Source organism: Oryctolagus cuniculus, chromosome 16 (genome assembly GCF_051225735.1).
Source record: "Oryctolagus cuniculus isolate XC-2025 breed Fujian yellow rabbit chromosome 16, ASM5122573v1, whole genome shotgun sequence".
Lineage (NCBI taxonomy): Eukaryota > Metazoa > Chordata > Mammalia > Lagomorpha > Leporidae > Oryctolagus > Oryctolagus cuniculus.
This window is the reverse complement of record NC_142882.1, coordinates 48,572,562-48,716,740: the sequence shown is the minus strand read 5'-3', so window position 1 is coordinate 48,716,740 and position 144,179 is coordinate 48,572,562. Positions and strand designations below refer to the sequence as shown.

General features: G+C 41.3%; 1 protein-coding gene and 1 long non-coding RNA gene across 11 annotated transcripts; one reads left to right on the top strand and one right to left on the bottom strand.

The window, feature by feature from the left end:
- Positions 1-25,995: 25,995 nt before the first annotated feature.
- On the top strand, positions 25,996-107,587 carry MACC1 (MET transcriptional regulator MACC1). 10 transcript variants are annotated; one of them, XM_089315348.1, is made up of 7 exons: positions 26,003-26,160; positions 72,533-72,717; positions 73,936-73,973; positions 84,102-84,224; positions 86,039-88,080; positions 90,710-90,898; positions 106,657-107,587. In XM_089315348.1, the coding sequence occupies exons 4-7, from the start codon at positions 84,110-84,112 to the stop codon at positions 106,867-106,869; spliced, it is 2,559 nt and encodes an 852-aa protein (XP_089171474.1). In that variant the 5' UTR covers positions 26,003-26,160; positions 72,533-72,717; positions 73,936-73,973; positions 84,102-84,109; the 3' UTR covers positions 106,870-107,587. The 10 variants fall into 10 exon arrangements, with proteins under 10 accessions (XP_051708756.3, XP_008259725.3, XP_089171475.1 ...); XM_089315346.1 differs by lacking the exon at positions 72,533-72,717 and adding an exon at positions 45,979-46,092; XM_051852796.3 differs by lacking the exons at positions 72,533-72,717; positions 73,936-73,973; positions 106,657-107,587 and adding exons at positions 32,040-32,124; positions 95,110-95,184 and having other exon boundaries at positions 25,996-26,160.
- A 13,627-nt stretch (positions 107,588-121,214) lies between these two features.
- Positions 121,215-129,383, bottom strand: LOC103349416 (uncharacterized). Its single transcript, XR_517584.5, has 4 exons — positions 129,181-129,383; positions 127,671-127,878; positions 127,025-127,170; positions 121,215-122,039 (listed from the first exon to the last, which is right to left on the bottom strand). It is a non-coding gene; the product is annotated as an uncharacterized LOC103349416 (long non-coding RNA).
- Between the last annotated feature and the right edge of the window lie 14,796 nt (positions 129,384-144,179).

The following is a 144,179-nucleotide window of genomic DNA, read 5'->3' as shown; positions in this document are numbered from 1 at the left end:
GTGTTTTATCACACTGTGTTCCCCTGTGTTCCCATAGCTTTGCATACATCACACACTCAGTAAACACTGATGTCAACCAACTGAGGACACCCTTCCAAACACCTCCCATCTTCATACCTCTCTGCTCCCATGATTTCTGAAACTCTGAAATTCCTTTTCTCTTCTTCTCTACACGTTCTCCTTTCTCTTTCTTCTTCCTGTTCAGTCTTTTTTTTTTAAAAGACTTCACAAGGTCTGCAACTTACACCTTTCAGTAGCAAGGATCTCTTGAATTTTTAAAACTTCAGCATGCATGCTTGTGTTAATGAATTTAAAAATTATTTTTAGTAGAAGCTAGTATTTTTCTTTACTGTCTTTATTTTTCTTCAGTTGACTTTCAGTTCCTTGTTTTTATTCCCTGTCTGAAGATCCTAAACATTAATGAAACAGGGAAGACAGACATGCAACAATCAAGGTCAGTGTGGATTTTCAAGGAATCCCTGTTGTCTGTATGATAATTTTCTTTTTTTATTTATATAAAGGGGACAAATTTTGTGTAGTTCATGTATACAGATTTAAGAACATAATGACACTTCAGACCCTGCTTTTTTCCCTCCCTTGCTCCCACCCTCTCTCCTCCTTTCTTATTTTCCTTTAAATTTTACAACACCACACATTCAACTCACTTTATAATCATAAGCTTAATCCTCCACTAAATAAATAATTCAACAAGTAGAAAGTTAAAAGACCAGAGCTCCTCAGCAGTTTAGACAAGGGCTGCAAACAGTAATCAAATCTCAAGATGTCAATTTAAATTCTATACATCACATTTTTTTTTGCACTCTACATAGTAGTTACCACAAACCAGAGAAAATATATATGTATCTTTTGGGGACTGGCTTATTTCACTAAGCATAATAGCCTCCAATTGCATCCATTTGGCTGTGAAAGATGGAATTCATTCTTTTTTATGTGTGTATTCACACATATGTATATCACATTTTCTTTATCCAGTCATCAGTTGGTGGACATCTGGGTGATTCCGTATCTTAGCCATTATGAGTTGAGCTGCTATAAACATTGGAGTACAAACAACCATTTCATATGCTGGTTTCATTTCCTTTGGGTAAATTCCAGGGGTGGAATGGCTGTGTCATATGATAGATCTAGTTTCAGATTTCTGAGGAATCTCTGTGCTGTCTTCCATAGTGGTTGTACTAGTTCACATTCCTACTAACAGTATTTTAGGGTACCTGTTTCTCCACATCCTCTCCAGCACTTGTGGTTTTTTTTTTTTTTTTTAATTTTGGATGATAGCCAAGTGAGACACACTGAGAGTTTTATAAGGATTAGTCATTTAACCTTTATGAGACTCCCATAAAGTTGATTTCTCTATTATTTCTACTTCATAATGCATTGAATGAGGCTTAGAGAGATTGGGAATTTGCTCTTAGGTACCATTGGTGCGACAACCTGGATTCTAACTCAGATCCATTTGATTCAAAATTCAACCAATAGTACAACAGGGCCCTAGGATGTGTCTTAAACCTGAAGCATTTTATGAGAACTTTGTGCCTTCTCAAAATATCATTCCATAGCTATCCTTCAAATTAAGCAAGGAATGAAATAGATCTTAAATTCTCACAGCCATTCAAACACTGAAGCTCATATTCCACTTTTTTAAAAAAAAGACTTATTTATTTATTTGAAAGTCAGACTTACAGAGAGAGGGAAAGACAGAAAGAGGGAAAGAGAGATCTTCCATCTACTGGGTCATTCTCCAAATGGCCATGATGGCCAGGAGCCTGGAGTTCCATGCAGGTCTCCCGCATGGGTGGCAGGGACCCAAATGATGCCATAATGCCAACACTTATATCCCACATTTTATTAATTTTGCTTTGTCTTATGTATGAGCAGCTATTAATAAAAAACAAAACCATTTTCGGAATCTAGCCACAACACTTCTGTGTTTTCTTGTGCATGTCAGAGCATTTCACAACTTCACAGGGCAAGAATTAGACCCAGTGTGTTGGCGAAATTTGGAATTCACTAAGACCACCGAGAGAGATTTCTATTCGACATCAAGCAAACAAGGCTATAATTAGGTTTCAAGTGCATCACATGGCTTCTCCCAGACGGTGTTTTTGAGATTAAGAATGATTCCCCTGGAGACAGTGATTCAATCCCTCTGTTGATTAAATACTTACCACTGACACGAATCTCACACTTCCTTCCCCGCAGGCAGCATACGCGTCTACTTGGGGGCCCCCACCACAGCCTTCCTTTGAGGAGTAAAGGAGGTAGGAAATCCCTGATGGCTGTGGCAACTCAGCCACAGAAGAGGAACCCAGGAGCCGCAGCCCACACCCCTCAAGAAGACTAAGCAGCAATTTGTGACTTCAGTAGTGAGGCTCTCCATAGACACCCCCAAACCTGATTTTCTAAAACTACAGTAGTGGGGTCCATTGTTTTCTTTTAATCTGTGTATGCAAGTGCAGTTGTACTCTCAAGTGGTCAATTCTGAAGGCTGCAAGTACCTGGGTTCATTTGCAGGCAATGGGTTTGAAGGTGGTTGTGCGATTCTATCATATGACACAGGTATATCCCAGTCACCGTAGAGGGAATGAGAAAGGGATTCTGTATTTGCCAAATAAAGAATGATGTAAGCTATCCAACTAGATATGAAGTTTTCTTCATAATACAGTTACACATGACTATTAGGGGATATTTGGGGAGGCTTTGGAATTAGGCTATTTGGGGTACACTCTTGACTCTGCAAGTTACCAGATGCACAACCTTGGAGAAGCAACTTACTGACTTTTTTCATAGATCAAATAAAGGTATCAGAAGTATCTGTTTAATAAGATATTGGGAGAATGATACCAAAGGATCTGTTTGAAGAAAAGGAAATGTTTTTCTTTTAAGATTTAATTATTTATTTGGGAGACAGAGTTACAGAAAGAGAGAAGGAGAGATAGAGAGAGGTCTTCCATCCACTGGTTCACTCTCCAGATGGGTGTAACAACTAGAGCTGGGCTGATCTGAAGCCAGGAGCCAGGAGCTTCTTTCAGGTCTCCCATGTGGTGCAGAGGCCCAAGCACCTGAGCCATTTTCCACTGTATTCCCAGGCCATTAGCAGGGACCTGGATCAGAAGAGGAGCAGCTAGGACACAAACGGGCACCCATATGGGATGCTGGCACCATAGGCAGAATCTTTTATTTTTATTTTTTTTAATTTTTTGACAGGCAGAGTGGACAGTGAGAGAGAGAGACAGAGAGAAAGGTCTTCCTTTGCCATTGGTTCACCCTCCAATGGCAGCCATGGCCGGTGCGCTGCGGCCGGCGCACTATGCTGATCCGATGGCAGGAGCCAGGTGCTTCTCCTGGTCTCCCATGGGGTGCAGGGCCCAAGCACCTGGGCCATCCTCCACTGCACTCCCTGGCCACAGCAGAGAGCTGACCTGGAAGAAGGGCAACCGGAACAGAATCCTGCGCCCTGACCGGGACTGGAACCCGGTGTGCCGGCACCGCTAGGCAGAATCTTAGTCTACTATGCCACAGTGCTGGCTCTGAAAAGGAAATGTTTTATACAGTAGTAGTATCCAGGTTATATTACATCCTTGTGACTATACTATCTGATAAAATGTCAGTGGTTTGGATTTGCCTCAAGTCAAATTCAGTAATGGTGAATTTGAAAACTACCCCATTCAATATGCAGTAAACAGTAGTCACACATTAACTTTGCTATAGTTTTAGACACAAAAAGGAAGTATAATTGACCCAGGTCATGTGTCTCTGACACCCAGATTACAGTGGAGTTCACTGATCTTTAAAAACTTAATGGAAAATGGGCCGAAATGTTTATTTTGGTGCAAAAAAACTTTGAAACACCCATATAGTTTTCATAATATATCTTTTCCACAAACTTTTTTAGAGATTCCTTGTGTGCATTGATTTCAAAATGTGCTTTGTACTGAAATAAGCATCTTTTCATTACATTTTCTATGAACACTTGGATTTTTCCCTTAATCACAAAAGTCATCGCAGTTATCAATTCACTTCTCAACAACACCAATTGTCTCTGCCTCTCCTGAGCTGAGGTGGGTGCTGGCACTGGCATGGCTCATTGCCAGCATCTGGTTTCAATCTTACTGGAGCCATGGAGTTGCAGGTTTGTCCCATGGCTGCCTAAAGAGGCTGGACAACATGAGCTGGAGGTATATGAATTAATGCTCTTTGGAGAGAACCTTCGGTAGAGAGAGAAGAAGGGGAGAATAAATAGGTAAAGTTCTCAATATTCTTTTCCAGATGGTCCATCTGAGACACATGGCTCCACGTGGCCGGTTCAAAAACAAATCCCCTGGAGTTGGCTTCACTTTCTCCTCCCCTTCTTCTTTCAGATTGCACTTCTCAAACAAACAAAAAAATGTGCCTGGTTTAGGACATTGATTTCTGGGGAATTCAGGCGCAAGAGGGAAGAAATACCACTTTCCATAATATGCCAATACTTTAACTTCAGAAACATAAATGTTTGAATAGCAACTTTAAAATAATGTGATGTTGACTATCCTGTTGCCATGGTACCACAGAAAACAGAGAGACGTGCTCCTCAAAATGAAAGAAGGAAATGTCAGGCAGGCTTTCTCGAGGGGAGACTCTTTGAAGGACTGAGTAGGATCTGTGAAGGTTGAATTGAGATGGACAGAAAAGACAGAAAAATCTGAATGAAGGCAAAGGTGTGTACGTGAATGAATGAATTGAGGCAGACTTCATGCAGAGAATAAGGGTCCTGTGTGAATGGAAGTTGTGTGGGAGCAATGATGTAGATGAACTGAAAAGAATCCTGGATTTAGGTTCTGAAGGGCTCTAGATTTTGTGCTAGGAAGAAATTTGGTGTTGTATTCTTAAATCCTAGGAAACCTTTCATGGATTCTGAGTAAGGAGACCATATGGATGAGAAGTATACGGAAACTTCAAAAATGTGAGGGAAATGGAATTAAAAAATAAGTTCACTTCGTGAGCAAATGTTTGAAATCTATGCATCATTTTCCCCAGCACACATTTTTTGCAAACTTTTCAATGACCCTTCACATGTGTGGGTTTCAAAATTTATTTTGTACCAAAATAAACTCATCTTTTAATGTCACTTTCCATGAACTTTTAAAGAGCCTACCCAGGTGGGCACTTGCAACAATCCACATGCTATATATATATATATATATATATACACATACATAAGAGGCTAATCTAAGAGAGAGGTAGGATTGGAAAGTGAAGGATAAATGCTAGAGATGGCTTCATGATAGATTCAAGAGGACATGGAAAAGTTTGGATGTGGAGAGACAGGAATCAATGATGGTGTTTGGTTAGCTACACAGCAAAGCAAATGTTGAGATCCTTTGTCATGATACAAGGCAGGGAAAAAGATGCAATTTTGAGGAAGAAGCTAATTTTATAATAATGTAAATTTTCCCAATGAATATCTAGGTAAAATGCCTAGAAATAGTTGGAAATACAAATCTAGAGCTAAATAATTCTGTTAATTTATAAACTTAATGCCAACATTCACTAGTAATAGAATAAGGATTTTGTTTAGAATAACTCAATTTGTAAATACCAGTTCATCATGTAATTCACCCCTCTCCCCAGCAAAACACAAAGGGAAGCTCTAGAAAACTTGAACAGGGAGAGCAGTAGAGAACACCCGTGTGAACTGAAAGGAAAACTACTTAATTCTAATCTGAACATCCGTGTAATTTTAAGAATACTGGAGCCAGATATGGGCATCAGAAAAATGGCAAATTATTATGTGTCTGAGACCTTCAGGATTCTTCCTGAAGATGCAAAATGGCAGTTGTTAAAATCATTTAAAAATGTAAAAATCTTCATACTCAGGGATGACTGAGGAAGTCAAATCCGTGGAGAAATAGACCAGGAAGAATTTACAGAATATGAAGTTTATAAGGAAGAGAAGAAAAACTCAACATATTCATTCATATTCTAGAATGCGACCCAATTTTTGTAAGTAAATATGAACCACTACATGCAGGAGGCATTGACTTGACACGCAAGACATGTTGTGGACACTATGGATGTGTGTCCACTGCCCTAATCCATGCAAAAACCTCCTGAAGTGGGTATTTCCGTTACCAGCTCTTCTGAGATGAGGGGACCGAGGCCCAGGAGCGTCAAAGATCACGGCAGCGAGGAGCCAGGGTTTGAACCAGGCAGAGCCATGTAATTGCCCTGCCAGTAACAGTGCGCCATCCTGCCTCCCTCACTCCACCAAAGGAGCTCCAAATTACCAGGCAAAGGTGCAGGGCAGCATGTGGGCAAATGGACAAGCATTAGTTAGGAAATTGGGGCTTAGGAGGTCTGTGTTCTGCAGATAGTTCCGTTACAGAACTGCTTTATGCCTGGTCTGCAACCTGAGCCGACTCGGAGAGCAAATAACCTCAGGGCTAGAATGTGAGTAGAGAGAATGAAAAGTCCAAAGGTCAACAAGCCCAGAGCAGAATCCAGGAAGTGTGATATTTTACTTTGTAGAGGAGGCATTAGCCCCAGTGACTTCCCAAAGGTCTGCTCCTGTGGAAAGAGAGCCCCATGACAGACTTCTCCCTCCTTGTACCCTGGGGGAAAGTAGTGGGACAGGGCTGTGGGAGGGAAAGTCTGCCAATCATTTGGCTCAAGCCCACTAAGATTTAACAGGCAGCCAGCTCTTTGCCTCTTGTTGCTGTGTGTGATCTGCTCTCTGGCATGCTCTGAACATAGGCCTGTTTTCCCTTCGTTGTACCAAGGAGATCTTGTTGATCAGTTTGTATGAACGTTAAAGGAAATGATCACCCCTTTAAAAGATATTTATTTATTTATTTAAAAGAGTAGAAGGAGAGGAAGAGCGAGAACCTCCAACCACTGGTTCACTCCCCAGATGGCCGCAACGGCCAGAGCTGTGCCGATCTGAAGCCAGGAGCCAAGAGACAGGAGCTTCTTCCGGGTCTCCCACATGGGGCAGGGGCCCAAGGACTTGGGCCATCTTCCACTGCTTTCCCAGGCCATAGCAGAGAGCTGGATCGGAAGTGGAGCAGCCGAAACTAGAACTGGCTCCCATATGGGATGCCGGCACTGCAGGTCGTGGCTTTACCCACTAAGCCGCAGCGCCGGCCACTCACCCTTTTTCATAAATGGGTTTAACTGACTTTGTGACTTAGTTATTGCCAAATCATTGCAGAAGAAGATGGAGGAGCATCCATTTTTGTAACAAACATTCACTTCCAATAAAGGGCGGCATGTGGGAGAATGGACTCTGGAGCCAGACAGGGTTCCAATCTAGTCCCTGCCCTTGCTAGTGAGATGGACCTGTGCCACAGTTTCCTTATCTTCAAATTGTGGCTAATAATACACAATGCCTGGATCATAGGGATGCTACGGAGATGAAGGTGAGACAACAGGCACATAGGTGCGTTGTTAGTGTTAGTGTGTTATTGAGTACCTGGTATATGCCAGGCATTGATTCAGGGGGTGGACACAACCATTGAGGAATCATCCTGGTCTCATATGACTGCAGTCATTGTATCCAGGAAGCCAGATGAGAAACCAACACCAAGCTCCGTATAAGCTATGGATTCAGGTTGTGACTTGAATGACACAATGCCTATGCATATTATTGTTTGTTTATTTTATTAATTTATTTGTTTTCACTGTGAAATAATTATTTAACCAAAGAACCAAAAAGTTTTGACAAATACAGAAAGTTACATAGTTAGGGCAAAAAATCCTAAGATCTAATAAACAGATGAATCAGTTTTTTCTAAACAAAATAATTTTTTTTTTATTTATTTGAAGGGAAGACTTACAGAAAAGGAGAAAAAGAGAAAGAAGTCTTCTATCTGTTGGTTCAGTCCCCAGATGGACACAACAGCCAGCGCTGGGTCATGCTGAAGCCAGGAGCCAGGAAATCCATCTGGATCTTCTACATGGGTGGCAGGGACCCAAGTACTTGAGCCATTGATTGCTGCTTTCCCAGGCACATTAGCAGGGAGCTGCATTGGAGGTGGAATATCCAGGACTTGAATTGGTGCTCTGATACGGGATGCCAGCATTGCAAGAGGTGGCTAACATGCTACATCACAACACTATCCCTACCGAACATATTCTAACATTCAACAAGATGATACTTTGCTATGAACTCAACAGCTCTCAACTATCTTCTGCATCTCTTATCATCATTACAAGTATTTATTAGACACCTATCTTTTTTAATCTTTCTTTAAAACCTGAAATGTAACAAACAGACTGAGGGAAATGCAGTAACTTGGTAAGGGATGGAGGTAAAATTGAAAACAAACTGTTGTCTCATGCCAAGTTTTGTGCCATTTAACTGTTCTTCAAGCCTTCCAACTGTGAGATGTAGTGGGACAGAAATTATACCCATTTCCAGATGTGCCAGGTCACATACGCTGGATCAAGAACATGTAGCTTAGTAAGTGGAAGAGCTGAAGTAGGAATCTAGGTTTTTGGATTCCTATCTTTTTTTTTTCTTGTGTAATTTTTAAAACAGAATCATAGCAAAATTCCCCAGACATTTGAAGAATAGATGAAAATGCTGTCTAGATTCTGAAACCATTCAAATTTTACCACTTGTATCCGTGTGATTCTATGTCTTAAATCACAAATGCTTTTGAAAATTCATATAACTCTGTGTGGGAGTCAATTTTTGGGAAGAAACAATGTTGGAAATCGTGGTTGGGTTTCTAGAACAGCCCAGAAAAATCTCCTTAACATTTACAGGATGGGACTAAGATGCTCATGGAAGTCACTAGATTATGATTGGTTAGTTCTTTGGATTTCCCTAGGGGAGTTTCTTTTCTAAGGCAATGTGAATCAAACCACTGGGCATGGTGCTCCACTAGGAGATGTGGGATGGAGGTCAACCCACGGAGGAAAGACCTGTTACTCAATGGGTTATTCATTAGTCAAGGAAGCCTTTCTATTCTGCTGCAGCAATCTCAGGACCATATTATCAAAGGTGTTTCCAACTTTTGGGTGAAGCAACAGTCATATAGATTGAAGTTGTTATTTACTGAAAGATGAGATAACAGAATGTATTCCAGCATTCACCTGTCAACTTCCCAACTCCAGGCCCACACAGAAAAGATCATGTGTGGTGTGTGGAAAGTTTCCTCTACAATCACATTTTTTTTAAGATTTATTTTATTTTATTTTTTATTTTATTTGAAAGGCAAAGCTACAGAGAGGCAGAAGCAGAGAGAGAAATAGAGAGAGAGAGAGAGAGAGAGAGAGAGAGAGAGATATTTCATCCACTGGTTCACTCCCCAAATTGCTACCATGACCAGAGCTGGGCTAATTTGAAGCCAGGAACCAGGAGCTTCTTCTGGGTCTCCCATGCAGGTGCAGAGGACCAAGAACTTGGGCCATCTTTCTACTGCTTTCCTAGGCCACAGCAGAGAGCTGGATCAGAAGTGGAGGAGCCGGGTCTAGAACCGGCACCCAAATGGGATGCCAGCACTGCAGGCAGCGACTTTACCCACTCCGCCACAGTGCTAGCCGCTGCATTCACTTTCAAATCTAGCATTTCTCTTAAATCCCTGCAGTTTCAGTGATGTTGGACAATTCTACGAGAATAGAGATCAATAAATAAATCCATATCGGAAGCTATACTATGAAAGGAGATTGGATGATAGTACCACAATACTTTGGTGAGAAATCTTCCTTTATAATATGTGGGTTACCTTTCAGCAATGCACACAAATACATCCCAATGAGCCCCACAGCTCTTTCACATTTCAGAATTGTTACTTTCATCCACTTACCAGTGGAAATGAAAGGGACTTTTCTCAGTTTAATTTCTTATTTGGAATCCTAAAGCATTTCCCTAAAATGAGTTTTGACCCTTTGAATACTTCTTAAAATCACTTTCCCCGCCTTATACTAAGTGATTCCACTTATACAAAACACTTACTTAAAAATTTGCAGAAACACTGTTTCCAGAAGAGTGAAACATGGATGATTCCAGAATGAAGATTAATTTAACCATCACTATGTGAAAACAATTTGGATAAAGAGTCCAGGGATCCAGGGTCTGGCTTAATGTTTTCCCCTAGAAATATTCACGTAAGTCCTTTGGGTATCAATTTGTTTCAGTGACTGCCACATTAATCTCATTGCTGGGGCTCAGAACAGCATACCTTACAGTGGGATGCCTTGACCTGCTGAGTACTCTGTGTTCAAGGACATCGGGAGGTTGCCAAAAGCAAAATTTGTGTGGCATTCTCCATCCTCCTTTTTTTCTCTCCCCAGCAAGTCACAGAAACTAGTCTCTCACTCCCCCATGACTGGATCATAGAAACTAGAATTCCTCTTCCCACAGTAAGCCATGACAACCTCCAAAGGTCACTTTCTGACTTCCCCGTGCACTGATGTGAGCAGCATGACCACACGGGAGTTCTCCAAATGGCTTTGCCTGAAACTGGGTCATAAGGCTTTCACTGGAGGGGAGACCTACCCATACCTGCTGGGGGAGGGATGTTGCACCTCAAATCTAAAAGTATCTGGATACACAAGGCTCTCTGTGCTCTCCAGGGGCAAGACTCCATTTTTTTTGTGCAAATCATGTTCTATTAGACTTCATGTTTTTCACTAAAGTGAACATAAAAAGACAATTCCCTAGGTCTTGGATTTTCATTTCTGAAGGCTCTCAGTCATGTAAAACTTCCAGATTGTCTCTTGTTAATCTGTCTTATTTTTTTTTAAAGGTGTATCTATTTATTTGAAAGGCAGAATTACAGAGAGGTAGAGAGAGGTCTTCAACTGCTGGTTCACTCCCCAAATGGCTGCAATGGCTGGAGCGGCACTGATCTGAAGCCAGGAGCCAGGAGCTTCTTCTGGGTCTCCCACGTGGATGCAGGGGCCCAAGGCCTTGGGCCATCTTCTACTATTTTCCCAGGCTGCCAAAAGCAAAATTTGTCTGGCATTCTCTATCCTCCTTTTTTTTTTTTTTTTTTTTCTCTCCCCAGCAAGTCACAGAAACTAGACTCTCACTCCCCAAAGGTTGGATCATAGAAACTGGAATTCCAATCCAGAGAGCTGGATTGGAATTACAGCAGCCGGGACTTGAACCGGCGCCCAAATGGGATGCCAGCACTGCAGGCAACAGCTTCAACCACTATGCCACAGCACCAGCTCCTGTCTTGTGATAGGTGAGGGAAAGGCATTTCTCTTCCCCCTAAATTATGAAGACATATGAATAATTATATGTTGGGTGGATTTGCAAAATAAAAAGAACACTTAAACATGAATAATTTTAAGAACTTTTCAGTGACAAGAATCTTTTCCTCAGATGCTATTCCATTGACTTTCAAATCACTTTTAGTGAAAGTATATGAGTGGCTCTGGCATAAAAGTTGACCAACAGGTCAATTTTCAGATGATCAATATATTATTAATCTCTAAAAAGATAGTGGCATTGGAGAAAATCTAATTTACACAGTAAGATAATATTTATTTTATAAATATAGGAAATGAGAGTAAATAATTCCTGGCTGCTGGCTTCAGCCTGGCCCAGCCTTAGCCATTGTGGCCATCTGGGGAGAGAACCAATGGATGTAAGAACTCTCTGTCCTTCCCCCTCTCTCTGTAACACTGCCTTTGAAATAAATACAGTAGATTTTTATTTAAAGCCTGAGGGATCACGCATGGGCTTTCAACATAGATTTTGATTTTAAAAACATAAACTTGCCAATGCTCAGTCCATAATTGGGTAATTGATGACTTAATTCCAGGATGCAAATTATGCCTTTTGATAAGAAGCAGCACATTTACTGAACATTTGAAACTCCACCAGAGAAACCTTAGTAACCTAAAAGAGTTAATACCTTGACTTAGCTGAGAGAAATGTTTTCCTTCTACTGATCCTTAGGATGACTCCCTAAAATAGTTTTGGAATTTAGGATCATGCTTTATTTACCTCACTCTCTCGTGTGTGAGGCTAGTCCATTTAATTTCCGGTGAACTCAGTGAATCTTCAGGCTTGTATTTATTTAATATGGCTCCATGCCTTTCTACTCTGACCCTCGTAATTCATAAATTTCTCCTAAAATGGAAAGGGAAGTCACTATAACAATTTTCAGTTAACCGCTCATTTTCAGCAACCGCCACACACAATTGCATGAATGTCTAGTTACTGCCTTTCAAGTGTCATGTAAGAATGGCTATGGAAATACAAGTTGGAAAAGATAAACCGCTTGTTTTATTAGTGAGGTTATTACTAGCAATCTCATTAACAAGTAAGTACTTAACAGTTTAGCAAAAGTCTCATCTATTTCTTAAAAATGTTCTTTAAGGGGTGCAGAGGGTTAAGCAATTGCCTGTGATGCTGGCATCTCATATGGGCGCCAATTTGTGTTCCAGCTGCTCCTCTTCCAATCCAGCTCCCTGCCAATGTGTCTGGGAAAGCAGAAGATGGCCCAAATATGTGGGCCACTGCACCTATGAGGGAGATCTGTATGCATCTGGTTTTTGATTTCAGCCTGGTCCAGCCCTGACTATAGCAGCCATGTGGGGAGTGCATCTGTGATGGGGAAGATTCTCTCTCTCTCCCTCTCCCTCTCTCTCTCCCTCTCCCTCTCCCTCTCCTTCTCCTTCTCTTTCTACAATTCTGCCTTTCAAATAAATATATAAAACTTTGAAAAACTCTTTAGAAATTTCTCCAGTGACAAGGACTTCTCTCTCAGATCATTTTTAAACAAATATATACATGTTGTTCAAACTAAAATCTAATATGCAAAAGGAATATAAAACTTACCATATAATATTTGTCACACAGTCCATTTAGCAAACATATACTCTATCCAGGACACCACACTAGCAGCTTGGAAAATAACAGTAAAGAAACTTAAACCCAGGTCCTGGCCTACTAAAGCTTACCTGAAGTGCAAGCATGAATTATTCACAAAAGTAATCCTGGAGTTAGAATCTTCATGTAGATACTTGGAAGAAGTCTTTCTCTTTCTCTTGTGGAAGAACTAACTCCAAAGGGAAGAAAGGAGGAGAGCTTTCATTCAGAGAGGATATGCTAGAAGAACTTGGAAACGTCCAAGAACTAACAGGTCTCCTTGGAAGCCAAGTTAATCCTTTAGTGATAGACTCTGAGAGCAGAGAGACAAGAATGGACTCATGAGACCATGAAGGACCTCACTGACCAAATAGCGACTTCGCTTTACCCTGTTGGCAAAGCGAAGCTATTCAAGAATTTTAAAGCAGACAAAGAAAATTTGCATTTTGGGAGACCCATTCTGTTTTCAATGTGAAGAATGGGTTGACTGAGCATCAGGAATGGAGTTGAGAGGCAGCATAGGCGGTTTTGTTCTTCTTTTTGTCAATGGATATGGGTAGATTGGGGTCAGTGATGGCAATGCATGGGGAGAGAGGAATCTAGGATGGACTTTATTCAGGAGCTCAGTCTGACAGGAGTTGGTGAGTAGAGAAACAGGTACAAGAATATGTGCCAGCATTTGGGTTTTTAAAATCCAAGCACTCACAGTACCACTTCCTAAGGTTGGAAATAGGCCAAGACACCATCTGGAGGCAAATTTGTGAGGCGGGTTTAGGATTGAGATGTAAAGGTGGAAATGAAGAGGACTGGGGGTCTCTGATACGAATTCAAAGTCATTAGTATATGGAGGGAAGTAGAGACGATGGCAAAGCTGAGATTGCACAAAGGAAGAGATGCGGTGCCAGGACACGCTGAGCGCAGGGAGGAGGGTGAGTCTGCAGAGACAGAAAAAGCAGCAGCGGAAGTGTCCAGAGAGTGTGGTCACTCAGACACTGGAGGAGAGTGAGTTCCAGGAGGGCTCAGTGGCTTTCACTGTTGGAACTGCAGCCAGCCAGCTCCTCCCTTGTTTCCAGCTCTCTGCCTACAGGCACGTGGGGCCATCTACTGCCTGGCCCACTGTGGGTGGGGCTGACCATGAATGTCATTTTGGTGGAAGAGTTGTGAGCCAGCAGGATGTGTGTTGACTCTGGGCAGAGTTTATTATTGCCTGTATGATGTTCAGTAGAACTCTCTGTATGGGATGACAATGTTCAAAATGAACGCTGTTCCACTCATCCAAATCCCTGAGTAGGGGCTGGTGCTGTGGTGCAGCAGGTTAAGCCACTGCTTGCAATGGAGGTGTTATGGGGAAACGGTGGTGAAGAGATGGCCTCCATTCTTTATCTCACGCAAAAGAAGAATTATCACCCAGACACAGCGGTGAAAGTAAGGTAGGATTTATTTAGGTTGGAAACCTGCTAGAGTGGCAAAGAGGGGTGTTCCAAGAGAGGAAGACCCAAAGGGCTGGTGAGAATGAGGTGTTTAAGTACAATCTTGGAGACCAAACTATCAATCAAGGAGGTGGGAACAAACTCAACAAAAGACCTGATTTACAATTCTCCATTCTGTCCAGGTTTGTTTATGATTAAAAAAATAAAAAAATCTGGAAGGGCAGAGGAGAAATCACCACTTCCTTGCTATTTTCATGGTAAATTTGTAAATTTGGAGATTCCAAAGGAAGCAGGATACTTTGATATGCTAAAGATAAACTTTTTTGGGGGGAGCAGGCACCTTGCAATTCCAAATTTCTACCAGGGGACAACCCTGACTTCCTATTACCCATTTAACTCCTTACAGAGGCATCCCACATCTGAATGCTGATTGGAATCCTGGCTGCTCCACTTCCAATCCAGCTCCCCGCTAATGTACCTGAGAAGGCATTGGAAGATGAGCAAAATACTTGGGTCCCTGCCACCCATGAGAGAGATACTCATGGAGTTCCTGGATCCTGACTTGGCCTGCCCCAGCCCCAGCTGTTCATTTGGAGAGTGAACCAGGTGATGGAAGATTTCTTTCTCTCTCTATCTTTAAATTAAAACAAACAGACAAAAAAATCTCTGAGTGAGATGAATGGAGGCCTTTTGCTCACCTCAGTGGACAAACAGAATGACTGAGAAAGAGATCTATACTGCTATGAGTCTGAGGTTATGGGACATTATTATTTTTTTTTTCTTTCCTGTAGCACAATTTAGATCATTCCAACTGACAACAAGATTAAACTCTGCTAAGAGACTAAGAAAGTTAAAGATTTAAAGAAATAACAGCAAGAGAAAAATTCACTGAATTTAGAAAAATGGCTGTAAGGAGAGCTTGATGGAGGGAGAAGTGCGATTAGAAAGGTCGGGGGGACTGAGATGAAGATAAGGCAGGGGTGGCAAGAATCTAGAGAGATTCTGTCAAGAAGATAATCAGTGATCAGGAGCAAAGACACAGTGGCCATTGCAGAAAATCTGTTGCTCTTATTCAGCAAGGGAAACTTGAGAGCTCTGTTGACAGGAAGGATTCTGATCAGAGGAGAGACAGAATATACAAAAGAAAATGAGAGATAATTGATGTTGAATGTTTCTTTAAAATGTAGGTGCAATATACCTTGAGAAATGCAAACAGAGCTAGGCAAATTGTGACTAGCAAGTCATTCTGGGATCCTTAAAAAGAAAACCACTTACTGGAATAATAATAAATATAAAATGAATTAATTCTGTAATGAGTACAAGAGCCACAATGATGAAATCTTTATTCCACTTAACTTCTGTCCTGACCCCAGTGCCATCTGCAAGAGGAAACAAACTCTTGCTTCAATCCTGCCAGAATGAAACTTCTGGACACTTAAAAAGCAGTCTCACACACACAACTTACTGTGCCCCCGCATTAACTAGGCCCTTTATGTTTCAAAAAATAAAATGATCAGGTGTGCTTAACAAAACAATAGAGAACAAATTGAGGGAGCACAGAAAGTCATTGTTCCACTCCTATAATTAGGAAGACCTTCGATTTTGTTTAGGATAAAATTCTTACCATATCCTTGGACACTCTAGAATATAGGCGCTGTGAAGACAGGGATTTGTGTTTCTTTTCTTCACTGCAGCATACCCTACTCTTAGAACAGTCCTTGGCACACAACAGGCAGGCACTCATTAAGTGTTTATTGAAAGTGTGGCCCTGGGACTGGCCCTGTGGCTCAGTGGGTTAAAGCCCCGGCCTGAAGCGCCAGCATCCCATATGGGCCCCGGTTCTAGTCCTGGCTGCTTCTCTTCTGATCCAGCTCTCTGCTATAGCCTGGGAAAACAGTAGAAGATGGCCTAAGTCCTTGGGCCCCTGCATCTGCATGGGAGACCCAGAAGAAGCTCCTGGCTCCTGGCTTCAGATCAGTGCAGCTTTGGCCATTGCGGCCATCTGGGGAGTGAACCAGTGAATGGAAGACCTCTCTCTCTGTCTCTACCTCTCTCTGTAACTCTGTATTTCAAATAAATAAAATAAATCTTTTTTTTTTTTTAAAAGAAAGTGTAGCCCTAATACCTCCTGACACTGTGATTCTGCTGCTGCTGGGACTATCCTGTCCTTCATTCCACTTCATCCGACGTCTTCTTCTATGGCTTCCACCAACCACCGGCCTCCACCTTAGGTTTTGGCTGCCTTGTGGTTTCTGCTCTCAGTATTGTCAAGGTGTTTAGGGTGCTGTCATAGAGTTCCAGGGCCTGCGCCTCTAAGTTGAGATTTTCATTTGTATGCCAAAGAGAGATGAGGTAACTGATTCGTTCATTGATTACTTCTCAATGTAAAAATACCTGAACAGAGCATAGCTCTCTTGCTAGGGCACTTGTGAGATGACTCAGTGTATGACTTTTCAATTTTCCCAGAGAGGAAACTGTATGTGACCCAACACGCAAACACACACAAGCACACACCTTTATAAGCAAAGTGAAATGACCAGTTCATGAACAAGTTCACTCATTCTCGATCAATGTACTCTATGATCTATTCTATTCACCCCACTCCATCGATTCAGCGCCATTCCATTTCTTTTTATTCTCTGTCATTTAAAAATGTAGAAAAATTGACTCATAGCCTACAAAGTGATCAAGCATACAATTTAACAATGCTGTGCCTATGTAGCGTTACAGATGCCCAACCTGGGCTTGGGCACAATTTTCAGTTCAGTCATCTGTGATCAGTCAGGGCAGTAGAGTCACATGCTACATGAAAAATTTTGTCTGTGGCTAGGTTCTTTCATGAGAAGGGAACTGTGGCTATGAGGGGCAAGCCATGTGGTCTCTTTGGTGCAGGAAACTCCTGTTCCTCCACTGAGTACTACCTACTCAGCCCTTCTCATAAACTTAGCTCTGTTAAGGTGTGGATTGATGTTGATTCCTTCCAGTAGAAACCCTTCTAAGGTGTATTTGCATTTTAATATGGTCTTATTAAGTAATGTAATTGCTCTTGAGAGAAACTCACTTTTAGAATTGAATCATGGGTCTCTAATAATGAAATAATGGGGACAACCCCGGGGCAGATGCTGCCTCGAGGGACCTTTCAATCTTACATCATTTTCTTCTTCTTCTTTTTTTAAACCAACAGTCTGCTTAGAACTCTATTAACACTTTACACAGCATCCCAGGTGTTTTTATTATTATTATTTGACAGTTGAGTTAGACAGTGAGAGAGAGAGAGAGACAGAGAGAAAGATCTTCCTTCTGTTGGTTTACCTCCCAAATGGCTGCTAAGGCTGGAACTATGCCGATCTGAAGCCAGGAGCCAGATGCGTCCTCCAGGTCTCCCATGCGGGTGCAGGGGCCCAAGCACTTGGGCCATCCTCCGCTATCCTCCCAGGCCACAGCAGAGAGCTGGACTGGAAGAGGAGCAACCGGGACTAGAACCCTGCGCCCATATGGGATGCCGGCACCGCAGGCGGAGGATTAACCAAGTGAGCCATGGCACCAACCCAATCATCTTCCAACACTGGTACTATATGAAAAGCAAGAGATTTCCTGGCAACTCTAATGATAAATCTGTGCAGGACCCAACTCCAACTGAGAATCTAGTGTTGACAATTTTGTATGGAAGTTACCCAGGGTGGTAGCCAGAATGTTGGTCCCTCCAATCTGTTCTTGCCCAAACCCCTGGTATATGTGAATGCGGTACCTGGCATGGCTAAAGGAACTTTACACCTTGAGATGGGAGCAGCTCAGAGTATCCAGGTGGTATCCATGTAAATACAAGTGCTTAAAAGCAAAGCAGCTTTCCCAGCTGTAGCCAGTGAGGGAGATGTGATGACAGAAGACTGAGAGAGGTGCAGCGTGAGCAGACTCGCATGCTGTGGCTAGCCTCGAAGATGGAAGAAGGGGTCTGAGCCAAGAAAAGTGTGTGGCCTCTAGATATCAGAGAAGGCCAATAGATGCACTTGTCCCCAGAGACTCTGGAAAAGAATATGATCTTGCAGATGCCTTGATTTCAACCAACGGGACTCGTGTCAGTCTCATGACTTTTCAATCTGTAAGGTAAGGGATTTGTGGAGTTTCGACGACTACATTGTGGCAATTTGTTACTGCAGAAATTGAATACTAGTACACTTAGCATGATTGTGTTAGCACTAGGAAAATGTGTACAAATCAGCTGCCAGCCCCAATTGACTTGACTGTGACATGAGAATTCTTGCAGGATTCTGGCTGGGTGAATTAAGGTATTTCTCTCCTTCTCCACAGGAGAAACTGGAAATTTTGTCCTTTATAGGTAAACCCAATTGTGTCTTTGTAGAGTTGAATCTTGTAACCCTAACCTAAAGAATAGAGTCCATTATTAGGAGAATATGAAATAAGAGACAGTATTCCCAGGATATGAAATACACTGCTGGTGGGGGGCCAGCACCGTGGCTTACTAGGTTAATCCTCCACCTGCGGCGTCGGCATCCCATATGGGCACTGGGTTCTAGTCCCGGTTGCTCCTCTTCCAGTCCAGCTCTCTGCTGTGGCCCAGGAGGGCAGTGGAGGATGGCCCAAGTGCTTGGGTGCCTGCACCCGCATGGGAGACCAGGAAGAAGCACCTGGCTCCTGGCTTTGGATCAGCGCAGTGCTGGCCGTAGAGGCCATTTGGGGGGTGAACCAACAGAAGGAAGATCTTTCTCTCTCTCTCTCTCTGCGTAACTCTGGGAAGAAAGAAAAGAAAGAGAGAGAGAAAGAAAGAAAGAAAGAAAGAAAGAAAGAAAGAAAGAAAGAAAGAAAGAAAGAAAGAGGGAGGGAGGGGGGAGGAGGGAGGGAGGGAGGGAGAGAGAAAGAAAGAGAGAGAAAGAGAGAGAGAAAGACAAAGAAAGAGAAAGAAGGAAAGAAAGAAAGGAAGGAACAAAGGAAGGAAGGAAGGAAGAAAAAATACACTGCTGGTTTCCTGCAGAGCTTCTGATTGACAGAAAAATTTAGCTACTCCTGTAAAATCCCAGAGTTGGTGTCCACAGCACATGGTGGTATGTGAATGGACGCTAACATTATAAAGTGTTCTGTGTCTGGGGGCCAGTGCTGTGGTGTAGCGGGTTAAACCAGTGCCTGCAGCACCAGCATCCCATATGGGTGCCGATTCAGGTCCTGGCTGCTCCACTTCTGATCCAGCTCCCTACTGATGGCCTGGGAAAGCAGTGGAAGATGGACCAAGTCCTTGGGCCTCTGCACTCACATGGGAAACCTGGATGAAGCTCCTGGCCCTGGCTAATGTGGCCATTTTGGAAGTAAACCCATGGATGCAAGATCTCTTTCTCTCTGTCTCTCCCTCTCTGTAACTGACTTTCAAATCAATAAAGAAATCTTTAAAAAAAAAGTTCTATGTTTTCTTGTGAAAATGGAAAAATAGGAATAAAACAACTATTTTGTGAGTCCTATTGCCTATGGGCAGATGAGTGAAGAATATCTAACCCCCTCTTTTTTGGTATCTAGATTGTAAGCTTTGTAGAATACAAAGAAATGTTGATTATCTATTCTTGCAGAACTTACCTTCTGATATACCAGAGACTCAGGGCAAACTTTTGCTCCAGCCCAAAGCAGGAAAGATAACTGACATGCTATGCACACACACACACACACACACTGAAATTTGTTAATGGAATGCACAAAATCATTATTTTAATCAAGGGATCCAAAATTTTATATATTCTTAAGATTTATTCACAAAAACATGATTTGGAAAATCAGGTAAGCCTCATGGAAATTAATGTCAGCACAGATAAGGGTTCTTCCAAACAGTGATCTTGGTATCCAAGTAGCAATAATGCTAATAAAAATAAAACGTGAACAAATGGACAACTCTAGGTTACAAGTATGAGACAAGTAATCTATATGTATTCCAGCAAAAACTGCCCATAGCACCACCTATTGTTGCTAAGTAACAAAAGGGAAGCTTGGACATTACGTGGTTATGAGAGAAGTTGAACCATATGTTCCTGTGTTATCCTGAAGGCAACAAATGAGAGAAAACAGCAATGAACTTCTAGACTACTGCTTGGGGATGGGGGGTTCAATTTATGAACATCTCATCTTGTAGTTGAGTAAGGATTCAGGAATACGTAATGAAGGAAAACATGGAATTATAGGAGGAACTTGGCTCACTTTCTTAATCAGAGGAAGTGCAATCCAACCGACCTAAATTAACTCTGGCCCTGACACGTTAGTACAATTTGAGCTATTCACTGAAATTAACTAGCAAATGGCGCCATTAACAACTGTTTTTTTTGAAAGTTACAGTGTGATCATGACTCAGGGACAAAGTGACCCAGAAACGGATGTCATAGCAAACCACGGTCTGGGAGTCTATAATACTGAAACAGGACAGAGAAAAAACTCCAAGGGGAACTTTCTTCTAAACTTGAAAATGTGGCCTTTCTCTTTCCAAGATAGACTCATACCGGGAAAAATCTGACCATCTGGGGAATAGGCTGTTTCCTATCACTCTGACATATTTGTACAACAGGAACCACACATGAGTGACATTTAACATAGGTCATTGAAGGATACCAAAAAAGATCCTTTTTGATTATTAAGCATGAGTGAGCAGCAACCTGGGCATATTCAAACCTCCTTCATGTCTTTAATTTCTCCCCTGGGTACAGGAAAATCACTCAGATACTGGGAGGGTGAAAAGTCTAAAAAGGTTGCAGGATTTAGGAGAGAAAAAAATTACATGCACATTAATAAACAACTTGACAGCTTCCATGTGGTCACCAAATTTTTAATTTAGGAGGAACATTAAGATAAGTTTCCTGGTTTTACTGATCAGTTCTACCTAGATCAACTAACATGTACTGTGACCAGACACTATGGAGCTTATGGATAGAGATAAATGCTTGATCTGACAGAGTCTAAATGTGGTGGGGTCAGTAGGGGTGCCATCTGCGTGTACAAGCTGTGTTGGTGCATCTTTCAGCCGGAGTTTTTAGCTTCAAACTACAGCAAATGACTTTAGCTGGTCTAAATTGAAAGCAGCATGTCCAACTTTAGTCCCAGAATTGATATCAGACTATGGGGTGCCATATGATATCACCGTGTGCTTATTAATAAATTCCCAATATTAATATATGCCTGTGTGGGTTCTTGCCTAATATTCAGCAAAACATTCTGGATATCAGCATAAATGAACAAAGCAGCATGATACGTTTTAAGCTTTTATTCAGTGAGAAAGATGCATAGGAGAGTGAGGGCCCTATCTAAAAGAGAGAGGGAAATCTGGGTTCATACCAAGTACCAGGAGCCAGCCACGTGGAGGAGCATGCAGACCAGAAAGCACAGGGGGGTGGCCCTGGAGGCACAGGGGCAGCAAGCCCCTCACTGGCAAAAGACCAAAGATAGGAAAAAGCTGGGCACACCAAGTCCCAGGCTTTTAATCCCATTCCAAAGCAGGAGTGGTTAATTAACCTGATTGGCTGGTGGGCGCACAGGTGTGGCCAGGTAGGGGCAGGAGGTCACACAGGGGCGTGGTGAAGGTGTGGTCTTCTAGCTCACAAGCCTGATCAATTTTATCCTGTATGCCTGCCTACTACAGAATTGCTGGGAAGGGAGGGAGATCAGGCCTGTGGCTCATGAAGTCGGAGCAGCAGTGAACACAGTGTTCCTGGGTGGGTTTGTGGTCTCTGCTAAGCCCTAGAAAGCACATTCGTCACGAGCCAAGCTCTGAGCCTTGGACCCTGCCTTCCCTGGCTTCCACTGTCACATCCAGAGCAGGGCACTATTTGTACAGCTGCCTCTGCTCCACACAAGGTGGACTCACGTCCTCTCTGCCCCTTTGTGTTGCCAGTTCCTGATTCCAGGTACCAAATATCGATGTCTGCTGACATCCTGAGTGCTTTGTCTCTCCCTTATCTCGGGGGGGACAGTGAGTCACTGGACTTTCAGCATTCGGATTGCTGTTGCCATTGGAGTGTGTAGATGGGGATGAAGGAGTGGTTTGAGTGCATCACAGTCTCTCTGAGTTTAAACATTCTTTCGAGTGGCTTCTCAGTCTTTGAGTTTCTCCTCTTCCTCATTCAGTTGCTCTCCAAGTTGATACCTGAGTGTGTCAAAGGGGCAGGAGGATAACACCATGGACGGGGCAGGAGGAGGAGAAGGCCGGAGCCCAGGTGGCATCTTGTGTATCACGGCTGGTCTTCTGCTCTGAGGACTCTGACACTGTGTGGCATCCATTGATGGGTGATCTGTACTGTTTCTATAGTCAAAAAGGTGTGGGACGGCCTTCTTGTCCCATTCCTGGCCTCTACAGTTCCATGGGATTCTTGGTACCTTCACATTCTTTCCAAACTGAAGGATGTAGAAATAGCTCATCCTTTTCCAGCGGGGCCAACCTGCCCATTGTGGTGCATCTGCGTGGCTGGGGACAGAGGTGTGTCTTACTCTCTACTGTCTACCTGTGTGTTTCTACTGAAGCCCCAATAGTTCTTTGTAGCTCCTGATATCCATCTTCCCACATACCTGGGTCAAAGGGACTGGCTTTCTGAACCCTTTTTCTGTCTCTTGAGAAATAACATATGCCTGTATGCTGCTCTTTTTTCTGATACAATGAATCTCATGGCTGTAAGTGATCTTGACTATGGAGGAGAAATGAGCACACCTTGGAGCAGGTGCACAACACACGATGTCTGTGAAAGTCATTACAAGCGCCGTGGAAAGGGGCATGGAGGGGTAAAAGACCGACAAGAGACCTTTTTAGGAAGTGGCCCTGGGCCATGGGTTGAGGATCAACCACAGGCTCAACTTAAATAGCTCAGATTGTGTTCACCCAGGCAGGCTATGGGGACAGTAGCACTTAGATGTGATTAGAGGAGAGTCAGAAAGATATCACAGGAAACAATTGTCTTTACCAGCCAGTCCTTGTGTCTGATGGCCCACGGAAATCTCATTGTGTGAGTCAGCAGGGTCTGACTCACTTCCTCTGTGTCCAGACAGCCAGAAGATGCAGTAGGATGTGCAAGAACCAGGAGAATCCCATGGAAGCAGGGACACACGGAGCTGCTGAAACAATGCCCTTCCCTGAGTTGGAAAGAGCCTTGATTAGGGGCTATTTAAAGAGTTCAGAGTACAGTCTTCAACACAGGGGGTTCAGATTAGAGAGGAAGAGAGCCAGAAACAGTGGAGGTGATGACCACAAATAACAGATGGAAGCAGAGCATTCTGGTCAGGCCAAGCTTTGGGCTGCTGTTAGAAAGTCAAGTGCACGGCGAGAAACGAAGCTGGAGAGAGTGCAGACACCTTAGAGCCTTCAAGTCAGGTAGTATCAGGCATTGGATCGCTAGCTTTCTCCCTGTGCATTGCTGCAAATAAGGACTGTGGAAGCCACTAGATCCAGGGAGATTCTGATAACACTTCCTTCTTGGCAAAGAGAGAGCTCTTTCAAAGCAAATGTATTTTTTAAAAGATGTATTTATTTATTTTAAAGTCAGAGTTACACAGAGAGAAAAGGAGAGGCAAGAGAGGTCTTCCATCCGCTGGTTCACTCCCCAACTGGCTGCAATGACCAAAGCTGTGCTGATCTGAAGCCAGGAGCCAGGAACTTCTTCTGGGTCTCCCAGATGGGTGCAGGGTCCCAAGCACTTGGGCCATCTTCTATTGCTTTCCCAGGCCATAGCAGAGAGCTAGATCAGAAGTGGAGTAGGCAGGACTAGAACCGGCACCCATATGGGATGCCAGCATTGCAGGCGACAGCTTTACCTGCTACCCCACCCTACAGTGCCCGCCCTGAGAAAGCAAATACTTTCTAGGAGAGATCCTTATGGTATTGGGTATTGACCCAGTTAGAGGCAAGGACTCGGGTGTTTCATGCACTGATTGCTTATCCGAAGCAGGCACATGTACATTATTGTGATAATCAGGTCGGAAGGCAGTAGGGTCTTTCCTTCAGATAGGAAAGTAAGGCTGCATGCATGTATTCAATCTCATGTATAACAATGAAAGAACAGATTGTATTATTAGAGGACCACATATAATATCATGGAGTTTATTAGAAGGAGGGCTTAAGCCGGATTGGGGAAGGCTTCTTGGAGAAGAGTGGTTTTTTGTCATTCTTTGCAAGACAGGGAAGATCTGAGCAGTTAGCAGTGAGCCAAGAGAACTAGGAAGAGAAGAAAGAGTGCAAGAGCAAAATCTGAGGGGGTTGAGGGAAAGAGAGGCATTTGTTTGGGATTGATTACGAATGCCCTTGAAGTCAGTTGGGTTCCAGTAGGGAGTTGAGGGACAGGTGACAAAGGGAGTAGGGATGGCTCAGTTTTGTTTGTGGGAGGACTCGGGGTCTACACAGCTCTGGAGTTAAGGTGGTCTGGGCCCCAGGAAGTCCCAATATGCATGAGGAAGGCGGGAAGGGGTGGGGGATAGAAATTGGAAGAGAATGTCCAGAGATGGGAAAGGAGTCTTCTCCTGTGTCTCCATTCTGCCCTCTGCCTACTGCGGAGTCAGCCTTCTATATAATTTTTTTAAAAGATTTATTTATTTATTTGAAAGTCAGAGTTACACACACACACACACACACACACAGAGAGAGAGAGAGAGAGAGAGAGAGAGAGAGAGAGGTCTTCCTTCTGTTGGTTCACTCCTCAGTTGGCCTCAACAGCTGGAGCTGTGCTGATCCGAAGCCAGGAGCCAGGAGCTTCTTCCGGGTCTCCCACGTGGGTGCAGGGGCCCAAGGACTTGGGTCATCTTACACTACTTCCCCAGGCCACAGCAGAGAGCTAGATGGGAAATGGAGCAGCCAGGTCTCGAACCGGTGCCCATATGGGATGCTGGTGCTTCAGGCCAGGGTTTTAACTTGCTGCGCCACAGCACCGGCCCCTTCTATGTGATTTTGAGCCCAGATCAAGCCAGGGCTTGTGTCAATGCATTTTTGGGTGTGTCTAACAGGAAATAAATGACTAGAGAGAGACTATAGGAAGTAGCAAGGGAAACACATTTCTGAGTTTTTAACTTGCATTTTTTTTTTTTACTTTCTTGGTTGTTGATGCTGCAAACAGGTAAAATAATTATCATCTCTCATTTCGTTGAGTTTCCCCCTCTGTTATTTTGTCCTTCTTGAATTTTGAGCAATTGGAAATAATGCTGGAATACACAGAAGTATGGCAGGAAACCCAGAAATGGTGAGGAAAACGGAAAGCAACATCAGGAAATGTTCATTTTACTCACATTCTGACAAGCGCATTCTAAATCCAGTGCATTTTGGAAGATGAGGGGTTAGAAGGTCACAGGTGTTCCAGCTGAGGCAGCTCTGCACACAATCTTAGCAGCACTGGGAAGGTGTCACTCACCGGCTGCACAAGGCAGCCGGGAACTCTCACCTGTGAATCAGTGACAGAGAATCTGGTGGGGCAGGTTCCAAGGCTACATGGGGTTTGTTTGCCCGAAGATTTCTCACTGCTGCCTACTGGGAGGGAGACGTCCCACCCTTGGCAAACATGAAAGCACTCTTCCTTCTTTCCTTTTGCAGACAGGACCACACATACAGACTGTTCTTGGAGCTACTCCATTTTTTTTTCCCTTATGGCTTGCCTTGTTTTCCCTTTTACCCTAGGGTGAAACTCCAGCTATGCACTTTCTCCTCCTGGTTTCAGGTGAGGAGTCCGAATTGTGGGTATTGTAGTTCTCTTGCCATTCAGGATTTCCGGCTGGGCAGCCTCGGAACCATGCAGGTGGGACTTCAAGTCCCAGGTGGCTGTGCAAACAGACCTGCAGGTGCCCGCCCACAGCAGGGCACATTTGAAGAGAGGAGTTCGGTGTAGTAGAGTGACTTCCATTCACTAAAACAATGTGCCAGAACTGAAGAAGCTGGGGCTGCCTTCCACGAAAGTAAGTGTCGCTCTTTAAAAAATAATATTCCTCTCACCCTCGATATGTGCTACACACTAGGAAGCTGTGTGTTGGTCGGAAGAATTTAATGCAATAATTGCTTCTTCCTTCCCAAGAACTGCTGGAGAAAACAGAAGGTAACTGGTATTCGGTGGGCTCGTGGCACGTGGGTTAGAATAAGCCTTGAGACACAGCTAGAGTACCACCCTGAGACATGGTTTTTAGGATAAGTTAGTTCACAAAAATCCATGAGGACCACATGGACTGTTAAGAATTAAATGTGAACAAAAAGAACAGCTCTGACTTGTTTGAAATACGTAGAGGGCTAAAATCCTTTAGAAATTCAAATATTTCAAAGGCATTCAAGTGTAGTGAAGACTGTAGACTTTGGTAAGTTGGATTCCGTGGCCCCCACAGCTGAATGAATTTGCGGCCTTTGGCAAGGCGTTTTACCCTGTAAAACCTTATCTTTCTCACCTGTGAAGTGGGTATAACCTACATCATTGAGTGGATAGCCATGAATTAGCTTAGTGCATTGTACTAACACAGATGGTTACATAGCAACTGACTCAGGATAACTTGGCTTCATCCTGATGAGGTTTCATTTACTCTTGAAAAATAGATCAAAGAGACACAATGACAAACACCATGGGATTCCACTTAGAGGGGCTATCTAGATGAGTCATGGTCACAGAGACCCAGAGTGGTGGTGGCCAGGAGGAAACACAGCATGTGTAGTGGGGACCGAGTTTCACTTTCTGCCGATGAAAATGCCCTGGAGATTGTTTGCACAATATAGTAAATGTACTTAGCACTACTGAACCTCACACTTATCAGTGGTTTAGGCAGTGGGTGTATTTTTTTTAACCATAATTTAAAATAGGAGCAAAGAGCAATAGGTGAAAAATCTGGTGCTTCCCATTTATCAAAGTCTCCTTGATTCTTTTAAATATTTCTTATGTTTTTTTTTTTTAAGTTTTGTTTATTAGAGAGAGAGAGAGATTTTTCCCTCTGTTAGTTTATTCCCACAATGCTTGCAGTGGCCAAGGCTAGGCTAGGCCAAAGCCAGGATACTGGAAATCCATCTGGGTGTCCCATATGAATGGCAGGGACCCAAGTACTTGAGCCACCACTTGCTGCCTCCTAGGGTGCTAATTAGCAGGAAACTGGATCCAAAGAGGACCAGGGATTTGAATCAGGCACTTTGACATGAGATGCTGGCATACCAAGCCGCATGTTAACTTTTGTGCCAAACACTTATCCCTTTTTTGGACAGGCAGAGTGGACAGTGAGAGAGAGAGACAGAGAGAAAGATCTTCCTTTTGCCGTTGGTTCACCCTCCAATGGCCGCTGCAGCCAGCGCACTGTGACTGGCACACCGCGCTGATCCGATGGTAGGAGCCAGGAGCCAGGTGCTTTTCCTGGTCTCCCATGGGGTGCAGGGCCCAAGCACCTGGGCCATCCTCCACTGCACTCCCTGGCCACAGCAGAGAGCTGGCCTGGAAGAGGGGCAACCGGGACAGAATCCGGCGCCCCAACCGGGACTAGAACCCGGTGTGCCAGCGCCGCTAGGCGGAGGATTAGCCTAGTGAGCCGCGGCGCCTCTTTTAAACATCTCTAAGTTCATATTCAGTGGGTCGAAGCCAGGGTCGACATTGAACTCCCTGTGTTAGTGCCTCTTTTTCACATTATGGTGATGACACGGTACCGGTGTTGCATTTTTAGGCATATTCATAAAGTCATCTCAATCTTCGGACCTAAGTGATAATCGATAATCCTTTTATGCCATCTTTAACTTAATTATGTGATGATCTTTAATTTGGAACAGTGGGGCTGGTGTTTGAAGCAAAGATTAAGACCCCAAGTGAGCGGCCAGTGCCGTGGCTCACTTGGCTAATCCTCTGCCTGTGGTGCCAGCACCCCTGGTTCTAGTCCCGATCGGGGCGCTGGATTCTGTCTGGGTTGCTCCTTTTTCAGTCCAGCTCTCTGCTGTGGCCCAAGTCCTTGGGCCCTGCACCTGCATGGGAGACCAGGAGGAAGCACCTGGCTCCTGGCTTTGGAGATGTAGCAGCCACTTTGGGGTTGAACCAAAAAACCAAATGGGGCTCTCTTTGTCTATCTGCCTCTGTCTCTCAAATAAATAGATAAAAATAATAAATAATTTACACTGGTGATTTTTAATATGATTTCATGGATAGCATTCAGAATCGAGGAATTTTTAAGTCGTAATTATTAGTTACAATTTATGAGCCGGTGCCGCGGCTCAATAGGCTAATCCTCTACCTTGCGGCGCCGGCACACCGGGTTCTAGTCCTAGTCGGGGCACCGGATGCTGTCCCGGTTGCCCCTCTTCCAGGCCAGCTCTCTGCTGTGGCCCGGGAAGGCAGTGGAGGATGGCCCAAGTGCTTGAGCTCTGCACCCGCATGGGAGACCAGGAGAAGCACCTGGCTCCTGGCTTTGGATTAGCATGGTGCGCTGGCCGCAGTGTGCCAGCCGTGGCGGCCATTGGAGGGTGAACCAATGGCAAAAGGAAGACCTTTCTCTCTGTCTCTCTCACTATCCACTCTGCCTGTCAAAAAAAAAAAAATAGTTATAATTTACTTCAAAGCTTTAATCACAACTCATTTATAATACTTAAGTATAGTATTTGTTCCAGTTTGCTCAACTTCCCTGTAGTTAATTTATAAATGGAATACTTTTATCTGTATCTGTCTTATTGCTAATAATGACTATTAAGAAAACATTTGTTAGGGGTCAGTGTTGTGGCATAGCAGGTAAAACCTCTGCCTGCAATACTGGCGTCTCATATGGGCACCAGTTCAAATCCTGTTTGCTCCACTTCCAATCCAGCTCCCTGCTAATGTGCTTGCAAAAGCAGGGGAAGATGGTCTGAGTACTTGTGCCCCTTAAACCCACATAGGAGACCTGGAAGAAGCTCCTGGCTTCATCCTGGCCCAGCCTCAGCTATTATAGCCATTTGAGGGGTAGAAGAGAGTACAGGAAATTTCTCTCTCTCTCTCTCTGTCTCTCTCTCTCTCTCTGCCTTTCAAATAAGTAACTAATCTTAAAAAAGACTAAGCATCCCCTATAGTATTTGGTGATAACTGAAGGTGATAATGGCTGATATTCATGATGAATGTGCCAAGTTTTGTGTGTGTTATGCTGTATAAACTTCAGACTGTTCAGGGGCTTGGCCATCAAGCTATGTGGCATCAAGGTAAAAAATACAGTTGGAGGAAAACTTGCAGCAGCACTGAACCTACAGCACACACTTCTGGAAAAGGCAACACTGTCATTGAATGTGGTCTCCTATGGTCTTTTCTCAGAGGGTCATTTCTTCATCTGACAAGGATTTATAGCAATTCCCCAATGTTCTCCCACTGAGCTGGGCCTAGATGTTAGAAGAGTGACTCAGCACAGGCCCTTGTGGGGATGCTTATCTGCTGGAGGAGATAAGACCCTGAATAGTCTAGGGAGGAAGTGCTGGTCCATCAGTCACTCGCTGTTCCTGGAGTCACTCGCGTTAATCCCACCCCATAGAAGGTGTGATGCTCTGTATCAGGGGATTAAAAAGAGTCCTCCATAAATCTTGCCTTAATCACTAGAGGCCAGAGAAAATAAACTTCAGAGCTTGCATGTGAGTCATTGAAAAGTAGAGTGGAGTGACCTCCAAACCACAGAGCAGCCACGGCCCCGGGTCTGCCAGCAGAAGGAGCAGGCGTTGTGCACTGAGTTCCATGAGCACACCTGCGCCGGGAGGGCAGGACTCCAGCCAGGCTCTGTGTGTGTGTGTGTGTGTGTGTGTGTGTGCAGAGCTGAGATTGGCAGAGAGGTGTGGAGAGACAACCTCATGGACCCAACTGATTCCCAACTTCACATGCATGAGTTGATGTTTGGCAACATAGACAGCAGGATACGCACAAGTAACATTGAAATGACAGACGGAGAATGTTTTCAACTTCTTTTCAGTTCTTCAGGGATACATTTTGTTGTTATGGTTTGAAGATGCTTCTGACTTTTTAAAGCTTCCTACAGAGGTGGGGAGCCTTTTTTTCTGCCAAGGGCCGTTTGGATATTTATAACATCATTTGCAGGCCATGCAAATCTACCCACTTGAAAACCAACCTGCTGTAGATGTGTATTGAGTTTCGAGTAATGCCTGCAGTTGCCTTCTTAAGACCAGAACAAATGATTTCACAGGCTTTGAGTTCCTGCCCCTGAAAATGACAGACTTCAGTGGGCCAAAAGTACTTATGTACTTTAACAACTTTTTAAAAAATATTTATTTATTTATTTGAAAGTTGAGTTACACAGAGAGAGAAGGAGAGGTAGAGACAGAGAGGTCTTCCATCTACTGGTTCCACTGGCTGCAATGGCCGGAGCTGCGCCGAACCGAAGCCAGGAGCCAGGAACTTCCTCCAGGTCTCCCACATGGGTGCAGGGGCCCAAGGACTTGGGCCATCTTCTACTGCTTTCCCAGGCCACAGCAGAGAGCTGGATCAGAAGTGGAAAAGCCGGGACTCGAACCAGCGTTCATATGGGATGCCAGCACTGCAGGCAGCAGCTTTACTCACTTCACCACAGCGCCAGCCTCCATATTTAACAACTTTTAAAATGACATTGATTTTCATAGTTATCACTCATTTGTTGCAATAGATACTGATTTTTCTGTTTATAGAACTAATAGAAATTAACCTCTAAAAATACATCTCTGAGTTGAAAGACCACAGGTGTGTGAGTGGATTTACAGAAAACGCTTAGGAATAACTAGCTTAGATGGTCATTGGTAATGGAAAAATCACAGGATACCTTAATGCCTGAAGTTTGGGAAAACATGGAAGTTGTGGTAATGTCAAAACCAGAAAATGAATCGAAGAGGCTCTTCCTGTGTGCAGTGAGAAGTGAGGATATTAGGTGATCTACAGGGTGGTTTTGAATGGTGCAGCTGGTAAAAGGTGGCGTGGAAGCTTCAACTGGATTTGCACTCGGCTTCTCCATGGCAGAGTTCAAAGGGGACCCTCTCCCCTACCCTGCCCCTTGAGAGCTGAGATTTAAGAGCTTTTCCCCAGGCAAAGGCTCCCAGCGTGGCTGGAACACAGAGATCACTTTGGAAACAAGTGCTAATAATTGAGCATAAGTAAATGAGGGGCACTGGAAACTAAGATGGAAAAGGAGAGAAGGATGGAGGAGTTGATTAAAAGCAAATGTTGCCTCTCTGTAACTCTGCCTTTCAAATAAATAAATCAATCTTAAAAAAAAAAAAAAAAAAGGAAATGTGATCGGGACCAGTATTACACCTGTGGTGCCGGCATCCCATATAGGCTCCCGTTCTAGTCCCCGCTGCTCCTCTTCTGATCCAGCTCTCTGCTATGGCCTAGGAATGCAGCAAAGGATTGCCTAATGCTTGGGCCCCTGCACTCGTGTGAGAGACTTGGAAGAAGCGCCTGGTTCCTGGCTTCAGATCGGCCCAGCTCTGGCCATTGTGGCCATTTGGGGAGTGAACCATTGGATGGAAGACCTCTCTCTTTGTTTCTCCCTCTCTTTGTCTGTAATTCTACCTCTCAAATAAATAAGTAAAATATTAAAAAAAAAAAAAAGAAGCGATGTGATCATAATAACAGCAAGCACAACAGAGGTGATGCCCTTGAGCTTGGTGGCCTGGAAGAGTGGCTATGGTACTGAGGAGAGAGGGTCTCACACAAACTGTACTCTGCATCTCGGGTGGTCTGAAATGCAGTTGAGAAGGGGCCTTTGAGCAGAAGGGAAAATGGTGTTTTAACCGTGTGAAATCGGAATTCCAGAGGGATTGGGAAATGGGGTAGAAAGCCCACCCCTACAGAAATGAAACCTAGCCTCACTCTTCCTCCTGCTCCCTCAAGGATTTCGGGGACAGAAGCTGAAGAAATGGAATGCTTAGGAACCCGCGGATGGGAAGGCAGAGGAAGGGCAGCTTGTCCTCCCAAGGTTCTGTTTTCTTTTTTTTGGGGGGGGGGGGTCTCTGTTTAAAAAGTTTATTGATTTTCTTTTTTTTTTTAACTTTTATTTAATGAATATAAATTTCCAAAGTACAGCTTATGGATTACAATGGCTCCCCCCCCATGACTTCCCTCCCACCCGCAACCCTCCCCTTTCCTTCTCCCTCCCCCCTTCCATTCACATCAAGATTCATTTTTAAAAATTTTATATAATCAAGTATATACTATTCATCTGCAACTTGCTCACTTACCATTGTTTGAGATTAATCTATGTTGAGTCTTATGAACACTTACTTGTTTTCAAAACTATGAAATTTTGCTATCAGAAAAATATCAGAAGTAGCTCCATAAATTTTTCACTATATTCTTCTTTGTGTATAAATGTAAAAATTATACTAGTAATATTTATAAGAATAGATTAGCTAGGCCACAGACATGTGTATCTTTAACTTTGTGAAATATTGAGAATTGGTTTCCAAAATATTTATACCTCATTATATTCTCAGCCAAAATTTTATTTTATTATATTTGAGAGGGAGGTGTGGAGGGGTGGAGAGAGAGAGAATTAGGCCAAGCAGCAGACATGTCCTTGAAAGTCAATCCAGCTCTCCCAGGTGGGCAGGGGCCAGCTACTTGAGCCATCTCCACTGCCTCTCAGCGTCTGCAATGGCCTGAAGCTGGAGTCAGGAGTTGGGATTTGGACCCAGGTCTTCTGATACGGAATCTCTACTGTCATCTTAATTCCCGAGACAAACACTAGCATTTGGCCTTAAATGAATTTCCTTGTTTTTCAGCCTCTAGTGCTACAGGTTGATTAACTCTTCATTTGACAGACATACACTCTAGTATTAATTATGTGAATGGCAATACTAATAATATATCAAAAACAACTGTTAACATCCATTGGATGATTACTATGCATTAACTTCTTTAATTACTTTACCTTATTTGATTAATTTTGGCTGGAAAATAGCAATATTACACGTCATATAGAGATGAAGAAAGTGATTCACAGAAATTGTTTTGTCAGTAGTTAGTAGAGATTATGGCTTTTGTGTCTTATTGATCTGTTCCAGCTATACAGGCAGGAAAAGAGAGATAGGAGCTCTGGGAGGAGAGACACAAAAGTATTCTAGTCTTCAATTCTCTCAAGTTTAGAATCTGGTTAAGAATGTCAAAAAAGCAAGCATAAATTATGGGGGTTGTAGAATATGCACTGTGTGTGTACTCAAGAGAATTTCATTTTCCTGGAAAGATTGGAAAATGAATCTTCCAGGTGATCAAAGTCTTGGAGACTTGAGAAAGGAGGTTGAGGAGGCAAAATATGAAAATATGGAGAAAGAGAAAGTTCAGGATATATGCAAGAAAGCTCATTTACCCAAGCATTAATTCCATAAATCATTTCTGAGCATCTGCTCTATGATAGGCACTGAACTATTCTGGGATACAGAAGTAAGTAAGAGAGATACCATCTCTCTCCATATATGAGTGTTGGAGAAGCAGTCTTTGGGGGTATGGGGAAAAGAGTATGAAGCAAATAAGACAAAAAAAGTAGATATTTCTAATTTTGAAGGATTTTCAAGTGTTAGCCTAAGCAGTTTCAAATATTTCCAAAGGTAGTAGGAAATCCACTAGTCAATGTGAACTGAGTGGCATCTTTTAGTTATTTATTCAGTCAACACTTATTCTACCTGTATTTAGCTTAGTTCTGGGGACATGGGCATTTGCAGTGCAAGTGGCAAATATGTATATAAAATGTGTAATAAAATGTGGAGCTAAGTCAGATGCTTGCACAGGATAGAGGTGCCTAATGCAGGCTGGGGAAATGTGATGAGAGGGAGGGCTGGTGGGAGAGACCCCAAGACACTTCTTTTTTTTTAAAGATTTATTTTATTTATTTGAAAGACAGAGTTGCAGAGAGAGAGAGAGAGAAATAGAGACAGAGAGAGACATCTTCCATCTTGCTGGTTCACTCCCCAGATGGCTGCAATGGCCAGAACTAAGCTGATCTGAAGCCAAGAGCCAGGAGCTTCCTCTGCGTCTCCCATGCAGGTGCAGGGTCCCAAGGACTTGGGCCATCTTCTACTACTTACATAGCAGAGAGCTGGATTGTAAGTGGAGCAACTGGGACTCAAACCTGAACCCATATTGGATGCCAGTGCTACAGGCCAAGGCTTTAACACACTAAGCCACAGCACCAGCCCCAAGACACTTCTTCTTGAATAAAGGATGTTGACTGAAGAAATTTGACAACTGGATTTAGTTTTTCTTTTTGTGATGTTAACAGTGTTGTGTGGGAGTGAGCATTTGGCCTAGAGGTTAAGTCTCTTTAGGATGCCCATGTTCCATACTAGGATGTCTGGGTTCAATACCTAGTTCTGGCTTCTGATTCCAACTTCTTACTGATGTATATCCTAAAAGGAAATAGGTGATGGCTCAAGTAGTTGGTTTCCTGCCACACACATGGCATACCTGGGTTGTGTTCCTGGCTTCCAGCTTCAGCCCAGCCCAGAGTCAATCCATTGCAGGCATTTGGGGAGTGAATCAGCAGGTGGGATCTCATCTGCCCCTCATTATGCCTCTCAAAGAAACAAATAAACATTTAAAAAATAATGGAAGCATCTTTAAAATAAAGCAAACAATATTGTGTGTTCACTGTTTAAAATTTGAGAACCAACCCATACCAAGGATGCACACTGTTACATTTTATGTGTATATCCTATTAACCTCTACATCTATACTAATAGGTGTAAATAGATATTAAGGATAAATAATTGATGTGATATTTTTAGTTCACTGCATTGCATAATATGTATTTTGATAGCATTATATGTTCTGTAACAAAGTTTTAAATTGCGTACTTGTGTGACATGTTAAAATTTTGGCTGTCCTCTCCTAATGAAAATATCTGAGTTTCTTTTATTTTTATTAGACAGGCAGAGTTAGACTGTGAGGGAGAGAGAGACAGAGAGAAAGGTTTTCCTTCCGTTGGTTCACCCCACAAATGGCTGCTAGGGCCGGCGCACTTGCGCCCATCCAGCCATAAGCCAGATGATTTTTCCTGATCTCCCACGTGGGTGCAGGTGCCCAAGCACTTGAGCCATTGTCCACTGCCTTCCCAGGCCACAGCAGAGAGCTGGACTGGAAGAGGAGCAACCGAGACTAGAACCCAGCACCCATATGGGATCACAGTGCTGCAGGTGGAGGACCAAGTGAGCCACGGCGCCGGCCTGAGTTTCTTAAAATATTCCAATAATTACCATTCATTATCAATGAATAATACCATGTTGAACATCACGGTGCAAAAAATCTTAGGCCACACCTGATCTTATTTTAAGATAAATTTTTTGAAATTGTAGTGCAAGTCACAGTACCCATAATAATTCCTAACCATACTATACAAGAGAAGCAAAGTCTTTTTAGAATATTTAACAACAGGAGTGGGCATGTGGCCTTGTGGTTAAGACATCTATGTCCCATGTCAGAGTACCTGGCTTTGAGGCCCAGCTCAATCTCCTGGCTCCAGCTTCCTGATATTGCAGATGTAAGAAACAGCAGTGATACAATTCAGTTCTGACCACCATGTGGAGACCTGGATTGAATTTCTAGTTCCTGGCTTTGGTCTCAGCCTACCCTTCGCTCTTGCAAGCTTTGGGGAGAGTGAATCTGCAGGTGGGGCACCTCTCTCTCCTCCCTCTCTCTCCCTGCCTCTCTGCCTGTGTGTGAGCCTGTGTGTATGAGTTGCGTTTCAAACAAACAAAAACCAAAAAGAATGTTTAGGAATAGTATGAAACTTGAATTTTTTTTTTTTTTTAACAGGCAGAGTGGACAGTGAGAGAGAGAGACAGAGAGAAAGGTCTTCCTTTGCCGTTGGTTCACCCTCCAATGGCTGCTGTGGCTGGTGCACCACACTGATCCGAAGCCAGGAGCCAGGTACTTATCCTGGTCTCCCATGGGGTGCAGGGCCCAAGCACTTGGGCCATCCTCCACTGCACTCTCGGGCCACAGCAGAGAGCTGGCCTGGAAGAGGGGCAACCGGGACAGAATCCGTCGCCCCGACCGGGACTAGAACCCGGTGTGCCAGCGCCACAAGGCAGAGGATTAGCTTATTGAGCCGTGGCACCAGCCTGAAACTTGAATTTTTAGATCACCCTGGAAATACTGTGAAGAGAGTACAAAATAGACTAAAGCAGTGTGTGTGTTGCAGAAATCTAATTGAGAAAAATAAAATCTGCTCCTGTGAAAAGGAGTTGGTCTTGGGATGCAGAATATCTTAGAAATGTTAATTTTGCAAAAAATTAATGAATTAGGGACAGTGGCTGGGAGGGGGCAGAAGGGTGTAAAACTAATCATGGATTATCTCCAGGGTTTCCTGTATAGATGGGGGTGTTAGGTCCTTTAGATAGGGAAGGTAGAGAAACAGGGTTGTGAGGAAAATTAGGTGAGTTGAATTGAAGCTGGGGACATAGGTGTGTCCATCCACATGGAGGAATTCTGTAAGTGATTGGACAGATCTCTGAGTCCTCAGGGGTGGAAATGGGTTAGATAGACAAGGAGACGGCAGTTCCTACAGCCATGGGTGTGGATGACTTTCCCAGGGAAAGTAGCTGCAGCCTGAGACAGAGAGGCTCAGGTTGGTGTCCTCTGATGCAATGAGAAGACTGAGAAATGGGAAGAAATCAAGTGGCTGGAAGAGTAACCAAGACAAGGGAGGAGCACTTTTCAAGAAGGGAGAAGCTGACAGTGTCATGTGGTGCACTGAGGCCAAGAGTGTCATGTGGTGCACTGAGGCCAAGAGAGAATGAAAGATGCTCTTTGAATTTCATGGGAAGCCTTGTCCAGGACAATCGCAGTAGAGTGACAGTTCAGGCACCAGAATGCCATGAGGAGACTTGTGCTTCAGGAAGACGATGCTCATGGCAGTGGGTAGAACAGCATAGGAAAGGAAGAGACAAGGAAGTAGGACGGGGACTCCAGGAAAGAGAGAAGCAGGTCCAAATCAGGGCAAGTGCCATGGTGTCCGGTAGAAAGAGACTGTGTGTTAGGGTTCAGGAAGAAGTTAGCAATGACGTGAGAGAAAGAGGATGGCCTTCAAGAGGGCTCCAAGAATTAACACAAAACACTGGGGAGATTGTGAAACCATCAATGAAGGTAGAGTTTGGGGATGGGGGGAGCAGGCATTTTTGTTGGTGGAGATAAGGAAGTAGAGATGTGTTGATTTGAAGTGTACATGGAGATAACAGAGTGGATGGACAGCATTCACCCAGAGACCTCCTGCAGGTGGATTGTATAGTTCTGCAGCTCCAGGGAGAGAGCTAAGGCAAAGAAAAAAATTAGCAAGCTTTTCTCCTAAAAAATGGGATTTGGAATCAGGGGAAAGGCTGGAACATCTCAAAGAGAATACTGATAGCAAGAAGAGACCAAAAAGCCTTGGGGGTATTCTAATAAGTGGGTGACTTAGGAGGAGCCACTGAACAGAACAAGGGTGGATGATCAAAGCAGTAGTGGAAAAATCACTAGAGTCAGAAGTCAACAAAGCAGGAGATGGGAGGTTATAGGAAATTGAGGTCTTGGCCAAGCCAGGTGCACAGGTCAAGCACGAAGAGGACCAAGAGATCCAGTTAGGAACTGTGCTTTTTCTGACTGTTGCTTTGTCCTGAAAAATGCATTTTTACACTATTCACTCTAATACTAGGATTTATCTTGCCTCCACTTATTTGTTTGCAATTTGTCCCCATTTTTTTTGGCATAGGATCAAATGTTTATCTTTGTTTAACTCTATAGGATAGATTCCAATTTTTTTTCTTCTGACTGAAGGAAATATGTTATGATCAAGTTATCGCTAGACATGAACTTATTTTGATGTCATGAAAACTTATCATAGGTAAAGCTTTATGTTTCATTTCATAGTTTTGCTTTTGCATTCTAAAGAAAAGAGAAGGTATTGATTGGTATATCAAATTTTGTTTGCTGACAATTTCCCCTTGATAGCTATAGGATAAATTTGATTCTGGAACCTTAGACTCAGATACTAGGAAGGACCTCACAGGGTGCAGTCACTCTTCGCAAGGTCATCCTCTTGTTGGATAATTTTAACCAATAAAAAAGCAGTAAAAATTACTTGCTTTTGAATATCAAGGATGAAGCATGATTTATCAAGTGTATAGGTTAATTCCTGTTTGTTTTCATGTGGATTATAAATTTGTAGTTGAATGCAGATGTCCTATTATGCCTGTAAGTCACTGCATTTGTCTGTTCTCCCCTGAAAAGCTGTTTATAACAGCACACCCACTTATTTAAAAAAAAAGAAACATAAACTCCCTTATTCCACCTTTGGTGTTTCATTCAGTTTTCCAAGGATTGATGTTATAAACAAGATGGTCAATTATGTGCGAAGTGCTTTACACTTGGATTTGGATTGAGACACAAATGCCTTAGAACGTCAGGAAAAGAAAATTTTGTAGACATTATGTCAAGCAGAAAGAATTGAAAATTACAGTTTCAAAAACTGAGAAATGAACACAGGCTTCAATATACACATGTATTCAAATATATATACAAAGATAAGAAGAAAAACTTGAAATTATTATTATATGTATTTAAAGAATCCAAATAACACAAAGCATATACTGCACATGTCTCCTATTTTAAATTTCAAATGGAAGCACATCTGGCTTTCTTTTTTTTTTTTCATTTTTTTTTTTTTTTTGACAGGCAGAGTGGACAGTGAGAGAGAGAAACAGAGAGAAAGATCTTCCTTTTTCCGTTGGTTCACCCCCAATGGCTGCTGCGGCCAGTGCACCGCGCTGATCCGAAGCCAGGAGCCAGGTGCTTCCTCCTGGTCTCCCATGCAGGTGCAGGGCCCAAGCACTTGGGCCATCCTCCACTGCACTCCTGGGCCACAGCAGAGAGCTGAACTGGAAGAGGAGCAACCGGGACAGAATCCGGCACCCAGACTGGGACTAGAACCCGGGGTGCTGGCGCCGCAGGCAGAGGATTAGCCTATTGAGCCGCGGCTCCAGCCCTGGCTTCCTTTTTAAACATAACACGTTTTAATGATGGCCCTCGATTGCTTAGGAAGTTACCACTTTTCTTTTTCACCATGATTATGTAATTTCCCCACCTTTAGCTATTATTACCAGCGAGACAGTGCTCATTTTTTGCATACTAACAGAATGTTAAATTAGAAAACTAAGCTAAGATTCTAAGATGATAAATTTCAGATACCCGAAAGAGATATCTGGTAAACATCCCAACTGGAAATATTTTCACAGTTCTTGAGCTTCTCACTGACTTCCAGGTTGCATCAAAATCTAAAGCAGGAATGAACACTGCAATGATTTTGTCAGAACAATTTTTGGAAGGCTGTCTTCATATAGTGGGGTCGAGATGAGGGGAGCTTTCTCATCAAGCCAAGTGGAAATGGCTTTATTGTGTATTCCAGCAGAGCTTGGTGTGTTTCACTGCCGGGAAAGCAGAGCTCAGGCAGGTAGAGGTGATTTAAGAATTGGATGCATCATTCATTTTGCAGTCACTGTTGTTGAAAACTTCTGAGGATCTTTTGAGGTGCCTGCATGGACCTGTACTCATACACACATATACACATGCACACACATATCCCACACACGTCCACACACCACACACATATGCACACACACATGTACACAGGCACATGCACACAGACATCATATACACAAACACCACCCACATGCACACACATGCTTATCATGAACACATGCATTCACATTAGTATTTTTTTAAATCTAAGTATGACTGGAGGATACATGAGGTTCCTGGGAATTTTCAGCAGTGGTTTTGGGGAAAACTTCTTCCTAGGAATTTTTTTTTTATAGAAGAGTAATTAACAAAAATAAAATCACATTTTATTACTTTGTTTCATCTCAGCAGTTGTGTGTGTGTGTTTTTTTTTTTAAGATTTTATTTACTTATTTGAGAGGTAGAGTTACAGACAGTGAGAGGGGAAAAACAGAGAGAAAGGTCTTCCTTCTGTTGGTTTACTCCCCAAATGGCTACAACGTCCAGAGCTGCACCAATCCGAAGCCAGGAGCTTCTTCTGGGTCTCCCATGCAGGTGCAGGGGCCCAAGCACTTGGGCCATCTTGTACTGCTTTCCCAGGCCAAAGCAGAGAGCTGGATTGGAAGAGGAGCAGCTGGGACTAGAAATGGCACCCATATGGGATGCTGACACCGCAGGTAGAGGATTAACCTACTGTGCCACAGCACCAGCCCCAGGAGTTGTGTTTAAAAAGGTTCACATATACCTTTGACCACATGTAAGTAAAACACCCATGCCTCAACAAGGACCATATCCTAGTCTATGGGTTTCCAGGGCAAAGCTATAGTGAGTTAATTTAGAGTAAAAATAATGGAAACTCAAACAGCTCTCCACTAGACACTTAGGGCTTTAAAAATTTTACTTGATTAAAAACTAAAATGAACAATGCAGTGCCTTTATTGAATAAGCCATATTTCAAGAGTTCCCGTGGTTATTGATTGCCTGATAGGACAGAGCAGATAGAGAAAACTTCTGAAACCAAAGAGCTTTAGGTCCTTATCCCAGGCATTAAACTCTTTAATTCTCACAGAACACAGTGGAAAAGGGATAAACATTAGTCTCACTGAATAGATGTAAAAATGGAAGATCAGAGAGATTTAGGAACTTAACTAGGTATTTTGATCCCACCACTCTCATTCTTCCTTTCACAGTACATTGTTTGACCCTCAACACAAATATAAAATGTAAAATGCACTTCCTTCTGGTTGCAAAAGCCAAAGGGGAATATTAGGAAGCCTGGAAATCCCTTAGCATAAGAGACAGGGCTTTTCTCTATATCATGATTGTTGGTAGGAAGCACAATCTTGTATCCTGCTTCTTGTACTTCCTGTTTACAACTTTATGATTTATTTACAGAGGTGATTGAAAAAAAAAAAAAAAAAGCAAAGCTGTCTGCGTGAATGGGAAAGGTTTTGGACAGCACTTGTGGAGTCCTAAATAATGATGCTCATCTATAGTCTCCCTTCACTTTGATGTGACTCAGAGACTTGGATGTGTGCAGATTGATTGGAGCCCACGTGGGCTCTCTGTTGTCTTTCACAAGACAAATGGAATTCAGCACAGAAACGTTGCTTCACTCCAAGCATCCAGTAGGGTGTGGAGATAACTGTTCTATGAGAAAAAGAAATTCAGGGGTCAACTGTAAAATAACAATGAAAAGCAAGGCCAGCGTGGGTTCAACTGGTGCCTGGAACTAAGGGAGCTGGCTCCTCCTTTTGTGCCATTGTCAGCCCAAGCTCATCAATGAAATCCTGGTGGCCTGGAGTGCAACCCTCAAGGGCCTGGCTTTTAATCCACTGGGGAATTTAGGAGCAGAAAGCAGGGGTGTGAGGGGTTCTGTCGACCTCTCCCCATTCTGATGACCCCTCTCCTACGGGAAGCCACTGTCTCCTTTCCTTGTCTCTAGCTCTGCATCACTTTGGCTCTCCACCTCCTCCAAATGTAAATTGTAAGTTGGATCGTGCCATCCCTTTAAACTCCTCTACACCTTCTTTCTTTGAGGCCCACGTTCAAGTTTCTCATCTTGTTTTATAATCACGTCCTGACCAACCGTTCCTTTCTCTGCATGCTTTCTTCTCATCGCACCCAGAATCCTCTTAACTCTGTCTCTGTCCCTCTCCCACTGCTGTGTCCTGGACCCCAGACCTCTGGCACAGCTTGCTGCTTCCTCACTCTTGTTGAGTCACTCCTGTTTCTACTCCATTGTGAATCACACTCTTTCTTACCAGAAGCACCCTTGCCTTACTTCTCCCTACTGAGTCCTGTGTGGAGCTGGTATTTGACCTAGGACAGCTGCACCACTGGGAGCCATCTCACTAGCACATGATACCATGAGGCAGACAGGCTGAAAGACCCTGTCTGGGCTCACCCATTGCTCAACCCTGGCTCCTTTCTCCTCCCCTCCCTCGAGTTCTGATTGTAGATGCTTCCTCTGAGTCTGATCAACACTCATCAAGGGCCTCCCTATATTTGTTGGACTTCTTCAGATGTCATAACGAACTCCTCTCTCTTAGCATATTTTCTAAAATAAAGAAGCATGCCAATAGAAATCCATCCCACCTGGTACTACCCAGTCATCTTCAAAGACTTTAAAAAAGGAAGATGACAACTCTTTGGTCACTCTTAAGTTGACACTTTCCTGGATGTCGAAAGATAGAAATATTGAGTAACGTGTATGATATGGGTACTATGCCACCAGAATGGACGCTGGCTAGTACATGTCCCTTGGTGTTCTTGTGTCTGTCCACCCTAGCTGGAAGCAGAGGACAGGCAGATATGTATCGCCTGGCCCTTATAAACTTCTAGTGATGGCTAGTTTCTGGTTTTCAGGCTGGGGTGGGCAAGGGCTATCTCAGGAGCCTGACTCGTCATCAGTGGAAATGCTTCTCCCTGGATCACCCAAACAGGAAGTAGGTAATATTGACTGAGTGCATTATTTCGGCTCCCTCTTATGTAATTACATGACTTGATTTCTCATGTCTTGGGTTGCATTTGGCAGTTTCTTAAACCAGAAATTCCCTGTGATTAACCTATGCACCCTTGCCTGTTAAAATTTGACAACAATTTACTTTCTTTTCCAGGATTTGTTGTTAACGACCAGTAAGTTGGTTGAGAATTTTGCTACCAAAGGTCTTTTAGTAATCTCTTTTTCCCTTGAATGTCATCATGTGTTTTCTTCAGTATTTATTATTATTTCGAAATCTAACTTACTAGCGTTTGTTATTGGGAGAGATGTTTTTATATGTTTATCTGCCCTGTTCATTTCCAGTAATCTTTTAAATGAGGTTGTGTGTGTGTGTGTGTGTGGGAGGGAGGGAGGTGCATTGTCACTTGTTTTTTATTCTCAATCTTGTTGATAATTATTAAGATCTGGCCACCTCACCTGAGTTTTACAACTTGATTTACAAGTTCTTTTATGAAAGTCTGCACAACACTACTTTCTTAGTGATTCACTTTCTAGAACACTTAGCTTGATTTTTAGATTTTATTTGTGAAACACTTATTTTTAAAAAATAAACAAGTAATTTTTTTTTAAGCAAAGAAGAGAGTAAGGATTCTTTCTGGGTTACGATCTAAGTGCTCTGTTGTCTCTGCAATGCTTCCTATTTATGCCCAGAACTCTGGCTTATTCTGCTAGCCTACTCGTTAAGACTCTGAAGTGATGGCTTCCTGATCATTGTGCGATGAGCTCTCTGGTGTTGTTGGAAGGGGTGCAATGGGGAGGGTAGTCCTGAAGCAGTCCTTGGCCTCACGCCAGGAGAGTGCCAAAGTCTCCCGTGTACCCAGCACATCCCATCCTGGTGGAACCTTCCCTTTGTTCCAGATAGCTGCAGCTGGCATGGTGCCTGCTTTCTCCACGTGTCTGGGCAGAACATGGTCAAACCATGGACCACATTTCCAACTTAGTGGCTAGCAAATTTCCCTTCTGCTCATTGTGTTTTCTTGTACACGCCTTGTATAAACTACACAATCTGTCAGTGTCTCAATATCTTATCTGCAAATGGAGCTAATAACATTGACTACATTTCTCCTAAGAGAGTCCTGAAGATTAATAAGCTGGCAAGTGTCTAAGGTGATAGACCCTCCATAAATTCCCATGAGTGCTATTACCAACTTCCCTCTGGACTGCCGGAAGAAGAGTGAGGCTCACGTTCTATCCAATATTTATAGAGCTCCGCCTTTAAAAATATTTTATAATGCTTATGAATTTAGAACAGCCTCTTGCCCTGTGCAGTTTCATTATCATGCTTTTATTCATAAACGATTTGGTAGGTGTTCTCTGCAGATCATTTTTGTTGACCCTTCATTATTTTACTAATTCAAATCATTATTCTATTTTGCTGCTGATTTAAAGGATTTATTGAATCGCAAGTCTGCTTGGGTTCTGAGAGATTTTTCCTTTTGTGTGACCTGCATCCTACATTGGTCTTCCTTATCAGGGGGGGCTGGAGAGATTCTAGGTGAGGCTAATTGGGAAAGGGAAACTCCAGAGTGGAGACAGGCCACGGTGGGACTCGAGTTTACCAGGATGCAGCAGGATAATCCAAGGGTGGATCCTGGACAGAATGTTTACTGATCTGGATAAGCCTGAGATGTTTACGTTGGCCCATTGATCCCCTCTCACCCACTGGGAGATCAAGATGCATGAAATGCCAGCTGTGGATTGTTGGCTCTGGCCACAGTTCACACCCCGCGCCAGCAGGGCACCTTGGCTCTTTATCCCTCCATCATCTCTCCTCTGGGAAGATGCCGCATCCTGGTTCAGAGGAGCCCCGGGGCACCAGGGTGATTAGCACCAGGCTCCACCGGCTCCTGAGACAGGGGCTCAGACTTTGCTTTGATCAGTATCTCCCTGGCAATGGTTTACTTCTTTCCCCTATCGCAGGTATCAGACGCCCGTGCTCTTCTGGGGGTTTCCTCCTTACCCCCTCCTTAGTCCTTCCTCCCACTCTCCTCTCCATCTGGGTTGGTCACCATGGCAACTGGGAGAGGCTGCCCCCAGGACTTTGCTGTTTAAGGGTTTCCCCACTAGGGGGTGGTGTTTTCTTATGATCCTTCACATGGTTTCGGCTTTGTTAAATAAGTAAACATTTCTATACACGAAATAACTACATGGCGGGTGGGGGGGTGGGTGGGGGAGGGTAAAAACAGGCTTTTGTATTGTAAGGAATAAAAATGCAAACAACCAAGAAATGGTCGCTTTCAGAGCATTTCTCCTAGAAGCCATGATGCATGAAGCATTCTATTGAAACTTTTCTGTCTTCTCTGAAATTAAATGTCTAGAATCACAACTTCGAATTTTGAAGCTCCTATGTGGCTTCTTAAGCATTCCATGTTCTACCCAAATTTTCTGTGACGTCTTTGTGCATTGTGTAAGTACATTCTATTTTTCAGTTTTGTCTGGAGAAATTGGTAAAATAACACAGGCTCCCAGAATGATTCCGTCCCCAGCTGATTGACAGGGGGAACACAAGAGCACTTTCAGATTTTACTAATTGAATAAGAAAACTTGATATGTGTAATGTTAATGAAAATCAGGTCAATATACGCCCAAGAAAGAAAAACAAGCTGTCACTTAGATTCCACTAAACCTTTATCGTGGTTAAGCTCATTTAACACACAAACAACGCAGCACTCCATGATTCTTTGCCAAGGACATCAACAAGTTTAGGTGCATAAAGAATTGCTAAGGAAAAGCCGGGGACAGAACCAGGTGAAAACAAATCTGAAAAGGACAGAGGACATGCCCTTGCTTCAAAAAAAAAAAAGCTGGACCTGTGAGAAAATAACATTGCTGCCTTGTTAATTCACCGTGCTCTAACTCCCCATTCTCCCACATTAGCCTCTGGAGTTAGCAAAAGGGGTTCCAACTTCACAATTCAGTATCATGTCAATGTAAGCTTGCTGTTTAATTTTTCATGACTTCCTAGTGTCATGACTATTAAAGGGGGTAATAAACACAATAATTAACAGGCTCTCTGGTACACAACAGCTGTCTAATACTGATTGTTCGCTTTTACTATCATTCCAAGTGTTTTGCTGGCCAGTGAACAGTGTGAATGAAGACCTTGATCACAAGCACATGACAATATTATGAGATAAAAGCAGAATACATAAATAACAGTAATATAAATTTCAAAGGGAAAAGAAAGGAATTGGGGAAATATGTGTGTATTGTAACTTAACAATTTGCAGACAGAATACTTGTAACATAAAATTTTCTTTTCTTTCTTTCTTTCTTTTTTTTTTTTTTTTTTTTTTTTTACAGGCAGAGTGGACAGTGTGAGAGAGAGACAGAGAGAAAGGTCTTCCTTTGCCGTTGGTTCACCCTCCAATGACCGCCGCGGCTGGTGCACTGTGCCGATCCAATGGCAGGAGCCAGGTACTTCTCCTGGTCTCCCATGGGGTGCAGGGCCCAAGCACTTGGGCCATCCTCCACTGCACTCTCTGGCCACAGCAGAGAGCTGGCCTGGAAGAGGGGCAACTGGGACAGAATCTGGCGCCCCGACCGGGACTGGAACCCGGTGTGCCGGCGCCGCTAGGCGGAGGATTAGCCTATTGAGCCGTGGCGCCGGCCAACATAAAATTTTCTTGACTTTTACTGTATAGACTTTTTTAAAGATTTATTTATTTATTTGAAAGTCAGGATTACACAGAAAGAGACAGAGAGGCAGAGGCAGAGGCAGAGAGAGAGGTCCTCCATCTGCTGGTTCACTCCCCAAGTGGCCACCACAGCCGGAGCTGAGCCAGTCCGAAGCCAGGAGCCAAGAGCTTCTTCTGGGTCTCCCACATGGGTGCAGCCAGCCAAGCACTTGGGCCATCTTTTACTGCTTTCCCAGGCCACAGCAGAGAGCTGGATCAGAAGTGGAGCAGCCAGGTCTCAAACCGATGCACACATGGGATGCTGGCACCACAGGCAGTGGCTCAAATGGCTACGCCACAGCACCGGCTCCTCATGTATTTTTTGAAATTTACAATTTCAATCACATAATGATATTTCCTACCCTCTCTTTCTCCCTCATCATTTTTCTCCCTTTTTTTCCTTTTAATTTTTGCAGTGGCATATTTTCAATTACTCTATAGTCACAGGCTTAATTCTCCACTAAATAAGAATTTAACAAGTAGAAATAAGAAAGACCACTGTTCTTCAGGAGTATAGACAAGGGCTATAAACAATAATCAAATCTCAGGTTGTTAATTTTACTTATATACATTACATTTTATGTACTCTATATATTAGCTATGACAAAGAGAAAACATGGTATTTATCTTTTTGGATCTAGCTTATTTCACTAAGCATACTGGTCTCTAATTGCATCCATTTGTTGCAAATGACAAGATTTTTTTATGGCTGAATCATATCCCATTGTATATATATAGACATTTTCTTTATCCAGTTATCAGTTGTTGGACATCGGGTGGATTCCATATATTAGCTAATGTGAATTGAGCTGCAGTAAACATGGGGGTACAGATAACTCTTTAATATGCTGATTTCGTTTGCTTTGGGTAAATTCCCAGGGATGAGATGGCTGCATCATACAGTAAATAAATTTTCAGATTTTGAGTAATCCCCATACTGTCTTCCATTATAGTTACACTAGTTTCCTTTCCCATCAATAGTAAATTACAGTAGTTTTTCTCCATACCTCTGCCAGGGTTTGTTATTATCCCTAGTAGCCAGGATAAAACTCAAAGCATGAGGGAATATTGTTTTTAGTAAAAGAAAACATTTAAACTAGGAGAAATTTTTTTATTCCCAAACTCTGAGAATAATTTGCTATGTGTGGCTTTATATGAAGGAAAATGTACAACCAACGTGATGGACAAATTCCTTAATTGCAGGTTTTAAAAAAAATCCCATAAATTCTATGTTAACCCTTTGCTATTATAACAAAATATCTGACCCAATGAGTTTTATAAAGAAAAAAGTTCTGTTTAGTCCATAGACTTGTAGGCTCAAACTTAAGACTGGATAACCCCATTGGTTTGGACTCTGATGAGGGTAGTAGATGGCACTGGTGAAGTCTGTGTGAAGAGAGGATCACGTGGTGAGTCAGGAAACAGAGAGGGAATCTGAGCCCAAACTCAGGCTTTTCTAACAAGTACCTTCTCCCAAGAAATACACAAACTTCATACACTGCATAATTACAACGTTAGGAACATGGTGATTCTTCCCACCATGCCTTCCCCACCCATACTCCCAACCCTCTTCCTCCTCCCTCTCTATTTCCACTCCTATTTTTTACTGAGATATATTTTCAATTGACTTTATACACATATGTTTAACTCTGTTAAGAGCTCAACAAATAGTATATAAAAAAACCTGTTTCTCATCGGTCAAGACAAGGGCTGTTCAAGTCATTGCTTCCCAAAGTGTCAATTTCACTTCTACAGTTTCCTTTTAGGTGCTCCATTAGGTATCACAGGTCAGGGAGAACATGTGGTATTTGTCCCTTTGGGTCTGGCTTATTTAACTAACTATGATATTTTCCAGAGTCACCCATTTTGTTGTAAATGACTGGATTTAATTTCCTTTCTCTCTTTCTGTAACTGTGCCTTTCAAATCAATAAATAAATCTTTAAAAAAAAAGATTAGGCACTTCCTACCATGAAATGGCTCATCCCAGTGAAGAGACGTGGATTCAACTTGTATCATATTTATATTATCAAAGGGGTTCCTTCAAGTGCCTTAATAAAAATTCATCAGTAACACATGCAAATCCTTCATCCCTGAAGTTTCATGAGTTCTCTGTTTTGTGATTTAGTTTTAGTTAATTTAGCCAGCATAACCTGATCTAATTTATATGGATAATTTAGTTTCTGTGCATTTTTTAATAATTAAAGAGACCACATTCCATTATCCTGTTACATAGCAAACAACTTCAAAACTTAGTAGCCCAGAACCACTGTTCCACCATATTCCCCAAGGTGATTGACAGTGTGGTTCTACTGCTCATCGTAGGATAGACTGGCTCTCAGCTCGCAATTGGCCTATCTACAGAGGCCAAGGCAGCTGCACATGTGTAGATGTCGGTTGTGGGGGATGACTGGAAGTTGGGGCTCAGCCAGGACTGTGGTGGGGAGCATGTCCATGCAGTCATTCCAGCATACTGGTCTTGGGGCAGCTGGACTTCCTACATGGCGATTGGCTCTGCCCGGACCAAGTTTTCAGAGAGACTCTGGCAGAAGTGGCAGAGTTTCCTATGATTTAGGTTTTTAAGTCCCTGAATGTTGCTTTTCCTGGATTTTCTTAGCCGAGCAACTCACCATGGCCAATCTAGATTCCAGGGGACCCTCAATGAGAGCAGCCAGGAATTAGAGGCCATTTTAACCTATCACAGGCTAATCATTTTCCTGGATTATTTACTTCTTATGTAAATTATCTCTTTAACAGCTTCATATATTAGAATCTGAACAGAATTATTAAGACTTTTTTTTTAATCTTTTATTTAATGAATATAAATTTCCAAAGTACGACTCATGTGTTACAATGGCTTCCCCCCCATACCGTCCCTCCCACCCACAACCCTCCCCTTTCCCACTCCCTCTCCCCTTCCATTCACATCAAGATTCATTTTCGATTATCTTAATATACAGAAGATCAGCTTAGTATACCTTAAGTAAGTATTTCAACAGTTTGCTCCCACACAGAAACATAAAGTGAAAAATAATAGATGATTTTTTTTAAATGATGATGAAATCAGATCAGACCTATTGTCATGTTTAATCCCAGTGAGAGTCAAGTCGGGAATTGATAATTTCTTTTTTTTTTTTTTTTTTTTTTTACAGAAGATCAGTTTAGTGTACATTAAGTAAAGATTTCAGTCGTTTGCACCCCCATAGAAACACAAAGTGAAATATACTGTTTGAGTACTCGTTATAGCATTAAGCCTCAGTGTACAGCACATTAAGGACAGAGATCCTACATGAGGAGTAAGTGCACAGTGACTCCTGTTGTTGACTTTACCAATTGACACTCCTGTTTATGGCATCAGTAATCTCCCTATGCACCAGTTATGAGTTTCCAAGGCTATGGAAGCCCCTTGAGTTCTCCGACTCTTATCTTGTTTAGACACGGTCATAGTCAAAGTGGAGGTTCTCTCCTCCCTTCAGAGAAAGGCACCTCCCTCTTTGAAGACCTGTTCTTTCCACTGGGATCTCACTCACAGAGATCTTTTTGCCAGAGTGTCTTGGCTTTCCATGCCTGAAATACTCTCATGGGCTTTTCAGCCAGATCCGAGTGCCTTTAGGGCTGATTCTGAGGCCAGAGTGCTATTTAGGACATCCGCCATTCTATGAGTCTGCTGAGTATCTCACTTCCCATGTTGGATCACTCTCCCCTTTATTTATTCTATCGGTTGGTGTTAGCAGATACTAGACTTGTTTATGTGCTCCCTTTGACTCTTAGTCCTTTCATTATGATCAATTGTGAACTGAAATTGATCACTTGCAGTAGTGAGATGGCATTGGCACATGCCACCTTGATGGGATTGAATTGGAATCCCCTGGTATGTTTCCAACTCTACCAATTGGGGCAAGTCAGCCCGAGCATGCCCCAAATTATACATCTCTTCCCTCTCTTATTCCCACTCTTATGTTTAACAGGGATCACATTTCAGTTAATTTTCAACACTTAAGAATAACTGTGTGATAATTACAGAATTAAACCAGTCATATTAAGTAGAACAGACAAAAAAAAATACTATGAGGGATAATGTATTAAGTTGTCCATTAGCAGTCAGGGCTATGCTGATCAAGTCACCATTTCTCATAGTGTCCATTTCACTTCAGGAGGTTTCCTTTTTGGTGTTCAGTCAGTTGTCACCGATCAGGGAGAACATATGGTATTTGTCCCTTTGGGACTGGCTTACTTCACTCAGCATGATGTATTCCAGATTCCTCCATTTTGTTGCAAATGACTGGATTTCGTTGTTTCTTACTGCGGTATAGTACTCTAAAGAATACATATCCCATAATTTCTTTATCCAGTCTACCGTTGATGGGCATTTAGGTTGGTTCCAGGTCTTGGCTATTGTGAATTGTGCTGCAATAAACATTAGGGTGCATACCGCTTTTTTGTTTATCAATTTAAACTCCTTTGGGTAAATTCCAAGGAGTGGGATGGCTGGGTCGAACGGTAGGGTTATATTCAGGTTTCTGAGGAATCTCCAGACTGATTTCCATAGTGGCTTGACCAGTTTGCATTCCCACCAACAGTGGGTTAGTGTCCCTTTTTCCCCACATCCTCGCCAGCATCTGTTGTTGGTAGATTTCTGTATGTGAGCCATTCTAACCGGGGTGAGGTGAAACCTCATTGTGGTTTTGATTTGCATTTCCCTGATTGCTAGTGACCTTGAACATTTTTTCATGTGCCTGTTGGCCATTTGGATTTCCTCTTTTGAAAAATGTCTATTGAAGTCCTTGGCCCATCTCTTAAGTGGGTTGTTGGTTTTGTTTTTGTGGAGTTTCTTGATCTCTTTGTAGATTCTGGTTATTAACCCTTTATCTGTTGCATAGTTTGCAAATATTTTTTCCCATTCTGTCGGTTGTCTCTTCACTCTCCTGACTGTTTCTTTTGCAGTACAGAAACTTCTCAATTTGGTGCAATCCCAATAGTTGATTTTGGCTTTGACTGTCTGTGCCTCCCGGGTCTTTTCCAGAAATTCTTTGCCTGTGCCAATATCTTGAAGGGTTTCTCCAATGTTCTCTAATAACTTAATGGTGTCAGGACGTAGATTTAGGTCTTTAATCCACGTTGAGTGGATTTTTGTGTAAGGTGTAAGGTAGGGGTCTTGCTTCATGCTTCTGCACGTGGAAATCCAGTTTTCCCAGCACCATTTATTGAATAGACTGTCCTTGCTCCAGGAATTAGTTTTAGATCCTTGATCAAATATAAGTTGGCTGTAGATGTTTGGGTTGATTTCTGGTGTTTCAATTCTGTTCCATTGGTCTATCCATCTGTTTCTGTACCAGTACCATGCTGTTTTGATTACAACTGCCCTGTAGTATGTCCTGAAGTCTGGAATTGTGATGCCTCCGGCTTTGTTTTTGTTGTACAAGATTGCTTTAGCTATTCGAGGTCTCTTGTGCCTCCATATGAATTTCAGCATCATTTTTTCTAGATCTGCGAAGAATGTCTTTGGTATCTTGATTGGGATTGCATTGAATCTATAAATTGCTTTTGGGAGAATGGACATTTTGATGATGTTGATTCTTCCAATCCATGAGCATGGAAGATTTTTCCATTTTTTGGTATCCTCTTCTATTTCTTTCTTTAAGGTTTTGTAATTTTCATCGTAGAGATCTTTAACGTCCTTGGTTAAGTTTATTCCAAGGTATTTGATTGTTTTTGTAGCTATTGTGAATGGGATTGATCTTAGCAGCTCTTTCTCAGTCATGGCATTGCTTGTGTATACAAAGGCTGTTGATTTTTGTGCATTGATTTTATATCCTGCCACTTTGCCAAACTCCTCTATGAGTTCCAATAGTCTCTTAGTAGAGTTCTTTGGATCCTCTAAGTACAGAATCATATCGTCTGCAAAGAGGGATAGTTTGACTTCTTCCTTCTTGATTTGTATTCCTTTGATTTCTTTTTCTTGTCTGATGGCTCTGGCTAAAACTTCCAGAACTATGTTAAATAGCAGTGGTGAGAGTGGGCATCCCTGCCTGGTGCCAGATTTCAGTGGAAATGCTTCCAACTTTTCCCCATTCAATAGGATGCTGGCTGTGGGTTTTTTATAAATTGCTTTGATTATATTGAGGAATGTTCCTTCTATACCCAATTTGCTTAGAGTTTTCATCATGAAAGGGTGTTGAATTTTATCAAATGCTTTCTCTGCATCAATTGAGATAATCATATGGTTTTTCTTCTGCAGTCTGTTAATGTGGTGAATCACATTGATTGATTTGCGAATGTTGAACCATCCCTGCATACCAGGGATGAATCCCACTTGGTCTGGGTGGATGATTTTCCTGATGTGTTGTTGTATTCTATTGGCCAGAATTTTATTGAGGATTTTTGCGTCTATGTTCATCAGGGATATTGGTCTGTAATTTTCTTTCAGTGCTGCATCTTTCTCTGGCTTAGGGATTAAGGTGATGCTGGCTTCATAGAAAGAATTTGGGAGGATTCCCTCTTTTTCGATTGTTCTGAATAGTTTGAGAAGAAATGGGATTAGTTCTTCTTTAAATGTCTGGTAGAATTCAGCAGTGAATCCATCTGGTCCTGGGCTTTTCTTTGTTGGGAGGGCCTTTATTACTGTTTCAATTTCTGTTTCAGTTATGGGTCTATTTAGGTTTTCGATGTCTTCATGGTTCAATTTTGGTAGATTGCATGTGTCCAGGAATCTATCCATTTCTGATAGGTTTTCCTGTTTGCTGGCATACAGGTCCTTGTAGTAATTTCTGATGATTCTTTTTATTTCTGTGGTGTCTGTTGTTACATTTCCTTTTTCATCTCTGATTTTATTGATTTGGGTCTTTTCTCTTCTTTTTTTAGTTAGTTGGGCCAATGGGGTGTCAATTTTGTTTATTTTTTCAAAAAACCAGCTTCTCGCTTGGCTGATTTTTTGTAATGTTTTTTTGGATTCAATCCTGTTAATTTCTTCTCTGGTTTTAATTATTTCTCTTCTCCTACTAGATTTGGGTTTGGTTTGCTGCAGTTTTTCTAGGTCCTTGAAGTGCGCTGAAAGCTCATTTATTTGGTACCTTTCCAATTTCTTGGTATAGGCACCTATTGCTATAAATTTGCCTCTCAATACTGCTTTTGCTGTATCCCATAAGTTTTGATATGTTGTGTTGTTGTCTTCATTTACTTCCAGAAAGTTTTTGATTTCTCTTTTGATTTCTTGAATGACCCAGTGTTCATTCAGGAGCATGTTGTTCAGTCTCCATGTGTTTGCATACTTTCTGGGGTTTCCTGAGTTGCTAATTTCCAGCTTCATCCCGCTGTGGTCTGAGAAGCTGCATGGTATGATTCTAATTCTTTTAAATTTGCTGAGACTTGCTTTATGGCCTAGTATGTGGTCAATCCTAGAGAAGGTTCCATGCACTGCTGAGAAGAATGTGAAGTCTGTAGATGTAGGGTTGAAAGTTCTGTAGATATCTGTTAGATCCATTTGGGCAATAGTGTCAATTAAATCTGCTGTTTCCTTGTTGATCTTCTGTCCGGATGATCTGTCTATTTCTGAGAGTGGAGTATTGAAGTACCCCAGTACTATTGTATTGGAATCTAAATCTCCCTTTAAGTCCCTTAACATATCTTTTAAATAGACCGGTGCCCTGTAATTAGGTGCATATACATTTATAATAGTTACATCTTCCTGTTGAATTGAACCCTTAATCATTATATAGTGTCCCTCTTTGTCTCTCTTAACAGTTTTTGTATTAAAGTTTATTTTGTCTGATATTAATATGGCTACACCTGCTTTTTTTTGGTTTCTGTTGGCATGGAATATCTTTTTCCAACCTTTCACTTTCAGTCTGCATGCCTCTTTGTTAGAGAGATGTGTTTCTTGTAGGCAACAAATAGTTGGGTTGTGTTCTGTGAGCCAGTCAGCTAAACGGTGTCTTTTAACTGAAGAATTCAGACCATTAATGTTCAATGTGACTATTGATACGTAGTGACTTTGCCCTGCCATTTTCCCGGAAATATTTTCTAGTATATGCTTTGAGCTTCCCATGCTCTTTTACTGGTAGGTGTTCTTTCTTTCCCTTCTTTCATATTGATGGCCGTGTTTCTGTGTTTCTGAGTGTAGCACATCTTTAAGTATATTTTGCAGGGCCGGACGAGTGGCCACAAAGTCTTTCAATTTCTGTTTGCTATGAAAGGTCTTTATTTCACCTTCATTCACAAATGAGAGCTTGGCAGGATATAATATTCTGGGCTGGCAATTTTTCTCTCTTAGCACCTGTGCTATGTCTCGCCATTCCCTCCTAGCTTGTAGGGTTTCTGATGAGAAGTCAGCTGTGAGTCTGATTGGAGATCCTCTGAGAGTAATCTGACGTTTCTCTCTTGCACATTTTAGGATCTTTTCTTTATGTTTCACTGTGGTAAGTTTAATTACCACGTGTCGTGGTGAGGATCTCTTTTGGTCATGTTTATTGGGGGTTCTATGAGCTTCCTGTACTAGGATATCTCTGTCCTTCTCCAAACCTGAAAAGTTCTCTGCTAGTATCTCACTAAAAAGGCCTTCCAATCCTTTCTCTCTCTCCATGCCTTCAGGAACTCCTAGAACTCGAATGTTGGTTTTTTTAATAGTATCCTGTAGATTCCCAACAATATTTTTTAGGTTTCTAATTTCCTCTTCTTTTCTTTGGTTTGACTGTATGTTTTCCTGTGCTCTATCTTCTAAGTCCGATATTCTCTCTTCTGCTTCACCCATTCTGTTTTTAAGGCTTTCTAATGTGTTTGTCATTTGATCTATTGAGCTCTTCATTTCATTTTGATTTCTCTTCACTATAACACTTTCCTGTTCTACTAGTTTCTGAGTTTCATTTTGACTCTTCCTTAAAATTTCGTTTTCACGAGAGAGATTTTCAATCTTGTCCATTAAGGATTTCTGTAGTTCAAGGATTTGCTTTTGAAAACTTCTAAATGTTCTTATCATAAATTTTTTGAAATCCGTATCTTGCATTTCTTCTATCTCATCATCTTCATACTCTTGGCTTGGGGTGTTTTGCTTATTTGGAGGCATCATAGTGTCATCGTTGATCTTGCTCCCTCTATTTCTGTGTTTGTTACTCGGCATAGTTAATTCTTCTTGCGTCACTGTGCGTTTTTTTTTTTTCTTTTCTTTTCTTTTTTTTTTTTTTTATACTGTGTCCGTGTTAAGTGGACTGCCTGCTGTTGGAGGAGCCTTGGAGGCTTGAGATGGGTGCGGCCTGAGAGCTCTGCCTGGTTCTTCCAGGTTAAGGGTGTGCAAAGGTGACACCCTCAGGTTATGCGTGGTAAATCTCTCTCTTTTTATTTATTTATTTATTTTATTTATTCAGGGGGTAAGTAACACCACAGGGCAAGGCTGTGCAGAATTGATGGTATTTAGCTTCCAGTCTTTGGCTCCTCTGGACTCCCACTGGGTTGCCTAGGCTACTGAATTGTAGTGACTCAGTTCCTTAGCTCTCCCCCATTGATATGTAAATCCAGAGAGCAGGCCTGCTCTTTGTCTCTTGGGAATTCTTCTAGCCTCCCAGTCTTGTAACCTTTGCAAGGTTAGGGGGAAGAGAAACCCCGAAGCTTTTTTTTCCTTCTTTCCGGTAGTGAGTTTGCTGCACTTTCTGGCCCCCCTCTAGATTCTGACCCCCGTTTCCCCACCAATGTCTCGGGTTATTGAGCTCACCTCCCCTTCCAGCGCCGATGTGTGGACTCGGAGCCCTGAGCGTCCCAAGTCTCCCCGCTGTTGTCTGTGTGGCATGCACTCCCCTTGGAGCACTGGGGCTTCTGCGGCTCGGTCCCGCGACTTGGCTTCCGCGCGGTGGGCGACCTTGTTCTCCCAGTAGGTCCTCCGATTCACGATTCCCGTGCAATTTTTTCCTGGTTCTTTTTTCTGCGGCTACCGTAACTCCCCTTTTATTAAACTAAATTTTCCCAGACTATCGGTGCGCGCCCTCACTATTCCGCCATCTTGGCTCCGCCCAGAATTATTAAGACTTAAGTAGAACACTAATGTGACTTCTTGAAAATAAGAGAAGATAGATATAATTTTGTATGTTTCATCAGTCTAACTAAATGCACCTTTATCAAAGGGGGAAAATCAGAATTTCTTCAATAGCAGGCTTAAAGTAGGTCACTAGTTTATAGTAATGTATTACATAATATTATATCTTCATCTTCTATTTTAGTCCTATTATTTGAAAGAGTTACACAGAGAGAAGGAGAGGCAGAGAGAGAGAGAGAGAGAGGTCCCCCATCCGCTGGTTCACTCTCCAATTGGCCACAATGGCCGGAGCTGTGCTGATCTGAAGCCATGTGCCAGGAGCTTCTTCTGGGTCTCCTACGTGGGGGGTGCAAAGGCCCAAGGACTTGGGCCATCTTATACTGCTTTCCCAGGCCATAGCAGAGAGCTGGATGGAAAGTGGAGCAGCCGGGACTCAAACTGGCACCCATATGGGATGCCGGCACTGCAGGTGGTGGCTTTACCTGTTATGCCACAGCACCAGACCCCCCACCTTTTTTTAAAAAAAGATTTATTTATTTTATTTGAAAGTCAAAGTTACATAGAGAGAAGGAGAGGCAGAGAGAGAGACAGCATTTCATTCTTTTAGTAAGAGAATAGAAATATGATGTCCAAGTCCCATTAGCAACTTTAGGGATAGTCATGTTGAACAAATAATACAGAAAACTGGCCTCTGAGGCCCCTGCATGTGCCAGCAATTTGTCTGTGTGCTCTCAATGTCCCTGTCTTCTGTGGTCTCCCGTGTACTGCAGGGTCCCGACACGCCATAGATGACTACCCTAATTCTTCATTGCCAGCAGGATTTTGGTCAGGTCTTGCCAATGAGAGGTCTTGGGAAGACACTGAGAAATGAGAAAGAGTGGAGGTGGTTTGCTACCTGCTTCCAGCATCCAGGCCTCTTATTGTGGGAGCCCAAAGCTGCAGACCTCAGAACACTGAGCAACTCCCAGAGCTCTTTCTTGGTTCCAGCGTTGGTGGCTCCTCAGGTCCCCATCTGCTCTCCCCCCACCTTAGCTGTGTGAGTCCTTTGGCTGGAGGAGCACCTCCTCATCTGTCCCAGCACCAACCACATGGAGCACAGCTGTCTTTCCACGCCAGAGGGAAACACACCTCACTCAATGTCCAGGAACCTCCTCCTGGCACCTGACCCATGCTCCCAGTAGTGACATGGGTGGCGCCTCCATTGTGTCTCCAGGATCTGTTGAGAGATCCTAGGAGTGCATCAGCAAATGGGCTCCTGGGTTCTACCATCCCCTCCTCTTTCTTGTTTCCCCAGCCCTAAGAACAGATGCTTTCTGCAGGTATTAATATCCAGATGGTTCTTTTGGCCTCCCAACCACTTTTAAAACTAGTCCCTTGGTGTGAATGACCTCATGTATTTTTTTTTTTTCTGGCAAGTGATTGTACTACTGCTCATCACTTGCATGTCTAAGTAAAATGTTCACTAAAGAAGAAGGCTCAGATGACTGTAGCTGGTGTAATAGTGTAATAGGTACAAGAGCAAACCATTCATAAAATATGATGCTTAATTTGCTTCATTTCTATGATCTTCACCTGTTTTAGACCCTGTGCATAGAATACCAATTTGCTTTGCAAGGACAGACTTTTCATGAAGCAGAAAGCAAACGTATTTGGGAGTAACGCTTATTTTTCTTGTCGATGTTAAATCTAATTTTGTAGTAGCAGAAGTCAGAGGAAGACGCCCATTGGTCATTCTGTCATTAACAGTTCATAGATGAGCTCTTGAAAATGAAAATGTGGGTTATTATTGATAAAAAAGGTTCTGGTGAAAATCCTTCCATTTTTCTTGGTTTGACAAAAACTCACAGATTTCAGTTTGTTGCCAGTTTGGATCCATCCATGAACTGCTCCAAAATGTTCATGCTTTAGAATTCTCTGTGGCGGCACTGGGAATGGAAAACATAACTGCCAATTGCTTTGGAACAAAAGAATGAACAAAGAGAAATCTTTGTTATGCCTTGTGTCTTACATCCACTTGCCAGTTTTGTAAAATTTGTATTGAGAAAAATGTTATTTAATGACAAGTTCCAATAACAATTTATTAATCCATAGCTACTAAAATCATATGCATGCTAAATAATAATTAAAATATTAGAAGCAAAATGTTTTGAATACAGCAAGCCAGGAGAAAAACTATTCCCAGTTACACATTTATTTTGGCATGATTGAAATTATCTTTGATATTCAGGAAATAATAGTGATATGGTATAGTATATGTGAGCAAACATATCATATTGTCTTTATTTTTATCTTTTTACTACTCTCTGCCTGGACCTGTAACTCTAATATACATATTCTCTTATCACACTTAATACTTATCTTTCTATATTTAGAGTGTCACCTATTTATAAGCATTCTCTGTCTTAGTTTTATTTCTTTTATTATTAAGTATGTGGAATATGAAAGGTTGCTTTCAGTCAAGCTAAGAGTTTATTTATTTAAGATTTATTTGTTTGAAAGGCAGAGTTAGAGAGAGTGAAATAGGGAGAGAAAGAGAGATCTTGCATGTACTGGCTCACTCCCCAAATGGTCACAACAGCTAGGAATGGGCCAGGCCGAAGTCAGGAGCCAGAAACTCCATTCAGGTCTCTTACATGGGTGGCAGGGGCCCAAACACGTGTGCCATCTTTCTCTGTCTCTCAGGCACATTAATAGGAAGCTGGAATAGAAGTGGAGCAGCTGGAACTCAGAACCCTGTTCCAATATGGATGGTGGCATTGCAGGCAGTGACTTAACCTGCTGAGCTACAATGTCAGCCCCTATGAGCTTACTCATTAAAGCCAACTGTAAATGATTTAGAATATTTTAGATGACTGCCTGATATTGTGAGCTTGGAAGACAAACACTGGAAATGGCTATTCAGGTTATTCAAGTGTAGGCTAATCAAATCTTCATAGAGTGAGATTTTGAGAAATCCAGAAAGACTGGAAAGAATCTAGAAACTCTTAGCTCTCAAACGTTTGAATCAAGATAATTTAGGAGTGAAAATATTTGTGATTGTCTCACCTCATTTGCAATGAGGTACTTCAATCTTTGAATACAGCATTTACTCAGATTGTAGTCAAAAAGGATCAGTCAAGGCATCTATCCTCTTTCTATGAGAATTTGTGAAGTTCTGGTTTTTATTTCAATGAAATTTCATCTGAATCATCCTTAATATTGTCTTTGCACCCTGATTTAGTTTCGAGATTAGCAGATATACGTGATGGAGTGGATATTCAGAAGTATCATGTTGGAGACCGTTGTGGTGGTGCAATGGATGGAGCCATTGCCTGGAACACCTGCATCCTACATCAGAGTGATGGTTCTGGACCCAAAGCCTTGTGTCTAAGTCCAATTCCCTGTTAATGTGCACTCTAGGAGGCAGAAGATACTGAGTCAAGTGACTGGGCCCCTGCCATCCTATCTGAGGGACCCAGATGGAGTTCCAGGTTCTTGGCTTCAGCCTGGCCTAGACCTGGAGGTTTTGGGTATTTGGGGGGTGAACAAGTAGATGGAAAAATCTCTTTCTCTTTCTCTCTCACTCATTTTCTCTGTAGTGCTACTTTTCAAATTAAATAAATAAATAAATTTTTATTCAAAAACAGAGATTTGCACGCCATCTAGGAAATCTTTTCTGACTCCCATGTATTTACTGAAAATGGTCTTCACTGTATTAATGAACTCAGATCTTTTCCAGTTTTCAAGAGGAAATGGAATTCATTCAGCCTTCACTCCACGATTATTTCTTGTGTCACTATGTACTAGAAAGTGTTCTAGGTTATGGACTACAAAAGTGAACAAAGCAGATAAAGAAGTGAATATTTACATGAAACAGAACGTAAATTAGTGAAGCATATAGCGAATTATGCTGTAAATGATATGAAGAAAAGTAAGGCAGAGAAGCATAAACAAGGCATAGACAAGTGTGTAGAAATTTTATTTTTAAATAGGAAGGCCAAGAAAGTCCTCCTTAACAAGATGATGATTTAGTGAATATCAAAACTGGTGAGGAAGCCAGCACAGCTATCAGGTGTGTCTGGCAGGAAAAATAGCAAGTGTAAGACCCTGAGCAAGAACGTGCCTGGTATGTTCAGGAAACATCAGATGAGGCCAGCATGAGAGAGGAGGAGGGCTTAGACCAGGACCCAAGAGAGGTGATTAGGCTGGAGGAAAAGCAATAGAGCTACAGAGGCCATGGGGCTTTGGGGTTTACTTGGCATCTACTTGGGTTGAACAGACAGGTGATGCGATCCCAAGGATCCAATCTGACTGGTTCAAGGTAGACAGGGTGAAGGATGAGGTATGTTGTGCGACTAAGATAGGTCAAGCCACTAGGAATGAGGATTTTCCACTGATTTTGGCAACAGAAAGTTGTGTGTGGCTGTGAAAGAGCACTTCCAGTAGACTGGAGGCTGGCTGAAAATGATGGGGTGGGGGTGGTGGAGGGGAAACTGGATAAGGAAAGTACTGTGTGTGTCTGTTTTTGCTGCAAAGGGAAATATGGAAATGGGGGAAAGCTGGAGGGGAAAGTAAGATCACAATAGGTTTCTTTTTTTCAGAAGGAGAATGCATCAGCATGTTCTATGCTCACGAAGAAAGTGGGACAGAACAGAACACACGTGCAATGCTGGGAAGATAGAGGGGGTTTATAAAAGCCTTTTCTTTAAGTACATAGGCGGGGGCTGGAACCTACTGTAGCTGTGGAGCATGAGACTTAGCTGACAGCATGAACAGAGCATCCACAATACATGAAAGACATGTGAACATTTGGGTCCAAAACACACCAGTGGTTCAGAGCATTTGTTGGTAGGAACAGGTGGATGTTCTCTCTGGGCACTTGTTTCTTTCTCCTATAATAAAATAAGAAGCAAGGTCATCAGATAAGCACAAAATAGAGAAGGATGTTGGAGATTGATCAAGAAATGAGAGAAAGATGTATATACTAGGACATGAAGTAGGGCTTTCTGGCAACTCTAGGAACCCACATTAGGTCAGGGATCCAAACTGAAAGCAAGTCTGCTTGGCACAATTGCAGGCCTTTCTCCACCCCCCCCCCCCATACCCTTCCCTCTCCCCCAACTCCAGCTGCAAATAGCTCCCAGGACTATGATAAATGAGTGGAATGATGAGTGTTGGAGTTCACCAAGATTTTGCCATCATTCCTGCACATAGTAGGAGAAGCTGGTACAGTTTTTGGAGAGGCAAAGGAGCCTGCTTGAAGACGATTATCATGACTATCCATGGAATTTAAGTTATTAGGAAGGAAGGTGAAGGACAATGATAGGTAGTAGGACCCACAGATCTTACAGGGCAGGGGAGCATTCAGATCAAGGGGTTACTAGGAAATATGAATTCATATTGGACTTCATCTCAATTTTAAGAATTTTTCTTTATTTCCATTGTGGTTTCCTCTTTATTCAATTTTTTTTGTAGATGTCTCTCTCTTTCAAAGCTAGCTATGATTTATTTACTATTGCTTTTTCTATGTGAAGTAATCTTTTTATAGTATAAGTTCATTAAATTTTTGAAACATAGAGAAGGAAAACAAAAAATCAATATCATGTAAATTTGTACTTACATGGACTGGTAATGTTTTTGAATATATTATTCTATTCATGTTTCTTTTAATCTGATTTTATAAAACATGATAGTAATCATTTATGAATTTGGTTTTGTATCGTGTTTTAAGTTGTTTCTTTCATCATACTCTCATAAGGATACTTAATGCTGTTAAATACATAAAGATTTTCACCAACATTGTCTTTAATGACTGCTCAATATTTCAATTAAAGGATGTTTCATGATTTATTTTGTCTTGTCAACATAACAAGATATTTAAACTAATTTACTTTAGGCATTAAAACTGGGTGTTGATGAAATTTTTATGCATAGTTTTTTTAAAATTACTATTCATATTCCTTAAGAGATCTTTGTAAGTTTTTTTCCTTTCCTTCAAACAAAATAATCCCGGTTACTCAAACCAATACTTAGATGTTTTCCACGAAGCATTTTAATAGCTGTCCTAATGGATTTAAGGAAAAGGTTCTTAACTTTTGTTATGTTTGCCTCTTATTTATTTTATTAGTTATCTGTGCTTTTCAATATCATGTTACATTTTTTATGGAGCTGTATCCTGATTGCAAGCATGATTTCTCATAGCCTGATTAATTTTTATTGATTAAGATGATAATTAGTTTTATTTTTAACTATTCAGTATGAGTTAGTAAACACTATAATTTTGGGCCATTTTTTTCTGTTAAAAGTTTCCAGAACCACTTAGAATGCTATTGGTGGTCAATATTTAATCTTATTCAAATTGGAAAAGCCAGGAAACATCCTGGTTAGTGGGTTCCTTTACCTCATAAGGAACGAGATGCTTTCCGATTATAAGAGGTCATGGAGAGGCAACTGGAGGAAGTGTAAGCCAGGAAGAAAACAGCCCTTGCAGCAAGGAGCTAGTCTTTACTGTGCTGGGTCAGTAGCCCCAGCCACTTACTGGTAATTCCCTCATTATTCCCTCCCAGGAGCTACTCACAGCTTTCTGGCTTAGGGTTCCTAGGATATTTTCCACGTGCGACTCCCTGTGCAGTCACTGAGTGTGGGATTTGGCTCCTGTTGCTTAACTTCCTTGCAGTGTGATGTTGGGTAAGTGAATGGCTCTCTGTGCACCTCAGTTTCCCCAACAGCAAAATGCAGGCCCTACCAGCACCTATCCTGCGGCGTGCACCTGAGGCTCAGAGACAGTGATAGATGCAGTGGGATGGAGTAGGCTCGGTGAGAGCATCAGAGGCAGGCTGCAGATTTAACTTAGCCTGCATTAATCAGTCTCTTACTCCTGTTGGACTTTTTGGTTTTCTATTTTATTTCATTCATAGTGATTTTACAATACTAAAAGTAATTTTTATTTTGTTCTCTATTTTCAACCTCTTCCTTAAAGACTAAAGTGGCCCATTTTCTTTTCCATTTTTATTCCTAGATTAAAAGTTGGTTTGAGATGTGTGTGTTTCCTTCCACAAACTGAGTGTGTGATGGTGTTAGCCTGACACCCAACCAGTTCCTCAGAGCCTTCCTTATTTCCTGTCTCTCTTCCATTTCCATTCAATTTGTGTCTCCTTGGATGCAGAGTGATCATTTTGGATAGGATTTGAATACCAGGAGATATATTTTAGAAAACACTTTGATATGTTTATTTTTTTAAAGACTTGTATTTATTTATCTGAAAGAGTTATAGAGGGGGAGAGAGAGAGAAATCTTTCATCCAGATTAATTCCCCAGATGGCCACAACAGTCAGGGCTGAGCCAAGCCGAAGCCAGGAGCCAGGAGCTCTGAGGGTGCAGGGGCCCAAGTACTTGAGCCATCCTCTGCTGCTTTCCCAGGTGCAGTGGCAGGGAGCTGGATTGGAAGTGGAGCAGCCAGACTGAAATCCTTGACCGTGTGGGATGCTGGCACTGAGATGGCCTTTTATTGTGCTGTACCACAGTGCAAGCCCCAATGTGTTTTTTGAAAAGCTTGTCATTCAGTAGCTAGCATATTGATAGAATTTGAAAGAATGATTTATCTTATTCTTACAATAAAAAATTGTAGGCCTCTGCACAAATAATAGTCTCTTGGTAATTCAGACTGTTTTTCTACTTGTTAAAGAGTACTGGTTCTGTTTAGCCTCACTGTCTCACCAGCAGGGTGAGAGCAAGGCTGCCTTTCCTACACCCAGGATTAGAGAGGAAAAGCTCCCTGTCAATCATAATTCAGAGACCTTTGACCTAGTACCTTTAAAAAAAAAGATTTATTAATTTATTTGAAAGTCACAGTGATAGAGAAAGGGAGAGCCTGCGGGATATTATCTTATCCCTTGGTTTGCTCCCCAAATGCCATAGCAGCTTCAGGCCAAAGCCAAGAGCCTGGAACTTCATGTGGGTCTCCCACATGGGTGGCAGGGGCCTGAGCACGTGGGCCTTCTTCCACTGCCTTCCCAGGTGCATTAGCAGGGAGCTGGGTCAGAAGCAGAGCAGCTGGGCTCAGATTGGCATTCCGATCTGGGATGCAGCCTCACAAGTGTGATTGGTTAACCCTCGGCGGTAGAGCCCTGGCCCGGCCTGGGGCCTTTGTAAGATTAAAGTAAGGTTGTTCTGGTATCCAGGACTTGGTGCACAAGTTTAAGCTGTAAAATTGATTCTATCTTTACAGACAGTGAGAAAGAAGATTAAAGACACCTAATTAAAATTAATCATTTTTATTTAATTAAACCTTAGTTGTTAGACATTTTCTCCAGTTCTGCTTTGAGTAATGCTTTTTTGAACTGCTGTCTCTCATAAATTAAAAGGTTTCATTCATTGCTCTTGGGTAAAATGATGTCATTTCTTTAAAATATTTAATCAATATTGCTGGAAAACTGTACCCCTTCTGGAGAGAAAACAGCTTTCTAGCTGTGTCTCAAAAAAAAAAAAAAATGTTTAACCGGTGTAGTTATTTTATTGTAAATTGCAAAGGAAGGTTTTGTGTTTTGCCATTTCATCTCTCATGTACAAGGGGCTATAACATGTTTTTTCCTCTCTGGATCTTTTCTATGAGCAGATGTTCAAGAATAGCATGGGCATAATTACACAGATATCGATGAGACAAAGCTGGAGATGTGGTCGGAAGCTTATAGAAGTTTGTTTCTTCTTGCACCTATATTTTTAGCAAAGGAGATAGCAAGAACTTTGTCCAGAAAGAGAAAGAAAAGAATGTTCTGAGTGTGACAGGAGAATAAAAGACATGATAGAGTTGTTTTAGAGTGGGAGGGTGATGTTTTATTTATTTATTTGAAAGTCAGAGTTACAGAGAGAGGGGGGAAAGAGAGAAGGAGCAAGACACATCTGTGTTTCACTCACTGGTTCACTCCTCAGATGGCCACAATGGCCAGATTGAAGCCAGGAGTCAGGAGCTTCTTCCAAGTCTTCTACCTGGATAGCAGGAGCCCAAATATTGGGGCCATCTTCAGCTACTTTTCCCAGGCTATTAGCAGTGTGCTGGATCAGAAGTGGAGCAGCTGGAACACAAACCAATGCCTATATGGGATGCTGGCATTGTAGTTGACAGCTTAACATGCTACACCACAACACAGGCCCCAGTGTTGGTGCATTCTTAGTTGTGCATGGTGGACAATTGTCATGTTTATCTCCCTCTAATTTCAGCAACGGGCAATGAGTTGGATGTTGTCACAGTTGGGATAATAGAACATAAGTGGGCTTGGGAGTGGAGAGCAAATGATTATAATGCTGCACCATAAACTCCAAACAGATAAGGAGGCGAGGGAAGATCTGAAAGGGGTGAGGAATTGCTTTAAAAGGTCTCTGAACTGAGTAATTCACAGAAGTGAGATGTTATAGAGGGAGAAGTAGGAGAAAATTAAGAGTAATTTCTCCTCCAGATGAACTTTAGGATCAGTTAGTGGTTTGAGGGCACTTCAAAAAGCTCATGGAAAAAAATGAAAAGGAATTTTAGATTTATTTGGGTGCAAACATTTGGAGATCCATGCATTGTTTTTTTTTTTTTCCTATACTATGCATTTTCCATGAGCTTTTTGAAATACCCTTGTGGTACATTTATATTTCTACAAAACAGATTAACATGAGCCTATAGACTTAAAATAACAGCCACCTGTGAGTTCGCAATCCTGCAGGTCAAAAGTGGCACAATGAGGCAAGGTCCTTAGCTAAAGGTTTCTATCACAAGGTCAAAATCAAGGTGTTGATGGGACTGAATTCTCCACAGAAGGCTCTGGCAGGGGGGACATCTGCTTCCAAGAACATTCGAGTTACTGGCAAAATAGATTCTTGTAATTGTAAGACTGGGGTCTCTGTTTCTCGGTCAAATACACCAAGGGCCACCTTGAGCTTTGAATTCTGCAACCAGCTGGAGAAAATCCTGCTTTCAAAAGACTCAGCTGATTAAATCAGTGACCCCCCGAGGTTGGCTTCCCTTTTGTCATATGAAGTAACAGAATTGTGGGTGAGGCATCTGGTCATAATAACAGGTTCTTGGACATGACTGAGACTCACGCAGGGTCCCTGTAGAGCTCCGTCTACCGCACTAGTCAGCTGCAATTAAGTTTCTTTTATACTGCATTTGGAAGAGCTGACGTCTTTCCTAGATAGGAACTTCTACATAGCTCAGTTTATTCTCATCTGAGATTTAACATTCCTTTTATAGATGCTGTATTTTACTGATAACTGTTGCTATGGTTAATGGGATTCATTTTCCCATTATGTTATCTAATTGATTTATCTTATGTTTTGCCACCTAGATTTATCATTAGTTTTTTCTTAAAGATTTATTTATTTTATCATTAGTTTTGATAGTTGGCCAGCTATTTTCTTGGATTTGTTAAGGATATCTTCATAGTGTGTGAATAACAATTTTTGTTTCTTTTGATATTTTAAGAGTTTTGTTTCATTTTCTTGCTTCATTGCACTGATTTTGAACTTCTCACCACTGTATGCAGAGTAACAGTAACATGGGATCTCTATATTGTGCCTTTAAAAAGCCTAATGTTTCTAATGTTTACTATTCATTTTGGTATAGAAAAAAGCTTCTGGTAGTGACTGTTTTTAATATACAATATTTTCTTATATTCCTAGTCTGTTGGCATATTGTTAGTGTATTTTATATGGGATTTTAGCAAAATATCTTTCAGGATGTATTTAGATGATCATAATTTAAGCATAAATGAATGTTTGAATAAATATATCCTTAAATGCTTATGCAATCATTCATTCCTGAGAAGCATAACATGGTTAACAAGCATTAGTTACTTAATACATTTATGGATTTCATTTGCTAATATTTTAGGTACAGTGTTTAACCCAGTATTCATTGGAATTTTGCTGTAATTAATGTCATTGTTCTCTTTATGAGTATTATGCTTGCTAGCAAGATTCCATTTTGCCCTATAATCTAGAATGCTCATGTAATTTAATATTTTTAGAGCTACAAGATTTGCTAGAATTGGAAATAAAACTAGATTGGTCAGGTAAATATTTTAGAAGTTAGCTTTAACATTTTTGTTGATCATTTATTTCTGTTTCTTTTTTCTTTCTTTCTTCTTCTTCTTCTTCTTCTTCTTTTTTTTTCTTTTACTTCTTGAATCCACTCTAATAACCATACACTTGTGAGCACACTCAGAAAATGTTTTCTTAGGGTAGCTTTTCCAATAGATTCAAGTATTATTTGCATCTTTCAAAAAATAATTTCCTATTCTTGGAATCTGTAGTTATAGTCGTCTCTATTTTGTTTATTTTTGTTGTTCTAGAAATATTTACTAAAGATTTGCCAATTGTGTTGGTGTTTTTTATTTTTTAAAAGCTATTTTAAAATGTTTAATTTGTCTTCTATTTGCAAGTTACAGAGACAGAGACAAATAGAGACCCTTAAGCACTGGTTCACTCTACAAATGCACACAACAGACAGGACTGGAGCTGTGCAGTATGGGACCTTATGTGGCTGGCTTCTTTCCCACAACATAATAGTTAAGAGGTTTCATGTATCAACAGTTTGTTCTTTTTTATTATTGTCTAATTTTTCATGGTGAGGATATACCATAGTTTTATTATTCATTATTATTCATTTACTCTCTAAAGAATATTTTGGTTGTTTCCAGTTCTTGGTTGTTAAAAAGAAAGCCACTATAAACAATTATGCAGGGGCTGGCATTGTTGCATAGTGGGTTAAGCCATTGCTTGCAGTGCTGGCAACCCATATAGGTGTAGGTTCGAATCCCAGATGCTCCAGTTCTACACTAGCTCCCTGCTGATGCACTTGGGAAAGCAGTAGAGGATGGCCCAACTGCCTGTGCCCCTGCACCCATGCGGGGACCTGGAAGAAGCTCCTGGCTCTTGGCTTTGGACTAGTCCAGGTCCAGCCATTGTGGCCATTTAGGAAGTGAACCAGTGGATGAAAGACTTTTCTCTCTGTCTGTCCCTCTTTCTCCCTGTAACTCTGCCTTTCAAATAAAACAACAACAACAGAAAAATTAATTACTCTGCTATAGTTCTCTGTTATTATATCTCATGTATAAATTTCTCTAATCTTCCTTTTTAAATTTAAGTTCCCTTTTCCCAGCTTTGAGACAACATTGACAAGTAAAGATTAGGTATATTTGAGGTGTCACACGTGATATTTTGATATATGTATGCATTGTGAAATGAAGTTAAATTTTAAGTTGAAATCAAAAAATATTTGATTCCCCATATATTTACAAACTAAAAAAAACTCTGTTAATATGCTTTAAACAAAATCTTTTATATTTCATATTTTTCTTTACCTTGTGCAAAAAAATGTTTTTCTTTACCTTGTGCAAAAAAATATTTTTCTTTACCTTGTGCAAAAAAATGTTATTTATTTGAAAGACAAAGTCACAGAGAGAAGTAGAGACAGAGAGAGGTCTTCCATCCGCTGGTTCACTCCCCAAATGGTCGCAACGGCCGGAGCTGCTCCGATCCAAAGCCAGGACCCAGGAGCTTCTTCCAGGTCTTGATGTGGGCGAAGAGGCCCAAGGACTTTGGCCATCTTCTACTGCTTTCCCAGGCCATAGCACAGAGCTGGATTGGAAGAGGAGCAGCCGGGACTAGAACCGCCCATATAGGATGCCGGCGCTTCAGGCCAGGACGTTAACTCACTGCGCCACAGCGCCGACCCCATCCTATTTAAATATTTGACTAGATTTCCACAGCTGCCCTGTGAGGTGAGCAGCAGTGCCCGGACAGACACTCAGGAAGAATAAACTTAGGGGCATCCAAGAAGTCAGCTGATTCTGACCGCGTCTCTTACTTTCAGTGGTGGTTTCTGTCTGTGGCTTGCAACAGGAAGATGTTATCAGTGTCCCGCTGACACTGAGCTACATTCCACATGGTTCCAAGGGCATTTATTCAAGTCTGCTCCAGCTCCAGTGTCAGAAAACGGAGGCTTATGCCATTTTTATCCCTGGGGTCAAGAATCATGTTAAAATGTAATTACTTTGTCCAAATAAATGGTGGGAAGGAAAAATAAAGGGAATCTCTGATATCAAGATTAGAGACTTGCATGGGTACCACTGGGTTAAGGCACTGCCTGCAACTCCAGCCTCCCATATAAGTGCCAGTTCGTGTCCCGGCTGCTCCACTTCTGATCCCAATCTCTGCTACTGCGTCTGGGAAAGCAGCGGAGGATGGTCCAAGTACTTGGGACCCTGCACTCACATGGGAGACCCAGACGGAGTTCCTGGCTCCTGGCTTTGGCCTGACCCATCCCTGGCTGTTGCGGCCATTTCGGGATGAACAAGTAGATGGAAGATTCTTCTCTCTCAGTCTCTTCCTCTCTCTCTCTTTGTGCCCTTCAAATAAACAAATATATACATTAAAAAAAATAAGACAGCAACAGAGTCTTACATAAGCTGGAGTGTGATCTAAAATCTTCCTTGGGTTTTTACCGGTGCCACAGTACTACAAAATGTGATGTATAATATAAATATACATACCATTATATGAAGATGCTGATGTTGCAATACCCTTGAAAATACAAGGATACTTCAAAAATTTGATGTAAAATGTGTATTATGGAAAGAAACATGTATTGATTTCAAATTTTTCATCTTGAAATAAACTCACCTTTTAATTTCTATTTTTATCCAACTTTGCCTGCCATACTTTATTTTATTTTACTGTTTATTTGAACAGTAGCAAGATATCTATGTATGCATATATATATGTATATATATGTATATGTATATATATATATATATAGAGAGAGAGAGAGAGAGAGAGAGAGAGATCTGACCCACTGGTTTACTCCCCAAATACCCACAGCAAGCCTGACCAAGCCAGGAGTTGGGAACTCAATCTGGGTCACCCACAAGGGTAGTAGGGACCATCAGCTACTTCCTCCGAGGGTGCACATTAGCAGGAAACTGGACTCAGGAAGTCAGGAGCAGAGCTGGATCTTGATCCCAAGCACTTTGGTGCAGGATGTGGGCATTCCATGTGGTGTCTTAATGGCTACACCAAACAGCCACCCCTGCCTGCCATATTTTAAAGCTGATGATCTATTAAAAAGGCCAGGAAGACCAAAAATTGATTAAATTGATGTACATGCTATGTGTGTAGTCACGTGAATTTTTTTATGGTATCAATGATGGTAGATTTATTTTTAATGAGAGTTGAGTAATGAATAAATACTTTGAAAAATAATGCTCTCAACTTATATACCAAAATAAAATCTCATAAAAGAAAAGTTAAAGCCATAAGAATTAGAAGTCAATAAAAGTTAATGTTTATTTGATCTCAGGTTAAATAAGGTCTTTAAAAGATGCCAGATCAGGAAACTTTTATAAATTTGTCAACATAAAAAATAGAACTTATAACCTAGATGTTATAAGTGAAGTACAAGGTGGACAAGATAGTAGGATATCATATTTGTTATGTGTAATATATAAACAAACTCATGTCTGTAATATTCGAACTTTTCTCAAGTTCATCATCAGAAACTGGGAAAATAGAACTATATAATAAAATCTACTTAATGACGCAGTATATTGTTAATAAAGTACAAAGAATATTGAAGTGAATATCAATAACATGAATATGCATGCAATGAATGTGAAGATTAATCCACAGAGACACACTCAGCACAGAATCTACTACGAGCCCTGTATTCTCCTTTTTTTGTAGTATTTCATGTGAACAGAGTAGGGAAATGCTTTGGAATTTTGTACACAAAACAACAAAAGTGGATTTTTGGTGGGGGTGAGGATTTTATTTTATTCTCATACTTTTCTATATTAGAACAAAGTCTGCAGGTTGTATGCTCTTACATATACAGAGAAGGCATCCTATTATATAAAATATTTTATATCCTGCTTTTCCACAAAGCATTTTTATGTTACCAGCAATGTCCCATATCGTTGTGTCGTGTTGTAACATGGATCTGATATGTGCTATGACCTTCATTTAACCATCGCATAGTGTATTTCTCACATCTGAGTTCAAACAGTAGCTTCATTGCACATGCAGTTCAACAGCAGTTTTAGAAAGACCGTCTCTCATTCGCATTCATCCTGGTACACTAAGCTCTATGCAGTCCTGGGCAGGAAAGCATCTCAACAGCATGATTACTTAGCAACCGACTTGAACCAAACAGCATCATTTATTCAGAACTGTTTCTATGAGTTATGCCAAGCGTTGGGGTCCAAAGACGATTCAGGTGTTTCTGGGTCTTCCAAGAGTCACACTTTGTTATTTTATCCTTCTAACTTATATTTGTTTAGTTATTTGGGAGACAGAAGGTGAGAGACAGAGACAGAGCCCACTCATCTGCTGGTTCACTCCTCAAATGCTCAATGGCTGGGTCTGGGGCTGGACCAGGCCAAGGCTGGGAGCCACCAATGCGATCTAAGTATTCACATGGATATCAGAAACCCAATTACTCGAGTCATCACTGCTTCCTCCCAGAGTTTACATGAGCAGGATGTTGGAATCAAGAGCCAGAATCAGTAATCAGACCCTAGTGCTATCCTGTGGGACACTTGGCATCTTAGCCACAAGGCCCAACACCCTCTCCAAGTCACACTGTAATGTATTAGTGTAATGCTAAGTGTTATGTTGTTTGTTTATTCCTCTGGCCATCTGTAAACTGAGCTGCTTCTTTGAAATCATGCTCCTGAGCCAGTTTTTACAAACATCATGTTGGAGTCCTCTATGCAAAAGTAGGGAGTCCTGAATGTGACGGCCACCCTCCCAGGATGCAACTACTCCTCCAGGGTTCTTTTAGCCTCACTTCCTGAGCTAATTCCTGCATTATACCCAAGAGCATTGCCATCAGTGACCCTTGTCAGTTCTAAAACAAGTAATGCAAGAATAATGGGATGAGTACACTACTTTTGAGTGACTCTGGGTTGCTTGGGCCAAGATGGTCTGTGGTTCAGGCTCAGGGGCATAACATCTGTTTGTGCTATAGGCCTGGGAAAACCATTTGAAGTGAATAATTCTCCATGCACTTATATGGCAAGCTAGCAAATGCCACCTGGCACACAAGAAAACTTAGACTAAGCTATAGAGAGAAGAAAAGCTTATGCTAAAAGCAGGATTTATGTTACATTACTGTCCAGAAATGTCTTTGTCTGCATCTTCCAGTTGTTAAGAGATGGAGGAGACAAGAAGACATGGGCCCTGGGAAAGCATACTGAAATCTAGAGCAGAACTCACCTCAGCTGTGCTCCGTGGACCCTACCAGAAAAGGCTGGGCCTCAGGAAGAGAGTGTTCTGAATGCTTTCATTACAGCACATCAGTTTTTCTGCCAGCATGCAAGGATGTTTTTGTAAGGATGGGCAACTTGAGCTTCCACGGAATTTATTTTGTCCAGTACCATGCTTACGTAAGATAAAAACAAATCATGCTTATGTAAGACAAGAACAAATGAAACACACATGGTGCTTATCACCTCATAATTCTGTTCTGGTAACTTGCAAGCTTTTTTGGGCATCAGAATCTCCTAGGAATTTTTATATATATATATATATATATATAAAAAGATGATGCCTGGGCTCTACCTCATACTCTTGGGATGGTTTCTGGACATGTGCACTTTATCTGAAACGCTGAAGTTGGCTTTGGTGCAGGGAAATGATTGAAAGCCACCCTTTTGTAGCAAGACTCCAGGAAGGCCCGAGCCGGCACCAGAAGGCGCTGTGCTCACAACTCTGAGCCTCCTTCCTGTTCCTAGCTGATGGCCGGGAGCCCCCCAGAGGCAGCAGAGCAGGGGAGGCTCAGAGCAGAGGGAAGCAACCCCAGCTCTTGACCTTGAGAGTAAGACTTGCACACATGAAGGGAGAATAGGGAGGGCGGAGGGGAAGAGATCCTTCTTGGAAAAGTTCACAGCTGCTAATTGATGGGTTCAATCTGTTGGGTTGAGTTTACAAAATAAACCCTTCTGTTGATTCCATGCTGAATGTTTTCCTTTATATTTAATTTGCTGTTTCTATCAGGATTTAAAGTTGAAAACAGAATAGCAAAACATAAGTGAATTCACACATTAAAATTTAAAGATGTATATATGTGTATGTGCATATATGTATATATATACACATATATTTGGTTTTCTTCCTCATTAATAGTTTTAAACACTTAAAACATTGTTACTGATGGAAAGAATTTACATTGATGTTTCAACCTCAATGCTGGACTACGTGGCTATGCACTACTACGTGCTTTGAACTACTGTCATTTGCCCTGGGCTGAGGGTTCTCAGTTTTGAAATGGGACAGTCCCAGAGAAACCCAAACTAGTGTTTGGCCACCCTGTGTGTGGCCCATAGGTCCCTCTGGACAGCTGTGTTTTCGCATCTCCCCTGTGTTTAAGTAGTGCTCAATACCTCTTATTCTTCACTGTGAAATCTTTTTGAATTAACAAGTAATGTGAATTTTTCTGAAGATCCTATGGTGGGACTAGATGGTGGGGTTGACAATGCATACAGCTCAGTTTTGTACTAGGAATGTTCTCTTCAGCTGTGACTTTTTATTTCTCATCTCTCTTGTAGGCTGTAATCAACTGCAACCCCAATCCTGGATCCCCTCAGTGAGTTCCTTTTCTTTTTTTTTTTTTTAAAGATTTTATTTATTTATTTGAGAGGTAGAATTACAGACAGAGAGAAGGAGAGATAGAGAGAAAGGTCTTTTATCCGCTGGTTCACTCCTCAGATGGTCTCAATGGCTGGAGCTGGGTCGATCCAAAGCCAGGAGCCAGGAGCTTCTTCCAAGTCTCCCACATGGGTGCAGGGGCCTAAGCACTTGGGCCGTCTTCTAATACTTTCTTAGGCCAAGCAGAGAGCTGGGTTGGAAAAGAATTCTGGGCTGCAGGCAGAGGCTTAGCCCACTATGCCACAGTGTCAGCCACTGGGGAATTTTGGTCTCTCTTAAGTACCTTCTTCAAACTTATAACTCCCATCACTTCTTGGTTTTATTTTCAAGTAAGTAAAGTTTTGGAGATTTTTAATTATCTTTCAGAAAGAAAATAATCTTCCAGTTTTCAGTATTCTGAGAGCAGTATAGAATATTCCCAATAACAAAACCACATTTCTTGTTCAGCTGAATCATGTATATATTTAATATCCATCAATCCATCTAAGCATCTCCATGTATTACTATAATGAAGACTTCATACTTTGCACACAATTCTTAGTTTACAAAAACAATAAACAGAACCCTGTGATTCCTGGAAACATTAAAAATTAGATTTGATGAGTTGATGAGAATATAAGGGAAATCCCTTATTAATAAACAGGGCAATGTAGCATGAGTCCCCCTTGCCTTTCATCTTGTCACCTCTACCAAATGTGTGTGTGTGTGTGTGTTTGTGTGTGTGTGTGTGTACTCCTTCTCACAGCAGGTGTTAACAAGTGAACGTATTTTCCATATCTAGCACTGACCTACGGATCCTCCTATTCACTCTCTGTTAAGCAGGTAGCCTTGTCAGATGATGAGTAAGTGATTCATACCAGTGCTGTATGTTCCAACCAAGGAATACTGTGCATATATCCAAAATGTTCATCAGGGACAGTTTTTCTCTGGACAAAGAATACAATTATCCTCTTATAATAACAACAGGGTGTGTGTTGGCTGGAAAATGTTAGATTTCATGTCAAAAGAATTTAAAAATCTAATTAGAAAAACAGTAATTTTTCAATTATCCTCTTCAGATGGGTAGAATGAATACTATAGGTTGAATAACCAATCAAGCTAAATTGGCAATTGAACTTCCACCGTGCTTATGTTGTTTCCTCATTTCTAATTTTCTGTAAGTTTCTTTGTCAGTAACCACCCATTATTCTTATTAAAACTAAAAGAACTGGCACAGATGTGAGAAAAATAAAAGAAACAGAATTATTCTAAGTGGCTGTTCGTGTTCATTAGAGATTTATGTTGTTTACTTTTTATATAAAATAACAGCCTTATTGGTATGTTTCATATATCATTATGGAGACTATTTGAAGTAGATTCAAAAATGAAGTCAGCTGAAAAAGGGAATTCATTTATAAGCATGGCTTGGAAATCTTGCATTTCCAAGACTACATTATTTCTTCTAAAAATTAATTATTTCATTTATTTGAGAGACAGAGAGAGATTCCCTATACTGGTTCACTCCCCCCAAGTGCCCAAAATGGCTGGGATGGGCCATGTGGAAACGAGGAGCCAAGATTTCAATTCAAGCTTCCAATGTAGATGGCAGGGGCCCAATTGCTTGAGCCATTACCTGCTGCCTCCCAGGGTGTGCATTAACAAGAAGCTGGGATCAGCAGTTTAGTTGGGGCTGAGAAAGAATGCAGGTGCCCCAGTAGCTTTTTTTAAAAAAAGATTTATTTATTTATTTGAAAGGCAGAGTGACAGAGGGAGATACACACACAGACACACACGGAGAGCAATGGTGAGAGCAAGAGAGAGATCTTCCACCTGTTAGTCACTCACCACATGGCTGCAATAGCTGGGACTGGGCCAGGCTAAAGGCAGGAGCCAGGAACTCTGGCCTGGTTTCCCATGTGGATGGCAGGGGCCCAAGCACTTGGGCCATCTTCTGCTGCTTTCCCAGGTGAATTAGCAGAGAGCCAGAGTGAAAGCAGAGCAGCCAGGACTAGAACTGGGGCTCCAAGATGTGATGCCAGCATGGTCTCAATGCTGGCCTTACTCACTGGTGTGCCAAATACCCACCCTGAGAGCAAAATTTTCTATGAATAGTGAGGAATAGCACATAGGGTTATGTGATACAATCCGCTTTTACTTCTTAGGGAGTGATGGAATGAGGTTGGAGTCTCAAGGCCTGGTGACAACAGAAGCTTCTGCAAACGGCCTAGTTGGCAAAGTTGTTTCCCTTTTACTTGAATAATCAGCAGGATGTTCCAGAGAAGGAGACAGGAAATCATCTTGTTGTGCCTTTTTTTAAAGATTTATTTGTTTTATTTGAAAGGCAGAGTTACAGAGAGGCAGAGGCAGAGGCAGAGAGAAAGGTCTTCCATCTGCTGCTCCACTCCCTAAATGGTTGCAACAGCAGGAGCTGGGCTGATCCGAAGCCAGGAGCCAGGAGCCTCTTCCGGGTCTCCCATGTGGGTGCAGGGGCCCAAGCACTTGAGCCATCTTCTACTGCTATCCCAGACCATAGCAGAGAGCCGGATCAGAAGTGGAGCAGCCAGGATTCGAACTGTTGCTATGGGATACCAGTGCTGCAGGCAGTGGCTTTACCCACTACGCCACAGTGCCTGTCCTGTTCTGCCACCTTTTATATAGCTTTTCATTTGATCCCTACAGCAGCATGATAAAGAATGATTATTATTTATTATTACTACTACTATTATTATTTTATTTTTTAACAGGTGCTAAAGTTAGAAATATTTAGTAATTTTTCCAAGTTTACATGCCAAGTTCTGAAATTGAGAGAATTTAACTCCAATGGCTATATGATTTGTACTTTACCAAAATGCATTTGTAGAGAAGAAAAAAGAAACAAATTTCTGGTTGGTGACATCAAATGAGAGCTAGAGATTTACTTTCTACCAAGCAGTGGAGTTCTGTAGAGTATGAAGCTTACAAGGAAGCTAAGGCAAACTTAGCTCCTGCAGGTTCAGCTTGCTTAGCCTCCATGGAGATACTCCTTGTTCCTTCTCTTCAGAACCAGGAGTTGACCTTCATGCCTTTTGAAAAATACAACTCAGAAAATTTCTCTTGCTTTGAAAGGTGCAGGAAGAAAATAACTTCAGGTCAACAGTTCCACGGCCAAAGTCATAGCCAACAACCAAGGCGAGAATTAAATGTTTCGTTACCAGGGATAGGCTTTGCAGTTGATTCGTCTTTGAGGGTTTGCTGACAGCATCATTGCTTAAAGTTAAACTTAAAAAACACATCATGGGGAATGTTTTACAACAACAGTGGAGATTTAATGACAAATTAATGAAATGTATTCAACAGTGAGAGTTCAGAAGCTTTGCTCCATAGCCTAAAAAGCTGGGACCTGTATGCTTTTCTGTGGGAGCAATAGCAAAACCGTTTCTGAGGACAATCACAGCTTCCATCATGGCACAAATGCAGAGGTAGAATGCTCTGCTCTGGCCTACGTTTCAGCAGGCTGTCTCCATGTTGACAAGGGATTGGGACTCCTGTTGTTAATTTAGCTCATTTTCTAGGTCTTCAATAGAAGGAGTTGCCCTGAATCTTAGGGCTGGAGTGTCCAAGAGCGGCAGTGTAGATGGTTTAGAAGCTCAGTAAGAGGAGCTAAGACTGGTGGGCTTTCCTGACCTCGCTGTCACTCCTCGTCTGGGGAGAATGCAAGCAGATGTGTGTTCTTATCGTGAGATACCGAGGCAGATTGCTGAGTAGCCATTCCAGCTGTCCTGCTTGTGATTCCTCAGATCTGCCCTTCAGTGTGATGGCATCATGACTTGTTAGGAAAGCTGTCCACGAAAGAGACACGTGGTTGAACAGACAGCAGAGCACTGCCCTGAGGACGTTGCTCCCAGAGGATGCTCAGTCCTCTTCACGCCCCTTCATTCCTGATAACCTTCGTGTTGCTACTAAGTGGTTTATTTACGTCATGCATCATTGTGGTGCTAGTTGTGGTCACTTTTTAAAAGTGAAGCCAAATCGGAGCTCCGTTGCTAGTAACTGAACTGGAACTAGCAATTCCAGCAGGATGTTTGCAAAATCACTTTTATTTTGTTCTTCCAACCAACTTCTTGCAAATGTCACCCTACTTTGTTTACTTATTGGTTTTGTTTAAATTGTTTTTAGTGGAAATTCATATACACACACTTATTTCAACTCATTGTGTGTTTTAAATTATTCTCAAATTCTTTTTACACTAAGGGATGCTGTGTGCATTCTTACATGTGGGTACACACAAGTTTAACACGAATGTATAAGATGAACATACGGAAGGGAATTCAAATTAAACAAATCTGTTGATAATCAGTTATGTACTTCTGTTAAAAGACTACTGATTCACAATGGATATTTACTAGATGTCTATAACGTGTGCTCTCTTATTTTTAAAGATTTATTTATTTATATATGAGGCAGAGTTAGAGAGAGAGAGAGAGAGAAAGAGAGAGAGAATCTTCCATCCACTGGTTCATTCAGGAGCTTCCTCGGGGCCTCCCATATGGTATACAGGGGTTCAAGTACTTGGGCCATTTTCTGTTGTTTACTCAGGCCATAGCAGAAAGCTGGGTTGGAAGAGGAGCAGCCAGAACACGAACTGTTGCCCATGTAGAATGTCAGTGCCCCAGGTGGGGCTTAGCCTACTACTCCACAGTGCCGGAACCTATAGCACTCTCTTAAACGCTCCTGTTTCCATGGGATATTCTCTGAAGTGTTGCAAAAGATGTCTTACTCATTTCTTTCTTTCTTTTTTTTGGCTTGGATGTTGATTATATAGTTTTGCTCCGGGAGGTGAAAAGCCAGAGTGAGATGAGGTTAGAACAGACAGAGTTGACTTGATTGCTGGTAGACTTGGTTAACCGTGGCATTAGCCCTGTATCATACCCAAAGGATTTCTCGGTAGGATGGTGGTGGCTGGGGAGTATGGGGCTGGAGATCACTGGATTTCATTCTCATTGGATGGTGTGTTTAAACTTGATATCTGTGCTGCATTGGAGTTATTCCAATTAAACTAATTATTCCCTTTGTCATTATATAGCATCAGTGTGTAGAAGAATATTGTTTTATACTTACCTAGTCCATGGAGATGGCTGTCACTACTCTCATTCCCTAGTTGGTTCTTTTGGAGTTTGGAATCAGGTGATGGTAGTTTGATTCCTACACCTGCCCGTGATGAACCTGCAGTCTTAGGTATTTCAGTCACCCTTTCTGCAGCTTGGTTTTGTTTTCTGGAAAGTGAGCATTCTTCATCCACAAGGATACTTCTCTCCTTTCTTCATGACCACTAGTAATTTCTGTCACTTCTCCAGGTCTGAGGGGTCAGAGTTGTCAACTCTGTGAATCAGGGCTAGCCACATAGCTTGCAGTACCTGGTGCAAAGTACAGATATGGCCCCCTTGGTCAACACATGTTAAGTATTTCAAGATGGCAACAGTAGAGCTTTACTGAGAGCAGAGCATCTGAGAGAGAGACCAAGTGTTTCTGTACAGGTGACACGCTCTCTCTGGGGAACCTGCTGGGAACTTGGAGATCTTTTGGGTTCAAGATTGGGGCTTAAAACCATTCTCCAGCAACAAGTCCAGGGCACAGTCTCACATTTCACTTCCTCTGGGAGGAGAAGCCCTGATTCCTAGATAGGAAGCACAGGGCAGATTTCAAATTCTCCTAGGCAGTATCCATAAATTCAAACATTGGCTCTGCTAGTCAGTGGTTTTGTAACCTTGGGCATATACTGTCCCTAAGCTTCTACTTTCCTACTTTTAAGAATGAGAATGATGGAGCCAGCATTCTGGTGTAGCAGGTAAAGCTGCTGCCTGACATGCTAGCATATGGGCACCATGTGGGCACCAGTCCATGTCCCGACTGCACCAATTCCAATCAAACTCCCTTTTAATGGCCTGGAAAAGCAGCAGAAGATGGCCTAAGTGCTAAGGCCCCTGCCACCCAGGAGGGAGACTCTGATGAGGCTCCTGGCTTAGGCCTGGTTCACTGGAAAGTGAACCAGAAAATGGAAGATCTCTCCATCTGTGTGTGTGTGTGTGTGTGTGTGTGTGTTTTCTCCCTCTCTGTAACTCTGATTTTCAAATAAATAAATTAATAAATAGGAATGTGATAAATCAATATTGCAGAAGGGTTGCAAGCAATAAATGAAAATATCCTACCAGGAGTGTAAGGGGCACTTAATCACTACTATTTCTTATGATTTTTTTAATATACCCAAGATTCCTTCTGCGTATCTATTCAGAGTATACTTTATACTTGGATTTCCAGACTGAGGCCTCTGGGAATGTCCCTTTGTTACAACAGGAAGCTGAACATAGAATAGATTTCTGACCTACTAATTCCCTGTTGCTGATTTATGCTTATTAGCATGATGTTAGGCTGCACAATTATTATAATTTTCCCACACTTCAGTTCTGCCATTGATGGAAGTAACAGACATGTTGACATGGTGATATTAACGAGATGATGTACTTATGAAACATTCTGAGTTATCGAGGCTGGAGGCATCATAGAAATTATTGTGCATTTTTACTACTGCTTATTGGCCTGGGGTCCCCGCTGTTCTCCCTGGAGGATCCTCTAAGATTTGCCTTGGGAAAAAGTGACTGTTGACATTTGCCCTGCTGGGCTGTAAGATCTTTTAAATATTTGGTTAAGCCATCAGAAGTAACACATGAACTATGCAATAACTGGCTATAGGGTACATACACTACTAACCAGAGAGCGTCACCAGCTCTTCAGAAGGTAGCCTCAGGGTGACACCCAGTAAGACCACACACACCAGTGTAATTCATGTCCAGTACATACACACTAGTGAGTATCATTTGGTTATGGTTCCTTGGTGAGCCATGCTGGCCATTTATACCAGTTGCATTTACAAGGCAAGATGTTATTTGCCTAGGCTTGGCACTTGGAGGGCGAAGATCAAGTCTACCAGAACAACCATTGCTCTGTTGACATTTTACTATTTGTTGTCACCTGTAAAGAATACAGCCTACATGATATGCTTTCACTATCACATAAGGAAAGAGCTAAATGTTGCACAGATCATAGAAAGTGTCAAGTGCAATACATGAAAACCACGGAGACCTGAGGTATTATTCAAACACTAATTGGAAAATATGTTGAATCATCTGGCTGGTTAAAAATAGCAATTTTCACGGTATACAGACTGTCATAAACATTTTAAAGGACACATTTTAACAGATGGTTCTTTTTTTATTTTAAAATTTTTACTTAATGAATGCATTTTTACATATATACAACTTTAGAAATATAGTGGTTCTTTTCCTCATACTCCCACCCCCACTCCCATCCCACCTCCCATTCCCTCTCCCATCTCCTTCTTCATTATGGATCATTTTTAGTATGACTTTATATACAGAGGACCAACTCTATGCTAATCATAGATTTCAACAATTTGCCCCCATAACCACACACAACATATAGAGTACAGTTTGGGGAGATAATTTGCAATCGATTCTCATATTACAATTCAATAGGACAGAGGTCCTACCTGGGGAGCAAGTGCACTGTGACTACTGTTGTTCTTTTAACAATTAACACTCTTTTTTTTATGACGTCAGTGATCACAGGGTGGTTCTTTTAAATAGTATTTTTCCTCCAGTTTTTCTTTTCTAGACATTAAAAACTCTTCCTTGTCTTCTTCCCAAAACATCTTTAGGATTTTTGCCAAGTTTCAAATTTAGTAAATATTCCTAGTTTCTTGAGATTTGGTTCAAATAGTAAGACAAAAGAAGGGGCGATCTTTGTACACTGATTCTTGGAGGAAAAAGATCATGGGTTATGCATAAGCAAAACAAGTGTTTTGTTAAGGGCATACTGAGAGGATCCTCCCAAATACAACAGGTAGTAGACTTCTCTTTCCTCACTCACTCCCATAAAGACTGACTCATACATCTCTAGCTAAAGTTCAAAAAAATCCCATTTCGGACTGCATTGGACTCTGGGTACAGAGTTTAACTGGAGGAAAACCCAGGGGAATGACTGTGGTTAGTACTTTTTGTGTCTGGTGGACCAGCCCTGACTTCTTTGGTCAGAGTTCTCCTTCCTTCCTTCCATCTTTCTAGTCAAAGACTTTCTTCCCTATGTTAGCTTACCTTGTTTTCATAGGAAAAAAAAAAAAAAAACTATGGATGTAGTACTATGAGAGGCGTGTGTGTGTGTGTGTGTGTGTGCACTTGTGGGAAAGGATTTTTTTTTTCTTTTGGGAGATAGGGAGTGGCTACTGGAAGCAACCACAGAAACTATGTGGCCAGGGAAAGAACCTATCAGGATACTTTTCAGAATGTGGTTCTCAGTATGTGTTTTCCAGAACCAAAATATCAACACCATTTGGCAGCTCTGTAAGGAATAGAATTTGTTGGGCATAACCACAGACCTAAGGGATTGGAATCCCTGAAGTGGGTACAACAGGCTAGGCTTGATCAAACTTCCCAGGTGATGCTGGTATCACAGAGGTTTAGAACCAGTTCCTTGAAGGACAGCTGGGATACTTGGAGAAAAAAGAGCAGTCCACAAAGAGCCTCAGCTAATGAATCTTCTGAGATGCTATGACCCCTCAGGATCACAGCTGCCGAAGAAACCATTATTAAGTCTTATGTGGTTATGGACTTGTAATTGTATTTCCTTGGGACATAACTATTTTTTTTACGTCAGGGTTTATTTGCCTCAAAGGAATTCTTGTATAAATTATTTTTGCCCTATTCACTGCAAGAAATGAACAAATGTAAGTAGATTTCTAATTTGGTTTTTCATTTAAAATGTCCTTTACCTTTTAAAAAATATACATTGAAACAGTTTGGCTCATTTGATTTTGATTTGTTAAATTGTGCTGAAAAGCTTGGTTTTCCTGCCTCCAGGTTTTGACTACCTGTGGTGTGCTAAGGACTTTCCATTTTGGACATTCTATTTGGCAAAATCAACCACAGAATTCTGAAGAACTTCCAGGAAACTGGAGGCCTCAGTGCAATTTGCATATCGTATAATTCAAGTTTTCACTCAGTCTTTCAATGTAGTTTCCTCTAAAGATAAAAATTGCTATTGCATCAGCAGATTGGTTTTTAAACTATTCCTGTTAAGATAGAGTTTTGCATTTGTTTATTCACTGTAACTGGGAAAATCGGCTTCCCACCTTTCCTTTCTTTCTTTCCTTTTCCTTTTTCTTCCTCTACTCTCCCTCCTTCCTCTCCTCTCTCCTCTCCTTTTCCCTGCCTTGCCCTCCCTTCCCTTCCTTTTCCTTCTCTTCCTTTCCCATCTTATAATTCTCCCTGTTTTATGCCAGAAGTCTTTTGATTTCTTTTTTTTTTTGAAATCAAATCAAATTATATTAACAAAAGGTCAAGAATTTGGAGAAAGAATAAGACCTGTGGTCAACACACCAAAGACAACAAGAACTCAGCTTCAGCATAGGAGAAACGTGAACTGGAAGGTGAAGCAGTCTCAGGATGTGCCATTGTGAACCATGAGTCTGGGACAGGGTATGCACAAAGCATCCCGAGCTATAGGCTATAAGCAGTGGTTATGGTATGAATGAATTATTGTTTTCTAGGTCATTCTCCTATTTGATGCTTTGGGCTATTTATGTCCCGTTACCAATTAAAAAATAAAAAATGAAAGAAAGTTACAAACACACATATATGTAACATGCTGTGAATCTTTTGGAACAGCATTCTAAGGATTTGGGGGAGGACTTTTGGATATGTAACATTTGGCTTTCCAATCCCCAGACAAGAACATCTATTTATCCAGATTTCTACTGACATCATTTTTGTTGTTTTACTATGTACATTTTTAGGGATTAGCAATGCATTCCCAGGTTTATTTGTTGGTATTTTTTCAGCATCTGAGCGTTTTTCAGGGACTTCTAGCAAACAGTTTAGGATATCTGCTCTAGCATCCTGTCAGATGTAGAGAATGAAGGTAGAACATTTTTACATGCTGTTTTCTCTTTAAGCATGAATGGCCATTTCAAGTTTGTTTTCTCTGCCAACTTGCACATGTATGTTACAAAAACGAAGTACATCTATTTACTTTGTAGGTGGGAAAATGTTAATCCATGAAAGAGCCCATTTTTGCTCAGGAAGAATTGCAAAAAGTATATCTGAAGGAAACTTGGCTGACATGGACTCCCCAAAGCTCTCAAAAAGTTGTGATATTACAGGTACAGCAGTGTATAACTATTGCAATTTTTCATTTAAGTAAATCTATCACCAGTATGCACTGAAAATCTACCTCCAAAGAGTGCTACCAGAGACTAAATGGATTCTGAAGTCACAGCATTATCATAGAAATATTTACAGATTACTAAATAATATATGCAAAGTAAACTAGCACAGCTATAGATTATAATACATATTATAGAGGAAAAGGTTCACTAACAAATGAGTGGTATATGCAGTAAATATAATGATTTTGAAGGTTTAAAGATCTCTGAAGATTGGAATGGCCTACAAAATCTGAAAAATTTAAAGAAAAGTGTGGATTGAGAAAAGTGCCACTTTAATTTTTCACAATGTGCATTTTAATTTTTAATATATATCAGTTATAACTCATTTCACTCAGGATGATGCCACAAAATTCAAGCAAGAAGGACCAAGAATTTGCTTGAATTTTTTTTCTGTACAACTTCTGACAATGTAATTGTCCAGTTTGGCTCTCATTTTCCCAACAGCAGTACCAGCCTCACACAGTCCAGAGAGTCATTCCTAATATTTCCTCAGAAGTGATCCTGGAGGAGTTGCTCTAAACATAAATACATATATACAGAAATACAGAAATTGTTATACTAGAAATATGAATATTTTAATATTTTACTAATTCTTAAAGCAGCCATTTTCCAAAGTAATGTTGCCATTTCTCCAGGTGAGACCAATTCTTTCCACTTGCAAGCCTGAAAAACTCAATAAATTCCTTCAGGCAGTAAATCCAATGGTAATCTATGGCGTCAATGTTCATTTTCATGAAATGTTCATTTTTCATGAAAAAGTCAATATTATTAAAATTATCAATACACATTTATCAAAAAATAATCTATTAATGATGACTGTCTAATTTAGCATAGATTTTCAAAGTTATTTTAGCAGTTTATGGGTATATTTGTTTTTTTCACAAATTAAATATTATCTAAAAAGATACACACTAAAATAATATTCTAGGTGTAATGAGAAAACTATCTTTAGAAATATCTGTAAATTGACTCAAGTGTTCTATTTGTTCAGAAATTTGCTTCTGTGAAAATAAAGCATAAATAAGGCCTAAATGGGTCATTTTCAAATAAATGTGTACAATATATTATTATTTTAAGTGGGTGCGCCTTTATCCCGGTAATTAAGAACTGTTTTGGAGGCGCGCTTCCCATTCTGGGGTGCCTTGCTTTGGACTGGGGCTCCAGCTCCTCACCCCAGTTCCCTGCTAATGCACATCCTGGGAGGCAGCAGTGATATAGCTGAATTCCTGTCACCCACTTGAGAGATCTGAATTGAATTCCTGGCTCTTGGCTTTGGCTCAGTCTCAAACCCACTATTGTAGCCATTTGGGGTATAAACTACCAAATAGGAATTCTCTGTGTGTCTTTCTCTCTGAATCACTGTCAAGTAAACAAATAAAACAGATGACTAAAGAAAAATAAAGGGGCAGGGGCGTGTCCCATGATTTGAATTCACCTAAAAATGGAAAAATGGTGTACTATATTTGAAAATGATATAATTAATATCATTCATCGTTTATTAAAGTTATGGTCATGATGTCCTAAGACAAAATATCATTATTTATTGTCAAAATAACCTATAGTAAAATTTCTCTTTCTTCAATATGTTTAAATTTGACCAAATATTTATAGTAGCTAGTGTACCGAAGATCAAAAGGCAAATGAAAAGTAAGACATGGATTTTTAAGCTTTGGGAAAAATTAATTGTGGTTATGTCTCAGTATGACACTTCATCTGCTGTTTATTTCTGTTTCTGTTTAAATACCAAGAATGCCAAGACCCAGGCACACTTCCTGCTTGGCCAGTTCCTGTTGCCCTTCAAGACAAGAATGTCTGTAGAGCTACAAATCCATTCTGGAGCAAACTGTCTGCTTCTAACCCATTTTTGGATGACATCACACACCTGAGAAGCAGCCAGAAGAGAGATAATATTTCCATCTTGAAGGAAGATCCCTTTCTCTTTTTTAGAGAAACAGAACCTGAAAATTCTTTTGATTCCTCTGGTGATGAACTCGATGTGCATCGGTTGCTGAAGAAGCCTTCCTGCAGGAGAGCCGGGAGATCGAAAAGTGTTTCAGAACTTCTGGATGTTTTAGATGACACAGTGCACGCTCCTCAGAGTTTAAATAACTCCCACCAGATCCTGGTTCAAGACTTAGAATGGCTGCAAGACGATCGCGAGGCTTACAAGATGGCCTGGTTAAGTCAACGGCAGCTGGCCCGCTCTTGCCTGGATTTGGATACCATCAACCAGAGTCCTGGATGGGCCCAAACACAAGTAGCAGAGACCACTCTGGTGTGCAGATTAACCCACCAAGGGGGGTCAGTGCAGCTGCCTGAATCGGACATCAGCGTCCACGTGCCCCAAGGTCATGTCCCTGCGGGAGAATTCCAAGAGGTGGCTCTCAGGGCTTTCCTGGACCCCCCACAAATTCTTAACCATGGCCTGTCCTGCACTGTGAGCCCACTGCTGGAAATCACATTAAGCAACCTGAACACGAGAGAAGCCATTTTGCTGGAGATGAAAATTGGGGCTGAAGTAAGACAAGATCCTCTCAGCCAAGTCATGACCAAAATGGCGTGTTTACGAAGCCTGGCTAAAGAGGGCCCTTTTGACGTGTTAGACAACTGCTACGTGTATAAAGACACCGTCCAAGTGAAGCTCATCAACTTGAGTCAGGTGATGTATCTAGTGGTGGTTGCCCAGACTAAAGCTCTCCAGTCCCCCGCTGCCACCATCTGGGACTATATTCACAAAACCACCTCGATTGGCATCTATGGGCCCAAATACATACATCCCAGTTTCACTGCTGTTTTCACAGTCTGTGGACACAATTACCTGCCAGGAAAGCTTACAATCCCTGACATCAAGAAGGGTGGTAAAAACACATCTCCGGTTGTGTTTCATCTCTGGGGGAAGCATTCCTTCGTTCTTGATAAGCCCCAAGATCTAAGTATTTCTGTTGTTTCGTGTGATCCTGATTTTGAAGTTAAGGTAGAAGGAGAAAAGAAAGAAATCAAGAAAAAGCAGTTGAAAGCAGGTGAAGTAGTTCATCAACAGTTTTTATTTTCTATAGTTGAACCCAGAGAGATGCACTTGTTTGCTTTTCGTGTTCAGTTGGACACACCTGATGGCAGTCCAGTCGCAGAGTTCAGTATTACTACACCTGATCCAGCCCCAAACCTAAAAAGACTCTCAAATATGTCAGCTTATTCACAGAATGAGAAGGAAATCAAGTCTGCTTCTTTATTACCGACAGTGCTTGTTAAATATCCCAAATTTCAAGATAGAAATTTGAATTTTACCAACTATGGGGTAGCCATGAAGACTGTGCTACGACAAATCAAGATTGACTACCTTCTGGAATATTTCAAAGGGGACACAATAGCTCTCCTTGGAGAAGGAAAGATAAAAGCCATTGGACAGTCCAAAGTGAAAGAATGGTATGTGGGAGTCCTCAGAGGGAAGATTGGACTTGTGCATTGCAAAAATGTCAAAGTAATTCCGAAGGAGCAGGTGATGGCTTTATCAGATACCGTCTTTACAACCAAGAATCTTCTTGAACAGATTTCCCTGCCATTCAAAAAACTGACTTATATCTACTCGGTTGTGTTGACCTTGGTGACGGAAAAAATTTATGACTGGAGAGTTTTAGCTGATGTCCTGGGTTACTCCCATCTGGCACTGGAAGATTTTGATCGAATGCATACAGACAAAGAATCAGAAAAGGTTTCCTGTGTTGTAAAGATGTTAAAGGAAGATTGCCATGAAGAGAGAACTACAAGGAAGTTTCTTTATGAACTCACTCTGGTGAGTATTACTTGTCTACAGTAATTTATTCACCAGTGGGAACTTTATTAACACGATTTCTAAGCAAACATATGAGAGAAAAAATAAGAAAAAAGTAGTCTCAAATAAATTGAAACCATATTGCATGCAATATAGAGCTTTTTCCTATAAGATAATGTAATTAGCTTGTTTGAATCAAGATTCCATTGTGATTTTCCAAGAAAACAGGCCTCCAAGGATCATCTCGTTAAAGGAAGAGGAAAAGTTCTCTTTGTGCTGGTCCTAACAGTTGAGAGATGTCTTCTTTTCCTCTCTTAAATGTTCTGCCAGCTCTTGAAATATCAGAGGCACTGCACTACATGAAAGTAAACACAAGTAAACTTAGAGGCTGGCACTGTGGTGTAGCGGATTAAGCTGCTGCCTGCAGTGCCGGCGTCCCATATGGGCACCGGTTCGAGTTCCGGCTACTCCACTTCCAATACAGCTCTCTGCCATGACCTGCAAAAGCAGTGGAAGATAGCCCTGCACTCATGTAGGAGACAGGGAAGTAGTTCCAGGCTCCTGGCTTTGGATCAGCACAGCTGTGGTCGCTGTGGCCATCTAGGGAGTGAAGCAGTGGATGGAAGATCTCTCTCTCTCTCTCTGCCTCTGCCTCTCTGTAACTCTGCCTTTCAAATAAATAAACACATCTTTAAAAAAAAAAGAAGAGTAAACTTAAACAAAACTGACAGCTGACAGCCATTGCTAGAAGCCAACTTTCACCTTTTCTTTTTTGGTTAAAAGTACATAAAATCAGTGTTTCTTTAGCAATTTGTATTCTTCTCCCGTATGCCGTGCCTCACAGCCTAAGCAATGATATTAGAGATTGTCTTCCTCATCCTCACTTTTTAAAAAGTTTTATTTATTTTATTTGAAAGGCAGAGTTAGAGAGAGAGAGAGGCAGAGAGAGACTCTTCCATCTACTCATTCACTCCCCAAATGTCCACAAACAATGGTTCTAGCCAAATGAAAGCCAGGAGCCAGAAATTCCATTTGGATCTGCCACATGGGTGTCAGGTTCCAAAGTAATTGAGCCATCATCTTCTACCTCAAGAGCGTGCATTAACTGGAACCAGGATCAGAAGCAACAGGTGGGAGCTGATTGCAGCCCTGGAATCTGGGATGCAGGGGTGTGTAGCAGCAGCTCAACCCACTGCACTACAATGCCCGCCACAACAGAATTCTTTTTCATTAAAGCAAGGAACTGGACAACACAGTGAGAAAACCACTCTGCAATTTACTAAAAGCACCTTCCTGGCCCTGCAGTCTCAGGGTTTCTTCTCACTAAGGTCATACATGTGTGGTATAGATATATGGCTCAGTGTAGTCCATATTTTGTAACCAGAGGTATTCCTTGTAATTATAACTCCTCATGGACTTTAATAATTGCTTTACTTAATCACTTGTATTTGCTTAGTATTTTATATTGGTAGATAAAACTTTTAAGTATTAATTAATGAAGGGGCTGTCAAATACATTTTATTTGAACAGAGAAGAGGTACACCTTGATATCATCATATCATTTAAAAATGTACTTAAGGCAAAACAAGAAGTTACAGACTTCTTTGAAATATGCAAGAAAAGTGGCCAAGTTCAGAAGCCTGATAAAGGCAGAAAGCAAGTGCGATGGCTTTCTGTTTTGCATTGCAGAAAGCTAAGTGTTTTATAGTCACAATCCTGTGGGTTACACTTAGCAGAACTGTGTTATATTTTGACTTCATATTTTACGAACATCAATATCCTTGCTCAACGTTGAAGGAACATTTTGCTTTTATGCACTAGGCATGATTCTGGAAGGTTTTAAATCACATTTTTGGGAGAAATAAAATAATGTTTACCATCACCAGTGTGATCACTTGTAGCTGATCCTCTAATAAAGCAAGGAATTATTTTTGTAAATGAATTATCAACCTTGAGTTGATAAATTATAGACTGTCAGAATCATGGAATACCTTTGGAAGAGTTGACTTCAACTTCCTTTTTACAATGAAAGATTTTAAGACAAATGTTAGTTAAGTGGTTTATCTAAAAATCCTATAATTAGTCACTGAGTTATTCCTAAATATCCCCCAGTTCTGGTTTAGCTATGTACACTGCAGTTGGCATGTTGAATTTGCTTAAAAATAAACAAAATTTTTGAGTTTTAGGAAACTCAATTAGGGGACAGCATTGTGGCACAGTGGGTTAAGGTGTGTCCCTGAAATGCCAACATCCCATAGCTGAGTGCCTGTTTGAGTCCTGGCTGCTCTACTTCCTACCCAGTTCCTTGTTAATGCACGTAGGAAGGCAATAGCAGATGAGCCAATACTTGGATGCCTGCCACCCAGTTGGGAGACTTGAATGGAGTTCCTGGCTACTGCCTTTGATCTGCTCTTCCACCTGCTGAAGCACCCAAGTGGGGAGTGAACCATTACCTGGAAGATGTCTTTGTACATCTCTCCTTTTCTATCATTCTGCCTTTCAAATAATATATAAACTTAAAAAAAAACTCAATTATATGTGTGGTGAATAAAATGGAATCAAATTCTAGGATATGTAGTAAAATTTTTTTAATTTCTAAGAAAAAGACCAGATGAGTTGCTTGTAATATGACACATAATTCTTGTGGCAGGCTCTGCTGAAGATGGATTGCCAAGGGCTAGTGGCACATCTTGTCCAAGAGGCTATCCTTCTGACATCAGCTGTCAAGCTTGGAAAGGCCTGGAGGGAACTAGCTGAAAAGCTGGTACGACTCACGAAGCAACAAGTGGAGGCCTACGAAATTCCTCACCGAGGGAAAGCTGGAGACGTGTGTGCGGAGGTAAGGTTTTGGTCTATCAGATTCATTAGTGAAAAGCTGTAGAGCAAATAAAGCTAATGCAATCCAGCCTGAAACCAATCATGGATTAATTAGAGGCGTGCACAAGAAGATCCAATAACTTAAGTCAGTGTCCCTGTAACCCATCAAAACTATCTGAAATAGACATACATCATTAGAAAGCATTGAGAGCCCTTATGATATAATTGTATCAGTATGTATCTGAGTCAGTAAGGAGGTAGGACTAGGAACTTGAGGCATAGAGCAGGTAACTTTTGAAGAGAAGTGGTAAAACCAAGTCAGGACAAGGAAGAAAGATATAATATCAAGTATTTCTCATCCTCAAGTACAGAGCACATCATTTGTGATCATTCATGCTCTGTGATAAGAAACAGTAAGAGAGTGGATGTTGTGGGACCTCTGGCCATGTTACCTGAATTAAAATACCCGAGAGGAGCTACTTAGGAAGGAAGAAGGTTTATTTTATTTTACAGTTTTACAGGTTCACAGTTCAAGATCAGGCTGATATCAGATGAGAGAAAACCATGTGGAGGTGATGATCACATGGCAAACCAGAAAGAAGAGACACACAGAGCACAGTCGTCCTCCATGCCCATGTGTCATTCCCACAAAAAGTCATGGTTTAGTCATGGCCTTCACCCAACAGTCTGATCCAATCCAAGCACTTCCCAATGGCCTCATCTTCAGACACTAAAACTAGATCAGACTTTTACCCTAATCCATCAACCATTAACATGAATCCATTAACATCACACTTCGGGATTTCAGCAGCTTCATGACTTTGGGGAGCCAAATGTTGTTCAAACCTTAATAGAGACATCAAGAGCTTCCTTAGCTCTTTCACCATTCTGCATATAAGAACTATAGACAACATCAGCAGAATGACCACACTTCTTTTTTTTTTTTTTTTTTTTGACAGGCAGAGTGGACAGTGAGAGAGAGAGACAGAGAGAAAGGTCTTCCTTTGCCGTTGGTTCACCCTCCAATGGCCGCCGCGGCCGGCGTGCTGTGGCCGGCGCACCGTGCTGATCAGATGGCAGGAGCCAGGAGCCAGGTGCTTTTCCTGGTCTCCCATGGGGTGCAGGGCCCAAGCACCTGGGCCATCCTCCACTGCACTCCCTGGCCACAGCAGAGAGCTGGCCTGGAAGAGGGGCAACCGGGACAGAATCCGGCGCCCCAACCGGGACTAGAACCTGGTGTGCCAGCACCGCTAGGCGGAGGATTAGCCTAGTGAGCCGTGGCGCAGGCCGACCACACTTCTTACAAAGTGAATATTTGCTGTGCAAATGCAGTCTTTTTTTTTAGACTTATTTTTTGTTTATTTGAAAAACAGAGTGACAGAGAGGGGGAGAGACAGAGCAAGAAAGAGATTTCCCATGTGCCAAATGGCTGCCCGGGTCTGCAAGGGCCTGTGAGGCTGAAGCCAGAAACCTGAAACTCCATCCTGGTTTCCCATGTGGATGGCAGGGGCCCATATATTTGAGTCATCTTCCACTGCTTTCCCAGGTGCACTAGCAGGGCCCTGGATCAGTAGTGGAGCTGTCAGGACTCAAACTGGCACTCCAATGGTATGCTGGCATCATAGGCAGTGGTTTAACCTGCAGTGCCATCATGCCAACGCTGCAAATGCTGTTTTTACCACTATTAAAACATATGTATGCTGTTGGCAGCAGTTAGACAAACTTTTTTTTCAAGATTACAATAAAGAAATGTGAGTACATATTTATTGAGTTAAATAAAATATTGCCTTGATGAGCACATATGAAATGTTCTATCTCTTTGACAAAGGTTTATACATTTTCAAGATATTTAAGTTTAAGAAAATATTTTTCTCTCACATTGGATGGGAGCAGAAGCCATGTTCTCCGCCTCCCTTTTGGGCATCGATTTGGATCTTAATTATTTGAGGAATCTTTGTCTCTTTAAGGCTGCCATTCCACCTGGGCATCCAGGACGAAGCTGTGAAAAGTGGGGTGAAGGCAGGTGAAACCTCAGTGTCTGCTCCCTGGCTTCTGGGTCCCTGGAGCCTGTGTCTCCAGCAAGTGTTCCTCCAGGAGAGCCGCCAGGGACCGAGGACGTAGTTCTCATCGTAGAACAAACACTCTTACCTCCATAAGCGAAGACAGCATCCCACTTGCCAGTGAGCAAAACACAGCAACCAGCACACAAGTGTGAGCTGAAAGACGAGAAGTCTTAGGAGGGGAAAAAGAACGCAGTTACTAGGGAGGTGCTGCTCTGACTCTTAGGTTTCCATTAACTGATGAAAAAGTTGACTGAGTGAAAGCAGAACTTTCTTCCTTTTGCCTTAGCTGGGCTGTTTTTCAAAGTTCATTTGGAGTTATCAGGAGTTGTTTATTCGGTCAGCCTCTTAAGCATCTGGCTTCTCTCTCATTGTGGTTGTTTACAGTTTGTCTTCCTCCAAATCTTGATGGAGACTAACAAACACCCTGCTTTTCCATTGTTTACTTTTGGACAACCCTAAGCATAAATGACTAAGTCTATGCCTGCGGCTGCTAAGTACTCAGAGGCAAAAAGGAAAGCCCCTAGACTGTCTTCCTTGGAGCCATGGTCCCATTTACTGAGATTAACACGAACACGCATCACTCTGATCCATGTTATTAAATACTTCTAAAAATCCAGGCTCAGGGGGCTGGTTCCGTGGATTCCACTGATGCTTCCGACTCTGGCAATGTCAGAGTGCCAGAGTGCCTGTTTTAACCTGGCTTCTGATCCAGCTTCCTGCTAATGTGCTTGGGAGGTAGCAGGTGATGCCTCAAGGTCATGGATCCCTGCCACCCATGTGGGAGACCAGGATGGAGTTCCAGGCTCCTGCCTTCAGCCTGGTCCAGCTCTGGTTGTTGCAGCCATTTGGGAGGGCGGGGAAAGGGTAAACCAGCATATGGTAGATATTTCATTGTTCTCTGTCATCCTGCCTTTCAAATAAACAAAATAAATTATTTACAAAAATATAAAATTCCAGTCTCTATCAGCCTATAGCCCTTCAAGAGAGCTATAGGAATCTACACCTATGAGGCCACTTCCACAAAAGGGTCAATGAATGCTAATTTACATCACCCTGCAAATAAACATATGGCTATGCAAGTTTTCTTTGGAAGGAGATGATTCTTAAACATGACCAATAAGCTGCATAGCTGACTTCATAGCACACTGAGGTTAGTTTTGGGTGGTGGGTGGAGCACAGGGAGGAAATCACTAATATTTTTTTTTTCTTGTGGCACTGGGTCAGGGAGATGCTATGCCCAGCAGCTCTTGTGCTTGCTTGCTTGCTTTTTCCTTCCTTCCTTCCTTCCTTCCTTCCTTCCTTCCTTCCTTCCTTCCTTCCTTCCTTCCTTCCTTCCTTCTTTTTTTCTTTCTTTCTCTCTCTCTCTCTCTTTTTCTCACTTTCTCTCTCTCTTTCTAATATTTTATTTATTTATTTGAGGGGTAGAATTACAGACAGAGAGAGAGAGACAGAGACAGAGACAGAAAGAAAGGTCTTCCTTCCGTTGGTTCACTCCCTAGATGGCCACAGCGGCCAGAGCTGTGCCGATCCGAAGCCAGGAGCCAAGTGCTTCTTCCCGGTCTGCCATGCAGGTGCAGGGGCCCAAGCATTTGAGTCATTTTGTACGGCCACAGCAGAGAGCTGGATTGGAAGAGGAGCAGCCGGGACTAGAACCAGCACCTGTATGGGATGCTGGTGTCTCAGGTGGAGGATTAACCTACTGTGCCATGGCGCCGGCCCCAAGCTATTTTTTTCTGCGCATGCCTTCCTTGGAGGTATCCTGTGCCCACTGCATGTACCAGGGCCTTTGGGCAGGCTCTTCCCTCATTTTCTCTCCTTTTCAACTTCTTTTACTTCCCTTTCTTCTATTTTATTGCGTTACAGACAGTTATGTAGCATTTAGTCCATTCCAAGCACTGCCCTGGGAATATTATAAAAATTAACTTATTTGGTCACAGCAAAAGCTCACAGGACAGGCACGAATATTATCTAAGATGTGGGGGTGCTGAGAAACTGGCCTCCCTGAAAAGAAAGTCCTGGAACCAAGAGTAGAGCACAGACCCCCAACTCCATGGTTCCACGTCCTTCAAGCTTTGTGCTCTGCCCACCAAGGCAAAGCCACAGACAATGAGGTGGTCAGGGCTGGGGTCTCCCACAACTCCTTTCACTTTTCCTTTGTTCTCTTTCTTAGCCAGCTTATGGCACTACTGAAAGCGGTCCAGACATCTTTATCATGCCTCAAATTGATTAAAGAAGGGAAGACATCAATAGTACGTGTGACATGCTTTCCTTGAACACTTGAGTATTTCTTACTCTCTTCTAAAGAGGAGAAAAAGCTTTACTTAGGAGAGTTCTGCGAATGCTGCTTTTTAAGAGGCCATCTCTGTGAATTTTGCTTTTAGGAATATTACTCAACCTCCCTAACAATATCCTACACTAAAGCAAAACTACAAAGCTTGGAACTGATAATAAGCAAAATGGACTTTTCAGGGTGTCCTTTGAAAAACACACACTTATGCTAGACAAATTTTTGTCTGTGAAATATTCATTGAGGGTTTTGGAAAGTATCTAGAAATGTTAATTTAAAAATAGAAATCGGTAAAGTGTAGAGATGTCACTCATTGTTTTCAAGTTGGGTACTGCTGGGAGAAGCCGGATGTTTCAGAGCTAAGATACTCACAGGTGGCTTTCTTCCTTAGCCTTTGGCACCAGTGATTCCTCTCCCCCCTCTCCACCAGTCTCCTTCCTGATAACAAAGATTGTGCTCTTTCCATCTTCTTCATTAAGACCCTTTTTTCACCAAGGACACTGACTGCTCATTCGTTTTGAAGAATGCCTTAAACCATGGGCTCTACCTCAACCCTGGGCACCTTTAATTCTGCTGGGGATGATTTCTTATCTGACTTATCAGAGCTGACCATGCTCCCCAGGGACATCGCATGAGCTCCACCATCCTAATAGTGGTATTCTCCTGCCTCAGAAATCTCTTGTCTAGAGAATTATAACTGGAAAAGTGAATTTTGAGTCTTTTTAAAAAGTTTTATTTATTTTAGAGGTAAAGAGATGCATAGAAAGGCAGTTAGAGAAAGCACAACTCCCATCTGCTGGTTCACTTTGCAAATGCCCACAAAGCCAGGGCTGGTTAGGCCAAAGCCAAAGTTAGGAGCTGAGAACTTCATCAAAGTCTCCCATGTGGATGGCAAGAACTCAATTCCTTGAGCCACCATCAGTACTCCCAGGATCTGCACTGAGAGGAACCATGGAGAGTTCATCGCTGAACCCAGGCACTCTGCCCTGGGATATAAATGTCTGAACTTCAAAGCCAAAAGCCCACTTCCAGTCTCTCTTGTTTCCACGTATTTGCTGCATAGCTAATTTTGTCTTCTACACACATCTTTGTTCTTCCTTATACTTGGATTCACTTTTGGAGTGCTCAGAGCACTTTATTCTTAGTCTAGATTAAAAATAAAAAAGTAGGTGATCCTTGAACAGCCAATTTGATTTATTTTTCCTAAGTGAATCAGGAATTCTAGAATTTTTCCTACTTGTTTAGTATCTTTCCTCTGTATCCTTGCCTTCAGTATTTTATTCAAATATGCACTTACATTTTCTGGATCCATCTGTTTTCAGCACAAACAAGAAACAGAAGGAAATTCAAACAGATTTTTTTCTATAAGACCAAGTTTTATTTTGGTTTGGGAAGCAGAATAATTTGTTAATATTTGAATTGTTATAATGTTTTAAAGAAGCATGTGATTATATGAAAATTGATAATAGTCACAAATTTTTGCTTATTGAGCGTCAACAAAATATTACAAGCATTTTCTTTGTAATATATCATTTGTTTTGATTATCTTTTAATTTTAAAGATTTATTTTATTTACTTGAAAGGCAGAGTTAAAGAAAGAGAGAGTGTGAGAGAGGCAAAGAGAGAGCTCTTCCATTCGCTGGTTCACTTTCCAAATAGCCACATGCCCGGGTCTGGGCCTATCAGAAGGCAGGAGCCAGGAGCTTTATCTGGGTCTCCCATGTGGGTGCAGGAGCTCAAGCATTTGGGCTGTCCTTCACTGCTTTCTCAGGCCATTAGCTGGGAACTGGATCTGAAGCGGAGCAGCCAGGACTCGAACCATGCCCACATGGGATGCTGGTGTCACAGGAAGTGGCTCTACCTGCTACACCACCATGCCTGCTCATTTGACAAACTTTTTAAGGAGGACATTATAACCATCCACTTTTTATAAGTGTGCAAACTGGAGGTGAAGTTATGTACTTTATCCAGCATTACATGGCTAAGTGACAGAGCCAGGAGGTGAAACCATTCCAGTTTGTTTTACACCCAGTCCAAACCCCTATGCCACAACTGATGACAAGTCCTTTCAGAACTAGACAATTAAGTAACCAAAGTGGGCAAGTGCAATCAAGAGACATAGCCCAGTCTTCAAGGGTGGGTAGCATGTGAGTGGATTTCAGCTTCTGAACAAGAACACACTTACAGAGACCACTGAGAAGACTCAAGCTGATGGCAGGGACGCAACCACTTGAGCCCTCACTGCTGCCTCTCAGGGTTTACACTGGCAGGAACCTGGAATCAGACTCAAACCTGGGTGCTCTGATATGGGAACAGATGTTCCGATCAGCAGCTTAACCACTGTGCCAAAGGCCTACCTCACTTGACTTTTCTAGAAACATATATATGCATACATATACATGTATATGCATACATGCATACATGCATATACATTTGTGTTAATGCATATAGGTAAAATGATGAGATGAATTATCTTACACATCAGCTTTTTGGAGGATCAAATCAGATAGAAATCAGTACACAAAATTTTGAAATTTATGGGAAAAAAATGCTTTTCATATACAGGCACCAAGCACATGTTATCTACTGTTGTGAAGAGGAGGAAGAGGAGAAAGTGAATTTGGCAACTGTATGCTACTGAGTAATTTAGAAAAGGGAATAAAATGCAATAACCTTTTAATAACATGGCTGAGGGTAGCTGGAGAAAGAATGTAGGTGAGGAAAAAGCTGCAATGATTTCCAGACTTCTCTTGTGAGAGACTAGCTGAATGCTAATGCATGGAAAAGTACAGAAAAAGTCATGGCTAATCAGCTTCTCTTTATGGGCTTAACAACTTTTAATTTTCCTTGGAAAATGCCTCTTGTCAGAGATTAAATGAACGTCCTTGGACTGTTAGGATTTTCTGTCTTAGATGGCAGTTCTTGGATTCTGCTTACAGGAATATTGAATTGTTCTGTGTTAGGGCCTGGCTGAGTTCTAGCCTTGGTACTTAAATCTTAGGTTTGTGTTTCGTTTGCAGTGAGAAACATTTACAGATTCTTAAATGACAATATTACATGGATATTCATCTACCAGTTGTAAAGTCTTCACTGTTGAAACTAGAGATTGTTGCCTTGATATTTAGATTCCCATAGTCTACTTTGTACAATTCTGTTTGTTGCAGTCTTTAACTGCAAAAAGGGACTTCATTTTTTAAATCTCTCTCTCTCTCTCTCTCTCACACACACACACACACACACACACACAAAAGAAAGCCCTTAAAATACCACAGTGAAATTCCTGAGGGTAATACATTGTATTCCTATGATCTTCAGTTTAATTCTATATTATGTGTTTCTCTACCAGGCTGAAAATCAAATAGAAATATTGATCATATTAGGTTAATATTTTAGAGATTTTTTAATGAACATAGAAGACATGTAGACAGGATACTAATTGATGTAAGGGTTTCTTTATCAAGGTTTATTGTTGGGGGGTACATAAACCATGAAGAATTTCAGAAAAGCAAAGCCCAGCTGAGAAAATAGCCTAAATCAACATGTATTAAACTACGTAATAATGAAACTTACCTGTAGCAATAAGTTAGTGAAATGACTCTGTAATTTATTGCTATGTGACCTGAATTCTTTTCCTGAATATTTGACTTTGGTTTTGTTACTTAACTTCAAATCTAACCACACTTATCATTAATTGAACATCTAGTGTATGCCAGGAACTTTTATATCTGTTACTGTGTATACATAACAATATGTCTATGACATTCAATATGCTCTAAATCCCCCTACCCAACTTGACAGAAAGGGAAAGTAAGAAACCAGAGGAATTTTGTAGATCACCCAAGATCCTGTAGATAGAAATGAAGAGTAGAGAATGAAAGCCAGCTTCTAAACAGAGTTCTTGCCATTCTCTTTTCCTTCAGTTGTTGTAAAGTTTACATTTAAAACCTGTATTGGAGAAACTCAGTTCTTTAAGCTCTGATGTTCAGATGTCTTCTGGAAGTGAGGGTGCTGCTGCTACTTGTGGTGTGATGATTAAAGGGTAGTGAGGAATCCTGCTGAGTAGGAATTGGTAAGAATGGCTTTGACACACACACACCCCACCCCCCCGCCTCCCCAGGCATCCCTGGAGAGTTAGATGTTTTGAGCAGAAGCACTACCAGGGAGAAGGTACTCTCTCTTCCTCTGGTTCATGCTTAAGTCCTGAAGTTCCAAGTGGCCATCCCCACAGCAAACTTAGCTGGCTGTGCCCTAATGGACTTTTCTTTCCAAGAGGGTCACACACTTAACCAAACACCATTTCATTTTTGAGAAAATATGGACCTCCTGTTATGCTGGTATTATTTCTCTTTTGAAGATAATGTCAACCTTGTTTTCAAAAATATTTGTATACTTACCAATTACAGGTGATGTAAAACCTACCTGTATACTGTAAATGATATACTAAAGACAGAGTACACATAAGAATCATTAACAAGTCAAGCTTGCCTTAATACTTCTTCAGCTAATGGTACTTAAAATGAAATGTTGTTTCTATAATTCTATGAGGAATGTAGGTGGGTTATTAATCCTTTAATGTGGCAAAATGTAATTATCCAAAGGTAGTTAAAATCAATTACATTCTTTTTACTATTCAAATTTTATGAGCTAAAAAAGACATAGAATGCTATGCTCAAATCTAAATTGCCTTTCTTCATGTTGCATTTCATTATCTAGTGTGTTATCTAATGAGTTTTATTGGCTCCTGGAAATAAGCATTCTAAATTTAGAAAGCTTTATAATTTTATCTCTATTCCTATTTAATTTTCTCTGGCATTCTACTTATTACACTTTACATTGCTCCCTTACCTTTTCTTTGTCCTCTGCTATAGAGAAGATAACCCAAAGAAAAGGCATATTCCTTCCACACAAATGCTGGCACGTTGGAATACTGTTCAACTTGATGTATTGAGTATTTCCTGATCCTGATATTCCTTATATAAAGAGATCAAAGCACATGGATGAGAAATCAACAGCTCATTTTTTTTCTCAGTCTCATGATTTCTATTCAAGGATGAGCTGATAACCCCATGAGGTTAACATTAAAAAAAAATCCAAGCATAGAGTTTCAGAATGCAGCCTCTGCATCAAACATTTGGATAGAAATGAGGAGGCTCAGAGAATGCGTTTTGTCGCAAAGAATAATTCAACAGAAACAAACCCTCAGGAAGATGCTTTTCTTCCGATTTGTCATAGCATGAGCACGGAGTTTCTGCACATTTTCCCTTAATCATAACATAGGGCTGGAATGGAAGGACTATTTTAAAAACACTGAGTTGATAAAAGACAACACACAACTGGAAGAGGTCTTGGCGGCCCGCAGCTCATTTCCAGCTTTCCAGCTCTTGGAGGACTTAACTTAGGCCAGCCCAGAAAGAAAATTATTTATTCTACCTATTGTATTTCTTTAAACATTTCCAGGGAGAATGACTTCATTTTCTCTGTGATGAATTACAAAATGCAGACTCCTTTGTGACCTCATGGAGCATGTATCTGTGGACATAATTCCACAGGAACTATAGTTAATTGAGATACATGAATTACCTCTTGTGGAAGTGCCTTTGATAACATATATTCATGTAGTAAAAAAACCAGACTGAAACAAGGTCATAAGAAATGCTGATGAAATAAAAGTGTAAGTTTTTAAAGACTTGAATCCAAATGTCAAATATCTAAAAAAGAACTCATTAGACTCTCTATTGCATTGATGAAAGCTGGCTGGACTTTTATCAGGCTTTGCTGAGGTAGAAAAATTTCTATTTATTGCACCTGTTAGAGATTTGCTTATTAAGGGAAAAACTAGTTCTTGAAATTTAGTATTTTTATCAGTGTACTAAGTATATAATTATTGACATATGGTTTTGATTCTGTTCCTTCTCAATTTCTCTTGATACTGGATTCTCACATCAGGTGCCCTGACTCCATAATGATTTTAACATCCTTCTGTGTTTATACTTCTGCCTGGAGGAAGTTAAGCTTTTATTTCTTGGCTGTTTCATATATGCCACCTCTTTAATCCTCAAAAATCCTACATTCTCTCTCTGAAAAAGGAAGGATTCAAGCAAAACTCCTTTTTCCGTTGTCAAATATTAATTTTTACAGATTATTTTTCTTTTTGAAAATACTTTTGTTTCTTCTTGCTGCTGCCATTGCTGCTGTCTCTATTCTTTTCACACTCGAATTCCAGATGTGCCCCACTTGTTCTGTGGTTTCCATTTCTGTGGCTCCTACTCACACCTGTAGCATGCCCGCCACTACTTCTCCAAAGTTACCAAACGCCTACAAATTGCCAGATCCTGACCTTTCTACAGTATTCTTCATATTGCCACATCACTGGCTGTGACAGGTAATGAGAAAGGTGACAATAGCAGGATCTCTTCCTGGCTTGCTGGTGAGTGTCTATTAACCATGTCTCTAAGGGAGAAAATGTCTGGTTAATAGTTTTTAGTCTTCTCCATGGAGTAGATGCTTCCAACACTGATGGTTTTAAGCTAGTACATGGTGTAACTGCACCTGACATGGGAGGGTAGATGAACGACAACTCTGGGCTTTGTGTGAGTTGGTGCCAGCAAGTCACAGGGTGTCCTCCTTAGGAGGCTCTCAGCACTTGGCTTTTGCAACCTGCAGCGCACTGATTCACTGTCCATCACTCTGATTCTATTTCTCTCCATCCTAACCTTGTGCCCATTTCATACCCATACCCACTAATAGTAGACCTACCTGAGGGCTGCAGTTTTATTCCATGTACTCTCTTCCTTCATATTTTTCTCTATCGGCATGTCTTTCACCCTCATATAGCATGAGTGATGCTAAACCCTCACTGTTCCTTTGATATCATTTATTCATCCCAAATTCTTATCAGGTGCCCTTACCTCCATTAACTCACACCCACCAAGACTGAAACTGGCCTCCTAGGGACAGGCATTTAGCCCAGCCTGAGGCTGACCCAGCGCTCACTGTCAATGCAGGCAGCTGGGGAGTGAACCAGTTTATGGGAGCTTGCTTTATCTGTCTGTCTGTCTCTCTTGCCCTCAAATAAAAATATAGCAATAAACAAACTAGGCTCCTTATTCTGTACCTGCCAAAAAGCACCCTTCCTACATATACTACCAAAAAAAATTTTTTAGTATGCATAGCTCATGGTTTTATTTTTGAAAACGTGTCTTTTTTTTAACTTTTATTTAATGAATATAAATTTCCAAAGTACATCTTATGGATTACAATGGCTTCCCCCCCCATAACTTCCCTCCCACCCGCAACCCTCCCCTTTCCCTCTCCCTCTCCCCTTCCATTCACATCGATTCATTTTCAATTCTCTTTATATACAGAAGATCAGTTTAGCATATATTAAGTAAAGATTTCCACAGTTTGCACCCACATAGAAACACAAAGTGAAAAATACTGTTTGAGTACTAGTTATAACATTAAATCACAATGTACTGCACATTAAGGACAGAGATCCTACATGAGGAGTAAGTGCACAGTGACTCCTGTTGTTGACTTAACAAATTGACTCTCTTGTTTAGGGCATCAGTAATCACCCTAGGCTCTTGTCATGTGTTGCCAAGGCTATAGAAGCCTTTTGAGTTCACCGACTCTGATCATATTAGACAAGGTCATAGTCAAAGTGGAAGTTCTCTCCTCCCTTCAGATGACCTGTTCTTTCCACTGGGATCTCACTTGCGGAGATCTTTCATTTAGGTCGTTGTTGTTGTTGTGTGTTTTTTTGTTTTGTTTTGTTTTTTGCCAGAGTGTCTTGGCTTTCCATGCCTGAAATACTCTCATGGGCTTTTCAGCCAGATCCACGTGTCTTAAGGGCTGATTCTGAGGCCAGAGTGCTGTTTAGGACATCTGCCATTCTATGGGTCTGCTGTGTATCTCACTTCCCATGTTGGATCGTTCTCTCCCTTTTTAATTCTATCAATGCAAACTATATTCCAGACACTTTATGAGATGCCAGATGAACATTCAAGACTCAGAAAGTGTTATCCATGTTTAATAGATTTAAAAAATTTTGAAGCTCACATAACTTGACTAGTTTACTCAAATTGGTACATTTGATAGTCATGGAACTCAGATAAGGACACAGCACTTTGATGCCAAAGCTTATCTTCCTTTACAGCACAGCACCGATGCCCCTTGGTCATCAGAACAATCTCTTCTTTATCTTATACTCATGAAAAACATGCAAAGGGATTGTCTATGTGGTTGCTCCTTATGCAGGGTGGCCCTGGACTCCCCATGGGAAACTGCTAGGGTAGCATTTGGGTTAGTGGTGAAGACACAGTTTGGAACATCTGCATTCCATACTGGAGCGCCTGGATTCAAGTCCACTCTCTGTTCCTGACTGCAACTTCCTGCTATTTTGCACCCTGGGAGGCAGCAGGTGATGACTTAAGTGTCTGGGTCCCTGACATCCACATGGGAGTTTCAGATTGAGTTCTCAGCTCCTGGTTTTGACTTAGCCCAATCCTGCCTGTTGCAGGCATTTGAGAAGTATACAGATGGGTAGGAGATTTCTCTATCTCTCAAACCCCCCACCCCCATCTGTCTCTTTCTATGTGTCTCTCTGCTTTTCAAATTAATAAAAATAAACATTTAAAACAAAATAATTCATACAAGCAATTTTTAAGTTTTTCCTAATTACCAAGTCTTGTCTATTCACCCCTTGAGGTAATGTTTGTACAATATCTGTCTCCCTTCTTTGCCACAAATTTCTAAAAGAAAGATTCACACTATATTTATCATTTTATTCCTTACTGTAATAAAATTCCTTTTCACAATACTCAATAAATCTTCATTAAATAAGTGAAATAGTTGATTAATGAACAGCCATGTTTGTATTGAATTTTTCATTGTAAGTGTGCTACAATAATGTTTCTCTAGCATGTGTGTTAAGTTTCTAGCAGATCAAAATTTGTACCAAAGGAGTATTCACGTTTAGCTTGCTGCAATGACAAATAAAATAGAAAGCAAAATATGCACATATTTTAGTACAGGTCATGCAATTTAACCACTGATGTGTTTTCAGTCCAAAGCTCTTCTTCTTTTTAGCCAGATTATGGTATAGATTCTAGGGGAATCTCAAAAAAGAACTAGGACAATATCCTGCTTGCATTTTGACTAATTCACGGGACATCTGGGCAGTCTGATTATACATTCGGAGTCCTTCATCAGGGTCCAGAATTCAGCAACATGGCCAGAGCTCCCTGGACTGCAAGAGATGGCTGCAGTGTTCTGTGGTCAGGGCAGCTTGCAAAACGTGAGGGGGGTGGTCTGCAGCACTCTGCCTCCGTGGCTGAGTGTTTGTGTTGCTGGCCCCCTCCTGCATCTGTAGTTCCTAATTTCTGCAACACGTGGGCATGGCTCCTGCCCCCAATAGCGCTGAGAAGCTGCTTCATGATTGAGTGTGCCTCAGGGCTTTGTCGCACACCACCTTTCATAGCGCTGCAGCAAGACAGATGATACAGAGCTCTTCCGCCCACGAAAGTCAGTGGGGCCATTTTGGCTGTTCCTGCCTATAAAGGCACATGAATCTGCACAATAGAGAACAACTCCAAAGTTACTCATTTGTAATCCGTAAGAGTCAATTGCTTTCTGCAATACTTTATGCTAATCGACTACTATGCTATCACCTTGTTACTGAAATGCTCTCAATTGCTGTTTATCATAAAATGTTCCTAGTGCATCCTTTGTTTGATTCAATTACTAAGGGATTTAGAAGAGTCTTAGAAGCTGTTGGTTGTAAAACCCATGATTTTAAGCAATGCATGACAAATTGAAAAATAATGTACCAGCTAGTGGAGCAAACCTCAGAGATTTTAAGGGAATGCAATGAAGAATAATGGTCCCAGGGCTTTTCCAGACAGTGAGGTTATACCCCCTACAGAACAATGTTTGTTTAATGCATCTTTGCATCTGAGCAGTGACAGCCAAGATTGAGCCTGATAGAAAGTTTCTATTAATGTCTCCAATCACCTTCCATTGCTGAGCTATGAATGGTGACCTGGACTTGGGAGATTGGGCTTCCTCGGAGGACACCTCATTGACATTCTATCAATGATAACAGGTAGAATTGTCTATCGATCCCGGTGTGGGTCAGTCTTCCATATAAAAATCACAGATAACTTCTGTTGCTACATCATAAAGCCTGATATGGTATAACTTTGATAATTATCTTTCTTTGTCTACAATAAGATGGGTGAGGATTTGGGTGTTCATGGCTCCACGGGAGTGTCCTTTTGGACAAATAGCCTCAAATGACCACTTGAGCCTTTTTTGTGGATAGAAGCAAAATATAATGGAATGGCTTATGTAGGTCTTCACTGCTTTATATTTCAGTTGTAGGCTGTCTGAGGATATTGGAAAAGGATAAAAAACTACATCAGGAGGCCCTGCCTTATGTACTATTACTGCGAATGTGAGAGCAATTCTCCTAGTATTTAGCTCTGATGCTGTGATTTTACAGTTTCAAGTGATGGAATCACTGCTGAATTAGTTTTGGAAATCCAAATAAGTAATGAGTAATAAAGTTTATATTCCAGCTATTCCAATTAAAAGCATATGGTTCACTTTGTTGTTTTCTTGTAGAACATTCATTTTAAGCTGTGTGTGTATGTGTGTGTGTGTGTGTGCCATCGGTTGTTTGATTGGGTCTGCATTTGTCTCTATTCTCTCTGAGCTTGGTTGCCTTGGTTACCATCACATACACGCTTGCATGTGAAGTTCTCCTTTGACGTACAGTTATTTCTATGGAAACAGTGACGTCATTGGTATGGGTAGGTGCTTAGGGAATGCAAAATGAAAAAGCATCCAATATTGATCTTTCTTTTGGTCAAAAATGTGTCATCAAAGTAATTTTTTGAATTAGGCAACTATATTTTTGCTTTCATTTTAACTTGATCATCAGGCTACATTTTTCCTTGTTTGAGTAAAATGACTTAAAAGTGTGAAATACACAGTCTGGCTCCTTATTATGAAATGTGGTGTTAGACACTTCACCAAAGGTGCATATAAGAAAATGATTATTACTTTAAACTTACAAGTATCTTGGAGAATGAAAAGTTTCTCTCTATAATATTTGTACTCATCAAAAAATTGTGCAAGGCATTTTATATTCATATCAAGACCATGAGGAATGCAAAGTGGATGGATCAATACAAAAGATTAAAGATCTTATATATAAAATCATCATTTTAAAACTCTAGTTTAAGAGCAGAAATATAATAACAGAAAATTGGTGGTTACTAAAACATATTTGCCATTAAACCCATGCATAATTGAGTATTCCATTTGTTTGCATCTTCACAGGTCTTAAAATTCTTTTTTTCTTTAAATATATTTTTCCCTCTGTTTCTCTGCACACTACTCCAGTCTAATACTTTTTCTTTATAGATGATGTGGAAACCTGCCTATGATTTTCTCTGTACTTGGAGTGCTCACTACAGAAATGGCTACAGAGACCTGCTACAAGATCTTCAGTCAGCTTTGGACAGAATGAAAAGCCCTGTGACCAAACAATGGAGAGACCTAACTGGAGCTTTGATACTTGTCAATTCCTTAGAGGTTCTGAGAGCAACAGCGTTCTCCACGCTTGAGGAAGTATAGAAATCGAGGGAGTATTTTGAGGGATGGGGAGAAACAAAACAACTTTTAGAATAATCCTGTCAACAGGTGTCTAGATAAATTGGAGGCCCTCTGAACAATGGGTGTTTCACCAGGAGGCAGGCAAGCAGAGCCCAGAAGAAAGCACACCAGGGAGGTCAATCCCAGTGCACGTCCTTTCTCTCCCCTCTCTCTCAATGCTCAGAGAGGCTGCCAGTCTTACTCCCAGCTGTCATGTGGAGAAACCCAGGACTAGTGAGGACGCTCAAGGCTAAATAATACAGACCCAAGAAAAAGCTTGCAGAACTTGGTTCTTTTTTTTTTTTTTAAAATCACACCACATAGCAGGGTGTTCAACACACAAGAATACAGGGGAAACTCACGGGGAAATGGGAGGAATTGCTTCTCTTTTTCATTGTCTCTTGAAAGACTGCTGAAAGGAAAACATGACATCGTTGGAAATCAACAGAGTTCTGATACACACTCACTCATGGACCTGGCGTTTTCATCAATGACATAGTTGGAAATCCACAGTTCCAATGCGCACTCACTCATGGACCTGGCGTTTTCATCAATGACATCGTTGGAAATCAACAGTTCTGATACACACTCACTCATGGACCTGGCATTTTCATCTACTTCCTTCAGCCCCGACATGGACTACCTCCCCAGGATTATCATGTAAAGTCATTCTTGAGAGCTCAGGGATTTTTAATAACAAGGGGGATTTAACAAAATAATAAAAACCAAAAGCCTATTTTACCACTGTTGAGTATGGTGGTCTTTTTCTTTTCATTTTTATTTATTTGAGAGGCAGAGAGCATGGAAGAGAAAGAATGAGAAAGAGTTCCATCTGTTGGTTCACTCTCAAGTGCTTGCAATGGCCAGGGCTGGGCCAAGACTGAAGTCAGGAACCAGAATCCAGGCTTCCCACATGGGTGGCAGGAGTCCAGGTCTTTGCTACTTCCTGTGGTCTGCATTAGCAGGAAGCTGGAATCAAGAGCTGGAACTGGGGACTGAACCCAGGTACTCGATGTGGTATGTATCATCACAGACAGGTTAAATGTCAGTTCTAAGTATGATAGTCTTAACCAAAATACTGAAATCTTTGTGTGTGCAGAAACGTGTAGGGTGTGTGTGTATGTATCAGAGTATTCTAGAAAGCTCTTGTAAGACACAGATTATTAGTAACTCAAGTCAGCATCGGTTTAAAGACTGGCACAGTTCAGAAAGGCACAATTTACTTACGTAGAAATTTAATCTGCTGATGCCCTACCAGTGTCTCTGTGTGTGTTTGGGCACTCATTCATCTATTGTCAGTCAGTTGATAGATAGTATACCTCTCCTGTGATGGGCACAGGATGCTTGAGGTTGATAATGTGGAAAATAACACGATCCTGATGTCAGTGATAGAGTCAGAGAATAAAACATGGTATATCATGAGTGTAAGATGACAGTTGTAACGATGCCGCAGTGGCACAGAGGTGTAAATAAGCCATCCCATCAAAGAGGAGAGGCCTAGGAAAGCACTGGTGAGCCTGGGGGAAGATCAGGCACTGCACCCAGTCTGGGCAGGGTACACGAGGAGAAGGCCCCGGGAAGGAGCTCAGGAGCACAGAGAGCAGGGGTGAGGGAATGGAAGGATAAAGGAAGAGTTGAGGGGGGAGTGGGGAGGTGAGGATGGAGCAGAAGAGGCCACGTGTAGGCCACTAGGACTCAAGATGGAAAGACTCTCAGAGCTCATGTGAGCGAATTGAAAATGGGTTTTGTCTGGGGCTCCCGAATAAATCACATGCATTTGTCTAAAAAGTAAAAGGCAGATGCTATTGTGAGCTTATAACACACCCGCCCTGGGGCATGGAAAAGGTGATAGGCACTAGGTTTGAAGAACAACATTGGAGGTTTCCAACATTTCCACTTGATAAAAACAGAACGCAGGCTGACTGAGGCGTTAGAACATGCATTTGAGGACAGAGTTTACGTTCATTGAAACTAATCCAGGGAGAAAGGGGCTGGGGGAAACCAACCAGTACTGTCAGCACACAGTCGTTTCCCGTGGTGACTTTGTTGGGGTCTTGCTAGCATGTCAGTAAGCCAGAGAATTTCAGGAAAGAAATTAAAGAATTAATAACTGGGTTTGCCCAGGCTCTCAGACTTGAGAAGATAGAGACCTCGCCAGTTGATGAGTGTGGTAAGACTGAATACATCACTTCAGGTTTGCATGGCAGCATGCAATGTGATTGTGGTTGTGAATTTTAAGAAGAGTTTTTTTTTTTTAAATGTAAAACATGATCTCTGTAACTTAAGGATGAAATGACGGTTGACATATTAACACACATAATGATTTTTTAAGTTTTCTAACAAATCCATCAAGCGGAATTTTAAACCCAGGTTGAAACGCTCTTATCCATTTATTCTGACTTTTTTTTTAATAAAGAGTTTCCACTTATCTGAATTTTACATTTTTCTTGCTAAAATGGATTTTCATAAGCAGAGATTAACTTTGTAATCGTGGGCTGTCTTTAATATTTGGCAGTAAGTCAATGGAATTAACGAGGCACTTACATCTCATCCTTGACATCATTAAAGCATCAAAAGCCATTAATCTAAAACTTCTTTCAGCATTTCAGAAATGGGAGAAGCTTAGATGGTTCTTTTCAGTTCCTCAGGCTTTTCATATATATAATGGCATAAGAATTAGGATGAGATTTAATTCAGTGGCCAGCTTGCGACGTAGCCACAATTTCTATGTAAGCCAGAGATCCTCTTCTTCCCTCTGTAAAAGCCTTTAATGAAACAATAAGGAGATTCACTCAACCGAGGGTCAACAGTTGTTCGAGACAATAATGAATAACACACAGTTTCATGCCCTGTAATGTAAAAACCGCTGTATGCAGATTTGAACTTGGGGGGAAGTAGGTTTATGGAAAGAACAGAATGCTAATTCTAGGGATGGCATCGATTGAGAAATACTGCTGGTAGTTAACAGCTTAGGATTTGTGATATGAACATACAATAGAGAAAGTATATTCAGAATTGTGCAATGTCATAACTAGAATTAAAGACCTGGCTTTTGATGATGCATTACTGTAAAAGGAAGTTGGGGGGATGGAGGGCAGGAAGCATCATTATGTTCTTAAAACTAAATATATGAGGGGCCGGTGCTGTGGCGTAGTGTGGTTAAAGCCCCAGCCTGAAGCACCAGCATCCCATATGGGCACCAGTTCTAGTCCCAGCTGCTCCTCTTCCAATCCAGCTCTCTTGCTATGGCCTGGGAAAGCAGTGGAAGATGGCCCAAGTCCTTGTGCCCCTGCACCCATGTGGGAGACCTGGAAGAAGCTCCTGGCTCCTGGCTTTTGGCCACTGAGGAGTGAACCAGCGGATGGAAGACCTCTCTCTGTCTCTATCTCTCTCTCTGTGACTCTGTCTTTTAAATAAATAAAATAAATCTTTAAAAAAAACCTAAATATATGAAATACATGAAATATGTTCCATTTATATAAATAAATTTAAAAATATTACATATGTAATGCCCAGGGAATATTTGAAACAGTGTAACAGAAAAGGATAATAGTGAATAATTTATGTCACTGGAGGCTTTTCTAATTAGATTTTTTCCTACTTATTCACATATAGTTTGTTTGTGCTTCTACATGGGATTTCCCTCAAATGCTGCTATACAGCTCAGTGAAAGTGAAGTTTCAAAGATCCTATGTCACTATCATGCTTGATGCATAATCCAAAAACATTTTTCAAAGTAGAATACCCTGAAAAGTTTTTGGAGATTAATTTGTAGCATTAGGCAGACCACAATACAAACTAAAAAGTGACCAACACACACACAGGAAACTTAAATCTGTACATACCCAGCACCTGATGTGTATCTGATATTCAGCATCAAAATATCACTGAATTGTAAAAATGTGTGGACTTGCTTGCATATTTTATATTGATTTTCTATTTTTCTACATCAGAAAGTTATAAGCCTAATAAAGACAGATTTGCAATTTTGCATAATAGCATCTGTTGGTGTAAGAAGGGGGGAGGGATAGAGATTAGCACTGGGTCATAAATAGTGATGTCCCAGGAGAAAATTCCAGAGTCAGCATTGTTGTGGTGACAACATCATGTATGATTTCCCCTGCAAAACACTAGTCCAGGAGTCAAGAAACACGGCTTCTGATCCTTGCTCATCAATCCCTGTGAGACCTCAGGCCTGCCTGCCAGCCTCTCTGGCTTTATTTTCTCATGAGTAAAATGAGCTTGAACTGGGTAACCTTCACGTGCCCCTTAAGTTTGAAAGTCTACTGGGCTGATGCTGTGGCTTAGCAGGTAAAGCCACTGCCTGCAGTGCCAGCATCCCATATGGGCACTGGTTCAAGTCCCAGCTGCTCCACTTCCGACCCAGCTCTCTGCAATGGCCTGGGAAAGCAGTAGAAGATGGCCCAAGTCCTTGGGCCCCTGCACTCACATAAGAAGACTAGAGGAAACTCCTGGCTCCTGGCTTCAGATTGGCGCAGCTCCAGCCATTGCAGCCAATTGGGGAGTGAACCAACAGATGGAAGACTCACTCTCTCTCTCTCTCTCTCTCTCTCTGCCTCTCCTTCTCTCTCTGTGTTAACTCTGACTTTCAAATAAATAAAATAAATCTTAAAAAAAAGAAAGTCTATGAGTGTATAACAAATAGGACAGACAGGTATTGTTTATTGTTTTGTTATGAGATAAAAGAATGTAAATTAAGAGTAATAATGTGGATATCAATTATCCACCTTAAAACAATGTCCTCTATATAAGAAGCCTAACCCCTATACCCCAGATCCGCAAGCATCAAAAGTACTTGACAGATAGTATCTCATTTGTTCTTCACTTCAAGAAATTAATTATATAACATAATAGGATCTCAGAAAGTTCACGGAAAATTGAATTGAAAAGCAAGTTTGTGTTAATGCAAAAATAAATTGAAATTCATAATTCATGCAGATTTTTTTCATAATAAGCATTTCCCTTGAACAGTTTGAAGACATCCTCATATTTGAGAGCCACCAACTACTCAAACAAACTGCAGGGTAGCATCAGAGCTCTTAGACATTCGGCCGTGTTTGAATGAGGAGTTACCCAAGGCATAGGGCCAGGCACGGACGTGTCTGCAGAAGCCTCAGACCCGGTGATTTTTACTGCAGCGGCTCTGATGTTAGCAGCAACAGAGTCACCTGAAGGCATGGTTGGAACAGCCACTGGGCGCTGCCACCAGCAGTCGGTGACTCAGCAGTTCTGAGGTGGAATCTGGGAATTTGTATTTTGAATGAGTTACCGGGTGACTCACGGTTTAGTTGTCCAAGCACTTTGAGGACCACCGTGCTACAGAACAGAAGAATCTTTATTAAACAGTAAAGATTACTTTCAGGCAAATAAAATTCCATGTCGTTGTATGGGTCACAGAAATTATTTTTACTTTATTTTTCTAAAAGATTTCTTTACTTACTTGAAAGTCAGAGTTATGGGGTGGGGGGAGAACAGAGACTGAGATAGAGAGAGATCTTCCAACCACTGGTTAGGCCAAAGCCAAGAGCCAGGAACTTCATTTGGTTCTCCCAAGTGGGTATCAGAGCCCAGGCACTGATTTATCCACTGCTTTATCCAGGCCATAAGCAGGGAGCTTGTTTGGAAATAGAGTAGTCAGGATTCAAACTAGTGCCCATTTGGCATACTGGCATCACAGATGGCATCATTACTTGCCATACCACAATAGTGGGTCCAGAAATTATTTTTTAAATCACAAAAAAGAACTAAAAATCACTTTATATGACAGCTTGCTTTATGTAAACAGGACTTTTTCATAATGAGTTAATAAATGTCTGAGAAAATAATGCTTATGTTAAAGATAAAATAAAGCCTCATGTCTCATTTAGGGTATGAATTTATTTGGGAAAAAACAGGTTAACAATAATTTGGGACATTTATCAAATAATTTTGCAAAATATGTACAACCTTGCACTTGCTACTGTAAAATACCTTTGGAGAAAGGCTTGCTTCTTTCTATTGGCCAAACATCTGTTAAACTTATTGTTTGGCACTACAAGGGCCAGGGCTGGGCTGATTCAAAGTAGGAGCCAGGAATTCCACCCAGGTCTCCCCTGTGGGTGGCAGAGGCACACATACTTGGACCGTCTCCCACTGCCTTTCCAGGTGCATTGACAGGGAGCAGGATCAGAAGTGGAGCAGATGGGACTTGAACCAGCACCCACAGGGAATGCAAAGGTGGTAGCTTAGCACTCTGCCACAACACCAGCTCCATATCCCACCTTCTTCCATCATTTTCTTGTTAGTTATTCTTCTGTGAGTGACTGGAAAATCCATGGCTTTCCTCTTTCTGCTTCTGAAGATATCATGACTCTATCCTTCGGTGCCTAGCAGTAGAATATAAAGGGCTAATACATAAAGCCACACTTAAACCACTGCAACATATTAGGTCATTTAATGTACTCATATCAATATGATCAGTAGTTGAAAACCAAAACTTACAACAAAATTACTAGTCTTAAATCAATGGTACCTAATTCAGGCTCTCAAGCAGAATTTGAGATTGGCAAGTTTGGCATAATGTTGACCTTACAATGGCATGATAGAGTTATTATGTGATAATAATTATTATGGCATAATAGAATTAGCTGTCATGGTACTTAGCATAGTAGAAAGATTGACTCTAAGTCTCCTTTTTTTTTTTTTTTTTTTGATTCTCAGGAAATATTACTCAATGCTTGTACAGCCTCTGTATATCACTTTGGAAAGCAAGGAACGCATGAAGGGAGGAGGGAGAATTTACCACAAAAAAGCCTATTCACAGACATGAAATCTTTGTTTTGCTCCATTTCTGCTGGTCTTTTAAAAAAATGGAACATGTCTCTCATTCTTTATTTGATCAATAATATTATACAAATTAACTAATGTTTGCTTTTTACCAGGATGGATTTAATGCAATGTAAGACTGATTTTTAAAGTTGAAAAGGGACTTCAATTAAAGCAAATACAATGGCCCTATGTCACACTGTAATTTAGCAGTAACTCTGGGACCTAGTGTCAGAAAACCCAGTTCAAACTGGCTGAAGTACAAAGAATATATTGTCCCTCACCATTGAAAACTCAGCATTCCAGGATTCAAGATTGAAGCATGTGATCAAACTTTTGGTTTGCATTGTTTTTCCCCATCCCTGCCTCTGACTGTATTAATTTCATCCTTGGATTCCACAAAGCAGTCTAGTAACTCTGTGTTCTCCCTCATGAGGACAAAGTAGCTGCAGCAGTTCCAGCCTCACATTTCCTCATAGCCCTGTTTCAGGGTATCCTGGCTCCATAATATGTCTAACTGGCTAAACGGAACAATGCTTCCCATATGTCCCTTCACTGAATATTTCTGGTTCGAGCTGGCCACAGACCTATCTGTGTAAGCTTGAGAAGTTCTCCATGGAGCAGTAGCCACTGCTGCTCTTGGAAGATGCAGACAGACCAGGCCCCATGGCAACCCCTGACTTGGCTTGTGAGTGACCCACAGCAGAAGTTTCCCAGGATCTCTTCTGTCTTCTCCAAATCCCGGCCAGGCATGAGTGCCATTTACAGAGCGACTAGCATGTCTGCAGGTTAACTTACAACTGTGAGGCTGGAGTTGGAGGAGATCCATGGTTGCCAATGACAAATACAGGTTCCGACTCTCCCTTTGTCCCCCAAGTCCAGCCTGATCTATGATTTGGGTTCAGCACCGGAGACGGAAGAAAGAGCTAGACCAAGACTTGGATGAAGGCCTGCATTCCCAAATGTGTGAGGTCAAGGGCTGTGGCCCACTGTTACTTTATATGCTTGCTCTTGGTTTTGCTGCTGTGAGGGAACTCTATTTTCTGAAAGCCCCACAGGTTGAATTGCTTTGATTGGACAATTTAGGTTTAGTGTTTATCACTCAGCCAATCAGTGATGGGGTAACCCGTGGTCCTTTGAGTACACAGGACTGGATCATGTGCTCCTGAGAGTTTGGGGTTCATTGATCATCAGGTGAAGTCCAGATCTATTCCTAGAAAACAGAAGAGGTGGTGGGGAAGCCAACAGTAATTTTTCACTCAAAATTTGATATGAGATTAACCTCAGCACTGTGAGAAAGGACAATGGACCTGTTTTTATAAACTCCTGCACTAAGTCAAATGCGAAGTAAATGGAATTTCACAGGTCAAGTATATCCTCTATAGACTATATATTGCTGATGACATGAGAAAACTATCTAAAAATCCACTCAGACCTGCAGGTGCACCTGGCCATTTACTTAGTTTACTCTCAAGCAAGGACCTGCCACTTAGTACATGCACCTCACCTGAAAGAAACTAAGGGGGAGAGAGAAATACAACAGGATTTCCCAGAATGCCTGATTGGGGAAATTGGAGATCTTGGCTTGAGTGTCATGACTCACTAGTGAAAACACCACGGCAAATTCCTTTGAACATTTCCTGAATGAAATTACAAAAATACTTCCAAGGTCAGTGGTATTCCATCTTTCTCAGCCATCTGACTTTCCATTGGAGACGCTTAAATCCTCTTTTGAATAAGTAATAACCCCTAAATGCCTCCCAAGGGGAAAGAGGAACAGTGAGAAGGACTGAAATGAAGTAAATAATTCTCGATCGTTGAAAAGAGGGCAAAATGCAAGGGCTACAACAGACAAAAGGGGGCACATTTGCTCTTTTGTTTACAAATCTAAGACTGCTCTATTAAGATAGAATTCACACCTACAGACAATTCACCCTGTTTGTTCATTTTGAAGAACCCTTAATCCTTCTTCTCAAAATACGGTTCCAGTTAATGTTGGTTTAATTATAGTCATAATTGACACTGCATGGAGAAATCCTTTCCGAGGGAAGATCACAATGTCATGTTTTTCAAGGTTGAGTGGGAGGCTGTGGGTTGTGGTGAAAGAAGAGATTAGTGATCAAGGTTATTCCTGGGAGGAAGAGGAATGAGCATTGGATATTATATTCCTAAAGCTGTTTTCACTGAGAGTTTGGAAGAAGCAAATTCTGAGGTCTTTCTTTCATACCCTTAGAGGTCCTTGTTGTTGCATTCTGTTATAATTGATGAGAAGTCACCATGTGCTTAGGACCAAGAGTCTTAGTTCCAATGTGATAGCTGCAAACCCACTGCCAGTGGTTAGTCCATCCACCCTGGGTTCTGCCTACAGCAAGACTAAATCCATCTTTAATGAGAGCTCTGCTGTGATCATTTAGTATATGCTGTGTTTGTCTACTGGGAAATTGGGTTAGTTTACTAGGGCTCCCATAACAAAGTACCATAGGCTGAGTACTTTAAACAGCAAACATTTATTTTTCCTAATTCTAGAGGTGAGAAGTAAGAGCAAGATTTTGTCAGAATTTCTTCTAGAAGCCATATGGGAAGGACTTGCTCCTGGCCTCTCTTCGGCTTAAGGGCTGTCTTCTCCCTCTGCCTTTTTGTGGTCTCCCTTTCACGTCTGTGTCATGTCATCGTGTCTTTAAAGGACAGGAGTCAGATTGGATTAGGGCTTACCTTGTTGTCCTCACTTTAACTGAATTATGGCTGGAACACCCAGTCTCTAAATATGTCACATTCTTAGGGCCTAGAGTTCAACACTTCAAAACATGAGTTGAGGGGTGTGGAGGATTCAGCCATGTAAGAAAAATGACTTGATTAATTTTGATGGTTTTAGATGTTGAATTCAACTACTTGGTTGACATGTATTTTAAATAATTCTGCAATGAACCTGTTAACATTTTTGCCTCCTTGTTTCTCTTCAGAAAGTCATGGATGTCAGAGACACATCCAGAGGCACAGCATGGTAGGGTTGCAGAGAGATGACCACTTAATGCTAGCTAGAACTCCGTCCCTACGGTGTCCTTTAACCACAGACATGGTTTATGAAGTCCAACTCTGCTCATTGGAACTAATGGTAGGCCACACTGGTGTGGATAAGTCACACTTTTGGATGATTTCCCTTTTTTTTTTTCTTGTTGTCCCTACAGAATCTGGATGCTAGAAAAGGAATATTCTTTTGACAGATAGGGAGCTATGAAGACAGTCTAAGAATATTCTGAGTGCCACAGATGGGAACTATGACATGAGTCTTGTCCATTGGTGTGTCCCTTTGGATGTTTTTAAAATAGTGAACACTAAGATGCGTGGGTAGCAAATGTCCGTTATTGCACAAACTAAAACATTGGAAGGCTTACATCATCCAGAAATGCATTAGGCAGAGCATCTGGGAAATTCATGTTGAAGGGTGTGGTGTGTGGGGAAGGAAGACAGGATGCTGGGGACTCCTGAGAAGCTGCAACAGATAATTACGAACATGCGCTTGGAAGAACAGGCTGACAACATCTCCAGCTGAGAGTGACAATTTGAGATAGAAGGCTGAACACTTCCTGGTTGTCATTTTGTACAGTCCTGCCAGAGCAAGTACGGTAAACAGTCTTTCTGGTTTGCCCAAGAAGCAAGATTTCCTGAGGCATGGGATTGTTGATGCTAAAATGAAGAAAGTCTTGGGCAAAAAATGAGAGTATAGGTCACCAAAAGTACAAAACATCCAAAGTCACTGTTAAAAAAGTACAAATTGCAACTGGAAGAAATCTGACCTTAAATCATTGTCAGGCACTTTGCAGTAACTCAAATAATCACCAGGATAAACCCACGGCGAGGAAGAGATGGGATATTTGCAAACATGAAGGGAGCCATGAAAGGTGCTCAGAGTGGAAATCCAAGGAGAAAAGGTTTTGTGGCTTTGATAGGGAGAGAATCTAAGAGCAAACCCTGCTAATTACATTCTGGCTAAGGACCAGACCTGGTACAGCCCATGCTGCTCTGATAAGGATAACCTTTGCAAGGATAGCTCAAGATGGAGACTTGATTATCAGCAGCTCTGATTGCAAAACACTGAATTATTAACTTAATTCAGTCAAAAACATAAATAAATAAATACAGCAGTGGAAACAATATGTGACTTTATATAATCCCAGTAGCTAGTTTCTAGAGGAGGTGTTTGTAAAAGTGGCTATTTTAGTTATGAAAGCCACTATTCAGGAAATTCAGCCGCACAGTGAATTCAGGATATGGAGAGAGGATGGAAAGTTTTGAAGGTATACCTTTGACATTTGCTGAGGGTCTTCGGACATTCTTCTCAGGCTGACTTACCGAGGACGTGAGGGTGACTTAACGTGGAAACAGATTTTGCAATTGTGAAACGCAAACTTGTGTCAGACCGTATGTGAGAGCAAGAACCCAAGCACATTTAAATGCGAAGGAATTGCTTTAATTATGAAAGTCCACTCAAAGTCTGTCTTCTCTTCTGTGCTTTTATTTTCTTCCTCTCCCCTTCACCCTCCTTCTCCTTTTTTTCATCTTTATGTTCTTTCCTTCTCGTTGGTAAAAAGGTGTAGAACTCCTATTCTTGGCACCACATATGAAGTTACTGCTTCTGAGAAAGCAATGCTTCTTGAATACTTTTTATGGCTTAAGCACTCTACGTGGATTCAGACACCGCTGAAGAAAACTCTCCAGTTTTAAGTCATTTTCAGTCTAGTTGAAGGAACTCAGCATGTCAACAGGTAACTGTAAACATAGATATGGCAGAAAATGCTATCAATCAGCAGTGGCTGAAGCTACATAGACAGGGGGCCTGTTTCTATTAAAGGATTTATAAAACTTATTAAAGATGAACAGGTGTGAGATCTGTTGTCACCATAACTGTAATTCCTTCTTGTCACTTCCCTTGTGGCTTTGTGGCATGACAACATGCATGTGTGTTAGCCGTAACTTACTTGTCATTTTGCAGTCACACTTGTTCTATTAACAACTCACTTGATTGTGAATTCCACCTGTTGCACACAGTAAAAAACAGTGAACTTGAAGAATTTTCTTTCCATCGGCCTACCTACCTCTTAAATTCCATTGTCCTTGGGAGTGCTGAGTAAGCATGGCCTACCCGCTCTCCTGCTATGTTACCCAGTTTGTATATTGATAGCTTCTATATTATTTAGGAGCAGGAGACACCTTCAAATGGAAAGTTTCTAAAATCCTACATGAGGTTCCTTATTAAATATTACCGTGACAACTCCATTAATGCACTCCTTAATTCCTTGAGGGCAAAGGGCACTTGGAACACCACATTTAAAATGCTGGGTAAATTCAGGAATCTATCAGTTAAGTCCTGACTCAACAGAATGAGCTCAAGTTTACGGGCAGGGCTCTTAACATTAATAAAGGAGATTGTATTTCCAAAAACATTCCAGTGTTTAAAAAAAGTCATAGAAAAAATACAGCCCTGACTAAACAGTACTCAAGTGGACATAATTTTATTACTGACTAGTTCATACTCAGTGAGAGAGTCCCTGTTATAATTAACTGTGAAGATATGACTTTGATAGAGTTGCTTCTCTTTTTAGGAAAAAAAAAAGCATTGTAATGGCTGGGGATATAAAAACATGGGTATTTTCTGGATATTGGATAAGGTAATTAGAAAGAATTCTTGGAGCATGGAGGGTATCTCCCTAAAACACTCTAACCAGTAAGACTGGAGACCATCAGTCCTCGTCTGTGAAAGAATTATCTAACATTATACCTGGAGCAGACAATTGGCCTAGTATTTCAGATACCAACTAGGACACCTACATCCCATATAAGAGTGAATGGATTGAGTCCCAGTTCTGCCCCATGTTCCAGATTCCTCCTGGGGCAGCCCCTGAGAGGCAGCAGGTGATGGTACAAGTTCATGGGTTCCTGTCACCCACTCGGGAGACGTGGATTGAGTTCCCATTTCCCAGCTTCAGTCTGGCCCAGCCATGACCTATCATTGTGGACATTTGGAGAATGAACTTGTGGATGGAAGTGCTCTCTCTCTCTCTCCCTCTAATAAATAAAAATTAATTAAAAGTAATGTGTGTGTGTAATTAGAGTCTATTTCAATGGGTCAACATACTGCCGTGATTTTTAAATAGAAATCTGTAATGCAATAAGTTTTTGATGTTTTTATTTGCATTTTATGTAATTACTTTTCTTTTCCAAGCAAAACATACTTTTTGTTGAAGTGCCTTACTGAAGGAATTTATTGAGAATACCTACTTTGGGGTCTTGCTATTGTTGTTGTATTCTCCTTTTGCAGTAATGATGGGTTGAACTCATCTCTCTGTGCTTATTGCCCTGTGGCCTGCATTGATAGCATGATTTCCAACATGGTGGGGGAATCTCACTGGAGAGGCAGCTTATGTATTCAGAACCAATTGGCCAAGGAAATATTTAGTGACTTATTGAAAATTTGGTGCATAAAAAAGAAAATCTTACTCTTAAGGAAAACTACCTGAAAATCATCAGATTTATTTTCAATACCCTAAATACTAAAAAACTTACAACCTTGAAAGACAAATCATTCCATTTTTGAATATTTCTTTTATGGGGTTTTGCATGTACTTGAGCCCAAATATACCTTTTTGTGCTTATTCATCCATCCATCCATCCATCCATCCATTTGTCCATTTGCTCATCATCTAATAAATACAGACTTAGTGCCAACTAGTATGTGCCTCAAGTGCTGAGGATAAAATAGCCAATAAGGTGATTCCCTTTTTTCATAGAATTTTTGGTTAGTGAAGGAGCCTACTCCAGAATGAATGCATTTCTCTATATACTTCCCTCTGATGCTTCTAGATAACTCTGATGTCCTCAAATCCTTAAAGGCATCCTCTCTTTCAGGGTGCACACCTCATGACCCCTCATTTCCAATGAAGAGTTTCCAGATTATTTGCTGTGCATGTTACTGTGGTTTGCACACAGCCATCTTGAGATATTGGGCCAGGACTGAATCCAAAGTTTTGGTGAGATCTGTCCAAATCACCCTCATCTTTTTTTTTAAAGCTTTATTTATTTATTCGAAAGTCAGAGTTACACAGAGAGAGGAGAGGCAGAGAGACAGAGAGAAAGGTCTTCCATCCGATGGTTCACTCCCCAATTGGCCACGATGGCTGGAGCTGCGCCGATCCGAAGCCAGGAGCCAGGAGCTTCTTCCGGGTCTCCCACACAGGTGCAGGGGCCCAAGGACTTGGGCCATCTTCTACTGCTTTCCCAGGCCATAGCAGAGAGCTGGGTTGGAAGTGGAGCAGCCAGGTCTTGAACCGGCACCCATATGGGATGCTGGTGTTTCAGGCCAGGGTGTTAACCCACTGCGCCACAGCGCCGACCCCTCATCTTTTCAATCATTTTTTTAACTTTTATTTAATGAATATAAATTTCCAAAGTGCAGCTTATGGATTACAATGGCTTCTCCCCCATAACGTCCCTCCCACCCGCAACCCTCCCCTTTCCCACTCCCTCTCCCCTTCCATTCACATCAAGATTCATTTTCGATAATCTTTATATACAGATCAGTTTAGCATACATTAAGTAAAGATTTCAACAGTTTGCTCCCACACAGAAACATAAAGTGAAAAATACTGTTTGAGTACTAGTTATAGCATTAAATCTCAATGTACAGCACACTAAGGACAGAGATCAATCATTTAGTTAGAAAACTTAGTGGGCCTCAGTTATGTGCCAGGCAAGTGTGAATATGATCGTAAAACTAAAGGAAGTTACAGAATGATTGAACAAGACAACGGCTTCTCTAACTGTGAGCGACACCGTTCACTTGCTCAGCCTGTGTGCCAAGATAAGGAACCGATTTTGACAGACTGGTGACTTAACTTAGTCTTTTGTGTTAGTTTAAGGAGTTCCAGCCCCAGACTGAGGCACAGACACAGCAAAAGCACTGAGCTAAGCAAGTAGTCTGCAACTGAAGCTGCTGAGAAGTAATATAAATTGCAAAGTCATCAGGGATTTTTTTTTTTTAATGGAGTAAGTGGAATTATTGCAACACTAACCTCTTCAGGGTTATGGTCAGTTACAGGAACCAGATAGGTTTGAAAACAGGAGAGTATACACAGACGTTTATGGTAGAACCAGGTAGACATACATATTATCATCTTTGTGGATTGATAACATTTCTTTTGTCTCCTTCTTATCTCAAGAAAGGATCTCTTCTGAGTCTGAAGCATAGTTCTGTCTTGGTATCTTGGATATAAATGTCTCATGGTCCCTTTCAACTGGAGAGAGTTTCCTTCTCCCTTGTCGCCACTGTTAAACTAGAAAATGGTTCATATCTGTGTTACAATAGAAATTAGTGATCATCATTACTTTACTCATTTGTTTGCTCATATCACTTATCCAATTTTTAAAATCAATTCAGTGCCTGATCCATGTTTAGAATTCATTTAACTTTTGTGGAATGAGTGGATAAATGAATGAGAACCTTGTCAAATAACCTCCGTTTCTCCATAGCTTAAGATACTTAAGATATTCATCTGCTTAATAGGCAAGGACAAGACCAGGGTTTCTTGCAGCTGGATGAAGCTCTAAGACTATAATGGAGAGATGACGTTAAGCATGTGAGGGATGCCAGAGGGTACCAGTCTAATGAGTGGCAGGCTGGCTATGTCTCTGAAATGGTACTGACTTCTCAAGTGGGTAGCAAGTGCTGTGATGTTATGGTGGAAACAAAGGTAGTACCTCACAGGGAGTTGTTTGACTAATTGTGATGGTCCTTTGAGTCTTTTTCATGACTATTAAAGATGCTTCACTATCACTACATAACACTGTGTATCAATGTTTTTGGTCTGCTTGTAAGCCTTAGTCATTATGAAATATTTCAAATATCACCAATGTCTCCATGATATCTCCTCTCAGCCATTTCTCACTTGGGCATGGCTCTTCCTATGAGAGGTTTAGCATAATCTTCCAAGGTTTGTGAACCATGTTGCTAAATCAGTAAATCAGGCAGGTGTCACCTTCAGGGTGTTAAGGTAGCCAAGATGAAATTTCTTACAGGAATCTATTGCTACATATCCTTGCACACATTTTGGGAGTAGACTATAAGCAGAGATTGAGATGTAAGGATCCAGCCAGAAGTTATCATTCCCCAAAGAAAAGAACAGCATGGACACTAGAAACTGGACAGGGAGGAATTCAAGCAGAAGTAAAACAGAAATTGACCTTCATTATCAGTTATCACTGGTACCTTAGTGAGAAGGAAATGGGAACTGTAGAGCAATTTCAGGAACCTGACAGGAGCAGTTGCAAGAATCTACTTTTGTGACAAATTTAACTGTATATTCCTCTGAGTGTGGTAAGATGAATTCTTGAACATCCCTCAAAACCAATTCAAGAAACTAAACCTCTTCTTGGAAACCAAATAAGGTTGTTTTTCAATGTAAGTCATAGTGAAAAAGTTGATAGACATCCTAAATAATGACTCATAGAAGATCTGGTGGCAGGAGGTTATTTTTCACGGAACATGTTTGATTTCCCATTTGGTGTTGTGCCCTGAGACCAGAACATGTAAAACTAATTCCTTCCCAATGCTCAGGATCTAAAGCTACTGGGCCCCTTCCGCATCACCAGAATCTGTGGTCTAAAGGATTACTGGAAATTCATGTGCAGAGGCAAACAGAAGAAGAGACAGGGTTTTGGTGTAGGGTGACAGAGAGCAAAGGTTGTGGTCAAGGAGGCTGAGAGATCCAGACCTCAAGGACACTCTCTTCTGCCTTCAGGATTGGCCAATTGGTGAACTTGAAGTAACCAGGACTAATTTTTTTTTTTGGCAATGTATTAGTCTCCTAAGGCTGTCATATACAAATCCCATAGATTAAGCAACCTAAACAATAAAATTTATATTCTTATATCTCTAGTTGCTGGAATTCCAAGATGGAGGCATTGGCAGGAGTGGTTTCTCCCAAAGTCTCTCTCCTTGGCTGGCAGGTAGCTGCCCTCTTGCTGCCTCCTCACAAGATGGTCTCTCTGAAGGCACACTCCTGCTGGTGCTTCCTCTTCTGAAAGATGTTTTGTTGGATGAGGGTCCCACTCTTTAAAAACTTGAGGTTCAAATCCAATTATATTGAATATAATATAATAATATATAGCAGATATTCAGTGGTACTATTTTGGACTTTCACATAGGAATTTGTGGAGGACACAACTGAACCCATCACATCACCACGTATGGTGCATTGAAGAGATGTTAACTACACAAGGGAAGTGATTCCCAAATCTCAAGCACTCTGTATACTTGGTGTGAAGCGAGAACGTTCTTTAGATGCCAATACATGTATGTGGCTACAAAACAAAGCACCTATCAGGTGCTACACCATACCCTGCATTATCCAGGGCATGGACTATGCTTACAGCCACGCACACAGAATCATCAGCCTCAAGTATAGATTATGACAAACTCACCAATCATTTTGCTGTCTTCATGCAGGTCTGCATTATCAGTCTTTCCAGTTATTTTTTTATAGATATTTAGCTTGGTTGGCCCTAAGTTCATTACTTCAACAAATAGTCAAAGCTTACTGGACCTCATAAAATGATGAGCAGGATCCTGTAGGGAATGCTATCTTCATAAGGCTTATGTCTCTCAGGCTGTGCTATACCTGGAGCCAGGAACTCAATCCAAGTTTCCAAGTGTGTAACAGGGACACAGCTACATCAGCCATCACCGCTGCCTCAGAGTCTGCATCAGCTTAACGCCCAGTCAGGAGCTGGAGCTGGTTATTGGACCCAGGTACCATAGGTGGAACAAAGGCATATTAACCACCAGGCCAAATGTAATGGGTGTTTGGCATAGAGATAAAGTCACCACATATTTACTTCTTTGGACATTCTAAAAGCCATGCCTTTTTCTGGCTTTTTCTCTCATGGACACTATTGATAAAAACAGAGATAAAAGGAATAGTAATCTATGGCTTTAAAAAAATGAACTCATTTTTTTAAACCTCTTACTGTTGTGAAAGTCAGAAGAGCTAACCTAAACAAAGGTGATTTGTGCAGCTATGAAAGGAAACACACATGGAAATCATAGCTTTGTGGTTGTTTTAGCCCTGGAGGTGTTGCTTCTGGCCTTCCTTCCGTTAGTGTTTGGGTAAGTTAGAGACCAACACTGTTCCTGGTCTCTCTCACTTTCAGATTCTCTTGTTAATCTTTTCACCCCTTGTAAAATTGGAACCCTACATTATATGGGGGGTTGACAGTAGAATCCTGGATAAACATGACTGCAGAAGCCACTGAATTACTAAAACTAGCATGTATTACTTATGTTACAGTCACACACAGCAGGTATGGGAAATGAAAAAAGTTGTGTTAAAAGAAATAACTTGCCATCAGGAATTGGCTTCTTAGACTAAAACATGAATAATGCAACAAGTCAGAAGTGCAAAGTAATCTGTCCTTAGAGAGAGGACGTTTGCTAACAGCTCCAATGACAGGTGTGGGGCTTGTTAGGAGGCTTTGTGTGGAAGTGGGGTTCAAGCAAAAGAAGAGGGGGAGCTTCCCCTGGTATATCATTGGGGCAGAGCTTAGAGCTGGGCTGAGAGCAGACACAGAGGCTTTGTGAGCACAGGAGATGGAGCATGTTGGGACAGTGGGATTGGAAGGTTCAAGCGGTGAATGGGCACTGGCCCTGGAGGCTGAGCAGGACAGGAATCTGAGAGCAATGGACTTGTTTCCCCTTGGTGGGCCTTGCTGGTGCTAGATTCTCATGATGTTTTACTGCTGGGTTCTCTGTGTATAATACTTGGCATTGTTTATATTTCCATTCTCGTTTTATTATGTCAGTTTGTTATCTTTGTTTAAGAAGTATGCCACCTATATGAAAGATGCTAAAAATACATACTTTAAGATACACAATAGTTTTTGCCTTGTGGGGGATCTGTTACTTAAATATATGAGTTTTTTGCATAGTTAAACTCACACTTGTCAGAGGACTTAAACCTAGGGGTATAATTTATGTATCTGAAGACAGCTTTTTCTGACCAAAGTGTCATGTTCCATGGGGAAGGTAAGGTCAAATGGATTTATACTACATGCCTTACACATCTAAACACACAACGTTATTGTACATTACACGTAATTTCATGCATACACACGGGGTAAAATGATAAAAACTTGCACAGGTGAAATGCATGTGATTTCAGAAGACAGTAGAAGGAAAGATGAGTTATGAAGTACTAGCTGTTTCCATAACATTGTTAAAACCTTTCTTAAAAACTTTTTATGTATTTATTTGAAAGAAAGAGAGAGAGAGAATCTTGCACCTGCTGGTTCACTCCCCAAATAGCTAAAATGATCAGGGCTGGGCTAGGCTGAAACTGGGAGCTCAGAACTCAATCTGAGTGTCCCATATATGTGGCAGGGACCCCAGGACTTGAACCTGTTACTCCCCAAGGTGCACATTTGCAGGAAACTGGAATCAGAAGTAGGGCTGGGCCTCTAATTTGGAATGTGGGAGTTCCAAATGGTGACTTTATCTCTATGCCAAACACCCATTCCCTTATCTTTATATTTTTCCATAACATTTTTAGTTTTTTCTAACTAGAATTCTAAACTATATACAACAAAATATTAATGTGTTTAACAGTGATTTTTTTCACATGGATACTTTCATGAATAAAATATTCTGTATCTTTGTGTATGTTTGAAATATTTTGCAAGCGAAAACAAATTAAAAATAAAAACAAACACAGTCTAAACCCTATTTTTCTGTTAGGTCCTTCTTCACCAAACAGAATATCAAGAACTCACAGCTAATCTCTCCATTTAGTAGTTAAGAAATATTAATTCATCTGGCATTAAATGGTAAGAATGCAACCTTTAGAATAATGTCTTATGTATTCCTATTTTAAAAAGGATGAGTTATATGAACAGAGTGAACAGAGAATGGCAAGGATCTAAGACATTTTGAAAATACTACAGTTTCCTCCTAAAATATAAATTTCTCTTTAAAGAAAAAACACACTAATTAGAAGAAAGGATTTCATATGTTTTCATTGTATCATTATCCTGATTGGACAGTACACAATGTATACATGCACCAAAAATCAAGAATACCCCATAAATCTGTACTGTTTTATATGATAAAATTTTTACAAATATGAAAAAGCAAAAAATCGGGAAATATGCAAATATTAGATATTTAATTAGCCAAAAACTCTGGAAGTAGGATCAGAAATCCTGATTCTTGCTCATTTATGCTAATAGTTTAACCCCAGGTAACCAGTAACCCACTCGGGGTGCTCACCTCTTCATCTGTAAAATGAAATCTCCATATTCTTCCTCACCCAGAATCCTCTATGTAGGTGGCGAAGTAGCCACGTGTCAAGGAAGTTGGTTCTGAAGCCAGATTGGGACATGTGAGATAGTGACATCATGCCTTACTTTTATTTTCTAGAAAATACAAAGAGGAGATTCAAATAGCCAAAAATGGACATAGGCACTCAGGACTCTTCTCTGTGCTAGGAGCAGAAGAGATGCTAATAGTTGTGGCATCTCTTGCCTCCGGTTAGCAATATTTCGTTTTTGTGAGGATCTCAACACCCCTTTGCCAACAGCTGGGAACCTGTGCTCCCAACTTCTAAGTTTTCACTTTTCTTTATTTGGTAGGTTTCTACATTTCTCGCGTTGCTTGATGTAAAGGCATTCGAATGAAGAGGCTTTGCATTCAGCTGGGTCAGGTGACCTCAGAAACCTGAGTTAGAATGCACGCAGAGTTCACGTGTTTCCTTTCACTCCCAGATTAATCATTGCATTCACCGGAGCTGGCTCTCCAGTCACAAATTAACCCAACCGCTGAATCACTTCCGTTTCCTCCTTGGGAAGGGAAGCAGAAACAAATATTTCTGTCTGAGAGGAAGCCACTTGGAACTCATTAAAATTCCTGATCTTACCCGGATGCGCACTGGGCATTGTTCTCAGAGGTGATGGGCACCGGATGGCGTCCCTGTCAGCGATGGCATTTCCAGAACTCACACACATTCTTCGATTTTCCTCACTTGGCTTAAAACACACTCACAAAATACCCAGACCTCTTCCTGAGCTGACCCCAGCAAAACTTCATTAAAAGTGAATTCAGATATAATTATATACTCTCGTTATCTGTAAAAAGTAAGGAGGGAAGGTTACACAAGTGATTTTTCAATTTTACCAGTACTTTGTTTTCTGATAACTAATTATCTGAATCATAGAAATAACTGACATTTACTTAATATGAATTCTCAGGCATTTCTCCCAAGAGCTTTCATATCCATGGTACCTACATACACACGTGGTACTGTTACTGCATGTGTTTTATCAGTGAGGATATGGAAACGCAGAGAAGTTCTGTAAATAGCTCATGGTCACACAACTTGTAAGGTGAATTGGGGAGCCCTAGAATCAAACTTTAGTCTTTGAACTATAACCCCAGCAGAACCAACCACACTTGGAGACTGCTTACAAAAGGCTGTGTTTTTTTTTTTTCTTTTTTCTTACTTTTAAAAAAAATTAATTAATTTATTTTAGAGGCAGAATTGCAGCCAGAGAGAGAGAGAGAGAGAGAGAGGTCTTTCATCTGCCGGCTCACTCCCCAAATGGCCTCATTGGTCCCAGCTGAGCCAGGCTGCATCCAGGGGCCAGGAACTACATGTAGGTCTCCCATGTGGGCCATCTTCTGCGGCCTTCCCAGGCACATTAGCAAACAGTTGGATCACAAAGCCGACTCGGACGGATGTTATGATATGAGATGCTGGTGTTGTGGGCACCACAACAAGGGCCCAAGGCTGTAACTTTTCTATAGTTGCTTCTGCTATCAGATCCTATTTGAAGTATGGGAAAGCAACAGGTTTGAGAAAAGAGCTCCCTAAACTGACACAAGCTGCATTTTGAACAGCCTTGGTCAGCTCCGGGTACTTCAGTGTTAGTCAGGAGCAATGAGGCTCCAATATTTTTGAAATTCAAATGGCTCTAGGTATTATTAGAAAAGGAACAGATAATACTAGGCTATTGATTGGGGACCTATTATAGGATAATTTTCTAAATTTATTATAAATTTCCCTGGCATGCAAGAGATGATTGCTATTTGAAAGTCCATTCTTTAGAGGTTTCACCCTTTTGGGAAGGGAAACAGTAAGTTGCTATAGAAAACACACATTTTTATTCTTCTTCCATGTGTTTATTTCATCAATTTTATAAAAGGACAGATAAGATATTTTGTTTTTGCTTTGGTACTGAGAAATAACTACAAGGAGAACCTTAAATCACAGAAATAGCTTACATGTAAGCAGGTCAGAGTGGAGAAATGAAAAAGCAGAGTGTGAATCACAGAGGGAACTCAGTTTTCACCCGTCTGGTAACAGGCAGTGAAATGCTAATACTTTCCTAGTGCTAGCTCAGAAGGAAACAAGTAGAGATATCACTCACCTGGCAAAGAAACACCTCGCTAATGGAGGCGGAGGGTCACTCCTCATGAGAATATTGTCTCCCTTTCTGTGACAATGCCAGAAATTCTATGTACTTTTTTAAAACTGAAACGTCGTTAATGAAAGCAAATGAACAAATGTCCCTTTTCCTAAATCTTTCACTGGCACCATTGCAAGGCATGGAATGTTCTTTGAGCCTATCATTATTCTCAGTCAAGTTAATTATCATCCATTCTTACAACATGGACTATCAGAAAACCTGGTAAGTCCCAGGTTCCCGACATTATTGCTTTAATAGCTATATAGGTATTTTTACATCATAAAACATCTATGCTAAGACATCAGAATATACCTTAAGCAAATTGCTCTCATGGTTGACAACCTATACTTATCACATTTTTAATGTAAATGTAAATTGGTAGAGCTGAAGCTAACAGTTCAAAAATGCCATATAAATTTTTTCCCTTTGAAAAAATAGTGCCAAATTTAATATAACAAAGAAAAGGGAGATATGGCCATTGATTCTTTGGAATCTTCCACTAACAAAGAACAACACTGTTTTTCTGAATTGTGACTTCCAAATAAGGCATTTCTATAATTTATCTAGAATTATGCAACTATTTTACGTAAGTTTAATCCTTCGGATAAAAGCCCTATTCTTTACCTTACAGTCTTTTCATGATGTTTTAAACATTTTATCACAATCTTCCCGGAATCTTTTAAAAAGTCTCCTACCAATGTATCCCTTCTAAATATCACTTAACTGTTACTGGAAATTTTAGATGATTTTATAATGCGTATTTTGTAAGGGTTCTAAATTTTTCCCTGTATCTCCTTTACTACTCCCCAGCTTCTCATCTTCTGACTCTTGCTAATAACTGGTGCTTCTCTATAAATTCAGCTCTTTTTTCTATGTTGCTATTTCTGATCTGTTACAAACATAGAAACCAGGTAATGATTCTCACGTTAAAGCTAATAGGATCCAAGTCAAGTCTCTTTTTAGTCTTTGTGAAATTGATTTTAGCTTAGGTGGGGACCTATTTATATTTCATGCCAGATTCTAGTCAATGTTCTGGATATTGATGTTTTCAGATACATGACCTCTGATTGCCAAAGAAAAAAACTTGTTGGGGAAGGAAAGAAGGACAGGAAGGACCTCTAGGCACCCCAGGCAACATGAGCAGAGGCTGGAATTGACCTTGGGCATAGGGTGTTTTCTGAACCCTTCACGTCATTTAGCAAAGCTGCAGCCTCAATAATAAGATGAGGAGAAGCAATGTGGGATGAGGCATTTAAGGACCAGAAATGCAGCCATAAACGGGTAAAACAACAAAGGCTCTTATACTCATGTTAGGGAATTTTAGCTGCAGCAGTGAGCGAGACTGCCCCTGCAGTGTGTGAGAGAGGGCAGCCTATGATCAGCTTTCTCTCTTCCTTCACAGCACATTGCTTTCTTGTCACTGCTCTATGTATTTTATTCTATGTTACATTAACTGGCAGCGTTTCCTTCAAAACTAGCATAGTGAAAGGGTGTTGTTTTTAACCCTTCTATATAACATGACTTTACATGTTTATCTGAAAGGGAAAAAAAAACAAATGAGCTTAAACTTGGATAAGACAATAAAAGAAAGATGGTATCTTAGCAAAGAATCACTAATGTTTACTATGCCTCTTCAGAGAGTTCCAGAGACCTCTGCTGCAGGTATCTTTTGACATCTAGCAAACAGCAGTGAAGCCTGGAGACAGGTGCAAATACCCTTCAGAATGAGAAGCAGATCAATTGAGAAAGTGAGCAAACAATGACTTATGTAGAAAGTTGAGTTGAATGAAATCTATTGTAAATGCCAATTACCAAATTTCATCCTTGTCTTTATTACAATACATATGTAGTAAATTGGTCTTAATTTTAAGTGATAGAAGAGATTTCCAGAAAGTTAGGTGGGAACAGGTATTTGACAAAGCAGTGAAGCCTCTTCTTGGGATGCCAGCATCCCATATCTGAGTGCTGTCGGTAGAGTCTTCACTTTGCTTGTGACTCCAGTTTCCAGATAATGCACACCTGGAGAGCAGTAGTAAAGGCTTAAGTAGTTGAGTCCCTGATAGTAATTGGAGACCAGGACTGAGTTCCTAGCTCCCAGATTCAACTTGGCCCAGCCGGAGCTATTGAAAGCATTTTGGAAGTGAATGGATAGATAGGATGGGATGCAATGGGCAATCTCTCTCTTTCTCTCTCACTCTTTCTCTCTATCTCTCTCATTTTGCTTTTCAAATACACAAAATAAATAAATGAAAAGGAGGGGGGTGATGTGGTTTCCTTAGGATATATGCACCAAGATAATATACAAATAGATCTTCATATAAGGATTTGTTTGTAAGAGCTAAGTTCTTTGTTCAGGTCAAATACTGTAACCCCAAGTACACTAAATTTCCTGCTCTAAGAAATGGGAATTGAAACCTAGAGAAATATTATGTCATGTTGTGGTGAACACAATAATAAGAATACCAGTGACAGTAACACTGATGATGATGGTGATGATGATTTAGGTTTCTTCGTTGGGAGCTGTCGCTGTGTCATTTTCTGTTATGTTGTGTTTTCTGAACTGGCAAATCTGAAGGGAAAAAAAGTAGGAGTAACTTGATTCCAATCTGCTAATATAGGAAGCTGATTCTAATGTGCTAGTTATTGAGGAATTACCTGAATTATTCAATCTCATTCTTCAACTCTATTGATTATGAAACTGAAGATTAAAAGGCTGCTTAGCTGAACGCAGAGTAGTCGAGTTCCTGCCACCCACATGGAAGAGCTAGATTGAGTTCTGGCCTTCTGAATTTGAAATGGCTCAGTTCCAGCTGTTGCAGGCATATGGGAAATGACCCCATAGATGAAAGATATGTGCTGGGGTAGGCAGACATTTCTTCAGAAAGGCAGAGATTAGATTTCAGCTAATCCACCTATTTCTCCTATGCCACCTAAGGTATGAAAAGGCATAATAAAGATACCCAGAGCTTAGAGCTGTGCCACGGGTCTTCTTGCCTGTTTGTTTTCTTGGATGATTTCAGAATTTGACTAAATGTCATTATGTTCAATCAAATAACTTGGTCAACTTGCTGTACAAGTTGACCATTCCTTGATGCCAGTGTCCTGTGGCAATGTACTATGCTTAGATTTTGTGATTACTGGCATCAGTAATCTGACACAAATACCCATTTTTGCCCTTTGTTTTTTTTTTTTTTTTTGAAGTCTGCTCATTTTCAGTGTTTTTTTTTTTTTTTTTTTTTGGCCAGGCAGAGTTAGACAGTGAGAGAGAGAGAGAGAGAGAGAGTTTTTTTTTATTTTTATTTTTTTTTATTTTTATTTATTTTTTTTATTTTTGACAGGCAGAGTGGACAGTGAGAGAGAGAGACAGAGAGAAAGGTCTTCCTTTGCCGTTGGTTCACCCTCCAATGGCCGCCGCGGCCGGCGCGCTGCGGCCAGCGCACCGCGCTGATCCGAAGGCAGGAGCCAGGAGCCAGGTGCTTTTCCTGGTCTCCCATGGGGTGCAGGGCCCAAGCACCTGGGCCATCCTCCACTGCACTCCCTGGCCACAGCAGAGGGCTGGCTTGGAAGAGGGACAACCGGGACAGAATCTGGCGCCCCGACCGGGACTAGAACCCGGTGTGCCGGCGCCGCTAGGCGGAGGATTAGCCTAGTGAGCCGCGGCGCTGGCCGAGAGAGAGAGAGTTATAGACAGTGAGAGAGATACAGAGAGAAAGGTCTTCCTTCCAATGGTTCACTCCCCTAATGGCCGCTACAGCCGGCACTGTGCCAATCCAAAGCCAGGAGCCGGGTACTTCCAAGCATTTGGGCCATCCTCCACTGCCCTCCTGGGCCACAGCAGAGAGCTGGATTGGAAGAGGAGCAACTGAAACTAGTACCTGGCACCCCAACCAGGACTAGTACCCGGCACCCCAACTGGGACTAGAACCCAGGGTGCCGGTGTCACAGGCAGAGGATTAGCCAGGTGAGCCATGGTGCCAGCCATCATTTTTAGGTCTTGATAAAGATTTCTTTTTGGTTTATTACTAAACTATTCTAGGGCAATAGATGTTCTATTTTAATACATGTAGGGTGATTTCTTTGCACAACTAGGAAAAATGTCTTCAATATATAAACACAATAGTAAAATGTAATTTATGATCTAAAGATTGTGTGGATGGTTATGTGTGTCTAAAATTTTCATAAAACTGACTCAAATGGAAAATATGTAGTCATCCATTCTATTCATTTAAGAGTAATTCTGATAGAAAATATCCCCTTACCCAAGATACAGTACAATGGAGATTGAAAATTGAAAAACATAAGTATTACACATATTATGAGTTTAAAAGCCTAATATAGTTTCTTTTACCTCAGTTTCATGAAATGAATAAAAGCAATGTATAAGATCAGTCTGACTAGATGAGACAAGGAAAGCTGAATCAGCTTTATTCGAAACCATCAATATCTGTGACCTTGGCACAAATCAATAGAATCTATTCAGCTTGTCTTTGGGAAAATGGAGTTAATTCAACTTCTAATTCAAGTCAATTGATATCTATTGATCCACCACTATGTGCCTGGGATACAATAAGTGGTTAACTTTCGTGTTCTCCAGGAACTCACTATTTAGATGGGAGACCAATTTGTGTAGATCAAACCATAATACAAAGTCAGACTATGAGTGTGATATAAACAGAGCACTAAAGAGAAATAGATGATGATAGAAGGTAGAAGGATATTGGGGGATGAAGAGTTTTGACAGTGGAGTGAAATTTAAATTAGAAAATTAAGGAAGAGTTTGCCTTTATCCTCCCTTAGAAAATGCTCAAAATTAAAATAAAACCACACATCTTCTTTCAAGCTTATCACATACTTCCAATTTCCTAATATGTCAACTACTTCCCTTGGTAGAGAATTAATGAAACATATTGACTTAAAAACACAGCCATCTTATCTTGTATTTATTTGTGAAGACTAGAATCAGAAGTAGATGTTCTCATTTCTCAAACTGGAAATTTGAACCAAAAAGGTAATTCAGTGTAAGATTGAAGAGAATTGTCATTTCTGTTTCTTTTTATCTCTAAAAAGAAATTACTATTTTTGCCTAACTAAAAATGAATTTAATAGCAAAAAAACAAAACCAAACAACAACAAGAAAACAACTAGCATGTCATAGGATACATAAAGGATGATGCATTGGTATATGGAAGGGGCTTAGACTGATTTGTTTGACTTCATATATTAGAACAGGGCCAATGATTTTTTGCCTGGTTTTTGTCTGCTAAAGACAAACTGGTAAGAATGCATAGCTTCAAATTAAAGCTGAGTGGCTTGGGAATGATGTGCTATCAGTTTTCATAGAGGGGAGCAATCACTACCCTTCCAAATAAATTAAGCTCAGGTTTTTTTTTTTTTAATGGACAAACATATACATTTCCTTAAGGAGCAATTTTAGACTGACTCAGATATTCAAGGTAAGAAGCAAAAGAAGCAAGAGAGTTCTGCTCCATTGAGTAGGAGTGAGATGACTTTGGCTCAAACATTAAAAATAAAATGAGCAGCAGCTGAGAGGGAAAAAAGAGCAGAGAATACCAGTTCTTCATCTCCGAACCATTTGGGGATGCTATATATCCTCAAGATATATAAAAAGACAGATTGAAAAGCAAACTGACAAATCTTTTTTTTCCCTTTCCATTATGAATTATGAGCCATCTGTACAGCCAAAATGCCTGAACAAATACAAAGTGTTCTACCATGCAATAGATGAAACGAGATGTATATGGAGCTAGATGTTTATGCAAATTTCTTTGTCAAATAATTGTAAAATACATTTAAATGTGCATTTCTAAAATGTCAAGCATAGGTGTTGATTAACCTCTTCAGTACTTTGATTCTAATTTTGTTTGACATCACAACACTAACCTAGAGGAAATCAGAGAAACTAAACTCTAATTCCAGCCAGATGGTTCTGAGTATCATTTTTCTAGCCATTGATAGTGCAATGCTGAGTTGGACTTTTCTATTAATAGGGATTGGTTAGCCATTACCTGAAATTGGATGACTTCGAAGTTTCTTCCTGTCAACCAAAGGGAAAAGAAGAGGATCATTTCTTTTTTTTTTCTTTTTTTTTTACAGGCAGAGTGGACAGTGAGAGAGAGAGACAGACAGAGAGAAAGGTATTCCTTTGCCGTTGGTTCACCCTCCAGTGGTCACTGCGGCCAGCGCACCGCGCTGATCCGAAGGCAGGAGCCAGGTGCTTATTCTGGTCTCCCACGGGGTGCAGGGCCCAAGCACTTGGGCCATCCTCCACTGCACTCCCTGGCCACAGCAAAGAGCTGGCCTGGAAGAGGGGCAACCGGGACAGAATCCGGCGCCCTGACCAGGACTAGAACCCCGTGTGCCAGCGCCGCTAGGTGGAGGATTAGCCTATTGAGCCGCGGCTCTGGCCGAGGATCATTTCTAATACTTTTGCAAGTCACGGAGAAAAGAGGACTTGAAACATTTGGAATATTATCTCTTGCTCTGTTGGATGACCTTAGATATCAAACTCTTTGTATTTCAACACAGGCTCTGACAGTATTAGTTTGCCTATCACATCTTTCTACGTCCCCAAGTTTCAGCTGTCAGAGTTGGTGGGAGAAATAGACAGTGTTTTATGAGTTTGAACATATTTTGGCTATAAATATTTGATTTTGAGGGATAGTTGAAGGTCCCTTATACCCTTGCCAGAGTGATTCTTTCTGTGTCTTACATTCCAAACCCGTGACCTTACATCATACTTATTTGGTGAGAGTTTCCAGCACAATTGCCTTCAAGTTCCATTCTTCTCACTTACAGTCTCTTTTAATAGAGAAATATGTCTACATCTTGACATGACTTTAGGAGGTAATCATTTTCTTTTTTTTTTTTTTTTTTTTTTGACAGGCCGAGTGGACAGTGAGAGAGACAGAGAGAAAGGTCTTCCTTTGCCGTTGGTTCACCCTCCAATGGCCGCCGCTGCAGCCGGCGCACCGCGCTGATCCTGGCAGGAGCCAGGAGCCAGGTGCTTTTCCTGGTCTCCCATGGGGTGCAGGGCCCAAGCACCTGGGCCATCCTCCACTGCACTCCCTGGCCATAGCAGAGAGCTGGCCTGGAAGAGGGGCAACCGGGACAGAATCCGGCGCCCCAACCGGGACTAGAACCCGGTGTGCTGGCGCCGCTAGGTGGAGGATTAGCCTATTGAGCCACGGCGCCGGCCAGGAGGTAATCATTTTCATTTTTACCTTGACTACTTAAGATTATGATTGACTTTAGAATGGGGTTGTTTCCTATTCCGCGCTTTGTGTGATGCCTTAAACGTATCTATCACTCAACGAATATGTTGTCAAGAGACATGAGGTAAGTGTTGGAGGAATTTGGGAAGAACATTGTTTTGTCAAACTGATCTTATTTATTTCTCTTTCTTTTTTTCCATAGATTATTCCACAGGTCAGTCAGATGATGCCTTGGAGATAATACATATAATTTTAATGAACTGACATGTGATATCCATAAAAATTTGAGCTTAGTGATGGTATAACTAGGTAGATATACAGCTGGTTGAACAATTAGACTCTTAATCTATTGATCAGTGGCTCAAAGGAAGTCTTACAGGGAAGCATATAGAACGCTGGTCTGGAACTTTCTTTTTTAAGATTTTTTTTTTTAATTTTAAAGTCAGAAGGAGAGAGAGAGAGAGGAGAGAGAGAGAGAGAAAGGAGAGAAAGAGGGAATCCTTAAATGGCTGCAAGGGCCAAGGATGGGCCAGGCTGAAGCCAGGAGCCTGGAACTCCATTTGGGTCGTCCACATGAGTGGTAGGATTGCAAGTACCTGGCTCATCTTCCATTGCTTTCCCAGGCATGTCAGTAGGGAGGTTGAACTGGTGCAGCTTAATCTGCTGCACCACAATACTGTCCCCTCTGGAAATTTTCAGTTAGGGTTACATAGTAAGAATAGTTTTCCAAAGGCTTGTTTGTATCCTAATTAAAAATCAGATAGTAATATATCATTAAAATACAAATCCAAATAAGCTCTTGACCTAGCAGCTAAGATACCACTTGGGATGCCTACATCCAATATCAGTGCCTGGGTTTGAGTTCTGGCGGTTCTCTGTATTCTTCTTGCTGATGTGTACACTGGGAAGCAATGGTGATGGATCCAATATCTGGGTTTCTGCCAGCTGTCGCTCCCCGTCTTCGTGGAGGAACTGTGGGGAGCAATCCGGACTAGACTAAGTTACTCGAATTAAGACTTATTCTATGCATCTGCTCTCCCACAATGTGGCGTTGGGAGAGAAGTAAACAGCTTCCGCACAGCTGCCTCCAGTTCAACTGATAAACTGTAGGACTTGCTCCTGATTGGAGGAGAGCAGCGTACTCGGCGTGTGGGCAGCCGAGTTAGGATTGGCGGAGGAGGACTATAAAGGAGGAGAGAGACGGCATGCACCAGGAACATCTATGGGGAACATCTAAGGGAACCCGTGCAGCCCCCGAGAGAACCGGCCGGCGGTGTGCCGCTCCCCTGCGGAAGTGGGGAATGCGGCCAGGGGGAACTGCCCTTCCACGGAGGTGGAAGGGATAGTAGCCAACCCGGGAAGAACCAGCAGCAAACCCGGGGAGGGCCGAGCAGACGAAAAGAACAGCGCAGGGTCCTGTGTTGCTCCTCCACGAAGAGGGGGAGCGACAGGAACGACACAGGACCCTGCGCTGTTCTTTTGTCTGCTCGGTCCTCCGGGTCTGCTGCTGGTTCTTCCCCGGTTGGCTACCGTCCCTTCCACCTCCGTGGAAGGGCGGTTCCCCCTAGCCACTTTCCCCACTTCCGCAGGGGAGCGGCACACCGCCGGCCGGCTCTCTCGGGGGCTGCACAGGTGTTCCTTCAGGTAGATGTTCCTGGTGCATGTTGTCTCTCTCCTCCTTTATAGTCCTCTTCCACCAATCCCAACTCTGCTACCCACACACCGAGTACGCTGCTCTTCTCCAATCAGGAGCAGGTCCTATAGTTTATTGGTTGAACTGGAGGCAGCTGTGTAGAAGCTGTTACTCCCTTCTCAGCACCATATTGTGGGAGAGCAGATGCATAGAATAAGTCTTAATTCCAGCAACTTAGTCTAGTCCAATTTGCTCCCAGTTGCTCCCCACAGCCAGCCACATAGGAGACCCAGATTGAGTTTCTGGCTTCTGGGTTTGTTTGGCCCAGCCCCAGCCGTTGCAAGCTCTTAGGAGACTGAATGAATGGATAAGAGACCTGCTTTTCTCTCTGTCTCTCTACCTTTAACATAAATGAAATAAATTTTAAAATACAAATTCAAGTGATCTTTTTAAATGCACTTGTATAGTCATTTCTTCATGTGAAATAAAAGTGGTAACTTTATAAAATATTTTTTAAGTCAGTGTGTGCCTTCCCTCTCCTTAGTCACTGTTCAAACTATTTCACTGGCATGGCATTAATGGGAAAATCATTAAAGACACAAAAACAACAGTGAAACACAGAAACAACTGAATGGTAACTCAGATTCAAATTAGAGGCTTTGGGGTGTGGTGAAGAGGCTGGTGAAAGAATGAACTGGCCAGAAAGAACTAATACAAGGGGTCTTCAACAGAACATGAGCAACCCATAGACAAATATTCTATATCAAAATAAACTTATCTTTTAGTTCCATTTTCCCGCAAACTTTTGGAAGTATCTTCATATACACGTTTCTTTCCATGTAGCTCTTATCTTTTCATTCTTCTTAGACAGTTAAGTCAAATGATGCTAAAGACACATTAAACCATGTTAACATCCATCAAGAAAGTAATTATCTCTAAGGACAGTGATAACTGGAAAGAAGATGAGATGGTCTTATGCACTGTTGAAAACGTTCTACATTTTGGATTGGGCAGTGGGTACATGCGTTCATATATATTTTGCAAAAACCAATTGAATAGTCTAGTAGTACACAGTACTATAGTTATTCCTCATTTTTAAAATGGAAGGAAACATAATAAAAGTCATTAGGCAGAATAATCAAATAAGCAGACATGAGGCCAATTTGACAAAAGGAGATTGAGCTAAGTAGACAGTAAATGGAAAGAACTGTTGGGGGTTCTATTTCTGAGTACTTGGTCTTGAACTTCATTGGCTTGAGCTAATTGATGGCTACAGGGGTTGGGGAGGATCCTTTGGAAAGCATCCTATGAATCCTATGGAAGAACAGTCTACTACCATCTCAACTTTGGCAAGAGAGGGGCAAAAAATATCTTCCCAGAGATTCAATGATTTTTGGTTTGAAATTGAACTATGTCTCAAGAATTCAAGGTCTGAAAGAGAAAAGAAGAGGCCATGTGAAGAGGTTCCTGTTGAGACAGCTCCTTGGTATATGCAAGGATAGCCTATGCTGGTGGGCCACAGAGGCCTTTCTGCCTAGGTTTGTCTACTGCCCTCCAGGAGCCTGTAGATTTGTTTCTCTAGGCTGGCACTAGCAGAAAACAAATATTTAATAAAAAGGTTTTTGAATGGGTGAAGAATGGATGACCCTCCCTTGATGAAATTATTTTGAAAATAAAATTTTGTTATTTTATTTTTTATTGCAAGATCATTTAAAAATTGTGATCATTTTATGTTAATACATTGTATTTCCTCACTACAACATGCCTTTAATGACAGATGTACCAACTCAACATGTTTTATTGGCAGGTGTGTGTATGTGCGTATGTAAGACATACTGCATTAAATTTACACAAAGTCATAAGCTGTATCCCAATTTCAGAAATACTAAAAACAAAAAAGAGAAAACCAATGCATATTAGAAATGAAGGACTGAACATGCATTTGTCCTTGACCCTCTGTGCTCCATGAAGACTTCCATTGCACATGCATGACCCACTGTTCTGACACATCCCCAACTGGCCCCAGCATCAGTGGTTGATGTCTTGATTCCTGCAGACTCCATGGGAATATCCAGGAGATTAAAACCTCAAGGAAAAGCAGGTTTGACACATACTTGTTCTGTACAATTTACAGGAAAGAGAATGCAGTCCCAGATCTTACACCTTAAAAAAAAAAAAAAAAAAGACTACAACTGGGAAGGAAAGAAACACTTGGAAGTCCCCTCCTCTATGGTTTCATTCTTGGCAAGATGATTCCATGATTATTGTCATTTGCTTGAATGTCATGTTTTCCTGCACATGCGCTTCCAGTAAAAGCTCGCACAATCTAAACAGTGTTGACTTCACCTTTCTTGTCCTTACACAGAGCCCCCATTGTGAATTTACTCTTCTCTGTTTTTACTGGAGACTTGTATCTTCTTAATTAGTCCAGCTTCCTCAGGCCTTGGCTTTCTATTCTGAGAATTAATGATTGTATTTTCTAGCAATAATATACTATTATGTAATTATATAAGACATATAATTACAATGTGTGAATATAGAACTGCTTTATAATTCTCAAAGTATCTTCAAACGTCATTTTATTTAGCATGGGCCAAGCAGTTGGTTTAAATTCTATTTTAAAGGTGAATAAATAGGGCACATTACTGATTAAATGCTTGTCCCAAGTCCTACAACTATCAAATGCCAACTGAGGAACTAGAGCTGAGGTACAGCAAGTGTTAGCAAGTGTTCAAGCATATTATTCCATTCTTGCTTGTGATATTCCTTTCTTTATTTGAAATGAGGAGATAGAGAGGGGTGGGGAAGAGAGAGAGAGAGAGAGAGAGAGAGAGGGAGATCCCACCTACAAGTTAACTCCCCCAGATGCCCACAATGTACATCTAGGACTGGAATGGGGAAAGCTGGGAGTTGTCTCCAAGACATCATGGCAATCTCCCAGCTAAAATCAGGCACCAGAACCAGGAATTGAACCCACACACTCTGGTATGAGACTCAGGTACCTCAACTGCCAGGCTAAATACCTGCTCCTGTGATGAATTTTTAAAGGAACTAATTATGTGAGACAAATGTATCTGTTCCTTCTGATGGTGAATAACTTATTATATAGCGTAAATCGTAACGAACAGGTCTGTTCTCTCTGCTGCTCTCTGTCTCTGTTTCCTCCTCTTCTCTGAGCTTTCCACTCCCATTTCCTTCTTTCTGGGAGCCCCTACCTGCTTGAAGAGGTGTGATACAAACGATGCAGCAAACCTGCCTCAGTTACCTTTTTGCTGTTTAATTTCTCTCACTCATGTTGGAGTGGTTGGATACTGTTCTCAAAATTTACCTTCAGTTCCTTTTCACATATTCTTGGTTTAAAATGCAGTTCAGTATCTGTTTCTCATAGGGGCTGTCTGAACAGCACCGGCCAACACTGGACCGTGCTTCCATGAGTGCAGAGGATAAGAATCCTCTCCTTTGGTGTTCAGGGTTCTCCTGCAGTGATCTGATCTGCTCTGCTTGCATTGCTTCCTATGGCAGGCAATGGTATCACCCGGTTAGGCAAGTCACAGAGATATCATGAATCAATCTGTACACATGCAATCTGTTACCAGTTCTTGTCACTTTCCCTCTAATCATCTCTTAAGTCAGGCAATCTAACGGGGCACTTTTCTCACTCAAGCCACCACCTTTTTTTTTCCCAAGACAGTTGCCATGGTGATCCAGCATTTTTTCTTATGTCCACACTTTCTGGCCACGTCAATCCTAAAGAACCCCATTGAAACTACTCCAATATTTCCCTTTGCTTCTGAGATAAAGATCCCTACTCTATCTGGCCCCTTCAGACTCCATTGGAATCATCCCATCACTCCACCTTCTGTCTTCTCATAGTCCCATCTCCCTGATTTCTTTCAGTTCCTCAAACAAGCCTGCTCCCTCCCAATACACATGCTACTTCCTGTGTCTGGAGAGTTCCCGCTGTCACCTAAACATTGCTCTTCTTTCAGAGCTCTGGTCACACATGTCCCTTTCCTACAAGCTTTCTCTGACTGCTCCAACACGTCTGCTCCCTCATCATAGCAGAACACACTTTTCCTTGCAGCACTCACCGCTGTAGCCAGTCAATTTTTACTTGGGCTAATTGTTGAATAAAGAGCTGAAAAGGAGGAGATTAACAGTGAGTCTAGAACTTCTTCTTTCCTACTTGAAAACACCCAAGGTGGTTTCCCCTTTAACCCCAGACATGTTTCCTGGCAAATATTGCCTCCTAAAACCTATCAGCTGCCAGTGACTAGCCCAGGATTGCTATTAGCATAGTATACTGGTCTGTTTGTCCTAGTTGTTGTCACTGTGTTTTGTACTTTACAGATTCATGAACTGCGGTAGCGCTGATGAATGCAAGCTCATTACCTGGATAGCACTGGACTGTGAGATGATGATGTACAAATTGGGAGACCACAGCGCTCAGAGGCTTTCCTATGGTAACTCAAGCCATACATGGTGAGGACCATTCACTCTGAGACCAAAACACAACATAGTGTGAAAAACGGGATGTGTGCTTAAGTGTGCTGTGGCAAATAATACTGATGTGCTTTCTATTCATATGTAAAGCTTGATGTTGCATAATATTTATGTCTCATACACTTTTCTTTTTTAAAAAAAGATTTATTTCTTTATTTGAAAGCCAGAGTTACACAGAGAGAGGAGAGGAAAAGGGGAGAGAGAGAGAGAGAGAGAGAGAGAGGTCTTCCATCCTCTGGTTCACTCTCCAATTGGCCACAATGGCCGGAGCTGTGCTGATCCAAAGCCAGGAGCCAGGAGCTTCTTCTGGGTCTCCCATGTGGGTGCAGGGGCCCAATAACTTGGGCCATCTGCTACTGCTTTCCCAGGCCATAGTGGAGAGCTGGATCGGAAGTGGAACAGCTGGGACTTAAACGGGCGACCATATGGGATGCCACTGCTTCAGGCCAGGGCGTTAACCTGCTGTGCCACAGCTCTGTTCCCATATACTTTTAAAAGTACTCGCCTGTAAAAGGAATACCTCTATTCTTCTTAACATTTCATGAACTCCATGAAAGCAGGGAGCTAACTGTTTTACTTGAGTTAATTTTCTACTTTTTGATCTAATATTCAGCACATAATGGGAACTTAGGAAATATTTGTGTGGTAGAAATCACCAGAGCTAACCACACTCTGTTCTTCTTTGCTTCCTACACACATGGGAAAATTATCCAACTTCCCACACAATTAGATTGGGGCCTGTGGTTAATTTTGCCCAGAAGATCTTGAGAGGAAGTAACATCCACAACTTTAGAGTAAAGGCTGTGAATATCAGATGTAAAATTTCCACATCATTTTTCTATTCTATGGAAAATGCTAAAACCTGTGTTGAAATAAGTGTAGGAAAAGATGACAGAGCTGCTCTGATTTCCAGATTCCTGACTAATATGTGGAGCACAACTTCCAACAATCCATGTTGGATGTATACCATGGGCCAGAAATACTGATCAGGTTTGTGAAGATCCTGGTGTTTTGGAGTCAGATTGTTACCTAGCTGTATCACGGCCTATGTTGTCTAGTACATGAATGAGCACTGGGCAGGCAAGATTGTGCATAAATTCCTTCTGGAGTAAGTACACTCACTTCCTCTCTTCCCATGTCTCTTTCTTCCTCTCCTTTCATTCTCAAAACACAAATTAGTAAGGAGTAAGTGACTAAGTTAGAGGGGTACAAAGTCAATTGACACTAAAGAAACAACTCATCTAAATGCAACTGACTCAATGAATTAAGCTAATATCATAATATATTGAGACAGCATCATATGTGCCAGGCCCTCTGATGAGTATTCAAGATTCATTCATGATGAATACCTGTTTCTTGTCCACAAAGTGATCATACAACAAACTAAGAGCAGTAGAAAACAGACTAGGCTAGAGTAAAAAGATAAGGCAGAAAAAAACATCAATTCTTATTTATGGAAGGGATTTTGTATGAACTTCATAGATATGGAAACAGTCAAATTGGACCTTTTTAAATTTTTAAATTTTTTAAAATTTTATTTAAGGGATAAAAATTTCATGTATTTCTTATATACAGAATTAGGAACATAATGA

Bases quoted from the DNA above. Each gene is read 5' to 3' on its own strand.
- MACC1 (XM_051852794.3), top strand. From the start codon at position 32,070: ATGCTTAGGAACCCGCGGATGGGAAGGCAGAGGAAGGGCAGCTTGTCC. The intron at 32,125-84,101 runs GTTCTGTTTTCT...TTTACTTTGTAG, and splicing joins GGGCAGCTTGTCCTCCCAAG to GTGGGAAAATGTTAATCCAT. The intron at 84,225-86,038 runs GTACAGCAGTGT...TTAAATACCAAG, and splicing joins AAAAAGTTGTGATATTACAG to AATGCCAAGACCCAGGCACA.